General features: G+C 40.8%; 6 protein-coding genes across 9 annotated transcripts in view; 2 read left to right on the forward strand and 4 right to left on the reverse strand.

Moving 5' to 3' along the window:
* Nucleotides 1-625, forward strand: part of SLC7A14 (solute carrier family 7 member 14) — a 23,721-nt gene extending 23,096 nt beyond the window's left edge. Inside the window, exon 8 of the mRNA XM_032193094.1 lies at nt 1-625. This exon is cut by the window's left edge and continues 1,951 nt beyond it. The gene's annotated coding sequence lies outside the window, so the exon portion shown is untranslated.
* Nucleotides 626-3,037: 2,412 nt separating this feature from the next.
* CLDN11 (claudin 11) lies at nt 3,038-12,821 on the reverse strand. The gene is made up of 3 exons (XM_032193462.1): nt 12,409-12,821; nt 9,764-9,928; nt 3,038-4,024 (listed from the first exon to the last, which is right to left on the reverse strand). The coding sequence occupies exons 1-3, from the start codon at nt 12,632-12,634 to the stop codon at nt 3,792-3,794; spliced, it is 624 nt and encodes a 207-aa protein (XP_032049353.1). The 5' UTR covers nt 12,635-12,821; the 3' UTR covers nt 3,038-3,791.
* Nucleotides 12,822-19,789: 6,968 nt separating this feature from the next.
* On the reverse strand, nt 19,790-31,372 carry SKIL (SKI like proto-oncogene). Its single transcript, XM_032193205.1, has 6 exons — nt 29,751-31,372; nt 26,740-26,837; nt 25,104-25,342; nt 24,638-24,876; nt 23,436-23,660; nt 19,790-20,191 (listed from the first exon to the last, which is right to left on the reverse strand). The coding sequence occupies exons 1-6, from the start codon at nt 30,855-30,857 to the stop codon at nt 20,030-20,032; spliced, it is 2,070 nt and encodes a 689-aa protein (XP_032049096.1). The 5' UTR covers nt 30,858-31,372; the 3' UTR covers nt 19,790-20,029.
* Nucleotides 31,373-37,004: 5,632 nt separating this feature from the next.
* Nucleotides 37,005-61,741, reverse strand: PRKCI (protein kinase C iota). The gene is made up of 18 exons (XM_032193078.1): nt 61,566-61,741; nt 54,644-54,765; nt 51,965-52,054; nt 51,123-51,173; nt 49,892-49,977; nt 48,385-48,525; nt 47,462-47,516; nt 46,682-46,740; nt 46,076-46,252; nt 45,175-45,272; nt 44,084-44,170; nt 43,351-43,486; nt 43,010-43,097; nt 41,845-41,970; nt 41,663-41,742; nt 40,549-40,638; nt 40,138-40,253; nt 37,005-39,582 (listed from the first exon to the last, which is right to left on the reverse strand). The coding sequence occupies exons 1-18, from the start codon at nt 61,673-61,675 to the stop codon at nt 39,495-39,497; spliced, it is 1,800 nt and encodes a 599-aa protein (XP_032048969.1). The 5' UTR covers nt 61,676-61,741; the 3' UTR covers nt 37,005-39,494.
* Nucleotides 61,742-63,308: 1,567 nt separating this feature from the next.
* On the forward strand, nt 63,309-94,912 carry PHC3 (polyhomeotic homolog 3). Of its 4 annotated transcripts, none has more exons than XM_032193160.1 (15): nt 63,309-63,344; nt 66,577-66,724; nt 67,430-67,588; nt 69,024-69,101; nt 70,638-70,796; nt 72,984-73,082; nt 76,452-76,692; nt 78,150-79,027; nt 79,985-80,135; nt 81,589-81,842; nt 82,395-82,551; nt 85,441-85,555; nt 86,752-86,902; nt 86,994-87,225; nt 91,112-94,912. In XM_032193160.1, the coding sequence occupies exons 2-15, from the start codon at nt 66,599-66,601 to the stop codon at nt 91,264-91,266; spliced, it is 2,955 nt and encodes a 984-aa protein (XP_032049051.1). In that variant the 5' UTR covers nt 63,309-63,344; nt 66,577-66,598; the 3' UTR covers nt 91,267-94,912. The 4 variants fall into 4 exon arrangements, with proteins under 4 accessions (XP_032049051.1, XP_032049052.1, XP_032049054.1 ...); XM_032193161.1 differs by having other exon boundaries at nt 70,671-70,796; XM_032193163.1 differs by lacking the exon at nt 91,112-94,912 and adding an exon at nt 87,380-87,405.
* A 5,118-nt stretch (nt 94,913-100,030) lies between these two features.
* Nucleotides 100,031-103,084, reverse strand: GPR160 (G protein-coupled receptor 160). The gene is made up of 2 exons (XM_032193391.1): nt 103,022-103,084; nt 100,031-101,740 (listed from the first exon to the last, which is right to left on the reverse strand). The coding sequence occupies exon 2, from the start codon at nt 101,684-101,686 to the stop codon at nt 100,667-100,669; it is 1,020 nt and encodes a 339-aa protein (XP_032049282.1). The 5' UTR covers nt 101,687-101,740; nt 103,022-103,084; the 3' UTR covers nt 100,031-100,666.
* Nucleotides 103,085-112,164: the final 9,080 nt, after the last annotated feature.

Genomic DNA, 112,164 nt, shown 5'->3' on the forward strand with positions numbered 1-112,164 from the left:
GTCTGTAGGCACCGCTCCATTGGATCAACTCATTGAGAGGGGCTGCTGGAGCTCCCCTGCAGCCCTTTATCTTTCTCCATCCCTTCCCCACCCCTTCCATGTTCCCATCCCTTCCCGGGAAGCCGGGCAGCAAGCAGTAGGAAAGCGCGGGCAGAGCAGCGCCAGCACCGCCACGGCCCCGCTCAGCACCCTGGGGCCTGGGGCAGGGGGAGCAGAAATACCTCACGCCTCCCACAGCGGCTGGCCAGCCCTCGGTCCCTCCAGAGACCTCCTCACGCCGCGGCCCAGCACGCCAGCAGCCCCCACACCGCAGAAAAATCACACCCCGAGCCCGCTCGGGCATCACGGATCCGGCTTGTAAATGGTCCTCACTCCTCTCGTTCTGTTCGGTCCTTCTGATGTAGATCTTGCTTTCTTGCAGGTGGTACTTTCTGGTGTAACAGTTCTCCGCGGTTCTGGTATCAAATCGGTGTATTTGTTAACGGAGTTTGTTCTTTTTTATTTATTTATTTATTTTTGTGGTTTCCAACGGCCCATTGGTGCACTGTACAATGGGGTCTTGTAGTGTGTCACGGGAAAGAAAAAAATATGCAGATATGTTATGGAGTGACTTTTATTTTCAGATGATTGTGTTGTTGACAAATATACATATTATATATATATATATATATTATCGAGATACTAAGAAAAAATCTAAATTTACCAAAATCTGTATATTTTAATAAATGCATAAAGCTTTATTGTGTGCCTTTACATTAAAACAAACAAACAAACAAAGAGGAACTAATGGATTTTTAAAGGAAGTCAGAGACAAATGTATATTAGTACCAACTTCCATAGTAATGTAAATCTTTTAAATGGTAGGCTAAACAACAAAAAATGGAATTTTCCCGTATAAATTTTGTTAAGCTGATCAGTGAGGGTCCAATATTTTTTCAATGCTAAATTGAAATTAGAGGTGAACAGATCTTGCCTTAAATGCTTCAAAATTTCCTTTGTAGAAAATCCACTTCAATGGGCTGACTTTGGTATTTACTTGCACTGTTGTGAAAAAAAAAAATGGTTATTCGTTTACACAATAAAAAAGAAAAAAGAAAAAAAAAAAAACAAAAAAGAAAAAAACTGAGAGCCAATGACCACAGGTTGACTATCGCAGCGCGAAGCCCCACGGGGCTCCTTCACCCTGGGGGTACCGGTGTTATCCCAGCTGCTTACGGTGCCACCAGAAATCTCCCCTCCAAAATCTCTCCAAAATCTCCCCTCTGCCATGCCCGCACTGGTCCCATCCCACACTTGGCACCTCCTCGCTCCACACACTGCGGGTTGCAGATTTGCATTTTCACTGTGGCTGCTCTGAGATGGTTTTGCTTTGCTTATTCTCCTCCCCTCCCTGAAATAAAGCATCTTCCTTCCTCCGAGCAGCTTGCCTGCAGCCTTCCAGGGGCTGGGTTTGGGATCAGCCATGGGTACCCAGTGACCCTGGGCAGGGCCCCTAGCCCTGCATGCCTGAAGGTGCTCAGTTGCAGCCCAAATCATAACAAATAAAAAAAAACAAAATAAGTGCTGCCTGGAAGGGCTCTCTCCCCCTAGGTTCCTGCACCAGCACAGCCTCATTGCAGCACCAACACCGTGCTGGAAAACAAGCCCTCTGACACCACTCTGGTCATCCTCCCTCCTCCTGCTGCACCGACAAGATTTTCTGAGCTTTCCCCTCCATTTGTAGGGCAGCATCACAGCGGGTTCCTGCTCCGAGGGCTCCCTCGCCGCCAGCCCCGGGGTTAACGGGCGCACAATCCACAATCCCGGCCGCCTGCACAAGCTGGCACGTCCCCGCGCTGCCCCGGCCCGCGGCACCCGCACATCAATGGCAGCACTGACGGCGTCCCCGCGGCGCACACAACAACCGACTGTGCCCTGCCCCTGATGTAATGGCCACAAGTGTCCCACGGCTGGCACACACATTGTGGGTGCTGCAGGGCACCACGGGCAGGAGAAGTCCTGCTCAAGGCTGCCCGGGCTTGAAGGTAGATGCTTCCACGGCTGTCCTCCTCCTCCTCTCCTTTTAAATGCTCCTGTCTCACCCAGCAGGGTAAGGCATGGAGCTGCAGCATCCTTTCCCCTGGAAATAATGGGGTTGTCCAACTAAAGCAGACCAAGATGAGCAGACAGACCCCAATCCAGCACAGCTTGACCTGCAGCCTTGTTTTCCAATTCTTCCCCACCACCCCAAAGTGCCGGGTCGGAGCTCTCCTCCTCTCCTGCTCCGCGCAGCAGCCCCCGGCCTTTGCTCTTTCCCTGGGCCTGAAGCCCAGCTCACACCAGTTATTTGAACGGAGTTAACGTCCCTGGGAACAGATGGGATTCAGTATCAATGTAATTAAATTGCTACAGCCTCTCGTAAGGACAGAGCTAGATCTCCATCTTACAGTTTTAATCAAAGAGAGTGATGGCCACAGATCAGACTCTTATTTTAGCTCAGAGCATCACGACTTGTGGACTTCATCATGCCCAGGCAGTGCTGGAGCTGTACCTCCATCGTCCCAGTAGGTTTCTAAATCTCCCAGATGTGAAGGGTACAGCAAATCCCTTCCCTGGTGCAAGCCGCTATTGGGAACATTGAAAGAATGAATGTGCAAGGCAGCAGTCGGTACCATACAGGGGGTTACTTGGGTTTTAAAGGTTCCCCCAAAACAAGAGGGACTGAGAACTTAACACTTAAATTCACAGCAAAATCTCTCATCCTGAATTGCTTTTAAAAAAACCTTCAAAATCGTTGGGAAACCCGTGTCATGGAAAAGCCAGCTATGGAAACACACAGGAAGGAAGGAAAAAGAGAAGGCAGCGTTTGCAGGTACTCTGTTATTTATTGTACAGTATTTCACTTAAAGTACAAAGGCATCATCAGTACTCACCAGAATTGTGCTGTACCAGGTGCATTACATTGAGTTAAAAACATGCTGTTTAATGATGCAAGACAGAACACAAACTTGTGGGAAAAAAAGCAAAGATTTTTTAAAAATGTAAAAATACTTTTTTAGTAACTGATCTGTACAAAGGAAAGTAAAAAGAGAAGGAAAAAAACAATGAGAATGCAGAGATTAGAGCCCTCAAAGTCATTTGAAACTATGTACAGAGGCGCTGTTATTTACCGTGTGGTTAGGACTTCGGGTTCTGCTTCCTTCATACTGATGACCGGGGGAGTGCAGGAAATACTGTTACTAAAATGATCAAATCCGTACAAAGGTATTTACAGAGAAAGGCAGAAAAACTTCCCTACTCTTCCGAAAGAGAAACATTTGCCTGGTTGGAGGGTTGCAGCCTTCCTCCCTGCCCTCCCACCCGAACCTTGCCAAAGCAGTGACCTTGAACGGGGGAAAGCAAAGAGCTGCTGGAAGCCTCTCAACAGCAGGGAAGCATCTCTCTCGTGTCTTGTTTTGTTGCTTTAAACTCTCCTTTAACCAGGTGAGCTAGGCAGTAAAATAAAAACCCCTAAACCCCACCTGAAGACCCCAAACCATCCGAGCCATCCCGGCTGCAGGAAGATGGGGCAGGCGGTGAGGACGAGACAGGCAGGAGGAAGGGGTCGGGCTGGTCGGGGCGTCCTTTTTGGAGAAGGGTTGGGACAAGGCAGGTGGGGACGGGAACACTTGGCACCACCGGGCAGTGGGGCTGCTTTTCTAAGGTCTTCCCCCGGGGTCTTGGAAGTGGCGCCTGCCAGGAGAAGCGAGCGTGACGCCCGCGGTGCCAGCAGCCAACGCGCCCGGCGGCGGCCGTGGAGGTGCCGGGGAGCCTCAGACGTGGGCGCTCTTAGCGTGGGTCGGGGAGCTGGAGCCCGAGGCGTAGTAGAAACGGTTTTCGCCGAAGGTCTGGGCATCCCCCGAGCAGCAGACGATGACGCAGCCACCGAAGAGGCAGAGGGCAGAGCCGATCCAGCCCGTGTACAGCGAGTAGCCGAAGCTCATGATGGTGGTCTCGCGGTGGGCGCAGACGGGGAACCAGATGGTGGCCACGACGCCGCACATGGCTGGGGAGACAGGAGGGGAGAGTCACTGCAGGCCCAGCCCCACGCTGACCACGGGCACACCAGGGGTAAGACAGTAAAACCTGGGGCTCAGAGTTAACTCTTCTAAATCACTGTTTCTGCATAACCTCGTGTGCTACAGCTTCAGCCCATTTCGATCAGCATCACTGCAGTTGCTCTAACTGAATGGCCACAAACACTCACGAAATATCCCAGTGCTTAGCAAGACAGAGCAGGGTTCACAAAATACACGCAGAAAATGGGCAGGAATAAAAGAAGCATTAGTACAGGGTGTTGATATTTAGTTAGTTTGTTTGTTTGTTTTATGGAGAGGGAAATGTATCCCAAATCTGGAAAGTGAATTCCACTTCCCCATGGAAAATTTCCCTTGTCAAACAATCTGACAAACCCCACAAAGCTTTCCAGAAACCTGTTGAAATGAGTAGAAACGAGACCTCATCCTAAGGGAACATGGTATGCAACCTACAGTCTACAAAGCAGGTCAAAAAAATGATGGAGGATTTCAAGTTTTGCTCATTTTTTTTCCATGAGAAGCAGGAAGGCTGCTGGGCAGGTGGCGTGTGAAGGAGATGCCCTCAGTGAAGTGTTCGAATTCAGGACTTTGCAGGCAGCCAGGCTGGAGGGCACAGCGCTTTCTGTGTGTGGTGTGCTCAGAGCATGGAGAAAATACGTGCCCTGCATCCTGCTCGTGTCACCCCGCTCCTCGCCCTCACCGAGGATCCTTCCTCCATCCTGCAAAGCCCCCACGTGCAACAGGAGCGGCTGTGTTAAGCAGCTCACAGGAGCAGGTCTTAAAACAATATCCTTTATGGCCGGTACATCTGACAAGAATTAATCCGTCAATATTTACTTGCCTCTGGGACAAGCTGTGCAGGACTCCATCCTTGTGGCTATCGGAGAATCAGAGCAAAACAATAACAGGGCTGTGGCAGCGGTACAGATTTCCACCGACCGCGTTAAAAGATATCTGGGGGTGGTGTCAAAAAGTTAAGGTTGCAAGAGGGGAAAAAAAAGGGGTGAGAGAAAAAATAAAATTGTTTAGTTAGAGCGGAGAACAAACCCGAGCTCCTGGCCGGTATAGCAGAAAACCCATCCCCAATAGCTGCAGTTATTATGAGAAAAAATATTTTCTTATGGAAAAGAGGAGAACATTGGAGGATGCTAATAAAGCCAGCAATAATTTTGGGCCTTCTCAAAGCAAGGACCCTGTGGCTTTGGAAGGAATTTTTGGAGAAGGCAGGGAGGGGAGAAGAGCCGTTCGGCGTGGGGATCAGTCCTGCTCCCAGCTCGTGAGCCTCAGCGCTTTAAAACAAAAATGTACCAGATGAGAATCTGCAAAGCATTCTGATGGGCTCCAGACAAAAAGCGTCTTTGTTGTCCAAAACCACACAATCATCTTTTCTTTTTCTGTCAGCAGTAAATATATATATATATTTATGTCCATAGAATATAAGAGCCTTATCTTTTCCAGCCCTCCCCCCGAGACGGGACCGAAGAAAACACTTGCACTGGGCTGAGAAGAGCTCTCAGGGATGCTCGGACAATAGCAGCTCTTGTGCATATGGATCAGCCACATGTGAAAGCACGTTATTTTAATGCTGACAGTCCTAGGAAGCTGAAACACCAGCCAAGGGCTCTGCAGGGGTTGGTTCGGCCTCTCTGCCTCTGGAGGCTACCAGCTGCTGTCAGTAACCAGTGAGCCCAGTTGCCAGGAGGAGGATTGCCCCAAGGTTTCATTGCTCCATGTGGATTGGGCATGGTAAATCCTACACCGAGGTGTGAAAAGGATGGTCTGGAACTGCGATATTTCTTTCAGGTGATGGTCTAGTATCACAGAGAAAGACTGAAGATAAGCTGTTTTGCCAAGGAACCCAAAAGAATTGCAAAAGGCATTGTAGGGCATGTTCCAGTGCATTTTATGATAGGCTCCCTACGAGGAGGAGCTGCTTGAGTAGGAACTGTTGCTGCTTCTCCTTTGTGCTAATGCTGAGAGACTCTGCCTCTCCCTCAAAAAGAATGAGTACAGATAGCACAGCTGTTGTTGTCAACACAGTCCAGCAGAAAATAAGAGAAGGCCTGCAAACAGAAGGAATACTTTTCATTAAACCAGCAAAGTTAGCTGGCATCAGAAGCATGTGTTGGGGCACACGCATACCGAAAATCTTGCCCACTTTCTGCAGCTTGAACCCCAGGAAAGCTTTTACCTACTGGGGTCACACTGCCAGGCTACCAGCAGGCCTGAGTCCTTTTTGGCAATGCTCTTGCTCAATCCATTGAGCTGAATCTCTTAATGTTGGGCATTATAGGCATGGTTTAATTAGCTGGTGGAAGCACATGTGGACAGAAAGTGGGGAGGATAGAGCACTACAGCCCTAGCTCAAGGGACAGCGAGTCCCTGCCAAATTCCCTGACAGTAAGTTACAAGTTATCTGCGGAAGAAAGAATGCTTCTCTTTCATGGCTAAATTTAATTATCCTGAGTTGCCAACTCAAAGTCAAGATTTCTTTTTCAAAGCAGTTGGTCTTTCAGAATGAAATAATGGATATGTGATTTTTTGTTTCTCTTTTACAGGCAGTTTTTTTATCTGGATATCTGTGGCTGTACAAATAAATCTCATAAAGTCATTCCAGCTAAATAACATCACAGAACAGCACTGAGAGTGTTGGAGTTCATGGTCTGGCCTCCAAAAGTGCAAAGCCATTTTACCCTGTGCACAGCACAGCAGTTGCTCAGTGGACCACATGCAGGTCTACGTATTTACTCTGATATCAGTTTTCCCTCCTACCTGAGCCACCTGCCAGTCCGTTTTGAGGCTCAAGCCACAGTTTGAGTGTTGCAGTGTAAAGGGATTAATTGGTTGGACTTGATGATCTTGAAGGTCTTTTCCAACGTAAGTGGTTCAATGACTCTGTGATTTCTTCTAGGGGGAACAGCATGGTTTACAAAGGTCTTTTAGTGTCCACAGCTTCCCAAAAGAAAAAAGAAAAAACACTTTCAAACCTTGGCTTTCTTGGGATAGAGTCCTCTGAGAGAAAGCCATGTCAAGAAGAACCTATTAATACCATTTATTTAGTACACAATAGCTAATACGGTCACTTTGTGGTGGTAATTCCCAATAACTCACATATTTTCCATCTGGTTTGCAGTCTCTCAGGTCCCGCACTTCCCCTAGGAAAATCACCGCTTGGGTACCAGCAAGGGGTCTCCTGAATTAGTATCAACAACACAGGATGGGCCCGGCTTTTTCCATCAACACTAGCGTATGAAATGTTTTCATACCAGCTCACAGCAAACCACTGCTGATGGTTGTTTTGAGCAATAAATCAATTCTCTTGGTCAGATAGGATCGAGCAAAGACATAAATACATCAGCAGGCAGGATAGGAGGGTGTGCACACATGTTGCACTCTGCAGCCCGCTATTATCAGTGGACAGAAAAATCAATGGAATATCTGAGCCCATTGTTTTCCTGGCAAGTTTTCAATATATATATTTTTTTTATTATATATTTTTTTTGGTTCCACACTGTGTTTCAACCCCTTCTTTCCTTTTTAACCACTACAGTGATAAACTGCCATCCCCTCCCTGAGCAACAAGTGATGTTTTACCGTGGGGCCGACTTCCATGATCACATTCCCACTCTCAATATATTTGCGATGTTTGTGAGTGGTTTTGGATTCAATTTCTATTAGCCAGACCTCTGGGAGCTGGGTTTGACTTAGAGGAAAAGGCTGGAGCCCTTCAGGTTGGGGAGCAAACACTGAAAACCACAAGTGAGGGTTCAGTGACCAGAGAGTAAATAAGAACAGACCAGGACTTAGTGACTTGTAAGTCAGTATTATGTATTTTGAGGCCTGATATTTATAGTTATTAAATGCTCTGGAATGGTAACACCTCGTTTTTCAAATAACAGATCATTAATCAGCTTAAATAATGTCAAAGTCCCCCGAGCTCTGTACATTGCTGTCCTTCCAAGAGGACTCTCTTGCTAATCAGACTGGGGAAAAAAAAAAAAGTGTTTGTAAAAATAAATATGGCTTGGTTATATTTTTTGAAATGTTTAAGAGCAAAAGGAACATGTTAATTCTTTATCTGTAATCTGACAAGAAGAGTGCTATTGTAACCTCTGGGCGGTGCAGTTAGGGTGGTGTGATGCCGAGCTCCCAGGACCTGGGGCTGCCCCTGCCCAGCTCACACAGGACATTAGTGGTGTGAGCAAATCCTTTCTGCTGCAGATGCTCCACAACTCACAGGGGTGAAAACAATGAGAAGATCAAATCTGTCCCGAAGAGTATCTGTCTGCCAAGGTCTCTGTAAATATACTCTTGCCATTCTCACAGGAGAAGCCCGTTTTTAGGCAGAGAGGAGCCGCACGACTGAGCCTGGTGTGCTGGTGGCCTCACTTCTGCTCCTGCAGCTTGTGGGGCACTGCAGCTCCTCTCATTCATCCTCTTACATCTGTTCTCCCCACCAGTGTTACACCATTGCAGGACCAGGGCATGTGGTGGCACACCAGACCACAAACCTCCTGGTCCACCACCACTTGTTCCTGTGTAACTCCATATTGTCACTGCCATTTGTTTGCTACATCTGCTGGTCCTGTAAGCCTGTCGCCCTTCTGCTGTAACCCTGTTGCTGTCCTTCAGCAAAGCAGATTTTGCAGCAATGCTCTCAGCTCCACATCTGCAGCCATGCTAAATGGGGCTGATTTTACAGCATGGTTCTCCTTGACCGAAACCAAAAATTCACAGTTGTCTGGTACAAAATGCAGCTCTGCTGGCACTCCTCTGCATCCCAGGACTAAGATATCAGGCAGAGTAGACTCCTCCATCTCTAAAATTTCATTCACAACAAGAAAAAAAAACACTTTCTTTCTCTGCCAAGACCAAATCTGTGACTCAAGGTTTCAGGACAGGGATCAGGGCCATGTTCCCACAGCTCTCCTGCGTGGCTGCTCCTGCCCAGGATGTCCTGAACAGGCCCCATCGAGCTGGTGGTAGGATTTCCAGCTGTGGTAAGTGAAATGGCACATTGGTTTCACTCTCATTGTGCTTTCCCTTAGATTTCAGACATCCTGACTCGTCCTAAAAGCTTCTCAGCACTGCCTGCCTCATGGGCTCTTCCCCAGCTGGGTGCATGCAGGCAGCAGCTCCCCAAGCTGCAGCACCGAGTACCTCTTTCATGGCAGCTATATGTGGTGCCCACTTGAAAAAAATAAGGAGAAGAAGAAGAAAAGACGAGGATGATGTCAGCGCTGGCTGCCAGCGAGCAGCAGAGCCGCACAAAGAGGCCACTTTCCCTCTCCCCTCCTCCTCTGCCAAACAAACGGGTAAAAACAAGGCACCGCAGCCTGTTGCTGAGATGACGAGGCCTCAAGAACATGCAGGTGTTGCATGGAGGACAATGAGCTCCACAGTCTGAGCTGCTCAAAACAATGTCCTCCGCGGGCCCCGAGGACGGGAAGAAATTCCCTGGGGAACTCGGAGGCCGGGGGGCGAGGCTGGCAGGAGGCGGGGGGGACACCTCCGTGCTCTCCCCCATGATGTCCCCACAGAAAAGCACCCCCTGACTCGTGGGCTTCACCTCCCACAGGGCTCAGCTAACTTTGCCCGGTGCTCCTCTTGCTCATGCCTTTGGTTGGAGCATTTGAGGCCCAGCCTGGCCTAACCCAGCCCACTTGAAGGCTTGGAGGTGGCACCACACAGCACCACGAGCGCCTTACCCAGGAGGATGATGAGGATCCCTCCCAGCTGGGAGCGGCGGTACTTGGCGGCTCCGGGCTCGTGGCCCATGCGGATGCAGGGCAAGACGGTTATCAGCAGGAAGATGGCAGGAAGGCCCAGGACGGAGGCGGCGATCATCAGTGCTCGACACGCTTGGACGTACCCTGTTGGTGGGGCAAGGAAATGGGATTTTGATTATTCGGCTCAAGAGGTGGAGAACTTTGGGTGAAGGTTCCTGCCTGATGGGCTCAGAACATGTGCATGGAGTATTGGAGACAGGTTCAAGCCATTGTGTGAATAAATATTGACCGTGAAACCACAGTACCATGGTTAGTGCATGAACAGGGTGTTCAAGCTCAAAATTTTCCACAGCATAAGGAGCACTGTCTGGAAAACACAAAGCCTTCCCAGCAAGATGCGGAGACATCACGGAGCTGGGAAATAGGGGAAGGGATGGCAAAGGAAACTGGGAGGAAGGATCTTTTGAATCTCTTCAGCCTTGAATAAATAACTAGAATTTAAAGACTCAGAGATCAGCTTGCTACCACCAGACGAGGTTTGTGGTCAGGAGGGCCGCAGAGGTGAAGACCCATCACTCAAACATGCAGGTCCATGAGATACTGCCACCAGGGGAAGCTGAGGACCGGGGAGAAGGAGGGACAGCAGCAGGGTCACACAACAGGAGTACAGCTGACCACCGGCACAGACAGAGGAAGAGAAGTAACTGCACTTTGTAGTTATTTGAGCTCTCACAGCCAAAGCCAAGCTATTCATCTGGGTCCCTCTGGACATCACGAGATCCCCTGGCCTTCCATCAGTCACCACCGCGCCCTTCCTGTCCCCTGCAGCAGCAGCAGGCAGCACAAGGCAGTGAGGGACAACAGGGGCTATGCAGGGCAGGCTATTTCTACCAGTCTGTGAGGGACTGTGTCAGAACATATTGAGTTTTGAGTACATATAGCTCTCGGGACAGCCCCCACAGAGTGACAATGCTGGCTCTCTTTCCCCTCCTGTTAACAAGATGAAGCTGCCACACGCAGACACGGTGTTTTGTGATGCCTCAAAGAATAGCAGCAGATGAGTGCCTCAAGCAAATCCCACCAACATATGGATAAGAGAGCAGCAATGAGGATTTCACTCCTCCTGAAAAGGCAGAGCCCAGGTATAACAAACATTTCATTGATTTTTCAGCAGGAAACTGAGCAAAAAAAAGTTCTCTAAGGGGTTAAGGGCAGAAAATGAGAAAACAAAGAAGATGGCAATGCCCAATGTGGTTTCTGTGTAATCGATCTCAATCAAACATGCACACAAACACACCAGTTTAAGGACTTGGCTCAGTCAATGAAAGACTCTAAATACAATTCAGCGAGCAGGCAGAGCAAGGACGAATTTCTCTCGTGGACAGCTATGGGTCTCAGATGAGTTACAAGCAGAAGAATCTTGCTTTGTGATCTGTTTCTGCTGAAAAGAAACCTTTCTTTTGATGAAAGACTTATTTACTTATTTATTAAATTTCATTCAATACTGTTTCTTCTGGGCAAGCTTTTTCTCTCTCTTCTGTGCTGCATCATGCTTAACAATAGCAGCTATAAGGAAAGTAAATCTACTAAAATATAAGTATACATGCACAGAAGGGAAGAATAGGAGCTGGTCTGAGAGATTCAAAATTGCCGAACACTGTGTAATACTGACTAGGCATCGTATCAGAGAGTATTTCAGAAATAAACTTTCTAGCAACTGTGAAATTATTTCCACAACATTTTAAACAAATAAATAAGGAAAAATGAATGAAAGCTACAAGGAATGGTTATTTCTGCCCTGCCAGTTTTGGAAGGGGCACCTCTGAAATTCTTGATGATGTGTACTCTAAAATGTAGCAGAACAAAGAAACACCATAGAGTTAACAGCAATTTAAATAGGTAAAATCATTAGGTAAAATAATTAACTGAACTTACAGGGACAGGATCACACAAAGACGGATTTAGTTAGCTCAAAAGATGTACTAACACTGATGGAACACCTTGCTTAATGTTTGCTTTGCAGTAAACTAGATGAAAATTACTATATGATTAGAAAGTATCATGACAAATTAAGGGTAGTTATATCTCTTTACTGTGTAAAAGCTCTGTCTTGTGTTAGAAGATATCCGAAGCACAAGACCGTCAAGACCGATGACAATCTTTCTGAAGATTAAAAGCCATAGCAGCATTAATAATAGATGCCAAAAGATTCATTATACTCAAAATCATTTCAAGGAATTGATCCTTAACATTTGTAACAGTTCATCATCATCTCAAAGCGAAATTTGAAATACTCTCTTAGATCTCAATATACTATGTATGTTTTGCAATACAACCTGGAAATGAGACGTGAAAGAAACGGCGAGTGTTTATTAAGGGCAATGATTGATAGCATTAAGTGGATTTTAATAGCCAGAGATAACACATCATACCTAGACATGATTAAAAACAGGTAGAACTTAATGGGTATCATGTTAAGGGCTATCACTCCTTAGCATATTTAATGGACCATCTCCCAGGCTGATGAAGCAGAAGGAGCTTCGCCAGCATTTCACCGCACGGCAGGACCGCACAGAGCAGCGCCTTGGGGCAGGAGGGACGAGGGCGCGGAGGGGGACACGTACCTGGCAAGATGAGGATGTCCACGAGGGGCTTGCAGTGATAGAGGCCTGTCGCCATGACGCAGTCTGCCCACAGCCCCTTGGAGCCCAGCTCGTCCATTTTCCTGCAGGTGGTGATGGTGTAGCCGCACGTCACCACCCAGTCGTTGGTGGCGGTCGCCACCACCACCCCGATCCACCCGATGAAACTGCAGACAAATCCAGCCAGGTGCAGGCAGGTGGCCACCATGGCGATGAGGCCCTGGTCCTACAAGCTGGGCAGGAGAGCAGGGGCAAAGCTTTGGCAGTGGAGGCTGCGGAGCTGTGCGAGGCAGGGCAGGACGCGTGCAGCCAGGACCTGCCGCCAGCTGGGAGCGGGAGGGACTGGACTTTGGTGGGAAGAGGTCCCCGAGCACACATCAGGCTGCCTCTGCCCAGCTCCCTCCCTGGGAGGGGTCAGAGCTGCCTCCAGCCCCACAGCGCATGGGAGGAGCAAGGGGGGAGCCCCAACTTCTGCCAGCTCATCGCAGGGAGCTGGAGGAGGATGCGGACAGGGGATGCAGAATCGCCTCCGCCAGTGCTCAGACGACAAAACAGGCTACTTTATTCACGTGCAGGCAGCCTGGCTGCTGAAAATTCAGGCTCGAGATAAAAATCGAAGCGGTGTTTTAGGGCTGAAGACAAACGATCACACTTTCTGTCACGTCATGGAAAAATAAGGCAAGAAACGTGGTGGACAGAGTTACCCGAGAGATGGAACTGATCGTCTCCTCAGAGCCATCGGCACTCCTGCAGTAAATGCACATAATCGGTCTTGTTTCTTTTCTGATGTTTTCAGTAACTGCAAAACATAAAAGAGCCATCTCTGCATTCTCTCATGCCTGAGGTTTCAAAAGTCTTAATTAACACCCTCAGAGTCTTAAGTTTGCTTTAGGCAGCACCTCATTTCCATTTTTAAATGCTAACATTTAGAATAAGTGGCTTTTTACTCAGACTCATTACGGGCGTAACTTTTAGCCTACCTCATAAAACAAAGAAGAGCCCGTTTCCAAATGTCAAAAGGAAAACTTCACAGACAATCCTGTATCTGCAGAAACAGGCAGACACGCTGTTTTCCCTTTTCTACTTGGTATTATTGCAAACACATTTATGTTACTGGACGCCAACACATCCCTAAAGAAATTTCATCACTGTGTGTCCACCACCACAGCTTCTGATTTTGCAGAGGGTTTGGATTTACACGGAAAAAAACGTGCCTGGGGAGACCACTAGCGGAGTGCCTCCAGCACTGCATCGGCAGGGGAAAAATCAGATGCAAAATACCGAACAGTGACTGATTCATTCCTGTGGCTGTTGATGAAACAGAAATATTGAAAGCCATGCTCCAGGGTTAGTAAATCGTGAATGAAACATATCCTGCTCTTCATCCAGCAGTATTTTTCCTGTTCCTTAGCAAACAAAGTAAAAACCACGAATAAGACCATGCAGAGCCTTATTTTTCACATTCCTGAGCATCACAATTCAAGGGCCACAGCTTCGTTTCATCACAACCTCATCTGAACACTGTAGTTACTGCCTAAACAGTACTACAGGGATGAAAATCACCTGTAAAGATGAGCTTTTATAATAAACACAAAATTAATGTTTGCTTTTGCATTATATCATTGTCTGCGCTCCTTGTCGTTTCATTTTCTGTGCCTGGTTAATCGCATTTTTGTAAAGCCGTGCTGCCTGCTGTCTTGCCATTGACTTCCTCGATGCTTACTGCTGTTATTTATGTCCGGGTGCCATCTCCACATTGTCCAGGGGTTGGTTCTAGGTGGATTAATCTTTCCCTCAAAATACGTTTGCTCATTTGTTATTCAGGAGACAAACATCATCTCTCGAGTGAAACTAGCATTGTTCTTCTTGGAAGACATGATTGTGTTCAACAGATCACAGCCTCATCTCCTAGATTTGAAACCATGTAATCCTGTGGGTTTCACAAAACCTGGGAACTCCTTAGAGCCACTGTAGGGTAGAGTTTCCATCAGCAGTAAATAAAAATATTTTTCAGCAAATAAAGTATAATTATCATTTCTGATTTTAAATGGTTATACATCGCGGTGTTTTATATGGTGATGTGCGTTATTTTCTTCATTACTAATCTAATACGGAGAGGTGTGAACGACTCAAACATTGCTGGAGTAGTTAAGTAGCAACAAAAGCTGTGCACCGGAGAACATGCCAAATACACAAGTGGTTGTGTTTACACATACAAACACCAACTCTGTGTCGAGATACAGAGAAATGTTACTGTCGGTATCTTCACGGAGCCCTACAAGGCTTAGGAAATGGACTCACTGTGAGGGAGATCTTGTAGGTTTTGCTAAAAATGCCCTTTAAAATTTAAAAATGCCAGTGGGGAGCTGCTGCAGGCTGTGGGAGTTCTGCTAACAAAGCTTCAGTGGAATCAGGTCTTCATTTATTGTGATCAAAGCAAGGCAGATTGTCTTCTCTAAAAAAGCACCGTTGTTAAACACCTTCAGAAAGTCGCATTTGTATCTCAGTGTACAAAAACATTACGGAGACAAGCGTTGTGACATTACAGTTTTTTATTTGTTTTTGAGTCCACAATCTGTACATGTATTTACATGGCATGAAAATGGATAACAGCACAAAATACAATTGAGGTATAAGCTAAGAGCACAGTATGTCATGTTTCAATAAATATAATTCAAAATTTGTAAACTAAGTGACCAGATAGAAGCCTCTTGTTTACTAAAACCATATAAAATATCTGTTAATCTCACGTGAGGTAGAGGACAGTTTTGTGTGTCATGTAATGCAACCACAGCAACGCTAGCAGTAAGACTGTACATCATTGGCAAAGTATTAAAAATCCTTGAATGCACTGATCGTTTTCACAGGCTTTTACTACAGTTTCGGAATAGTCATCCACCCTGTCGCCTTGAGCTAAACAGACTGGTGTTTTGCAACTACTTTCTGGAATTTCAGATAATCGTATTGGCATGTCAACATCAATAAATACTTCTGAGAGCAAGTAGGAAAACACAAAAACAGATTTTGTCCATCACAGAAAGCAACGTAACTGCAACAAAATATTTTAGACCAACTTTTTATTATTTCCTAGAATTATTTTAAATACAGTATAACTGTGCTTTCCTTTAAGTGAGGTATCTATATTCGAAGACAAAAAAAAATCAATTGGTATTGTTACATATAATCAATTTTCCAAATACAAAATTTTAACCATTTGCTGTGCTTGATGAAGTGCTTAAAACTCATTTTTCAAGCATTTCCCAACTGAACCACTAACTCTGGAAAAAAAAAAAAATTAAGTAATGGCAAAAATCTAAATAATAGAGACACACAGTGAACTTGTCATGCGATTGGTAAGCAATGTCTGCTTTCACAAAAGCTAAAAAAAAAAAAAAGGATCTTTTTGAAATAGATGTGCAACAAATAGAAAATTCTACAAGCTTTCTGTAATGAAAACACTGATGAACACTTCTCTCACTACAAATGAGCAAAAAGATCCAAATTAGCAGCTTCTTGCTGCTTGCTGCTGACAGCTTCAATAAAACTACTGGTATAGTTCAAGCACAGATTAACAGGTAGGTGTCGTTATGTCGTTTGTTGACTTCACCATATTATAGAAAACTCTGTTGTGTGGATCAATTACATGAATTAAGTGCAGAAAAAATACAAAGTTGTTATCTTTGCTGACAGTCAAAATATATACTCTACAAACAAGTGAATTCTAGGAAGCTGACCGTGACAGCACTTCAAGGCCAACTTCACAACTAATGCTAGGAAAGTTTTCCAAAAATTTCTTAACACATTATAGCTATCCAACCCCCAGTATAAATCAAGAATGCATGAATAAACAGTTGTGACTTCTAAAATATGGACCAAGCCGTATTTTTTCAGGCCACCGGTAGCTTTATGCTCCCACTCCACTTTTCCTACTTCACTAACTGCATTACGCCTTTACTATATACAAATGGTTTTACACCTAGGTTATTAATATATTAAATATAGAATAAAATTAGTTGGAGGATGTGAAACGTAACTACATTCACCTAAGTTCTCAAGCTAAAATATATGCTTTACAAAAATTAAAACACAGACGGACTCAAGTTTGGAGATTTTAGATAAAATCTCTTTCGTCTAAGGACACATGGCTACACCATGAATGAGGGTACTTTCAGACTGGCAAAATTTCTCTCAATTCTTATATTCTCTTGCTCATCAGAGCACACAAAGCTTGTGATAGTTCTTGTCAAAAAGAGTAGGAGCAATTTAGGTATTTCTGCCTGAATCCTACTTTGTTCCAAAAGGTGCACTAAGCAACTTTGATTTCAGTCTAGGTGTTTAATAACGAAGATTTAAAATTGCGAACAATTCCAGGATTTTCTTCCTAAAGACTTAATGTCACAACTATCTGAGAGAACAGCTTCCTGCCTAAATGGTCAGCAACCAAAACCTGAAGGCAGAACAAACAATAATACATAAAACGAGCATGCCATGGCTAAAAGCAGGTACCTAGTGACAGAATTCGCTTCTACCATTAGGTGTGCACTTAAGTGAAGGCCCTTAAGCGTTCAATCCAAGTTCCTGTATTGAGTTGTAAAATAAACCACTCAATATTAACTAGCATAAGGTAGTGAAAAAGGGTCAACATATATTTGTTCTGGAACTTGCATCATATTATTTACAATTTACTAAAAAACTATCTTTCAAAGACCGAACACACAAAATCTATGGCACATTTATGTATACATTATTACTTAAAATCAGTATAAAATTAAGTCTACACATATGAAAATTATTTATGTTATGTAAAGAACCTGAAAGTAATATTTAAGAATTTTAAGAGGATTACAACAATTTAAAATGCATCCTAACTTCAGATTAACTAAATGGAATATTTACACAGCTACTTTTTAAGTCATTTTAATAAATGCTCAATTAGCTTTTTCAGCCAGATGTTTTAGAAGTATTAGGAGGCCTTACCTGCAGCTGGAATTGCTAAAACTGCTATAAACTGCTCAAGTTTTTGCAGCAGTGAAAATATTAGTACAAACTATGGCCACCAGCATTTTACTGGTCTACAGCAGGAGCCAGCGAGCCTGGGTGGCGCGCGGTGGAAGCACTGCCCGAGGCACGGACCCCCGGCTGTACTGGTCCCCCACTGCAACCAGTGGCAAAATGGGAAATGAGAGCGGAAGTCACGTAACGTAGACAAGACCTGAATGAAGAGTGAATATACAGTACTCTGGTATAATAACCCCGTGAGGATGCCATACATTCGACAGCTAAGCTACAAACACTGTGTAAATCCCGTATTCCAGCCCTAACGCGTGGCCTTCTCTACACTGACAAGTGAACAAGTTTGGTTCAAAACACTGATACTGAAAAGCAGCTCCAAACAGTCTCTTTTGATCCTCTGATAATACCCAGATGAAATTTTGTCATTCCCCATGATGGTGTTTTCCTATTTATCAATTTAGCTAATCCGACTTCAAGCTGCAGCGCCCAATAATCACACTTTTACCAACATCCTTGCCCACTCCCCCTACAGCCATGTTCTTGGTGGTTATTAAAATAAAACATACAAGTGATCTTAAAGCAAGTGGTGAACACGCAAGCAGAATAATTTATAATCAGTACATTTCCTTCCAAACCATCACTAGGCTGTAAAGACAGTCTTTTCTTTTTTTTTTCAGTCATAATTTGGAGATGGAGTTGAGGAAGAAGGGAAAAATGTAATCTGGGCCCTCTTTTCTGATTAACATTGCCAAAGTGTTTCATATTTTTTTCACCTAACCTGCCTTAATTATCAGTGTAAATATGACATAGAGCCCATAGACAAAATTATATACAGCTATAAAAGAATCATTCTATGACTCCATGACATTTATTACCTAATTTTTCATTCGATTGAAAGATTTGTGCAATTTTATCTTTCTCTATGATACTCAATTCTATTATACCACTAACAGAGAGATAAGGAAGAACTAGAAGTTTTCAGTTTTACTAGTTCAGAATAAAAATCGATGCTAGTAGGCTTTTACTAGTGGTTTCACCAGTACTAACTGAATTATTATGAGAGTTATAAACCTAAGTACCTTAAAAAATGTAACAGGAGCTAAAGCACAGTTTAAAATTATGTAGTGAAATAACAAAACTGCTAAGACATCTCTAGTCATCGACATAATCAGCTAACACCTGTCAGCTATATCAAACTTTTTGGAAAGAAGTGCAAAGAAGTACTTCATCTTAATCTGTAGTCATGCATTGAATCTACCAGGCATCAGACTTCTGAAGTACTCAAGTAAATGTTATATATACATAAAACAGAAATTCTGTACAATTACACATTTTTAAATGTTATAGCTCAACGAACATGCTGTATTTCTTAATTCATGGCAACGTTACCATGCCATTCAAATGTAGAAACTATCAAAGTGATTTTCAAAGTGCCATATCTTAGAACTTGATTTTTCTAAGCAATTATCATTATGTCAGTTAAGGCCTGTTTTATGTGATGAAAGAAAAACCCACTAGTAAGCAAGAAGCTCAAAGCATGGAGGCTTGGGGTACCAAAGAAACCAATACTTTTTTTCCCTCTTCTTTCCTTTTTATTTATTTTTTTTTAATTTCCTTTTTAATTATTTTTTTTTTGTTTAACCTAGCTTTGAATGCTTCTAATGATGGGGCACCCACAACTTCTCTGGGCAACATGTTCCAGTGTCTCATCATTAAAAAAAATCTCTTATATCTAAATCTACTTTCCCTCAGTTTTAAACCATTGCCCTTTCTCCTGTCACTACAAGCCTTCATAAACAGTCTGCTTTACCTGCAGTACAGAAGACAATAAAAGAAAATGTGATTTTTATATTTCAGAAGATTTCATTTTTGATGCTTTTTTTTTAATTTACAAAAAAAAAGCCTAATGTTTTCTTCTTCTAGCATAGTAACCAAATGATTACTGTAAAATGCTTTAGAGAGAATGAATTCTTAAATAGCACATATGGAAAAGATCAGCTTGATTTCACGTAACAAAATTATGGGAAAAACTCATGCTGGCAAATCACTTCTGATAATCATCTATTGTCATGGTGATTTTGAGTATTACCTTTTGATGAAAAGCTGCCTTTACTTTCTCCAATTAGAAAACACAAAATTCTCACTGAAACCCAAACTATTCTTGGCCTTGAAGGAATCAGATTTTTCAATTTTTTATTATTATTATTTTTTTTTTATAACTGGATGTGCAACTGATACTAAATTAAAGATCACCAACTACATTTTAACAGACAATGTTAAAAGGTGGGTCCTCAAGTCTGCATTAGAAATAAACAGAAACTGGTCACTCTGAATCATAAGTTTCTTTTTTTTTTTTTTCAATAGTTTGAGAAACACCAGTACAAATAAATGCAGATTTTCATTAGTTAGGAAAATCTAAAAATGTATACCTATCTATTTATTTATATATATGTATATCTTCATCTGGACTTGTCTGGCAAATAGAAATCTGTAGAGAATACTTTCTCTTATCACACAGAAACAGCTTACAATTCGTTAAAAAACAAAACACCCTGTTTGAAAGACACAGTCATGCTTCCTCTTTGAATTTCTATTTTCCTTTTCCATTTTTTGAAGATTTCAAGATCTGTAGCTTCAATTCTTTTATCATCATCTCTAACTTTTCCCTTGCCTCTCGTTCTTGCCTCAGTTCGTCTTGAAGCTCTTGTCTATCTGCCTCTGCATGATCCAATCTCTGTCTCAATTCTGCTAGCTGTAAAAGAGAAGACAGACATTTAATTTTAGCAAACGTATTTGTAAACATCAATCATTCAAGAACCCACTGATGACCACCCTATGAATCAGATAGAAATATTTTTCATGATTATTTATCAGCTCATTTTCTACAGTTATCAAGAATTATGCTACACCTACTATACCAGTAGCAAATGACACCAATAAGGAAAGTTCCACAAACATCATATTATAATCAAAAAAATGGAAGACATTGATTTTTAAACACATATAAATTCTAGTTAGATGAACTGCCACATCAGCCCATATCAATAATATGTAATGGAAGACCGTGATAATGTCTGCATCAGATGTTTCACAAATTACAAAATAAATAGCACTCTTCCACTTCCCAAGTTAACTTCTCTCACCTGACAAAATATTACATTTTTTTTCCAAAGCCTTAATGCATTTTTAGAATGCACAAAAACTACCAACACTGCTTTTGATATTCTTTAGCATAAATGAAAGTGAAATGAGATGCAGAAAATCCTGAATATAACCGCATTTATGTGTGTTCAAATATAAACACAAGTCTATCCAGGATTTCTTATGAAATATTTTGTGCTTCAATGCAGAAAATTTAATAAGTTTTTAATCTTTGGAGTACCATGAATGTGAAACTTGCCAGACCATCAGAAAGACTTAAGTAGAGCAAATGATACCAGCCACTACTGAAAAAGGCATTTCTGTTATATATATATATGAAACAAAATCATTTTTTAAAATTAACCACAGTTTGTTTAGAGAATCATGGAATATCCCAAGTTGGAAGGGACCCATAAGGATCATTGAGTCCAACTCCATACTTATATACATATAAATATTGCACCTAGATTTAAATAATTAAGAAACTGATTTGAATTTATTGGGGTCGGTTCTTTCCCATCAAAACTTCTTTACAGTGAGATCTGGAAAAGTCTAAGGAATTTTTCAAGTGTGACCAAGTTCATGTCAAGTTGCCTACATGTATGCTACCTTCAGTTACAACAGGGAGACTAGAAACCAGTTATCTTGTCTACCACTGATTTACATGTTTGTTTCTTATGAAAAGACCTCACTGAATTTAAAAATAGATTCAGAAGTGGAGTGAATCTAAAAACTCCATCTGCATTTATGATGATGATGGGTGTCTATCTAAATAATCGCTACATGTACATCTCACTGAAAAAAAAAAACAAACAAAACAGCTCATGAGAATGAAAAAAGGAGGAACATAGAGGAGCACTAGTGTTTGCCGATTGCTGTACAACAACCTGGGCAAAGAAACTGCTGTGCTGATTTCAGAGAAACATACCGCTCAATGGACACTGACCTTCACTTGTGTAATAAGAACCATTTAAACAGTTCTTAATACAATCAGAAATATTTAAGTAGTTCTTAGACAGCACTAGCCTACTAACACGAGTCTTCTGACTCCACTGCTTTGATTATGTAGACTGGTGCAGCACGGTAAAGCCCACTGCCTGCATGTCACGGCACGTACTACATAAGCAGGTCTCTGGTTGAGCTTTGGTTTCCAGCTGTAAGGAAAGGCTTCAGTACTGGTTATACTGCCCTGTTGTGATTGACAGGGTAAAGCAGCAATTAAACTAGGCAAGTCAACAAAGGAGTAAAAAAAAGGAGGAGAAAACACTTAGTACATCTTCAGGCAGGGCTGGATAGAAGAGCAAACATTTACCCAAATTCCAACCCCTCTATTTTCATTAATTTCATTTAATGTACAGAGAGTACAAATGTACTTCTCAGGCCACAGTTCTCAGAGAGAAAGGGGCAACTGGCTTCAAGAAGACATCAGATTAAAACTGGTTTTAATGCTGTATAGACAGTTCTGGGAAATTAACTGTTGCCAGGACCTCTGCTTAGCTCAGATGCTTCTGACAATTGCTTGGAACCCGGGGTCCAAAAAATAGATGTGGTAAATGAAGAAAAAGAGTCAAATGATATATTCCAGATAGTTAGACAACTAATAATCAAGAATACTTTCATGGAAGGAACATATTTAGTATTCTAACATCAAATGAAACAATTGATATACCTCTTTGGGGAACAATCTATGTTTTTTATCCTCTAAAGAATGTAAACTACACAAGCCATACAAAACACACCATACGTGATTATCTTCATAAATTAGAACATGTTGTTACTTGCAGTAATAGGGCTTGTACCAGATGTTTGGCAAATCAGACCTTAGTCAGAGAGGATTAGTTCTGGCAGCAAAGGCTAGGAATCTGTGGAGCGGGATGTCATGAAATTAAATTCATGAGAAGGATTTATGATGCTAGTCACTGCCCTACTCCCTAAAAATACCAAAACCAGTCTCTCAAGTACAGCCTGTTTCTTATTTTGAGACAATAAGAACAGATAATATATAAAACTATGATCAAATGACCACAAAGTTTTACTGAGTTTATGTTTCGGATTTTGTTTGTTTTAAAAGACTGTTTTCTGTGACTGCATGAAGTACTTCAATACACATTTAATCATAACAGCAACAAATTTTGAAGAGGGCCTTTCCAAGTCTGTCTTGGTCATGTAGTGATTTTTCCTATTGCAATGACATGAATAACCTCCATCATAAAGAAGCAATAGTAAAAGTCAAAAAGAAGGTGAAAGAAAAACCTCCATAGGTTATGATATTTGAACCCAAAAGACAGGAACAGGGGGACAAAAATCCCCCCAAAATTTCCAAAAGAGAATTCTTGATCAGATACTTTGATAGAGCACAGAATGGGTTTCATCAGATGGTGCAGAAGATGGTACCACCAAGAAACACAAAGAGCAGCAAGGTATGCTGCTAACCTGACACAAAGGAAGTCAAGAGGTTTGGTACTTGCCTCTTCCTCCCTCCCAACAAAAAGAAGAAAAAGATTATCAGCTTATTTCTGTAACTAAAATGATAATGTTTAATTCTGTAACATGGACAAGCCTACATACATTAAAATCATGACTTATTTTAAATGAAAATACTGTAGACCTTATGTTCACAATTAATTATTTCCTCAGCAATATGACACAAGTATCTGAAATGGGAACCATGCAGCACCTGACAGATGAAGTGTTTCTGTAAGTTTCTCCCTCAGTTTCAGTCAAGGGACAGGGAAATAAACATGCTGTCATTGTCCCTTATTTCGGAGTTAGTCTATGGCATCAGAAGATATGGAGAAGACGAAACCTTACATTGGATGAGCAATAACTTTGCAATTTACTGATACACTTCTCACCTGTGCAGCATATTCCGCTTCTTTGTCTTTTTCTAAATTGGTGTCACAGGTACACTTCTGCTTCATCACTTGGTCCAGTTTCTTCTCCAAGTCCCTCTGTTCAAAATAAAATTCTTCCATTCTTTGAGCATGCTCAGTTTGCAAAGATTCAAGTTCTTTTTGCAAATTCTGCTGTTCTTCAGTTAGTTCCTTCATAGCTTTAGAGTTGCTTAACATTTCCACTTCCTATGGAGACAGATCAGGATTACATACACCTTGGTTCTAACACCAGGGAAGCAAAACACTGGTCTTGTTATTTAAATGTGTATCTAGAAACAATGAGGCCCAAAAAAGCACATTTACGTTAAGATAACAATAGCCTGGTAATGGTACTTATTACTTATCAGTGCTGCCATGGAATTTTGTAGCAAGAACTCCATTCAATATAATGACATTATTTATATTTTCAAGTACCCAGCGCTTCCAGAAACAGTTTGGCTTTTCTGTTAACATTAAAACCTTTTGAAAAATATCAAAATATACATATATATTTAAACTTCTCTGTAAGCTTTACCTCCAACAGCAGAACACCTTAAAAGCAGCAGTGCTGAGACCCTATCTGAGCTGACCAACTCTGAGCTTAATGTTAAAAAATATAGGTCTGGCTTATGAATGTAAGCAGCCAAGACAGTATTTACCTAAGTTAATATAGAAAATAGAAATGAGGCAAAATCACAAATGAACACCAATTTCTAATGTCATCCATTATTAAAAAGATCAATAAAAACCCCTAAAAACAAGAATTATCAAATAGACATAGGAAGGTGGTATTCTTGTTACACATGGCAGTGATAGCATCTTTCCTAGGATATTGATGGATATTAGGATCCTTAAAATCCTAAATATTGAGAAATTTTTAGAGGACTTAAACTATATTTATATGTTTGGAAAACACTTGAAGGTAGTTTTCACATGGATAAAATAAAAGGAGCTCCTTGAACACAGTAGTTACAAACTGAAAACACATCGATTATTAGTAAACTCCAACCTAATAAAAGCACAGGACGTTAAATATTTGCTGTCTGGATTCAAGCTGGTGAAAAAGTATCTGTGTGTTCTGGTGCTTTTACATGAAAGTCACCTGTGAGATTGATTCTAGAACCAAAAATCTAACATTAGTTTTCTGTAGACAAACATTAAAGGCATTCAGACTGGCACTGTACCATTTGAAGCTGCTGCTTCCTCCGCAAAATAGTATTTAGTTTTTCCTGCTGTTTGATGTAGGTTTTCATTACTTCTTCCATGATCCTCCCCTTGTCATCTTCACAACTGATGTCTTTCATGAGAGTGGGGGACAAGGTTCTCACGTTACCTACTTCAACACGTCTAGAGTCTCTAGTGCTTTTGGTAGAAATGCGCTCGGATTTTCCACCTCTTGCAGAATGAGTTGACACAGGTGGATCTATAGATAAAAGAAGAACACAGCCTAATAATCACAGGAAACTAAGCTTAGAGTGGGAAAAAAAAATGCAAAGGGGACTGAAGATTAAGAAAAGGTCAAAAGAGTTTTTGGAAAACTGAAGTGGAAACAATCAGAAAATACTGGGTTGGTGTTGAGCTTTCCAAAATTATATGCTATAAAAACTGAAAAGTTTTCAACATAATTTTCTTTATAGCTTATCCACTCACCTAAACATTTATGCTGTTCCATGCTAGTTTTCAAGTCAATTTTTTCCTGTTCTTCAAGAGAAAGCTCTGGATATGAGGCAACTTTTTTGTGCTTTCCACTACTGAGCTTTTTCTCTGACTGTCCAGGTGAAGATTTAATTACTTCTGAAGTTTTGACTGCTGTTTTTGCAACGTCCTTGTATTGTGATGCAAGGGATACATTTGGGGCAACCACTTTATCACACATATAAAGGTAGTAACTGCAACAGAAGAACAGTACAATCAAGAATGAAAATGTGTAACAAATGATGAATGAGAGCAGTAAGTTTAATTTAATCTGATTTCAAACAGTAAAAGTTCCAATGAAAAATAAGCACATCCTTTCAAAATTTTTCCTGCACAAAAGAAATTAACGACCTACTTCATCTTTACTGACTAGATTATCTAGATAGAGTTTTACAGTCATCAAAAAATGGATTTTTCAAACATGACAGATTAAAAAAATCATACCAAACTCATTTGAAGTCTTCATTTAAATGCAAAGAGTAAAATTAGAGTGGCACCAGATCCAGACTCTAGCATTTTCATAATCCTCGTATTAGCAACGGAGAATGGCGGAAGGGATCAGTGTAGTGGGAATGAGCAAACTGCTCTTTAAACAGCGAAGCTGTGTACTGACAGTGCTGTGGCAAACCTGAGACCAGCATCAGACCACCTTTTTTCTCCACGTACATTTACAAATCTGTCTGGATTTCACAGCTCCTGACTTCTAGGAAAAATTGTCTCTATTTCCTTAACCTAGCCACTCAGCTTTCATCTAGTACAGAAGGAAAAACTGCCAGATCTGTTAAGGTCAGTGGCCAGATAATTACTGTCATGATGTTGGAGTCAACACTGCTGCCTTCACCACTTTCCTTCCTCCTGGTTCTGAAGGGGCACCAATAGAAGCAGCCAACAGAGGAACCATCAGAAATGTTCTACTATTCATGAGTCTGCATGGAACTAGTGTGCATGTGTGTCGCTTTGATGCGTGCTGCTCGTCCACAGAGCCTGATCTCACCCGTACAAACTAAACGCATTGCCCCGCAGGGATGCAGGGTAAGAGGTACTTCAACAAAGGCTGTTTCTGTGCTTGATGCAGAATACAAAGTGCACACTATGTGAAGGACACGCACTTGGTTTCTAAAACCAGGAAACTAATCAACCAACAATTCAGCTGCAGTCATTGTTTCAGTGTGGGATAAAGTCTTCAGACAGTTTTTGCAAGTTTTTTTTGAAATAAAATTAAGTTGCACTCATGGTAAATAGGCCCTGTGCAGCTTTTCACAGACATGAGTTACATTACAACAGGAAAGATTAAAATTTAGCTTCTGCCATTTCTACTCTGAGAAGGGAAACTGTAATTACATTTCAAATTTATTTCCTACTGAAGAACGCTCATACATCACAACTCGAGTCCCATACCAATAATTCTCTCATAAGCAGTTCATTAATATTTACACTAAGAAATTAATAAAAGTTAGGGTTCGATTATTCTTCCTAACACTTCAGGTTGCAAGTACATACTTTTTTTCCCACTTGAAACCATCTTTAAATAGTTAAAAGAATTTAACCCATGCATACGACGCTCAGAGTTCTGCACAGGAAATTCAGTTACCTGGGATGGAAAAAGGAAGGTGGCTGAGGTTCAGCTTCTGCTTCTTGCTTTATAACGGGATACCACTGCGATAAATCTAGGCTCTGCTGTGAATCCACCTAAAGTGAAGAAAAATAAATAAATAAATAAATAAAAACCAGTAACTGTGCCTGTAATAGAGAGGCACACGTTATTCACATTTTAATAAACACTTCAGAGTGGAATGGCACCTCATTAATACAGATAGACAGAGTTGGGCAGCAGCAGACAAACTGGGGTACTAGAAAGCAGACAGCCTTTGGCAGAGGTACAGGGTGATGCAAGCACCAGAATTTTCTTCCATCTCCAATTTCCCATTATGGGTAAAGGAGCAATGAAACCGAAAGAAAATCTCTTTACAAACCTACATAAAAGCTCTGCTGAGAACTCTGCCAGGGACATGCTACGAGTGCTTGAGAGAGGCAGAAAGAGGATTTCATACTTCCAAGGCTTGTGTGAGCCTCTACAATAAACTATCCACATCGTAATACGCACTTGCCAGATGCTTTACTACAAAATGAAACATAAGAATGAAGTGCAAACGACTGGTGTTAGAGAGGAGACCACTAAAGGAAGTTGAGACCTTTTATTAGAGATCTGGGCAAGGCCGCTGCAGTAACCTGACAACTCCATTCCCTTCGCAGTAACAAACAGGATTACTCCGGATGCATCAGAAGACATCAACTTAGAAAAACCTTCTGTGCATTCTGTATTTAGGCAGTAAGTCTTGTCATTTGTCTCGAGACATTTCTGGAGTTAACCACAGTGGTCACCTCGTGGCCTGAGAACCAAGGACAGTTTTAGTGCAGCAACCACCAGAACCGTGGTGACGCCAAGGGCCGTGCTGCATGCACTTCCAAAGGCACTTCCACAGTGGGCAGGCAGGCGTGATGCCACGGAGCCCAGAACTCGCCAGAAAACAAGAAACTTGGTGGCAAACGCACAGCCTACAGCTTTCTTATTAGTACAAAACCGTGTGAGTACAGCAAGGGAGGGCCAACATCGGGCTACTGTTAAAATACTGAAAGCAAAAGCGTAAGTACGCTGGGAGGTGAGTAAGCTCGGAGTGAAATGCTAAGGAGAGAGGCAAGGCACAGGATCTCATTTGGAATGTCCCAAAGACATTAGAAATGAGAAATTAGAAGGTTTAATTAGAAATTTATTATTACTACCTCCGAGCTTCTTCTTCTTGCTTTGGGTCTTATTTTACAGAAACTTCCCCAGGATAAGGAAGCAGCGGTTGTGATCCCAACACTCCCCTATTAAACTCTTCTAACCTTTTGTACTTTCAAGATGAATATCCGCGAGACCAAAAAAAAAGGCAAAAACCCTCCCCACCATTTTATCTTTCCTCAAGTTTTCAGAGTTTTTCTCCCACTCTGATTTCATGTGCTGCTTTAGAAGAAAGAACTATACAGGTGTGCAAAGGGAGACTCCAGAAAGAGGTTTTTTTTAATATTTCTTTTGTAGCAGTCCAGCCCAAATGACTGCTACTGTTAACTTGAGCTATTTTTTCATCCGTATACAGGAAACTGAAAGATCTTGTGGTCAGAAATCTGCCACCATAAAGCAGGAAGCAAGCAGTGTTGTAGGTGTGACTCTGGAAGGTTATTTCCACAGATGCAGGCACTCCGCGACAGTTTATTACCTGTACTGGCACTGCAAGGACAAAGATTGTCACGACAGCCTTTATCAGACGACAAGCAGTCTCCTTGCTATGAGCTCACCTGTATGTCTAAGCACTTCAGCACGTGGAAGCAAGCCATATTGCAGATTTTCGTGGAAATGTTCTGATAAAATCCCTTACAGCAGGCTGGCACAGCTGTACAAATCCTTGTTCCTGTCGTAAGCCCTTCTGCAACACTACGTTTTGAGGAGCTTACACTGAAAGGTGTCAAATACCCTGCACACCTTTTTGGGCCCATTGATCCTGCCTGCTCTTGCCGCTGCTCCTTTGGAGTCCACAACCCAACACCCAACAGGCAAAAGGGATCAATCAAACCAGCAGCCAGCGAGCAGACATTTAAATGACCAATAAACTAATAAGAAACACAGCACAGGGCAGCAACCATTTCAGAACATCTAAATTTAAATTATGCACAATAAACTTGTATATTCTGCAAAGGCAAACATCTCTGATGGCATTCCCTGCACATTTCATTGTCATCTACTTGTTACTCTCTGCTCCTACCAAATATACTCTTAAAAACTTATTCTTTGAGCATGACATGATTATTTCCCCAGCAACGTTCACCATGTATCTGGTGCTCGTCTTATTATTTAAACAGGAGAAAAAGCAGCTCTGTATTTTTGAGCCACACTGCAGACTTGCAGCGGTATTTTAGGAAAAAATACTATGTCTATTATTAACCATTGTCAAGATACCGGCCTACAGCTCATTACTTGGACAGCTTAAAACCCCCTCTTCTTTTGGCATATTTCTCTGTACCACAGGTTTGAACAGAAAGCTGAACAAGCTGGGCTTCTGAACAGCAACTTACTGATGCACCACTACCCTGCACACAGTCGTGGGATGGGTGGTTGGCAGGCTAGGTGGCCATACACCACGAGCGTGTGTGCTGGTGTAAACCTAACAAATGACAAAGAAATTCGCAACACTTGATTTTCAAGCTCCTTTCTGCTGCGCTCAGCTGCCGCAAGGCATACCGCATAAAACGTACTCAAAGGTCAAAAGGGAGAATGAGTATTTCCGCAACAGTTCTGAACTTTCCAAAGACTGCCGATCTGAAAATGGAAAAAGGACCGACAAAACCAAACCGGCTTGAATGAAATTACTCAGGGCCCAAAGACGGAAATGACAGCACCTGCTCATCGAAAATATATTTCCATGGTGAAGCCCTGTCATAGATTTAACTTGGGCTTGATTTGACAAGCGTTCCCATTTACAAAAGGCAAGCAACGTGCTTCCAAACAGCATATTTACATGTGAGCAGAGAAAGATTCAGGAGTTCTACACGAGCAGGCCAACTTACTTTGGACCGAGTTCTTTTCTGGTTTTTCTCACTAAATTTCTCCTTCATTTCCTCCAAGAGATGCTTCAGCTCCCGCTCCTCCGACGTCCCTAAGTATTTTTGGTTAATGTGAAGGTAGCAATGCCACTTGGCTGACTCAAAGCCCCAGTGGCAGGTCCTCTTGTCGGGGGATCTATGCGAATGCATCACAAACGTCTGGGGTGAAAACATCCCGTAGCACTCCAGGCACTGGATGCAGGGGTCGTCCGGCGCAAGGTAGAACTGAGGTGCAAACAAACCCTGGCACTTGCCCAGGCATTCATGCTCTACTTCAAAGGCACTGCCAGTCTCTTTCAGTTGGGCCAAGGTGTTCTTACCGGGGAGAAAACTGCCATTTTGGGGAAAAGTGCGAGGGCGCAGTAAAGCATTGCATAGTCTCTGAGCATCAGTCAGTGTAATCAGCCCACAGGAGGGAGCGTTGAACGGAAGAATTCCCAAAACCTTGAGAATATGAAGCTGGTCAGAAGTGCACCTTGAGCAGTATATATACAGTTCATCACACACGGTATTAATCTGTTGCAAAGAAAAGTCTCGGAGAACCGAATTCAACACTTGAGGCAGGCAAAGTCTTTTTTCCCCTCCGACTTTGAAACAAGAGATGGATTCCCCCTCCAGCAGCGTCTGAGTGAGCTCGGTGGAACTGTCTGGAGGAATGAGCAGCGGCCCAGACAGGATTTGTGGTGATGGAAGAGGCAAGAAGACGGTGGGAGACATACTTTCCTGGGAATAGCGCGCTGAAAAAGCTGCCGGTCCACCCAGGGAGCTCTGGCTGCTCAAGTGGAACTGTGCCAACGTGTGTTTCAGACCTGGATTTAAATTCAAAGGCTCAGAGACTGAAGTACTGTTTGGCTTGGCATTTTCCCCATCAGCCTCCATAGGAGTTTCATCATAGTCGTCCAAGTTTTCCTTCTTTATTGTTGGCAATTTATTTATTACGACTCGCACTTGGCTGCTTACGTGCATTTCTGTCATTGCTTTTTTGAACGGGGGGCTCCCGTCCTCCTGCATCCCCGTCCTCTTCTGCTCTGAAACCAGACCCAGCGGGAAGTTTGTCTGCGGGCTTTCCATCGCTACACACCAGACCCTTTAATTAATTAAAAGTCTCGAGCGTGCATTTTCCTGCTGGTTTGTATAAAAAAATACGAAAACCACGACAACCTGAAGCGATCTCGGTTACCTCCGGCACACCACGCTCTGCATTCCTGTCGGTACGAAGTTAACGCTTCAGCCTCCAACGGGAAAAAAAACCGTGACCCATTTCGCGTGTAATACTACAAAATTAAGACTGGAGAGGTTAGATATTAAGTTTTATAAATATTTGTTCGCTTCTCTGCTACAAAAACACGCCGTGATACGGGTTATTCCTCGCACCCCGCCGCCGCTTCACACAATCCGCCGGGAAGGGCGATTCGGCAGGCAGGGAGGCGGTGCGGGAGCGGCCATCCTCGGCCGCTTTCCCTTCAGAAACCACCCGGAGCCTGTCGGTGCTGAGGTACCAGAAGCCTCCCAGCCCCTCAGCCGGGGCTCCCGGGGCCTGCTCCGCCGCGCTGCCAACTTCGGGGCCGTGCCGGGGGTCCCCTCCCCTCTCCTCTCCTCTCCTCCCCTCCACACACGGCCTGCGGGGAGACACACGGAGGGGGGGAAAATCAGCGTTAGCCGGGCCCCGCGGGCAGCGTCCCGGTGCCGGTGCCCCCCTCCCCGCTCCCCTCACGCCGCAAGGCCCCGGGGCTGCTCCGCCGCCGCCGCTCCCCCCTCACCGCCTCAGCCTCGCCTCAGCCGCCCCCCCCCCCCTCCATGCGCGCCCCCGCCTCCCTCACCCGGCGCCGCGGCGGCCCCGGCAGCCCGGGAGCGGAGCAGGCGCCGCGCACGCGCCGCCGCCCCCCTCCTCGCTCCCCTTTTCCCCCCCCCCCCGCCGTGACCTCACTGCGGAGACGGCGGCGGCGGCGGCGGCGACGCGCGGGCACGAACCCGCCGGGGGCGCGCACCGCCTCCTCCTTCCCCCCCCTCCCTCCCTCCCTCTCCGTCTCCTCCCCGCCCACCGTCTGGGGCACGGCGGGAGCCGCCGCCGGCGCCTCACGTAAAGGGGGAAGGGAGGGTGCCTTGCCCGCCCCCCCCCCCCGGCTCGGCACGGTGAAAAAAATAAAAAAAATGTGTAAAAGGAAAGGAAATAAACACCGTTTTTTTTTCATTTCATTTCATTTCGGGTGTTTTCCGCGCGGTGTTTGCCTCAGCGCTTAGCGGCGGCAGCTCCCTGAGGGCCGGGCTGTGAGGGAAGGCAGAGCCCCGCTGAGGCGGCTGCTGGGGACCCTGGGCACGGCCACCCCCGGGTTGGTGGCCCCGGGTATGGCCACCCCCGGCACGGTCACCTCAGCCGGGGTCCCCCTGGGCATGGAGACCCCGGGCCTGGCACGCCAGGCCCCCCCTGTGCCCTCTGCGCCTCACGGTGAGCGGCCTCGGTCCTCTCCTTCCCCAGCACCAGGCTGGAAGGATGATCATAGTGGGAGAAACAAAGCCTACCTTGCTGCTGAGGATTTGGGCACACTTTAATCTTTGCCTTCGCACCTTTGATGCGCTCAGGTTTCCTCAGGGCAGGCCGGGCTGAGCGGGGCTCCAGCCCCACAGCACAGCTTGGCAAGGCTCCTTTAGCTCTCCTTTAAAATACCACATCTGCAGCGCTTCCTTCTGATGATGGCAGAAAAGTAGAGCTCCAGGATTGCTCTAAAGCATATAATTGTCCCTTATATGCATAAAAAGAAGCATAATCTCCTTTTCACATATTACAAACTACATATATTGGTTGTGCACTGATATACAAAGTACAGACTTCTCTGTTATCACTCCCCTTGGTGTGTGACATTATTTTGTTTGCAGGTTTTGCCCTTGAAGTTAACATCTGCAGGTAGGAAACATCTTACTGTATGCTTGCACATCACCTAGCGCAATCCTGGAGACACATGGTGCTTTATATTGCAAAAACAATAAATTGCTGGCAGTTTAAATAGTATTACAGGGTTTAGAGTAACTGTGTAAACAGCTGTGCCTGGGCTTTTAACAGTAACAGTGATCATAAAGACAATAATGGTTATATTTGTTTTTTAAAGCCTAGAGAAAACCACTTGACCTTTCTATTGTTAAAGAATTTGGGTAGAGATGAAGGAATCATAAATCTGAAGCACAGCACAACCTCCATTTATACGCTCATTGGAAGGTGGTGTAAGAAGAAGGATCATCGTTTTACTGTTGCCATATTGCAGAGCCCTCAGGCAGAAGCAAGGCTTTCCTACAAAACGAAGGGGTACCGAAAAGAAAACCTTAATTTTACTGAGGGATATAAACCTCCAAATTACTTGAAATTAAGTGTGCTCCCTCTTGGAGCTGCTTGAGGTAGACATTTCATAGAATTCCTGTAGAAAAATATTATGTCCCTTTTCATGGGCTAGAGAAAACAGAAAATGAAGGGAAAGTATAAATCTCTTCCATTCCACATAGGCCAAAGTAAAGATAAAAGCTTCCTAAAAACTGCAACCACGATTTAATCATAGGGAAGAACACAATTAATGGAGAAATATTTTTTTTTTCCCTTTAATACTCTACTATTTGGCGTTTTCCAACCTCATTTTGTTTCTCTATTTTTATTGTAGATCACTAAAGATTGACTCAGCCCTTCCTCCGGGAGCACTTATCATAATAGCTATTACCATTATGAGAAGCGCCTTTTCCTTCCCTACATTTACCCTACTACTTGCCAGACTCAGTCCTCTGTAGCAGCAGAATCGCAGCTGAAACGTCTGCACCTGAAAACATCAGCCTCTACGCACTCTGAGTTTCATGAACTGGAAGCTGATCAGGACTGATAACTTTGTACTTTCCAGCCACTTGACATGCACCGCAAATAAGATTTGTGTATTTAAGGAAGTTTCACAGATGTTGGTCCATAAAACTACTCTTGGCTCATCTTTGCATCTGACTGCACTTGATCTAATTTAGCAACGCACAGTAATTAATAAATACCAGTCATTCCACCTCAACATGCAGTTTGATACCTACGTTTGTTGTTTGTACATTTCAAAGCACAGAAGTGTTATAAATATGTTTAAATGAATTCTAACATTGTGCAGTGTGTAGTAAGCACCCTGGTACTTCTCATAAATGCTGTTCTTTAGCCTGCAGCAATGCAGAATTACATATGACTGTGCAAGCATTGGCTTTCTTTTGGCTGCTACATCAAACACTGCTGCTACATCTGCAGCATTTCCAGAATGGAAATGACAGAAAATAGTAAAATTAATGATTCTGTAGAGGGATTTAATAAACATTTGTAATTTTCTCTGTTTAAACAGTACAAGAGATTCCAGCCTTACATGCAAACATGAACTGTTTTTGCCCAGGGTAGGGAGGATGCGTGCCACTGAGGGGGATACAAGCAAGCTGCATGTGGGTGGATATTACATCTTTTATTAGACCTGCTGATGTAGGAAGCTTAGGAATTCAGCATCATCATTTCATTTGGGTTTTAAAAGTTCTGCACATTTTCCATTTCAAATTGCAAATCCCGGTAACCATTGTGCTGTAATAATGTTGCTATAGAGCTACAATAATTAGGCAACATAAGAAAGTTTCTAGGTAGAGGACTGTCTAAAGCAGGTTAACTCCACCTACAATTTTTACCGTGGACTGTGCAAAACAGATCCAAAAGGAACTAAAACCTGAGTTACAAACCCTTGCAAGATATAATCAACTGCAATAGCAGAGCATGGGAGGGATCTGGCTTTTGTTGCTAACTGTTCTGAATTTTCAAATTCTTCGGAAACTTACAAAATTAACGTTTAAAGTTGTCTTAAAGTGTAATTCACAAATAGCACCCTCACTGCTAGGTTTCAACACCTTTGGTTTAAAACCGAGGCAGCCTGTACAGAGTTTTTGTCTTTAAAGTCAGCTCTAAGGAAGAACAGTTATTATTTTTTAAAAAGTGATTTTTTCCTTTTTAATTAAAAAGTGACTGCAGAAGTTTCATTTTTCAGTTAGAGTAAGAAGTGAGGCATATATAACATATGGTAAACCACAAGGCTTCCCAGAAAGTATATAATTTATTTCATACATCTCTAAAATACCACCAAGCAGGACACATGCAAAAATACAGGCCTCCAAAATACCATAAATCAAAAAAAGTATGTTTCAAAAAAGAACAGGTCCTGCCCTCCTCACACACATACCTCTTTTTGTTCCTTGCAGGCCACCTTTGGCAGTCTCTTGGGTTGATCCCTTGCACCTCTTCCACTCACGCACTAAGAAGAAGAGCAAGCGAGACAAACTAATCTGCATTTCTAAGTGCAAATAAAAATAAGTCCTCTAAACAACTGCGTATAAAATGAAGTGCCAAAGAACGTATTACAGCAAAATGAAATCATCTTTCAGTTGAGCTGGTTAACGCAGGCAAAAACTTGTTTGTCACACTGCTAAGCATGTAAAGAATTTTGTCACAGTTTAATGGATAAGATTTAAGTCGTGTATTTACAAACAAGCTTCTGTTCTGACAAAAGGAAAAAGCAGTGTATTTTTAAGAAGTGTTCCCATATAGTCTCTAAAGTTGCAAAAGAGGACAATTCAACACTGACCGGGGGAGGGAAGTGTTCTCTGTAAAAATGTGCATGCTACTGTCTTCAAAGAAAAAAAAAATATTTTAGTGGCAATTTTAATGGCGAGTTGTAGTACTGAAGAGCACTCAATATATTTGTGAAACCTACTGCAAGAGATTAATACAGACGACATGCTGTATTAGAGAAACCCTATTGCACCTCATGTTGCAGAACTCAAAAAGCTGATAGATTTTAGCATGATACACATCTTACAGAACAAGTTACTTTGAAAACAGTTATGAACAAATGCTGTATATAATAAAAATTGTGAAATATGACCTAGTTTCTGCATCTAAAATCACGGTCAAAATTTAGGTGTTTAGCTCAATGCTTCAGCACCCAAAGTATGAGGGATCTAAGCTCAGCCACTTGGTTCAAGCTTAGAAGTCAAATGCCTGCACAACAGATTTCCAGTTCTATTTCTGTCTGAAAAAGCCCACCGCCCACAAAAAGATGAACAGGTCCAGGAGACGGATGCTTCCCTAGCTTTAATCATCAATGATTAAATACGTAACAGTCAGATCACACATCAAGTGTGACCCTCAGATTCCTTTAACACAAACAAAAAAAAAAATAAAATAAAAAAGCACCCTAACTGAACTCCTCAAGAAAACACAAGACATGGTAAAATTTCCTTCTTTTGAAAGGGGCTCCAAGCCCCAACTCCTTCCTCTCAGGAAAACACCATGAATCATATTCAATTTCAAATACCTTTCTTGCTTAAATTGCTTTGCGAACATCCATCGAGGAGTGAGAATGCATGGTTAGCAGTTATCAAGCACATACAGCTGATGCAAGCTATTAATTTCTTCCATAGAGTGTCTTAACATAAACAATTGCTCAGACTGAGCAGAGAGCAGTTGGCCACCAAACTGAACAGAAACAAGAAGCATGCGTGGGGGAAGGTCAAGTATTTAAGATATGCAGCCATCTGTATGTAGCATTTGTTTAGGACTACTGCTACATGCTTCTACTAAGAAGCCAGGCTGCAAGAGGAAGTCTCTTTTAAAATGCTTCTTAAGATACACAGCAGGCATTAATATACAGATATAATAAAATGCTGCATCTGTAACAGGGTATGAGCAAAGTGCCCTTGCCACAGTGTCAGAAATCTGAGAATATGTGGGGAGCAGCGAAAGAAACAGAAGTCAGACGAAGATAAGTGCAATGATGACAGCATTGCTCTGAACTGCAAATCCCCAGCAGCTGAAACGCCTTAGAAGCTCCAGCTGGAAAAGGTCCTTGGTCAAACAAGCTAGAATTGCATTTTAAATTTTACTTGAAGGCTTTTTTTTTTTTTTTTTTTGTATATGCACAGCTGACTGAAGCCTGTGTTAGTTTTGTTTCATCACTGGTGCTGGAAGGAAAGACAGAAGTGACACGGATGCTTTTTCTCTGCAGAGTGTGATGAATATAGGGCTGCTGAAGCACATTCGTGAGGGACCTGCATTCCAGTGTACAAGACATCTTTGGAAAACGTGGGCTGGCAGAGGTATATTGGATAGTTACGGGTCTTCCAAGGATCCCAAACAAATGCCAGAGTTTTGCAGTATTTGTTTTTGAGGTTAACACACAGAGGCCTAATGTAAATGTTTTATTTAAAGTAAAAATTGTGCACAAATAAAGGGAATGATTACACAACAATGTTCAAGACCACATTCCACATGAAACAGGAAAATAGTGACAATATTAACTAGCAGAGCACCTAAGAATCCAACTTGTGTACAAAAAGGTTAACTCCACATAAATACATCATGCTTCTGATGCAGACATTGTATTCAAAAAAACAAAGCCTACTGCCCTGAACTGTTTACACCCTATGTCCCTTCTGAATATTCATGACACTTGCTATATGCTCAACAGTGAAAAATAACTGTTAATATCATGGCACTTTGGAGAAAATTAAAGTTTAAGAATGGACTTACAGTCATGTAAGACCTTTGTAATTTATCTCATTGACAATGGTTAGATATATAAATAAGGTATTCTTTTCTGTAACATTATCATTTTCTTTTGCTTTGAGCACAAAAGACAGTGTATTACCCCATAACACTTCTGTGATGAACAGCAGAAATGCCCTTCCCTACGTAAAGCCATTTTACTTAATACCCCATATGAAATTAAGCCACTGTACATTTTTTCTTGCTTGCTTTAAGTAACTTCCAAGTTTAATACCAATTAAGTCCTGCTGTCTAAACTAGTCACCCAAGTGTAAGAGTGAAAGGCTAAACACTTGATCACAATCTTAAAACTGCATGCAAGCAGTTCATTTCACATGAACTAACCACACTGAAGTTACCAGTTGCTCTTTAGAAATAGGTTTACTCTGATAGTTTACATTTGAAAATACACAACTTGAGTTCAAGGGAACCTGACTTAACAGTGCAGAGGTTCAACGTTTCCCTGAAATTGAGGCCCCTCCAATCACTTCCCAGTTTTGAAAATTCAGTCCGATATTTGTTTCCTACTCACATTGCGAAGAAAAGTATGAACCAAATCCCATACTATCAACTACTGTGCAATTGTGCAATCTCTCCCCCTGAAGCTAATGTGTAAGTGAAAAAATTCACCATAAGATTGGTGCTATGAATTTACAGTTTCACCACACAAGGATTTTTCAAGGAGAGACACTGACTAAACAGAAATATTATTAAAAGCTTCAGATAAGGTTTGCTAATGTGTGTTTACAGACACTTAAATCTGCTTTCAGTAACACTCAGCCTGCCATACAGCTCTTATTTATATAACACAGATTCTTTTCTTCAATATCTCTTAATCCCTTTTCCCAAAAATACAAAATAAAAATAAAAAAGTGATACATTTGGCATTTCTTCAGCCTAAGACATTCAAAACTATTCCTCAAACATTAAAAATAAGCCATGCTGTATATTACACTGTTTACTAACGTGAAATGTAAGAAATATACCTCCCAAAAGTCCTAGTTTGAACTGTTCTATTTATTCCGATTGCTTTACTATTAGATTTGAGTTTACTACCAACATGTAAGGTTTGATTTTGATTACAAATTACTGTCTATAAATGGAAAAGTTAAGGGAGTCATTGTGGACAGCACCTATTTTTTTCTAGACGTGCTTTTTCCACCGGCAACAGTATGGCAGTGAGATTTAAAATAAAAAAAGGGAAACAATGCCCTTACCTAGGCCATAGCTGTAGTGTATGCAATTCTAATACAGTAAGACAGAAACTGTGAAAGCAATAAATAATAGCATGAGGTTCTGCACTCTTCAGTATTAGCTGCCCATTCCTGCTAAATTGCACTCTACTAATTTTAATTTTTGAAGTATTAATTGAATTCCACTTACTTAAACTGACACTGAATACCACGCAACCCTCACTGAAAGGGACAGGCTCAGAAAGGCACTCTGTATCAAACTGCGTGCAAATCCTTGTATATCATTTTGGAGTGAAGCCTATTGATTCTAATACTGAGTTAATCAACTCCTTTAGGACAGGATCAATATACTCTATGAGAACAGCCATTCTTGACCTATTCAGTTAAAAAATCTGCTTTCCTTACTGTCATTTAAATCTGAAGGGCAAATGTAGCTGTAAGATGGAGCTGCAACTTCGACATCTAAGGAGAACAGGGCTATCATACATTTAGATTTAGAACTACAAAAGTCATGAGGTCTTACTTGTCTTGCTGGAAAAATGGAAGTCCTTTAATGGTATTTTATTACTTCCCCTAATGCAATTTGTATTCTTAAAGCAATAAGAAAACTTTCCTTTATCAGAACACTGCATTGGCAAAGTATACAGCCAGATCCCATTGTTCAGTCAGGAACCCCAGAGACCAACGTCCATATTAAGAATCAAGTTTGGCAAGACTGCTGGGAAGTTTACATTTTAAATCTTCTGGCAGCCCAAGGTTCAGCACGACGACTGTCCCAGATGACAATTAATACAAAAATTACTGACTAATCCACACTAGGTGGCAACGGTATGACGTTTTGTTATTCATTTTTATGCAAGTGCATTCAAATGAAGAGATGTTTATCCATGCAAAAACAAACAGAGTAACAATTGGCACAGTCCAGAAATGGAGAATTCAGACACATTCCTCAGCTGACATCAAAAGAGGATTTATGTATTCAAAGCCTTCAAATTCAGACTGGTCAATCTTCTTCACAATATCACTATTAAGATTAAAAAAAGTTGTTAGCTCAACAAAATTCAAAAGCAGCAAGATTAGCTGGCAGTTCGTCTTAAAAACATAGACCTCTACAATAGACTGCAGTTGAGAACATCCCCCTTTCTTGCTTTTAACCCTCTCTTTCCTTGTAACTTTTTTTCTAGACCCTGCGACAGTGACAAAACCACTCGGGAGCAATATTCGAGAAACAAAATGCAGAAATAAACCACACAACAAAACAGGTCTTCTCCTTCACGTGTTAGTTTCTTTCAAGTGATACCATTAAAACTTGTAAAATAGCACTTATTCATCCTTTCTTAAACTAAAATTCTTTATAGTAGCTTTCCAATTGCTGATTTTTACATCGTACAATAGCACAATATTGAATCCATCCACTCTGAGCCTACTATGAGGTCACACAAGAATTTTCCAAACTAACACAAGAAATAATTATTTACTGCTTTACATACACCCTCTGTACTATAAATACAGCTATTCTATGAAGTTATCTAACTCCTTCACTGACTTATCAAAATGTCTTAAATTCTGTATTACTTACTCATCATCTGGAGTGAGCTGCACAGGTTCATTGGTGAATTGGGAATCAAAGTTATCCAGACCAAATTCTCCAGATATATTTGGTTTAAACGGAGGTACCACTTGCTTTTGCTCCATCTAAGAATAAATGCATTTAGTGACACCAAGAATGAGTTACAACCTACTGAATTATCTTTAAACGAGGCTGGAAGTTACCCTTAATTTTCTTTTGTATGCTTTCTATGAGCATTCTATTAAACTACTGTACTTACAGTACGTAAAAAGAATTAAAAGGTTCTGTATTATGACTATGGTACACCAGTTACGAGCTTACAGTTTTTGAAAGTTTTTTTCTTTGTGGCATCCCATACAACAAAAACAAGTTATCACTGCGTACAAAGGAAGTAAGTCACACCAACAGGTATTCACATACCAGGTCCCAATCAACGTTGCGAAAGAATGGATGTCCCTGGATATCTGCAAATCCTGTTTGAGGATGGCAGCCTAAACGCTCTTTTGGATCCTGTGCAAGAACAAAAATATTTCTAAATTGGTGCCACAGCCTACATGTGAATAAAAAGACACACATTATGAATTCTGTGAGATGTTACGAATTGTTATGAATTCTGTCACAAGGAGAACGAAGTTAACATTATTTATTTTGGAAAATGTTCCAATTTACTGTCTGAAACAGGCACAAATATATGGAAGCCTATAACTGAATTGTATATAAACAGCCACCCCATCTATCCTCATTTTTATTTGGACCTGTTTAAACGTACTGTCATCTAACCCAGCTCTGAAACACACAAGTGAATTTGACTCTTCCCTCTCAATACGCAGATTGCCTATGTGAGGCAATTGCACTGGGATAGCAACTGCAAGTTCCTGATAAATACAGCTGAAAGATTATTTTAACAAGTCCTTCCACTAGGAGGCTGTAACACTACAGCTCTCAATACAGGAGGACAGGAGGAAGCTGCAACAGAAGCAGTGTTCTTAAACAGTATTACCTTCTGAGTAATTTTAACCAAATCTGGTTTCTCCTGCTACTCTCCCCTGACTTCTGCAACTCACTAAATAAAATCCAGCATGTGCTTAGACTAATCCACTGCCACGGATGCAGGTTTTGACTATCAGGCTAGTTAACTATCAGCAAATAGCAAGTGCATAGTGCCTCTGCATTTTCCTCAAGGAGGACATCAGAAGTTGTCAGAGTGATTTGCTGAACTCCTATTTAAGTACCCAGACTAATCTGGTACAGTTGTCCAATTCCTCAAGTTAAAGAAATTATTTAGAGTATTTCTAAACCTTTTAATTTGAAATTTACTCTCAACTCCAGGCTAAGAATCTAAAACTTCAGGTTCTAAGAGAAATATCTAACACACATTTCCCAGCCCCATTAAAATTCTGCAATATGTCCACACCTTTTCTACCCTGTCTCTGTGTACAGTAGATAAGGTACATCTGCTACACAACAATTAGTCAACAGGTTTTAAAAAACAGCTTCTCTTGAGAAGTCTCAAATTGTCTGATTTAACTCTTACCTTATTAAGGAAACTCTTTAGAACACCTGCTGCTTTAACAGAAAGGGATCGGGGAATTCGGATCTGTTTTTCCAAAATTACTGCAAGAAACCAAGGTTCACATCAGCCTTTGCACCTTTAAAGTTAGATTAAAGGTAAGTAGAGACAAAGCACTAAAGTATATGAACATTCATTGTACTTACCTTGAAATAGATAGTCTTCTGTGTTCTGATCGGGATTGTCTGAACTTCCAACAATATCGAATGGTGACCTGCCTGCCATCATTTCAAACATAAGTACCCCAAGTGCCCACCAGTCTACGCTGAAGCCTAGAATTCACATGAGAAAATACCGATTAAGTTTTTTTAGAGCAAAAATACATTTTTAGGGCTAAAGCAAGACTTGCTTTAAGAAGAATTAGCTCAGAAATTTAAGTATCAATTAAATTTCTGATTACGTAGTTCTGTGTGACCTACTGAATAGAGGAAAGGTAACAGCTGTAACAGACATTACTTGGTTCATTGGGTGCAGGGTAAGAAGGAATGCCGTACAAAGAAAAGGAAACTCAGCAGGTTTAAAGGTTGGTGTTACAACCCTAAAGTCTTAGATTATATATAAGCTTAGTCATTGCTAACCAACAGTGCATTATCTGAGGCGGGGGAAGGACAAGAAGGAAGTACATGGTTCTTAATAGTAGCAAGACAGTCATTTATGGAGATGAACATAGCTATATTGTTATGCACTGCTAAAGAAAAAAAATGCAGCTAGGCTTAGACTGATATAGTCTGAAGTCTGTTAGATCAAAGATCTGCTTGGCACAGCACTGGAAGCTTAGGAAGAAAAGGTAAGTAGAGGAAACATACACGGTAAACCCTTTGCCTTCTGTACTCTCTTATCTCGTTTCAGGAATCTTGTGGACTTCCTGAACAAGCAATTGCATAGACAATTTCATTTTTTTTAAACACTGAACATTGTGAAAGGGATGTCCATTATCTAAGCCCTTTGCAATACATTTATTACTATACATTTATTACGATCACTGCTGCCAAATACAAAGGTCCAAAAATGAACACAATTCAAGACAGCAAGTAAATATTTTAGAGTATATAAAATAGTTATAAACAAGAATAAGTTTAGAAGACCCATGCTATTCTTCAAGATTGGTAAAAAGTTACGATGTGGGAGGCATGGTGTCTCATTTGCTTGGTGTAATGTTTCCTGTCTTTGAAGGGTTTTTTCACTCTTTCAGAAAGAATGTTGAGTTAAATGGATCAGGTGTGTGATGGAGATTTGTATGTTCCACTGCCAAACATCTTGAGTAAGAGATAAGCCAAAAGTTATACAAGAGCAGTGAAAAATGCAACTTACCATAATCCTCCCCCCGAAGAATTTCAGGAGCAATATAGTTCGGAGTTCCACAGAATGTGCTAGTTATATCGCCAGGCCTCAGTCCTTCCTTTAAAAAAAAAGGATGGAGACAAAATAAATCTTAGGAAGAGATTCCACTCTCCCACTCCACTGAAGACTGCACTTGGAATTAATGCAAGTGTCCTGAATAAACTGCTTTCATTTTGAAATGAGTATACAGCCTATCTGCATGTGTATAAACAAATACTTGGAACCTTCACCATTTTATGTCTCTACATCTTTTAAATTAGAACAATTTCTTAATTGTTGATTTTACTGGTTAGCAAGGAACTGCAGCTTACCTTGCACATGCCATAATCTGTGAGTTTAATATGCCCTTCAGAATCTAGTAGCACATTATCCAGTTTTAAGTCTCTGTAGATTATCCCCCGTTCGTGCAAATAGTTCAATGCTAGGCTGATTTCAGCGGAATAAAACCTAGAGCAGAAAGAGATAATGATTACCCAAACAAACAAAAAAAAACAAACCACCAAATCTTGGTAGAATTATACTTTTCTAAATAGCTTTTTGTGTATTCCATTGTAATTTTTCACCAGGTGAGCAGATAAGTTGTTTGTAATAATACAACCATTTCTATCCACAGTCACACACACTTTTTTTTTTTTTAAAGTAATATTAATGTCTGGTGAAATCATTCCTTTCACCTCAACCTGAGATGAAATACATGCAAGAACTCAGCATTTGCCTAGACAGCTCTTCATGGTTGTTCTAAAAGAAACACATTACCATTAGATAATTTTAAAAATACCACAGGAGTGTTTTTCTAGAAAAATCAGAATCAGATGCAGTCATCAACGGTAATGCTAATACAAGCAATTCTTACGTGATTCCAATTATAGCTCCTTTCTGAAACAAAAAACATTGTAGCTTGCAGCAGTAAAATGAGGATGCAGTATCAAATTTATTAAATTCTTAAGATCTGGAGAAGATTTGCAAGCTCACCACCATAATCTCTGCACTACTGCACTGTGTCAGAAAACCAATGGTTCTGATGAAATCTGCAAGTAGACATACCTGGCATGCTCCTCTGGCAGTTTTCTCTGCCTCTGCATGTGAAACATTAGATCTCCTCCATTTACATACTCTATAACAAAGAATAACCTGAAACACACAAAAGTGTATCACAAGTGCTTCTATACAAGGCTGAAAGACTTCCCTATTGAACAGATATTTAAGATGTTACAGGTCTATTACTGGACAAATGTCAGTTTAACTTCTCCCATCTCTCTGGTAACACGGTTGGCTTCACCTATTTCCTTTCCCTTGAATAAACTCCCAAAGTTAAAAATCAAATATACAAAGTTTCACTAGATAATCTCTTTACTGATAGAGGAAAGTAAGTAATCCTTCCCACAATCCGTTACAACTACTGCTTCTCATCATTATGTATGACTATATAAATAGATTGACATCAGTGTCCGTGCACATAAAAAAATTCCACGTTTTCCTTCATGATCCTCTTAATCTCATTTGTTCATAATTAGTATTACTAATATCTTACAAATACTCTCTTCTCACTTAGCTCTACTAGCTTATCACCTTTTTGTACAGCAATGACACTGTTTAAATATACAATAACTTCTATTTATACTGAAAATTGTTACTGTATAGAATAGTAATTTACTCTGTTGAGATCTCTTTTCCTATATACAGAAACAAAAAAAAAAAAACATTTTCATCTATATACCACTGTTTTCCAATTTCTGCTTAGAGATTCATCTTCAGAGTCTATGCATCACTTAGATTATTTATTTATTTATACTACTGATTTCACCTTCCTTAACCTATTTTTTCCTCCCATTCTAGTTTGTCTCTTCTACTCCAGATTCTCAAGCATCTTTTTTTTCTGCTGGCTGTATCTCTCTTTCTTTCTAGAATCCTTCCCGTTATAACAACCAGTATTTCACAATCTTTTGCATCTTTCTAATCCGAAAAGCTTAAATGATAAACATGACTTTTGTTCATAAAAGGCTACAGTGATTTACAGTACACTGACTTTTACTACCTAACTAACATTTAATCCTTTAAATAGGCTTCTGAGGTGCTAACAATAGGGAATATTTATTGAATAAAAGACTATTATCTTATCATCTGACGACCTTTACCTGCTTTCTGTCTGGAAACAAGAATGTAGTCCAACAAGAAAGGGATGATTTGAAGCCTGTTCAAAGACGTGTTTCTCTGTCTGAACCCAATCAATGTCCTGTTTAAAAAAAGAGGCATTTGGATAAAGATTGTTGTACTTTGTAGGTCAAACACTAAATACAATTAGCAGAAAAACTGGTGCAGATGAATGTAATGTATCATTAACAAATGCAGAAGAAATCAATGGTATACCAGAAATAGATGCAAAAGCTCTTGAATAGCAGACCACAGTTACTCAAATCTGTTTACAGAGTAGCCTAAAGAAATGTGAGGGAAATCTTCAGCAACCAGAGGAGCATGGCAGTTGAATACTGCAATTCCTACAAACTACAAGTTTCCTCTAATCACTGTGTAAGCTACAGCCAAATTAAGACGGACTGATTTGAAGAACAAGTAGAATAACATCGTGAGGATCTCCATTGTGACCAAAAATCCATAAACTTGAACACATGAGAAACAGACTCCACCTCTTCCTTTTTCAGCCCAGTGAACGCAACAGGAGAAATACTGCATAGTGCTTCAAAATAACGAAGTGTGAGAGGCTCATTAACTTGAATTCTGCATGAGTTACTGCTGCAGACAGGGCCGATTATGACAGTGACAATACTGCTTGAAGTAATGAGGCTCACGACAGAAACTACTGGCACTGGATGACTGCTGTGAACTACTGGTCTGTCAATGAAGACCTCAAAATTGGTCATTTGTCTTGTGAACTTGTAAAAAATATTTCTTCAAGAAGTTGAATGTGTAATGCATGATTTCCAACTAATTTTGCAGACATAGAAGCCTGGCACCCCCTTGTTGCAGGTACTAAAGCTCTTCAGAACAACTGGCTGAGTTATTGATAAAAAGCTTGCCTACCTCATCATCATTGACGAGTTCTTTTTTCACCACCTTCATTGCATAAATGCGTTCTGTTTTCTTCAGTCGAACAAGCAGTACTTTGGCATAACTGCCTCTTCCTATGACTCGGAGCAGATCAAAATCCTGAAGACCCAAACTGGAGGAAGCTTTGCCACTTTCTCTAATGCCCATTGCCTGTTGACAGAGATACTTTGGAATTAGTGAGCAGGCTTGCCAATTTTAACAACTGCAGTTGCTATTGTTTAAGGAAAGTTAGCATTTCAAACAGAATAGCAAAATGAATATAAACAAGTGATTCAAATAACACTCGTTATTCTTAAAACTACCCTTGAAAAGCAATGTCAGGGGAAAGGAAGGAAGCAACGTGGCAGATGAGAACAAGTGAAACTGGAAGAGTTTGGAATACTTTCTAAATCAAAGTGCATCTCAACTCCAGTTTCAAAGTAGAACAGCTTACAAGACGTACATGCATACACCTGAGTTAGCATCTCAAATGCACTTTATGTATGAGTTTTCATTTCATGACAATATAAATTATGAAGGCATTAAAACAGAGAATTCTTGAAGATTTCTGAATATAGTTAGCATGGTTAGATACTTTACCTCTTTTTCTTCACCAACATGGTCCAAGCTCTCATGGCTTGATGGATTATATGGAATCACTAGAGGTGCAAGAAAAACAATGAGACTTGACATGAAAGAATTTTTTTCCCTAAAGTTTCCACACCCAAGAACTGAAGCAAGAGAGAAACAGTTTAAATGTATATAATGTAAGCATTGAAAACTGGCAACCTTTTTTTGTTGTAATTTCTGAACTATTGGAATAATTTTTTGCTGCATTAACAACCACTATAGCTAACGCAACACTCTATAATGATATTTGGAAACCTATTTAGATTAATCTCAACGCAGAGCATCTCATTCAGAATATCAGCTTTTTGTTATTTTAACTGATCATTGTCTATATACAAATTCAAACATCAGGATGACCATTTTGACTGCTGCAAGAGTGAATCTGTTTGTCCACTGATCACATAGAAACCTTACTCATTTTTTTTCCACTGTAATTGTGTTTAGGGCTTTTGTTGATTGTTTGTTCAGGACTTTTAAAATATGCAACATATCAATGGGAAAAGGTAGCTGACTGCCTAGATTTTTCATTTTTAGCCTAGTTTCTTAAACTGCAAGATACAGAAAACTAAGGGATTTTTATATTTATTTTCCCCTTAGTATTAAGAATCTCTTATTTTTCTTGTTCTATTAATATAATTAAAACAATGTTTTAAGAATAACTTGCTCAACGTTATCCTGTTTCATTTTAAAATCCACGTTCATGTTTCATCTCCATACAGTAAATTAAGGAATAAAAATAATTGATCTTACCTGATTCTACATTATCTGGATGCACCGATGATGGATCCATAGGCATTATTGGTTCCTGCAATTAAGCACATTTTTGTAATAGACTGTGAAAAACATTACTTTGGAGACAATAATTGATCCCCGAGGAATATAATCTAGCTACTTTTTAACATGATGAATCAACATAGTTACTGCTCTAATCCATACACAATGAATATTAAGAACGACTCTAGTCCTTATTTTACCTATTTTCCGAAGTTATGACAAGTTCCCAGAAGCTGTTGAAGTGACAACTTAATACAACAGAGAAAAAGTAGTACAGCAGATGAGAACTGAGACAGAAAATCTCGAGTACTTTAGCAGTACATATATTAGTCAAATCAACTTACAGAATATACATGTAGACTTGTAGACATCTGCTTTTAATATTAAACTAGGAAAGATATTTATTTTATCCCCCCCAGAGACTCAAGAACTAAAGATGATTCCATCTCTTGAGAGAAGTCTCAAATTTTTTGTGCCTCAATCATCCTTTTCTATATAGAAAATAGTCAAATAATCTAGCAGATGTTTAGAGAAGATATTTTACTTGCAGTTCTCTTTGAAGATACAAAATAGTGTCTGTGTGCATATATAAGTACACAGCGTAACAGTACAGTGAAGGAAAAGGTAAATATATCTGTCACAGGAATAAATAACGGATGCAAGAATAAGACTCACTAAACTCTTCTCACTGAACTGCCACTTTGCTAAGTGACTCTGACATTTTCCTGCCATTAACACAGCAGACAAAGAATGACAACCTTTCATATTTCATCTAGCATGATTATTTGCAGACTACAGTTTGAAAGCCATTAGTATGAAGTGGGCTCTTTTGATTAATTTCTTTAAAAACAAACAAACAAAAACCAAAAGAGACAACTTTTCAGACAAACCATACTTACTGGTTGTAGTGTATGACGTCCACATTCAATATTGACAAGCTTGTGACACTTCTTGTGAACAAGGAGTTTGCAATTGATGCATTTATATCCCTGGCGACCCAGGCCCCATATTCGGTCAGTGCAGATGGCACAATGAGCTCGCTAGAATGACAAATCAACAAAACCGACTGAAGAGCAAAAGTAAACAACAAAATCTATTTAGACACGCTCCACACTCTTGTTATTGAAGAATAGTGGATAGAAGATCAGAGACCCCTAATGAAATTAGCACTACATGAGCAGAGTCCCTATCTCAGAGCTTAAAGATAGAACAGGCAGATACCACAGAAGAGCTCAGAAATTACAAATGAACAATAAGCAGCAACTGCCATACAGGAAGGAGCACATGTGCTTGGAAAGGTGCAGGCACAGTCAGGCTCTTCTGCTGCACGTGGACCCAGAGAGACGTGAGCCAACTCCAGGTCAAACACAGTACAGGTAAACCAACAGGTTCCTGCAACCAAACTGACTTGCTAAGTGTCTCATCATCTCTCTGTGTAGATGAGTACTTAGATTTGTAGAGAGAAAAGCAGGAGAGCAAAAGCTTCAGCACAGTTAAACCACCAGGTAACAGGAAATGAGAGGGTCACCACTCACTGAAGAACACTCAATGCAACTCAAAAGAACCATGAAAACATGGTGCCTACAAAGCAAGAGAGAAAGTGATTCCGTGATGGTGCCTTGACAGCCTTTGACTAGGAAGAGGTCAATGAGTGTTTCCCAGAGCATTGTAAGAAGAAAAAAAAAAAGAAAAAAAGAATAAAAAAGAGTACAGTTAGATGAATAATGCTGAAGATGAGGTTTAGCAGAGACAAATTTTAGCATTATTTAGCGCATGATACAGTCAACTTAGAAAAGAAAGAAAAGTACTGAAGCTGTCAAGGAACCTTGCTTATTCGTTTTTTTTGTTTTGTTTTGTTTTTTTAAATAAACACAGCAGATAGTCTTCCTGGTTCTTAACTGTGTTTGACTACTGCTTTTTGAAAATATTGAAAATGGTCTGTTACTTACAGTTGCTTACATGCCACCATAAGCAGAATGTTTAGAAAAACATCTCAGCTTTTGTTTAAAAGTAATGAAAGAAAAGTCTGTGCATCATAAGCAACTCTGACTTTTTTTATTCCTAGAACATAAAGAACTGCAAATGCACTGTCAGCTCAGTCATCTAATGTGAGTGGTAAAGTTTGCCCTCTATTAAGGTTTTAAGGGAACAATGGAGCATTTAACTAGTATCATTACAGACTGTACTGAGAAATGAATAACAAATATTTATTTCTTGTTAAGTGCCTGATTTTATACTGAGAAAGTTTCCTGAAGCTGTAATTACCAAAGTACTACAGACAATCAACAAAAATGAGAATAAATTTTGAGAGTAAATCTACCTTATAATTTTTCAAGGCAGTAGCATTAAAATTACAAAATTAGACATCCCTGTAACATGGTTTTAAATACCCAACAAGAGTCTCACCCTGTTAAATCGTTTGGCTTGGAAAGTGTGACCATTTGCACAATAGAGCTTTCGCCACCGGCGGGCGCCTCGGCGATAAATGGATTCTAAGAGGAAAAACATATGATTATATCCATAAAAATATAAACGCAGAACTACAATATCTTCTCATGGACAATTCTGTGCAAAGTGATTTGCAGAGTAATGTTTCACTCCTGCAGCCTTACAGAAACACAGAGTAATGTTCTAAGTATCTTTTTAATTTTTTTAAATTTTGGAGAAAATTTAATGTAGAATACTCTAACCAACTGTCAGTGAGTTGAAAGAAGGAAAGTGATCCAAACAATACAAGCACTTGTTTGCAGAACATGCACCTACCTTGCCTAAACTCAAGGAGGAGCTGTGTGAAAGGGAAGGAGGGAAGAAGGTGCATTTCATGAGCATGCCATGATTTGTAAGATTGCTTGCACAAATCCTCCAGTTTTAGGTCCACAGCCACCACCGTATTTTTGCATTATCAAGAACCAAAACTGAGAACTAGGATACACAAAACTACACTGCGTTGCAAACCTATTTCAGATTTAGTCTACAACCTTGTTTTTTCAGAAAAGCAGCACTGATCATACTGCCAAAGTTAATTTTTAAGCAGGTACACTGACATTTGTCAGACTTGGATATCAAACTGACAGATGTGTTCATGCATAACACACCCATAACCTTTTATAAAATGAATATTAACAGCATAGAAGTCTACATTAAGACAGACGGAAAATCACCTCTGTAATGGTTAGTACATTTGCTAGCATGATTTAAAGGTTTTTGGAGAATACTTATATAGCCTAAACATTGGTTTAAAACTGGTGATATGACACTTCATTACCACTGGTTACAAGCCTTTGCTCACATTAGTCAGCTAGCAATCTGATATCTACTAGAGACAGAAATAGAATAAAAAAACTGTCACGATAAAAGAGGCAAAAGCAAGGAAAGCAGAGACGCATGGATAGTTAACAGAAATGCAAAATGTTTTTTATTAACAATGATTCAGAGATGACAAACAACATTTAATTTCAGCAAAAAGTTTCTACTCCTTTTAAATACGTAAGTTGTAGAGATTTTGCATTATTAATGCTTATAAGCACAGAAAGCCAAATGATAGAATATCAAAATTGCCAAGAAAAGGAAATCTATTCAGTCTTCTAGAATAGGAATCCCTGATTTTAAGTACTTCTTCACTAAAAAGCCTACTTACTATCTTCTCCCGGACAAGGCATGCCAGGCCGTTCTGGTACGCAAGGGAATACTGCAAGAAAAACATTGGATTTCTATTAATTTTTGTTCCAGACAGAAAAATCTTTGGGTTAAGTACAACACTTCTGAAAGGCACTCAGAATACACTTTAACAAAACTTAGTTTAACAGAAAGCAAGCTGAAAAGCTCCCACAAAAATCTTTGCTAGACAAAACAATGATCCACATGAGAAATAAAACCGAACAGCAGAGCAAACAAAGTTATTTCCTAACAGAGGTAACTAGCAACAACTACTGATGATGGTTTCTCACGTGGACAATTCCTGCAGTCAGTATTTAGAAATCTTGACTATAAATATCATACTACAGTATCCTAACAGCCAAGTGTGATCTTGTCTATACTAGCCCTTTTTTTTCCCAGGGTTATGTATATTATTTATATATAAAACAGATACAATTTTTTTCTATTTTTAAAAAGATTTTCTGGGAAGCTGAAAAGCTGTCTCTTCCTTCCAGCCAAACTGATGAAGAAATGTGGGTGCTGTATAACATACACACATATTTTCTAACATTCATTGCCAGCAAGCATACGAATTAGAGATGGTAGCTGTCTCATCAATAAACTAAGACCAAAGTATTTTATCTTCACTTAATTTCATAAAAGACATTTACAAGTGCTGACAGCAAAAAAGCGTGGTGCATGGTTTTCAGCATCCTTGGCAGGATGCCACAATGGACTTTAACCAAGGAAGCTGGAGTAGTGCAAAAGACACACATAATACATAAAAATTGCACTTCTTTGTAAGTGCAATCATTAGAAGTAAAACATTGAATTTCACCATACCATGAATTAGAAGCTCTGAATCCTTGTTTAGCTCATACAACCTAAAGGCTTCTTCCAACTCCAGCTGGGAAGAAACGGTACACGGGTCTCCTGAAGAAAGAAAAGAGAACAATACAAAACTTAACCCAATTAGTTCTGTGCCATTCGACAGTTCCCTCACAGTTGTGCCTAAGATTATTATTGTAGGAAAACAAAACAATATTCTCCTGCACGGTAGTACTTATTTTTCATTCTGTTCAGAGAGTACATCTGAACATAGTCACATTGAATGCTTTCAAGGAAAGTAAGAATCTAAGATATTCCCAAGTTGCAAGCAGATCATAATCACAAAGTATCATTGGCTTGGTCTCCTACAAAGTTACGCATTATTTCAGTACAAGAGGTGCAGGATACCTTATGGAAAAATACTTCTAGATTGTCCATTATCAGAATTCTATCTTTATTCTTTTCTGAATTTCATAACACTTAAAGCCACTCCAATCTTTGAAGTCACCTTTAGCCGTTTTTCATCACACTGCATGTCCCTGCCCAATTAGCCTATCTGGGCATCAAACCGCCTACCCACTGCACAAACTCACACAATGGAGAGCAGGGCAGGAGGAGAAGGAACAACTATTTATTCAAACACACCAAGAATCAACAAACCAGTTTTTCTTCATTTGTTTTTGACACCTGTGCAAACAGTTTTGTGTTTCTTTTTGGCAGAAGAAAGGGAGGCTTTCAAGAGCATATGCAGTGCTTTGAACTAGGCACAGGTTTGCAGACATTAGTAGGAAGCTTCATAATTAAATCTGACTTGCACATTTATTTTTTATTGGTGATCACAATGGCAATAGCACGTAACTGACCTTTCCCACAATGCCTTCAGATTCACAATTTCACTTCAAAAATCTAATGGGGAGTAACAGAAGTCTGAATTCAAAGTATTATTAATGGTGGCTAAGTATTAAAAAAAAAAAAAGTGTTACAAGAATATTCTTTCACCAATGAACCAGTAATAATTTTGCAGTTATCTAAAGCCAGATAAAATATCAATGGAAAATATTCAATTTTGACTTATTTAACAAGAAGTTCAAAATAGAAGTCTTTCTAAAAACAAACCAAGTTCAACTCCATTTTCCAGTTAAACCTGAACTTCGTGTGTTTCTATTCAACTAAATTAGATTTGCCTTTGTGCGATTACCTCTCAGAAACATAAGTAGTTATACACAATGCTCTACACCTGCACTGTATCCTAAGTTAATACATGAAGAAAAGTCTAACTGCAGTATTCTTCTTTTTACCTGTCTCCAATCAAAGAGCAAAAGTTGAGGTAGAACAAGGTGTTGCTTCAAGTAAATCATTGAATCTGCACTTTTTTTTTTTTTTTAAAATTTTTACAAACACATTTCATTAAAAAGAGGTGTACTTTTTACTATGACTCTCCAGACTCTTTCTCTTCAGTGAAAAGTCTACCATCCTCCTCCAGATAAAACAAACCAGCCAGCTTTCTGTGAAGTGCACGTCAAACTCCATCAGCACCACTGCACAGAAGTTTGGCCATAAACATTGCTCCTTTCCTTAACTGCTTCTGCCTTGTGCGAATAACTTGGGAATCCTGGCAAGGGAGTGGGGGAGAAAACCTGCTTAGATACTGAAGACCAGAATTTCAGCACACCTGCCCATATTGCACTTCCAAAATCAGCTTTGGTCCATGTTTAGTTGTAAGCTCTGAATAAACTGGCACTCACCCAATTCTGAAGGGGAAAGCTGTGAGAAAACAGGTTTACAAGCACCATTTATGGTAATCACTGCATACAAATACTAATCACTGCAGACAAATCGCTGCACATTATGGCCTTTTATGCCATCAAGTACTTAGCATGCTAACATAACAGCTATTTCATAATTCAGACGTCTCTGGTGCAGCTCAAAACTTGTGTAGAACACTTTCTTTATGGCATTGGTGTAAGAACTACAATTAAGCTTTTCAAAACGTTCCTAACGTGTACATACAACTCGGAAGGGACACTGGACTACATCTGATCTGTTAAGAAAAAAGGAGAACTGCCTGAACTTTTTTTCATGTGAAGTAAACAATAACATGGATCATTCTGAGCTACCATTCAGATAAATATTTTCTTTCATTTTTTTCTTCTAATACTTGTAAAAAGTTTAATTAACTATATGTTGTTAGACTTTAGATTGCTAAAGGAACAGCTGATACAAACACTGAAAATACAACTTTTTGTGGTTACATGTACAACTATATATTAAATTGTACCAATATTTCATACAAATATGGTATTTTGTATCATTAAGGTTAGTTTAACTCTTTTTGAAACAGTTAAGGCTTATGGGGAATCACTGGCTTCCTCAAGTGTATTTTCCATTTCCTTCCTACAAAATCTAAACATTGAACTCACATTTTAATGGTCACTGGGTTATTTATTTGGTTAAAAATAAAACAGGAATGGAGCACCACACAAAGTGATTTGGAATAACAACAATTAAGATATACTTGCAAGGGCGTTGGGTAACCATTACTTTTACAGTCAGATTTACCATTTCTAAAAACATTGAGCTTATCTCACGAAGGCAGAAAGAAAGGGAAAGATGAAAGGGAGAGGACAGATTGAAAGCTTAGCACCATATTGATCAGATATTTGTCAGAAAGCCTAGTGGCAAGTATTGATTTACCTTCTTCATCAATCCATTTCATGGTGAAAAGCTGTTCGTTATCAAAGGAGCACATATCGCGGACTTCACTGCACAGTCCCTCAAATGAGATGGAAGGTTCAAAATACGTTATCATGATGTCCCTGAGCAAGAGAAAAACAAATCTGAGAAACTACATTGTAATATGTAGCATTGTTACCTCTAATGCCTTTCACATACTACTAATATAAAGCCCATCTCTTGCCACAGCCCCCTAAAAAACCTTAAAAGTAACATTAATAAGCCATTAGCACCAAGAGTCCTGCCTATAGCAAGTCAGGCTCCAAGAGATTTTTATTACTGCTTTGACATTTATTCTTCCAGCCATTTGCTTTTGAAAAAAAGTAAGATTTACATGGCCAAATAACTTTGAAGTGAGCTATAGGAGATTTTAACGGCACACAGAAATTAAGTATTACGTCAGTGGAAAACAAAGAATTAAATGCTTGTCCTGGTTTCAGTTAGCACAGAATTAATTTTCTTCCTAGTAGCTGGTGGAATGCTGTGTTTTGGCTTAGAATGAGAAGAGTGCTGATAACACCCCGATGCTTTAATTGTTGCAGAGCAGTGCTTATACTAAGCCAAGGACATCTCAGCCTTTGCTCTGTCCTGCCAACGGGCAGGCTGGGGGGTGCAGTAAGAGCTGGGAGGGGACAGACCCAGGACAGGTGACCCAAACTAGCCAAAGGGGTATTCCATACCATCTGACGTCATGCTAAACAATATATAGGGGTGGCTAGCCGGGGGGAGGGGGCCGGACTGCTCGGGGTTAGGCTGGGCATCGGTCAGCGGGTGGTGAGCAATTGCATTGTGCATCACTTGTTTGTACATACTATTATTACTTTCGTATTATCACCATTGTATCATCATTATTATTATTATTATTATTATTTTCCTGTCTTATTAAACTGTCTTTATCTCAACTCACGGGCTTCACTTTCCATTTCTCTCCCCCGTCCCAGAGAGGGAGGGGGGAGGGTGAGCGAACGGCTGCGTGGTGTTTAGCTGCCAGCCGGGTTAAACCACGACAATGCTGCAAACATTTAGAAGGACATTACTAACGTATTGGTGGTTTTCCTTACTCTAACAAGTTATTTTGTTACTAGTTACCAAAATATTTAAAGAACGTATACATCTTCTCCAACTAAATTGCAATTGCATAGATGTTATGAAACATTAATGAAAAATATTAAACAGGTTGCCTACCAGATTAAAGGGTGGAAAAAAGTTCCAAATATTTAAAGTGCCTTTAGAAAGGCATGGTGATGCTGCACCACAATGACAGGGAGCGCGAACAGACGAGCAAAGCGTATACTTAGATTTAAAATTTAGTGCTTTACTGTTATGCAGAACTGGTATTTCTGTTATAGGCAAGATGGAGAGTGAGTTAACCTGGTGCTTTAAATGCATTAACATAACACGCTGACCCACTGTCTTGGTATTTGCTGGGCCTTACAGGGGAACAGGTGACTCAGGGTAGCAGCCCTTTAAGCAAAGGATGCCAGAGGTACAGTTCAGAGGAAGGTAGAGAGGAAGAGAGGGAAAGAAGAGGACTGTTCACAGCACTACACTTCAAACATCTTGTATAAACCTGACACTTGACCTGTGACACTCATCTTCCCCCTAAAAATTCGACCAGTTAAGATTCATTTGTTCGGTGCAGTTGTCAATGCCAGCACTGTTTGGTGGTGGAGTGGAACGGAAACAACAGGCACCATTTGCATCAGGTCAAAATCCACATCAAGGTCCCCACCAGACTGAGATGTACGTATGCATCAAGATCGATGACTATAAATCACCTCGCACAGGGACAGAGTCGTATCCAGCAGTTTGTGGCTTACACTGTGGTCGTGGGACATGAAACACTTCCAGGAGGGGCAGCAAACAAGCATGATAAACACGTGTGCCTGAATATTGCAGAGGCTCCTTTGAGTTCAACAGCACACACAAACTAGCAATTCTAAGCACACTAGGACAGCCTACTTCTGGCCTTATGAGCAGAGATAGTTTAGTTAGGGGAAAGACTCCAAGAAACTGCTAGGATACTGAAATCACACCTCAAAAATCTGAATGGAAGTCAGAAAGCTGCTCTGTTATTTGGCCAAGGAATTGCTCCTCTTCTTTCCACACAGGACAGAACAGTATCTGTACCCTGATATGTAGAGACGCTTAACACAAAGCTAGAAAAAACACAAAAGAAAGGATGAAAAAAGCCAGGGAGTCTCTCTGCTGACACAACTGACAGCAGGATGGAATCAGAGTTGAGAGGAGCGAAGTGGCAGCTCTGCTCTGTTTCTGTTCAGGGTTAGATCTCGCACGCGCTGCTGACACCAGGCATCACCAGCAAGCGAGGAGGCCCTGCTAGGAGGCAAAGCCTCAACCTGCATTTCCTGCTTGTCAGGGACCCATGTCTCTGCAGGGAGATAAGGCACCGCACCGCTTAGCAACTTCTCTGATTTGCAGCTGAGGTTCACCTTCATTCCCCCTCCCTGCACAGATTTATTTCTTAAATAAAAGGTTACGTTCTGCAGGGCACTAAGCAGTCACAGCTGAACATTTCAACTTTTCCAGCTTATTTTGTGATTGAACTGGTACACAATGGGAGAGGGTAGGTTCGAGCAGCGCGACTGTATGACTGCTACTGGCAGACAAGAGGCAGGTGACAGACCACAGTCCTGACAGGCGGTAATCACTGCTGCTCTAGCAAAAAATGAAGATTAAAAGAAAAATTACTAAAAACTGTTTAATTTTTTTTTTCAGGTCCACACATTTATCTCTACATTACTACAGTGACCAGCAAATGTCACGTATCCACGATACTAGGATGCGTTGAACAGCTTAGAAACAAAAATCCTTCTCTTATTGATGAAGTAAAGTTGATCCAGATTGAATGAACGCTTCCTACTTGTTGCCTTCAAGTGGCAAAACAGTTGCCCTTCAAACAGAGAACTAGTTGCCCTTCAAATAAAAGAGGGGTTTATTATTTTAGAATTTAATTCTCTAAAGTACTACACTGCTACCTTCAGTTGGACACGTATCAGAGAGCCGAGGAACAGACCTGGAAAAGCACCCATCCCGCACCAACAAACACCAACTTGTCGGCGCGTTCTGCAGAACCCTAGCCAACAGCGATATTAAACCAAAGGAGGAATGTAAATATGAACAAGAGGCTACAAGCAACACCTTGCACGTTTTTTTCTACAGACGAAAAGGCAGCTTTACATGATGCAGGAACTGAAAGATTACAGATCTTCCTACAAGCTCACTTTGCAATTTTAACCATAGTGGTGTCACTGGCACTTTCTCCTGAGCTGTCTCGCTTCCAGAGTAGCTCTGCTGTCACCTTCACGTTTTATGGCGCTTTCCACACTTGCTGTGTTCATTAGGAAAGAGCTGTACTGATGCAAGTCCCACCTTTCCTCCAAGATCAAACAGCTTCTTTCTCATGCCCTTTCTTTTACAGATCATCCAGCAGTCACAAGAGTCTTCAGCAACAACAAAGAAAAAAACACAATGCTGACAGTTAAGTGCAACTGAATACACCTATCTCACTCTCTGCTTCTAAACTCAAGCTTCTGTGGGAGACTACTGCTGGAGATTTTTCTGTCTGGAGCCTCATACGGCTATCCATATACCTGAGGATGCAGAGATATCTAGTCACAGATTAATTACACATCCACATGCTTATCACACAGCTATGTCAGTCGTTAAGGCTTTAGCTCACTGAAATTAGCCTATGCAAGAATTCTCCTGGAGAATTCTGCTGTTTCAGTATCTTTGCAGTAAGATCTGATAAGATCTTACACTATTTAAGTGCCTCTTTTCTCTTTCTCCAGGAAAGGCCTGAGGTCTGGAAATTGCCGCCTCCTGCACAGTTGTTTTTTCTGGGGAAAAAAAAAAAAAAACATCACCAGAAAAAGCAGCCAGCCACAAAATGAAATCAGTGTTGAAACTGCAAGGAGGAGTTTATATGTTTGTATGTTTAAAAAGCTCTGGTTCAAGCCTATAAAGCTGAACACTCTCCTCTGCAGAACTTTATATTCAACAGACAACAGAAGACATCGAGATGAAAATCTGACCAGAAAGTTCTCAAGACAAAGAATAATATAAACAAAGGATGTGAGAAAGCAAAAACTTTTAAAAGCAATTTTCTGGAAATATCTATGAAGGTGCACTTTGATTTTACAATTAAAATGGAACTCTTTTTTTTTCCCACCACTTATTTCACTCATGTAAAATTAAGAAAAGAAGCTAATTTAACATGTATTGCGAGAGGACTGCCAGGAGTATTTTTCATTCAAAACAAATCAAACAGTCTGTGGGTAAAGCACTGGGATCCTATGCCTTTAACTACGCTAGAAGTCTAACCTATATTACAGCCTATGCAGTTAAAACAGCACTAAATCTGTCAACCAATGAAGAAAAAAAACCTAGCAGTTCCAATCATGACAGAAAATGGTTCTACAAGATTGTTGTTTTGTTTTGTTTTACATGAACATCAATTCTATAGAATTCACAGTGCACACGCAGCCTATCACCCCTACCTGTTTTCACCTACTACAACGCAATCCTCCCCTGATGTAACAGCTTCTGGTACTGAACTGACAAAAAGCATCCACAACAACTGAGATGAGCAAAAACATAAACTTTTAAAAAATAACTAGACACCTAAAATGGCTGTAATTACAGAGGGTGTGTAAGTGCTGCACATTTGAAGCTGATACACATTGTTACTCTATCAATGAAAAAGCACTAAACTTTAGTTATAATAAATTCCTACCAGCTCAGTCAGGAGCCTCTGTCACAGACCCTGCCCTGATGACAGTAACCCTTTAAAACAGATAAGACTATTTTCAGCCCTTTAAACTAGCCCTACGATAAGAGTGGCTCACCTGAGAGAAGGAAATATCAGGGTAAACTCAACCCAATTCCCAAGTGTTTGGGAATTCCCACCCTCTTATTCTCATGATCTGTTTTAGGAAAATTTTCCTTCCTGGTTTTACATATTGCATGAATTTAAGGTACAGAATTACCACTGCATAGTTGAATGAAACAAAGACCCTTCAAAGAGCTCTTCATGAAAGCCTTTGTCTAGGCTGAGAAAAGCAATTAGGCTCCTGGCCAGACGGAGTGATGTTCTGGGGCTGGGACTCAGCCTCGAGCTGGCAGGAGCAGCCCCACCACCACCTTCTGAGAGCCAGCCCGGGCTTCTGACTTGTTGGGCTGGGGTTTTCTTGGGGGGAGCTTTCTTTTTTTTGTCTTTGACCAGACACAAGTGGAAGTTGAAAAGAACTTCCAAGCGAGACTTGCACTGTAACTTCTACATCCCATTTAAAGGCTTCTATCAGAAAAAAAAAGTTAAGAGAGATTAACATTTCCTAATTAACACTATTTCCTTAAAAATCCTCTATCCAGCTCTAATCTTGATACGGTTTATTCGATTAAAGCAAAAATGCTGCCTTTGATATCAGCATTTAGATCCTCAGTCTCCAAGTCATTCCAGCACAAGTAAAATGTTTTCCTTTGCTATCCGTTTCTTGATAACACTAGCTTGAGAAGTGGGCATGAGACTTGCTTTGTAGGAGAGCAGAGAGAATAATTTGTTTAGACCTCGAAATGAATCATTACAAAGGCATTCAGCCTGTTAGTTTGTTGGTTAACCAACTGCCCATATGATTCAGTGCCACTATTAAAAGTAAACTGACAATTGCATTAACAGTTAAAAAGTCAGCAGATGAAACTCAGTTGAAACTCAAAGGAAACATTCCAGCGCCTGTGAAATTGCTACCTAATATTTAAAGTGTCATGAGCCAGCATTCCTCTCCGATGTAGCAGTTTTCTTCTGCACTCCCACAACCCTGGGCTGCTTTATCTCTCTTCTTGCGCCACAGCCTCCCAGCACTAAAGCAAGAAGTCAAATGATTGCATGTGGAAGTGATCAAGATTAAAACTGACCCAGCAGAAGAAAAATAAATGGTTTTAATCCAGAGCAGTTTCCACTTTAGTTCGCTGCCTGCCCAAATGAACGCTTCTGTCAGCTAATGGCCAGGGCCATCTCCACTCCTTTAAGAAATGGGGCATTAAAGGGACTGTAAAAGAGCAGAGAGTTTCACATACTATTAGTTTGAAAGCATTCCACAGACCTCATAAAACCACAGATTATGCCACTTTTACACAGATCATACAGCACTTTTGCCAAGAAAAGCCCCAAAGCAGACACAGCCCAGGAACAAAAGTCATTCACAAATGACAAGTGCTCAGCAAGGCTTCTATACCTCTCCTTAAAACTATAAGGCTATAGATATCAGACAGTGGACACCATAAACATAGTAAGTGTTTTCTCGTACTTAACCCAGGTAACTGGAAGGGAGCTGTCGAGAGTGCCTGGAGCTCCATCCTAACCCAAAAACACAACCTGCGTTGTTTTCTGATGAGATCACCTCCCACCCACCTCCACGGCCCCACGAACCTTGCTCTTTGCAGGCCGGCTCCTCTAACTGTCGGTGCCCAACAGGGCGCCGCGCACCCCCAGCAGGGCACCCTTTATATTATATTATATTATATCACATTATATGTGTTTTTATACGCTGCTGCAGGAGAGCAGCACCCAGCCTCTCCCCCTGCAGGCCCCCAGCACCTCGCTGCCACTCGGCTCCCTCAGAAGCCCCGGGGAGCACCCCAGGACCCTACAGGGCGGGTTTTCAGCCCAACTCTCCTCCTTCAGCCCCGAACAGATCCCCACACGCAGCTCCCAGCCCCAAAACCCCTATTTTTTTCCTCATTTTCCCCGGCTGTGGCACCGAGAGCCCCGCGGGGGGGGCAGCGCGGGCACGGCCCTGAGGAGAAACCGGGCCGTGAGGGGAGGCACCGGGCGGGCTCCCGGCCCCGCCGCCGCCTCACTCACCCCTTGTAGTAGGCTTTCACGCGGACCTGGTGGCCTCCGTCCCCGCCCAGGCCGCCCCCTCCGCCGCCCGGAGCCGTCATGGTGCCGCTGCCGTCCCGCTGTGTCGGCATCCCCGGGGCGGCGGCGGCGGCCGGGGCCGGGAGCGGGCAGGGGCCGCGCTACCAGGAGGAGGCGGCGGCCGCGCGCCCCCCGCGGTCTCCTCAGCCCGCCCAGGCCGGGCGGGACCACTGAGAGAAGGAAAACGGGGGGGAAGAGTGGAGGAGGCCAAGAGGCGCCCGCACCTCCGTGAGGGAGAGGGGAGGGCGGGGCACCAGGGATCCCCCTCTCGGTGTCGCCGCCTCTTGGTACGGCCCGCCGGGAGCGCGCGGCGGCTGCCGGGCAGGGGGCGGCCCCGCGGCTGCGCGGGAGCGAGCACGGGCAGGGGTTCCAATTGCCGTGCAGCCGGTGTGGTGGTTTGTGGTTTTCTTTAAAAAAAACACAAAGGATGCTCCCTAGCTAAAAGGGATGGAATGTTTAGGATTTAGGGAAAGGTATTTTATCAGAACTGTTAATCCTAAATTGGTTCTTTTAGGCTTTCCCTGTTTAACAACGCGTTGGTAGCGTCGTTGATAACGCGTATTTATTTTGCCCAGCGCTTCCTTGATGCTTCTGGGAATACTAAGGAATAGGTAACCTAACCTTTGTTGTTTTTTTTTTTTTCTGATAGAGTACAAACACTTCCTTTTTTCGCCACTACCTCCTTGCTGTAATCGGCACCGTTCCCGGATGTTTGTTAAAGCAGCGCAGCATTCAGCCGCTTGGTGTGGCTGCTACACGAGACTTGCACATTCCAATTGTGCACCTTGCTCCGTGTTTTTTTCTCTCTTTGATGATAAAGTAACTTAAGGCCCCATTTGCTGTTTTCCTTGCAAGAGGCTACGAAGCACAGCACTTTTTGTCATGCTACCTGGCCTTCCTGCAGCAGGTATTTTTCTTCCTCAGAAGAAACTTCCTTGCTCCACCCAGTTTCCAAACAGTCTTGCATCAATTTCACGCAGCAGGAAATACCTTGCTGTATCTTAATACCTCGCTCTACAACTTCTAACATTTTTTCTTAGTTTCCTACAAGATCTCTAAGAGTATTCTATCACAAAGAGGAAAACATTTCATGACACACAGAAGGAGAGGTACTGAGTTTGTCTGGATATCCCATGCAAGATTTGATTAACCTAATGCGGTACAGTGGCTAATTGTCTGTGTGGAGGCTGGACTTTTCTATGCCAGGTAGTGCAAAGCAGCCGCTACCACCTACGCTTAAGTAATGGTGTAATTCAACTCTGCTCAATTACGGTCAGTTCCAAGGAAGAAGCTCTCATCCTCTTAGCAGAGACAGGCTTAGAACCAGTATGTTGCAGGAAGAACTGGAAGCTAGGCTAAGTGATCTAAAAGTCCCTTCAGTTTCATATTCCTGAGACATCAGGGGCTCACCACCACCTCCCGTTTGGGAGTCTTTGAACAACTAACATAGAAAAGCCCACGGGGCAGGCCCTTTCTTGCCTTTAACCTTCACACATGCCCCTCAAAACACACGTTTTACAGCTAATCCCCCAGATTTATTAACGCCCCGTTTACTGAAGAAGCCCTCGGGCAGCTGCCCCTTTCCCCTCAGCCCCGCCGCACGAAGCCCCAAGATGGCGGCGGGCGGCGTCACCTGGCGGCGGCGCCCAGCGCGCCTGCGCAGCGCCTCCCCGGGAGGGAGGCGACAAGATGGCGGAAGCGGAGTGAGGCGGCTGGGCCGAGGCGAGTCTCCCGGCGGGACGCGCGGAGGAGGAGGGGGAGCGGCAGCGGCGGGGCCCGGCCAAACCGCGGCGGGGCGGGGCGCGGAGGCGGGGACCGGCGCCCTGACAGCGCCCTGACGGCGCCCCGGCAGCGCCCTGGCTGCGGGAGGCTCCTCAGCCCCCCTCACGCCCCTTCCTCCCCGGGGCTGAGGGCGGAGGAGCGCCGCGGGGCCGCCGCTCGGGGCTGGGGGAGGCCCCGGGCTCGGCTCCGGGGGCTGGGGGTCTTCGGGGCTCGTCCTGAGGCGGGCGAGGGGCCCTGCCCGCCCGGCAGCCCCGGGGTCCCTCAGCGCCGCGGGGCGGGGGCTGCGTTGGCGCGGCTCTCAAAAACCCCGTGTTTTGGCTGAAAAATAGCGCCCGAACCCCGTGTAACTGTCGGGGTGGCGTGCCGGGGGTGTGTGTGTTTGGGGTTTATGCAGAAATCCCCTCAGGGGTTAGGCTTGTGGAAGATTTGTGTTTATTTTCTGCGTCTTGTGCGCGTGGGAGTTCTGACGGGAGGTGATGAGCGGACTGAGTAAATAAATGGTTTAAACACTTAAATGCCAATTTCCAAATACCAATTATGGGTTGCAGAGTGCCAGTAGTGTTTGCTTTTACCGTGTCACTACAAAAAATCAAAGTTTCTCAAACATGACCAGCGACATGCTGTGTGTGTGCATGCACGGTATGTGCCGTGCTGGTAGTCCAATGTTACTGGTGTAAAACAGCAGATTTTTGTGACCTTACTTTGGATTTTTATTTTGACCAAAACTGTTCTTTAACTCTCAGAACAGCAAGAACAAAAACCTCTAAATATTTACATCATGCACGGTATAATTTGAAACAATGTGGTGTCTAAGACTGTCTCTATTCGAATAAATGCTTCTTTTACATACAGTTTTCTGTTGTGTTTTATATTTTGAGTCCACTTTTAAACATACAGCGGTTGTTCAGAGTTTGTGCATTTTCTAAAACTCGCCCATCAGAGAGGTCCTTTTGAGGTGATGTTGCTCACATGCAATGTCGCAGTACAGCCCCTGTTCACTTACCAAATTTATTTGCACTGTAAATTGGGAATTTTGCTTTTTTAATGTTAAGTAGCTAATAAAAATTTTAGAAGACTATTTTTAATTGTATCTGAGACACATTTTTATAACTAAATGTGGTCTAGTTACATATGCGGTGTTGCCCTGATCTCCTTTACGATGCTGTAAAGACAGATCCACGTTCTGTAGTGGCATTCATGCTTTCTGCTATAAAAGATCCATCTATCCATCTGCCACGTTGTTAATGGATTCAGGGTCATCTCGCTAAAAAATAACCCTCGTTTTATGTATTTTCTCTTTTTCCTTTAAACAACCGGCTTTTCACTCCAAGTGAGGAGAGCTTTTCTAACAAGTGTCATCTGTTGAAGCACCTTCCCGTGCTTTCAGCCAACAGAGGGCATGGTATTTCTGCGTGTCACTGCTGCCTGCTGCAACTCTTCTCTCTTTATATTGCGATAAGCCCTGAGGGGTGGCAAGTAAGCCTCGTGCATCATCTCTAATTGATTCGGGGTCAGACGTGCTAGAGGAGGGCTGGAGATGCACGTCAGTACCAGGCCATGCCGATCAAAAATTTTGAAAACAAGGCACTTAGCTAAAGAATTATCAGCTCGCATTGAATTACCGACTTCTGATTCAGTTGGTGCAGTGAGACGTGTTGCATATCTCACTGATAACTCTTAGATGTGGCTGAGAACTAAGAAAATTAACCGTGCAATGTTATTTTTCTTAGGCTGATTTAAACAGTTGCATAACTGCTCAAACAAGCTAGACGAGTCTTAGGTGTAAATATTTTGTTGTGCATTTAATGCTCTCTGGAGGAGACTTTTTTTCAAGGTCCTTTTCATTAGCAGTATGTGAAATTAATGTAAAGTGATTTTAGAAGTGATGCTGTTCTCATTGTAACTGAAGTGGTTTACGCATCAATGCTAACTTTTGTTCTCCTGTAGGTAGATAAATGGCATTATAACACACGTCAGATCTGATTTTTTTTTTACCAACAAAGCCATACTTTTCTTCATTTCTGATAGTAGGATCTGTGCTTTGAAAGCAAGCTTTATTGCCACAAATTGTCTTTGATGGCAAAAGATAGAAGATATCAACACAATGATGGGCACAAAGTCCCTAGGGGACCGTGTACCTCTTAAAGTTTATGTATTCCATATAATCGGGACCTATGGCATCATGTGCAGCACAAGTCAGCCTGAAGGTTTTTTTCTGGGTAGAGGATGCTGATTTGTAAGTTCTCTACTTGCAAAGTAGTCGTGTCTTCAGAGAGGAAGGTAGCAGATCAGCAGCGTTGTGTTCTGCTTTCAGCAGCATGAGCTGAAACTCCTTATTATGTTCCTGTTTGATGCAGCACGCAATGGGCATTTTGCTGGGGACTTGCCAATGCTGCTTCTTTTTTTTTTTTTCCTAGTACACTGCAGCTCTCCAAATGATCATTTTTCTGAGTCCTTCCTTACTGTAAGAAGGAAATTCTTCTCCCCACCTGCTTTTTTAAAGCATCCTTTGAAAAGCAATAAACAGCTGCTATGTCTCTGTTAATCATAATACTAAAACTGAAAAGGAAACTAAGATAAACAACGCTCATATGTTGAGAAACAGGTTTCATTGAAGTTTTAATGACAGTGTTTTTGGAGAGAGGTTATACTCTGCAGCAGAAGGAAGTCTTGTAGGGAAAAAAATCCTTGAAGATTCTTTTAGGTAGTTTTTTCCATAACTGTGGCTGTTTTTGGGGAGGCATTGCTGTAGAAATTAAAGCATTTTCTCTGCAGCTTTTTGTTCTTTTTCCGAATAGAACATGTCACCAGTGATGTTTGGCTAGAAAATGTTTTGCTGAATGTGCAGCATGGACAGCCAGTGGCTCCTGCGCTGTGCCATGGCGAAGAGGGATGTGGCAGTACTCCTGTGCAGCTTGCGGGAAGTTCCGCGTGCATTCCTAAATTGCCACCTATTGCCACTCTTGACACATCTTAGAAGTTCATAACCATGTCAGTCCACAAATCACATCAAGTAATAGCAAACACTATGAACCTATCCATTTGCAAACTGTCCATTAGTGTATCTCAGAGAGTCTTAGATTTTCTCCTTTAAAATCTTTAAAATCTCCTTTAAAATATGTGCTGCTCTTCTCTTTGTGAACGGCTTTCATTTCAATTTCAATCCCGCCAGGCTGGACGAACACTGCACAGCTATGGAGAATGAACCCAACACAACGACGTGTTCTGCATCTACGACTACTATCACTACCACCTCCACGTCCCGGACCCCGCTCCCGCAGATATCTGTCTACAGTGGCTCTGACAGGCATGCCGTCCAGGTACCGGGCCATCAGATGCTATTTCCCTCAAATACATGCGTTGCACAATGCTTTACACAAAATTAACTTTCCGTTCTTAATTGCTGTCTTCTTTCTCAATATCTAACTTACTGATTTTCATAAGATACTGTTCATAGTGTAGATATCAGACCACTTAAGAGTAGTGCAGTGTGCAGGCCTGCCTTCCAAATAACGGGAGAGAAATGCTATTGGAAAACCTGATTTTTCACCATTCCCCAAGGGTATGGAATATGAACATAAAATTTTACAAAGTAACACAAAAAGCTGTTTGCTTTACCACCATTGACTAGAGGGATCCAGAGGTATCTTTGTGTGTAACTGCTTCTTGGATCCATCCCCATTTTGCTGTTCTTCAAATAAGATTACCAGGAAGTTTGTACAGCCTGCTCCATTGGGTTTGATAAATGGGCCTCGTGCGCTGTCCTGATCTTTCAAAAAAAATAGAATATCACGTAGGGTATGATGATGAGAGCCTAAGAGCCGGGGATGTAGTGTTATGAAAAATGCTGTACCTATATTTGGTACCTTTGTTGAGAAAAGTGGTGGTGGAGTAAGTTTGGTATTATACAGTTGGTGTGAAACGGATGTATTTGGTTTTATTTCCTTGTAAAGGTAAACTTCAGCATCATGTCAGTATGGTGTGTACTTTGTAATTGTGATTAATTACCTACTGATTCATCACAGGTTATTCAGCAGGCCTTGCACCGTCCTCCTAGCTCAGCTGCTCAGTACCTCCAGCAGATGTATGCAGCCCAACAGCAGCATCTAATGCTGCAGACTGCTGCTTTGCAGCAGCAGCACTTAAGCAGTACCCAATTTCAGAGTCTGGCAACTGTACCACAGGTGAGAGCGAAGATTGCTGAAAAATAGTGGTTTGCTACTTTCTGGAGTAGAACTACAGTTCTAGAGCATTGTCAAACATAACAGCTTAAGTGCCTGAGCTTTCAGTGTCTCACAATGATTCGCTGTTATATTTTAATGACTTTGTTCTTTTAAATTGTATCTTCCTCCAAACTGTTTGGAGGATTTTGTTATAGATGCTCCAATAGGCGTCCATTCCATGCTTAACTGCATACATTATAATGCATCATGTAAATCATCAAACAGAAAAAAATGTATATATTAAAAATAGACTACTTCAGTCTTCATCCCATGAATTTGTCTGAAGGTTGATGGGGAAACAAATGAATAGCCACGCATCTTAGTGAAATCAAATTCAGGTAGTCAACATCTGGTATTTTAGTGTGTCTTGCCACACGTCTGGCTGCATTATAAATAATGGCAACATTCAGTTTTAACTCCAACTGCAGCAATGTAGGAGGTAAATGACAATGCTGTGTTTCACTTCTGAAGCAAAGCTTTTGACACAAAAGGAACACCAGAGTAGACCCATTGTGAAAACGCAAGCAGTGGAAAGACTTCCTTTGACCTCAGTTGACTGTAGATTGAGAATACTGTCTTGCAGGGATAGGTGGCAGTTAATATTTTTATATGTAGAAATGCTAAAACAGAGGTAAAAACTTCAGGGATAGATACAGCTGCTTGTTGTCAGAACTAGGATGGACTCTTCTATGCTCCTGGCTTCTGCTTCTGTACCTTTTCCAATAGATCATGATAATATATTGACTTATTTTTTTTTTGTGATGGATTTGTGCCTATACTGCTACTGAGATAGAGCGAAGAGAATCAGATGGGGCAAGCCTAAGAAGTTCTGTCATGCAGTCTATTAATATATACATCTAAATCACTGTCCCTGTATTCATCTGAAGGTCTGGAATAGCATACTGGTATACACACTTGATGTGCATACATAAACTGTCATTCTAGGGGAAGTGAGGATGTTCCTCGCAGCATTTATGAAGTTTAATTTTAGATTATTCTAATCATAATAAAAATTACAATGTGAGTTTTAATAATGACAGTTTTAATGATGTCACATTCTAAGTTCCGAGCACCGTAGGTGATGAGCTGGTCAGGTAGCTCCATCATTAACAGTTTGATGGGCTTTACCTCTGATAGTTATTGTTCAGGTCTTGGTCTGTGAGAGTCTGAGTGCCTGAAAGCTGGAAGGAATTCAAGGCATTTGACACCTTGCAGATTCCAGTTCAGAGCTTGGAGTGCACTTTGAAATCTAATTCCACTGAGTCGAGCAGTTTTGCTGCTAACTCAGAGAGAGGGTAATGTTAGAGAGGGGTGTTTTTGGTGGTTTGTGCAATAATGTGAACATCGCTTAAACACTTTTTGATTTCGGTATTTGACGCATATTCTTGCTATCTAGGCAAGCCTGTCAGGTGGGAGGCAATGTACTTCCCCCCCTGGGAGTGTCACTCAGCAGTCAAGCATGTCGCAGACCTCGGTACGTAATCGAACAAAGCCCTGCATCCATTCTCAACCCCTGTTGGTTATATAATAACTATCTGGCAAAACAGAAAAGATTTTAGTATTTAAATTTGTATGGTTAAAAGGAGTACAAGAGAGGCACTAAATGGAAGTATGATGACTGTAGAAGCGTTGGCTATGCTTCCAGTGTCGTCCTCTCATCCCAATGCCAGTGTTCCTGGCTGGCGTTGGAGGCTTCCCTGGTCCCAGCCCACTGTTGGTGCTCTGAGGGGCAGCTGCTCACTCCATGGGCACTAGTGACTGTTCAGACCACTGCAGGAATCACTCTCTGAGCTTTCATCTCTTACATGATTTCTTACCAGATTTTTCACATTAGTTTCTTTATTCAGGGCACTGTTGTAGTTCAAAATCATAACTCTGTACCAGTGATTAAGGAGCACCGAATCTAAAGAATCCAAGTCATTGCTCACTTCAGTATATGAAACTGGTTAAATTGTTTATAGCTTTCATTCTTTTGTCATCTTTTATCATGCATCTTTATGCACTTTAAATTACTTTATCCATATCCTAAGCATGTGCTCAGGTTTCAGTTGTTAGTGGCTCTGTGTTCAGTTCATGCTGCATTTCCTTAAATGACATCTTCAGATATGTAATTTGCACAGCCTTCTATGTACACTTCTACAGTTGTCTTCAGTAGGACTTTGTTAGTCCTACAGACATCCTGCTTATTAATCATGCCCTCAAGCTGTTCATGGCTTCAGTGCGTAGCTTCAGTGATTTAACTGTTGTTGTGTTTTAAGCTCTCATAGCACTGCTTTGGCTTACAGTCGTTAGAAGTAAAATCATTCATTCATTATTAAATTTAGGAGGGAAGGTTTTCAAATATGCCTGATGTTAAACTAACAGAATAATTGGGCTTGGATTTTGAAGAAAATCTCAAAGTGATCTAAAAGAGCTGGGCACTTAACTCTGTTAGATGTGTTAGTAAAAACAAAAAACAACCAGCTTTTGCTTGAGCAGATGCTAAAAAGAATTTTTCTAGGAGCATTTAATATGAAATTGTAGAAAACTTTAGTCTCAGACCATTTTTAAGTGTGCATATGAGGAATCAACGTATGGCAGCACAAACAGGCACCTTGATCAAGTTTCATAATGAGCATCTCAGAAGTTGTCAGTCCAGTCAGATAACAAAAGCATTTAAAGATACTTAAGTATTAAGATTCAAACATTTTTCTTAAAATTTGATAAGCTCATGCTATGTGTTATGTAAATACGTATTTCTGTGAGATGTATTTTTTCAGGCTTCATAACATCGTTGTTTATATTCGTTAATGCTTATTACTGTGTACTGCTAAATATTGCTTGTGGTTCAAGAATGAAAATGTGCAGTCTTGCCAGAATCTAGTTTTGTGACGTTTGGCTCAATACATTTTTGATATCTTTACAGTTCAGAGGTTTCAACTGACCCTGCCATTTTTGTGAAAGGCTTTCTGGCTTTAGACCCTAGGATGATTGAATTTCCATGACAGAAGCAATATTTTTGTTTCCTTAGATTAACCTCTCCACCTCTCCTACACCTGCACAGATAATAAGCCGTTCACAGACCTCCAACACCACCAGCAGCAGTATTACCCAACAGACTATGTTGCTGGGGAGCACCTCGCCAACCCTGAGTGCAAGCCAGGCTCAAATGTATCTACGAGCTCAAATGGTAAGTTTGGATTTTTTGTTGTTGTTGTTTTTGTTTTTTGTTCCCTGAAATTTTGCTGTTCCAGTTCTTATTTATTTCTAGAAATTATAAGAATTTTTCTTTAGTTTCAGGTAGCACTGAGAATTCTGTTACTAATCTTTGTGTACATGTCACTGAAACACTTTAGATGTCAAAGGAATGAAAGGATTGCTGTAGCTTAGTTCTGTCAAAATTCCTTCATATGTTTTTAGCCTGGTCATACTATGTTGGTAAATTGATCGAGCATGCGGAAAAAAGGAAAAAGAGCATGTCTGATCTGGCTACATAACGGAACATATTAGAGTTTATGCTCAGGGTAGTTTTTTTCCAATACATTGGCTACATTCAGAGCTCAGTCTCTTGAGGAAAATTTAATTGCGTTTAGCTAAGATTGTTCTTTAGATTACTGTCTCTAGAACATGAATTGGATATGTAGCTTTCATTCTTCTTAGATTCACGTGAAACTCATCAGGTTCTTCCCAATTCCTATTAATGCGGCATTTCCATTTCTTTATGGGCAACTCTGAAAAATCAGTATAGTGATTTTACTTTATTTAGTTTAATACTCTGTGCAGTGAGTCTTGTATGAATTGATCCTCACAGGCTGTGTGGGATTTCATACGAATTACTGAAGTTATACGTGAACACTGAAGTTATACTCCCATGGCCCGTGGGAGTTCATGACTAGAGCTTTCTGACGTTATGTTCAACTACATGAAACAGGAAGAATCACTGTTATGCTACACCGAGAGTCAGAGGTCTGTGACTGCAGTGATGTATAAAATTAGATGCAGGCACGAGTTCTTACAGGAACTGCACCTGTGAAGCGTGTTTATGAAAGTTTTTTCTTTGTTCTTTTTCTGAGTTTTTTCTTAGGCTTGCCCAGCAATGGTGTTATGCGATGTTGAGCTCTTTCTTTGGAGACTCTTTTCTTACATGTTTATTGAAAAAGTAGTATGAATTCAAGATAAGGATTTAAAGATCAAACACCAACAAAAAGGATTTCCTGAGTCTTTGGTTTGTAAGCAAACCTAGATGCTGAAATCACCTAGTACTAGTTAACAGAAAGCTAGGAATCCATCATGTCACTGCCTTTCAATATGTGTTATCAAATTAGTGGTGGAAGCAATATGGGATGAGATTGCTGCTTTTTATAGTAGCAATCTGTCTCAACGACATGGATTTTTGGATATGGTTTTCATATCTATTCACACTAAGTTTTCATCCAGACTCTTTACATCAAATTTCCTGCTTATTTCAATAACTGTCTTACATCCCAGTTTCGAGAGAGAAACTTACACTCTGTTAGTTTCTGTTTAGGATGATATTGCAAGATCATTTTGCCCTTCTTGGTAGCATGTCATACCTCTTTCAATCTTTCAGTGTTTCTAACATATCAAAATTAACGTTTTTCCTTCATTGTCAAGGACTTTCTGTAAAAAGGTCAACTCTCGTCTGTAGTTAGTCTATAACAATAGCCTCATCACCAGCTTGATTCACTTCTGGCTAAGTAACTTCATGTTTTCTTCGTAGCTGCTCCTTGCAGTTGACATATCTTTAAAAATAAGGGAAAGTGACTAATGGTCTCTCTGCAAAGTCTTCCATAAGACTTGCCTTTACTATACTGTCACTGCGGAAATCAATGACAATTAGGCATGCCAGTACACTGAAATTAGTAATTTGAGGTTGGTTGTGCGATACCTGTTCTTGCAATAAAACTTAATTAGCATAGTTGAAGTTGATATAACAGCCCTGTTTGTTAATGACAGATTGTAAGATACTCCAAGTTTTCTCTCTTTACAATATTGTAGAAATTGGCCAACTTTTTTGCCTTTGTTTCACTCATTTGTAATATTGGAGGGAAAGCCTTTTTTAAAATGCTTGTGTGAAAGCTAATAAGTGTGTGTGTGTGTGTATAATACATGTTTCTGAATATGTAGAACAAATATTTTACATAACCTTTTAATTTTATTTACTTAAACTACTGCAATAAATTGTTACTAGAATAAGTTCCTCTAAAAGTAAAAAAAAAAAAAAAAAAAAAGAGAAGCTGTGCATCACTGCATGTAACTTATGTATCACTTTAAAAGTAAAATGTTGCTTTTTTTTTTTTTAACACATTTTTCAACATTTCAGTCTATTACCTGATATTTTTTTCTTGCTTAACAGCTAATTTTTACTCCTGCTACCACTGTGGCTGCTGTCCAGTCTGACATTCCTGTTGTCTCATCATCTTCCTCATCTTCCTGTCAGTCTGCAGCTACTCAGGTGAGCTTGTGTCCAGCAGAGTGTGCCAAAATTCACAAGTAAGGAAACGTTGTGCTTAAGTTTTACTTCCTTTTAAAAATTAGTAATGGGTACTGTTTCCGTACATCTTTAGTGTTTTCTGTTTACCATCATCACACGTTTAGAGGTGATCATGTTATATGTAAAACTGGGGTCCTGGATATGACACTTCAGCTCTTCATAATCTTCTCTCTCATCTTTATTACCTTGAATAATTTCTCATTATCAGCTGAACTAGTGTTGTCATTTCACTGAAACATGAAATTTGTATATGATCTGGAAAACCATATGGGACAGCACAGACCTCTACAGAATGTTAGTCACCATCTCCTGCTGTGAAAAGCAAACATTTTTCCAACAAATTTATGCTCTCATGAAAGACCTTCCCTTCTATTTTAGGGATTTATTTGAAAGACTCTGCTAGTGGACTTGTTTTGGAACTGTTTGGAAATCCAAGTAAATTATGCCAGTTGAATGTTCTTTGTGCTTGTGTTTGTGGATCCCTTCAGAAGATTCCACTAGATCAGCGAGCTGCTACCTGCTTTACAAAAGTCATATTGCTTGTTGTAGGGCACGTCTGGTTCTCTGCTATAATTTCTAGTACTCTGGCAATTGGAGATACCAGATTTACTATTTTTACTTCTACAGATCTTCCTGAACTACTTCTGAAAAATCTGCATTGTGCTGGTTGCACCTTCTAGTTCTCTTGTGCCAAGTTTGGAAAAAGATTTCCTTCTGTAGTTACTCTTTTAACATTTCATTCTTGAGGTCATTTAGAACTCTTAAGGTTGATAAAGCCCAATTGTGGTAATTTGGTACTCCATTTTAGAGCATAACCAGTTTATTTTTAAAAGATAAGTGTGTTTGGCAGAACTTTGCAGCTAAAATGAATAAACTAGAAAATAAAAAACTTGAGAGTAGTTGCACTAATCCTAGATATGCTTTCACCATATTCCTTAATTAAGCAATTCATTAAATACAGGAATGAAAAATTGCCTTGTTGTAGGCATGGACAAGGCTTCCAGTGATAAGCAAGTCTAAAAGCTATTGGATTTGATTCCCCAGAAGCTACTGAATTTAGTTTTTAGTCAACCTTCCACATCTAACTTTTTGGCCTTCAGACAGAGAAAAAAAATTACAGACACAAAAGCTGCAAGGGAATGCGTTACCATGTCATTGCTGAATCGTGAAGCAGATTGCCCCTTTGTTACACAAGAAGCTTTGTCAGTGTGCAACATGAGAAAACAAATTCCTCATTTTACCTGCTGTAGTTCTGAACTCTTTCCATATCACCTGCTGAGTACCATTAATTTAATGCTGCTGTTTTAAAGATATCCAAGTAAAATTAAGGGTGAAGGGGGAAAGGTTTTACCTTTGAGATACAGTGAGAAAGTGAAGAAATGCAAACCTCTTTGTTCTCACCTCCTCATTCTCTTTGTTGCACAATTTTGTACATTATGTGGATAGGGAGGACTCTGAAAACATATCCAGAAGCTGGTAGCTCTGTCCTTACTGGGGGCATTGTCCTTGTATCTTGCTGGTAGCTGCCTTCCCAGTCTGATCTAATTTACCTTTATTCTAGTACTTCCAGTAAAAGAGCAATTAGGTCTTTTATCTTCTGCTGCAGCACTTTTTTTTTTTTCTTTAAAGGATTGTAGTGGAGCAAGTATTTTTTTTATAGGTGATACTGCCTACCTAGCATAACAGCTTTGGGAATTCAGTGCAGTGCTATGTCAGGAAAATTGGTTGTATTGTTCTCATTATTGCAACAGGGTGTTAAAATGGGCAGTTAGCTTGGTCAAATTTATATGAGGAAGAACAGGAGCTGGCATTTATTCCCTGGTTGGCAAGCCTTTCTTAGCATGTTGGGCTCTTTTCTTTTTTTTTTTTTTTAACCTTCTCTTTCCCTTTTTTATGAACTTTCAGCAGACCAAATGGCATGCTGAGAGAATAAGTTTAACGGGAACCTTACCTTGATTATACTGTAGGCTGGACTGTGAGACCTGGGCTTTTATTTATCGCAAGGTTCTGATAAAAAGTCATGGTAAAGCCTTCCTACTGTTGCTTCTAAAATCTAAGTTGACCTTTTGCTTCCCACACTGAATAGATTCATCCTAGCTACAAAAACAAAGAGTCTGACAGCAGAGTGCTTGTGGCACTGTGGGGGTTTTCCATGACTGGGTTTATTAGGTCAAATGCTATATCCTTCATATGTTTCAGAAGCATCCCTTTCAAAAACACAAGCTGGAACAGGAACTTCTTTTGAACTTTGGTCTTCAGGAGTGACGATATTAAATTCGGAGCATCTTGATTAGTGTAAGCCATTAGGCTCTCAGAAACTCCAGAATAATCTCATCCCAGTTGTTTTATTTGCTCAGACATCTGCTTATTCATAGATTTTCTCCCCTGCTGCAACAGCTAGGATTGCAGTAAATGCATCATGCATGCCAGCTAGGAAACAAATGCTGTTGTTTTCAGAACAGGATTTGAGCACACCCTGTGGTAACACACTGAACAGTGGGAAGTAAAACGCCAACTAGTTCATTACACAAGTACTAACTGGAATGAGGAAGAGCATAAATAATCAAAAAGTGGATGGCAATAATTAGTCCTCTTTTTTTTCACGTAAAGTATGACATACATTAGTGCTCTGCTAGGGTAGTCTTTGTCCTTGAAATAAAATTTTAGCTCAGCACGTAGGACTGGAAAGCTGGGGTCAAGATGTACAGAAGCTGGCTGCATTGTAACACACATCAGTGAATCACTGACTAATACGCATTTCAGAAGGCTTACATTTTGTTTTATGTGACATTAGAGCTGTGGTGAAAAGGTATTGCTGTAGAAAGAAGGTACTCTCAGGTGTATTAAGACCTGAATAATATACAGCAGGTTCTTGTCACTATCACTACCCAAGGCTCTGGTTTATTTTAGCCTCTGCAAACATATTCACCACTGTATTTCAGTAGGGTCTGCATAAAAATAAAATTGTGTTTAAGATGTGTTCTGTCATTCACTTTGAATTTACTATGAGAGTTAAAGGGAGAAAAAATACAAGTTTTAATTCAAATTAGTGTAATGTAATAGGAATGTAATTATCTTTTATTTTTTAAACTTCTATAAGGAAAAAAAGACTGCTGTATTTATCACTGAAGTACCTCACGATCACTGTTTTTCTGTATATTTGGTGACTTTAAGATACTTGGATATGGAGACTTTTAACTTCTCAGATATTTTGATAAGGTGGGATGAGAAGTATAACATCAAATCAGTAAAGTTAATGTTGTCTGTTTTTGTCTGGATGTCTGTCATAAATGTTTTTATGTCTTTGTTTACATTTTACCAATTTCCCAGGTTCAAAACTTGACATTGCGCAGTCAGAAGCTGGGTGTGTTGTCAAGTTCACAGAACGGCCCACCAAAGAGCAGCAGCCAGACTCAGTCGTTGTCTCTGTGCACTAATAAACCTGTGAGCAGTACCAAGGGCAGCCAACCAGATCCCTCCGAGAGCAATAGAAAAGGTGATAGCCCAACTCCAGAGTGTCGGAGTACGCCGGTCACACGGACATCAAGCATACACCAGTTAATAACACCAGGTAGGGTGAAAATGAAGCTATAATATAAGTTATTTTAAAGTAAGTTGTGTATTATAGTTCTGTCAGGGTCCATTGCTCACTGACCAGGATCTTTTAGATACTCCACATGAAGAGTTTAATGTTTAATACTAAATGTACTTATTTGTTGATATTTGACGTTATGCAGGATTTTGATTCAGCAGAGTGATACAGCATTGTTCTGAAATCACAATGCAAACACAATGTAGCAATTGCAACATACAGCTGAATCCAGTACAAATATAATTCTCATTACTGGTAACTGTGTATGCTCACTGTCATGACATGTCATCTCCAAACGGAGTGAAGAAATATGTGGGTTGAAACCACCTCAAGCCTGTTGCTGTCTCCAAAGTCCATTTTGCTGGTTGTCTTGTCATTGAATGATTTTTTATATTAAATAATTTAAAAAATCCATTTGTAATAGTGTCCCACAATCTTAGTATTTTGTATTAAGTAACACATCAGGAAGCATGCAGTTGGTTAGATATGCATTTACATTGCATGCAATGCATTTGATTTTTAGCATCATAATTTTGAAAGAGTAATGGTTACCTAGATAATTGGTCTCAATTCTGGGGATTTAGCTTGGCTTAATGGCGGCTTTTAAAGAAGGAATAAGACATGCTTGAGTTATTGAGCCCTAATGCTCTTGGAACTTGTTTCTGGAAGGAATAAAGTCCATGTTTACTAGCAGAATAAATAATAAAAAAAGGCAAGTAATTTCTCAAGTGGAAAAGGGAAGCAAGAAGAGGCTTGCACGTAGAGCAAAATATGTGTCTGCATACACTCAAATGCTCTAAGGCATTACTAGTGAGTCACTGGTTCACTTAAAGGTGATGTGATATCTCTGGAAGTTGCACTATTTTTAGATTCATACCTTTCAGTTTGTGCTTTCACATTCAGGCAAATACTTTAAATGCTTTTGCTTCATACTGAACTCTTGCTGTTTTGTTTGGAGTCTCTTATATTACCTAAATTTAACTTAGCAGTTTGGAACAAATCCTGTTATGACATGCTTATTTCTTCCATTCCAGTCTCTTTCAAAGCAAAGGTTAAATCCATTTGGATGAAATCCAAATGCATGAAATTCTTAAATAAAAGAGAAGGCTGGATCAGCTATGATCTTAGAACTAGCACCAAAAAGATGTGCAGATAATCTTATATATGTATATGTATTTTCAGTATATGTAGGATGCATGGCTATGTTAATTTATTCATTGCTGCATTTGCTTTGGAAACTGGTATATTCCTTTAAATTCGTCTTGTGCACTATATGCTGTTAAATAAAATGTTTCTAAATGTGGATCCAAAGGGTTGAAAAAGTTGTGCTGGGCTTACTTTAAAGTAAAAGCTTCCTTTCTTTCATTATTTCTATAATGTTCTCTGGAGCTAAGGAAATAATTGCTAATTGTCACTTTTTTTTCCTCCCTTCACAGCTTCATATTCTCCATTGCAACCTCATTCTCTGGTAAAACATCAGCAGATCCCACTTCATTCACCACCTCCAAAGATTTCGCATCATCAGCTGATACTGCAACAGCAGCAGCAAGTCCAGCCGATTGCACTTCAGACTCCTTCTGGTCAGGAGCCCCCTCCGTCACAGCACTGTCTGCCCCTCCCAAGCCACAGTCTTCCTCCGGCTCCCAGCAGCGTCCAGTCTCATTGCTCACCGATTCACATCCATCCTCCACCTCTGACGTTATCTCCCACTCCATCCCAGTCAGCTCAGCAGTCGGTAGTGGTCTCCCCTCCACCTTCTCACTCCCCTAGCCAGTCGCCCACCATAATCATTCATCCTCAAGCACTTATCCAGTCACAGGCAAACTCCCTGGTGCCAGCAGCTCTTCAGCCTGAGCAGGGTGCTGCTCAGCAAACTGCTACCAACCCAGTTCGACCAATTGCACAGCCACTTAACCTTCCGCCACATCTCCCACTTCCACCCTCCCCTGCTGTACATATAGGATCAGTAGATCCGCCCAGCTTGGTTTCCTCGGGCCAACAGATAGTGTCCTCCACACCGCACCAGCAATACTCAGCCTTGCAGTCCACACCTATCCCTCTTGCAGCTCCTCCACAGCTGTCAACATCTTCAACCCAGATTCAACAACTGCCACTGCAGTCTGTGCAGTCGTTACAAGTGCAGCCTGAAATTCTATCCCAGGGCCAGGTTTTGGTTCAAAACACTTTGGTTTCTGAGGAAGAACTTCCTGCTGCAGAAGCTTTGGTCCAGCTGCCATTTCAAACTCTTCCACCACCTCAGACTGTTGCAGTAAATCTTCAAGTGCAGCCGTCAGTACCAATTGAAACTCCGGTGGTAAGTGCTCAGAAACCCTCTAATTTTAGAATTAAACTGAGAGTGAAAAACCCTTTCTTTGATGTCATCTCTGACCACACAGAGCAAAGTCAACCAGACCTGTTAAAATATCTGTTTTCCAAAACCATTCTAGTAGTGAAAGCTGGCTTTAGAGAGACAGGTGACAGAGGTAGGTGAATACAGCAAGGTGTTTGAAAGTTATATTTTGGGGTACCAGTCTGTCAAAACAAATCATCTTGCTGTCTTTGCAGAACTCTTTTTCTTAATAGAGCAGTGCTGATTGCAGAAACGTTCAAAAGGGAATTAAAATCAGAATTTGTGCTGTGTACCTCATGAATAGAGAGCCCTGTTCTTTGGCTCACAGTATGCATTCAAGCTGAATTTCACTGTGTATAATGCAGGAGATAAGGAAATCTAAATGATGGACACATCTTCCCATTAAATTATGCCACTCATGAACTGGGGACTCCACTGTACTTTGAAAGTACTTCAAATACAGCTTTGCTTTTTCTTTGTTATGGGGACATGGGACAGTCAGGCCAATGAAATATTGCAGTCCTTCATCCCTGACTTATGTAAAGAATCCAGTCTACCAAAAGATTAAGGAAGATGGTGTGCTCTGTATTTTTAATTCATGTTGAGGTAATGATAATCCCAATTCTCTGATATTTCATGTAAAAATTGGACGAAATAATAGAACTCAGTTATACTTTTGAGAAGGTAATATTTTACATCCTGATCTGCTAAGCTAGCTGTCAGTTATTAATGTAAATTCACTTTTGTAATTTTTAGGAAAATACCTTATAACCTTTTCAATAATGCTTTTGATAGTCTTGGCATTCACTCCTGAGGAACTCAGTTTGACTACACTGCTGCATAAGATAGAAAACAATTTGCATAGAAAATAATTATTATGCTAGACTGGAAATCATTAAAGCAGTAGTTTGTTGAATGCAGATTTACCAGGTGGAGAATGTATGTGAAGAAGAGATGCCTGAGGAATCTGATTGTGTCAATATGGTTAGGACACCGACACCACCGACTTTGTCCCCGCCAGCCATAACCTTGGGGAATGGAGAGGCACTTAATTCAGAAGAGCCTTTATCAGGTGAGAACAGATGTAAAACTAAAGTAGCTGCTCTGCTTAGGAACTAGCTAGTGATGTTTTAAAGCAAAAATGTCAGATTTTCATCTTTTTTATACTTTGAGATTATAATTTTTTAAGTAAAGAAACTCTATAAAGCATGCTAGAAACACTTGTGATAGAATGAATTATTCAATCCCAAAGGCGTAACTGTATATGTATTTGGATAATGTAGTACAAAAACAGCTTTTCAGCTCTTTAGTGTATACTTTTATAATACTAAAATCTTAACAGGAGTATCAGTCTCCAGGTACTCTGTAAGTGATAGCTGGCTGATTTGGTATGAAGCTTGATTTCACAGAATCAGGATCAACAATTAGAAGGAGCTGTCAGAATGGTTGCTTACATGATATGATTCTTTTTTGATATGCACAGTATGAGCAGTTGTATTGCAAAAGCTACTAATGAACATTTTTTCCAGAGAGCTGTAAAAAAATATACCTGCCTATATCAATTTTTGTGCTGCAAATTAATGTTAACTTCCCCTGATGTGCTGAATATACTGATTTCTGCTGAAGCTACAAAGACAGGATGCTTCACAGATCAGTTATGAATGTTCAGCTTGTTCTGTGCTGATCAGTTCCTGGAATAAATGAGAAAGGAAGAATATTTTGTCCTCTTCTCTATTCTTTGTAAATAAAACATGGTAACTGATGTTTGGATCAGATAGGATGTTTACTAGAGCTAAAAGCCAACACTGTCCAAAATGAAGTACAAGTACTCTTTCCATGCCTGAAGAAGTAGATTCCTGTGTAAGTTATGAGCTTGCCTGTATTTCCAAAGTATTTTTCAGAAAATTGAGTTTTCAGCAGAAAGTTGTGAGTATCTATGGCACTGTGTATATCTGCATGTGTGTATATGCACACACGTATATATGTGTAATAATGAATGTATGTAACATCTTTCAGAACACCAGGAGGGACAACCTTCCCAAATTTGGGTTCTGATACCCAGGTTTCTATACCTACAGCTGATATTGTGTGTTTTTGTGGCTCATTAGCAAGATTAGCAATGCTCAGAGCAACCCTGAAAATATTTTCTCTTTAAAAAATGCCTCAGCAGTTTTGGTTTGAGAATCACATGTTTGAATAGAGTGGTTTCTGGTTTTGTCTCGTGGATTTGGGATCTGTATAGGAAGTCACTTTTTTCAAATGTTTTCTCATGGCCAACTGTGGTTATAGTTAATCAGTACTTAGTAAAGGAAAATGATACTTGAGAATTGTTTGGTTGTGGACTAGTCTGTCAAGGAAAATCATCTGGTTTTGAAGGTAAAGTCTATAGACTATAGAGAAAAGCCTGTGTTACAGGATCATACATACAAAGCTGGGTGTGTTTGTTTGTCATTTCTACTTTCTAGAATTCTAAGCGAATGTTTGGACATAAGTCACAAAAATATAACATACCTTATGTTTTTCAGACCATGTGGGAATACCTTCAGTGACATCATCAGTCAGTGCCTCAGTAATTAAATCTCCATCCGATCCTTCGCATGCTTCTATTCCACCACCACCTCTTTTGCTTCCAGCAGCAACAACAAGGAGTAACAGCACATCAATGCCCAATAGCATTCCTAGTCTAGAAAATAAACCTCCACAGGCTATCGTTAAACCACAAATCCTGACCCATGTTATTGAAGGCTTTGTGATTCAGGAGGGGTTGGAGCCGTTCCCTGTAAGTGTAAAAGTTACTTCAAAAGTTTTGCTACTAATTCTTAAAACAAACCATTCTTAAAGATGATGCTGTTTATTTCTAATAGCTAATAATAATAATTCAAGGTCATTAAACCTTGAATACGTTTTCAAATGTTGGAGTTGACCTTTTTTCCCTGTTTGGTAACCTGTTTCTTAACAGCACTGCAGTATACTTGTCTTATTTAATCTGAATTTGTGCTGCTGTTTTGCTTGCCAGTATCACTGGATGACAAGATACAAAATGAAACAGAGACACAGCCGAGTAGGCAGGCTATCCAGAGATAACAACAGTTATTTTAGGCTAACATTTACACTAACTTTGTTTTACACTTGTCTCCTAGATACCTCAATTTAAGCAATAATTTAAACCTCTGCGATGAGTCTTTGTATACAGTAATACTTTCATGTCAAAAACTTTGTTCTTTAAAACACCAGCAACCCCCTTACTGAGCTTTGTGTGATTAGTCACAAATACTGTTTCCAGTCATTCATTCTTCAGTTAACCATTGTTGCTTTGCTTTTATTGCAATAGGTAAGTCGTTCATCTTTGCTGGTAGAACAGCCTGCAGAAAAAAGATTGCTAGTGGAGGGTCAAATCATGAGTGTTATGTGTGTTGAATCAGACTTGCAGAATACAAAACATGCAGACAACTCATCGGACACAGAGATAGAGGATATGATTGCAGAAGGTTTGTAGTTTTTGTTTAATTATCCATTTTTCCCTTCTGGTCTGTATGTATTACAGAATCCCATCCTGTCTGTACATCTGGAATCTTCCTCCAATCTTCACACTATCTCTAAAGATACTGTTTTCAAATGTTTATAACTAGCTATACATAATGACAGAAATTGCTGTGGGTGCACACAAATGTCAAGAAAACGTGTGCTGTCCTGCTTAGAATACAGTGGTCTCTAACACAACTCATGAGCTAAAACCATCAAACTTCCTCACGCAGTGACAGAAGCACTCATCATCACGGTTTTTTGTTTTTTGTAGTTTGTTGGGTTTTTGGTTTTTTTTTTTGGAACGTGGAAATCAAGTATGTTAGGTCTTTTAGGTTGCAATAGTCAGTTTGTTACAGTAGATCTTAGTTCAGTTTTGGTTTCAGAAGCATTCCCTAAGAACCTTTCAGCATTAACACTGTGCTGTTTCTCATATGTCAAACAGCTTGTCTGTTGTTTCATGCAATTATTCAAACATTCATGCTTTTGCTTTCAGTTATCATTCCTGGAAGCTGGTATTAGGCTTATGTTTGCAATTGGCAACTACTCATTAGACAAACAAGGAAATATCCAGTATTGGGAGGGAGCCACATAGGCAGAAGTCAATCAAAGGAGATTTTCTGATGCTAAACCGAGATACAGATTGCATTTACAGAGTAGAAACACCTAAAATGCTGAAGAGAAGGCCTTTAATCAATTTTCACTTTCATCTGTAGTCACTTTATTCCCTGTGACCTGGTTTGTGCAATTTTTTTTTTAATAAAAAGGATGATTTATTTGAAGGATGGCTCTCTAGTGTGTATTTAACTTAATTTTCAAAGTTGGTCAGGTTTGGTAGGCTTCCAGCTTCCAGTCTCTACTTCGTGTGTGATACCAACTTAAGCTGGCAACTTACAACGTGGTCAGTCTGACACTACGTAAATTTTTGTTGACTTCAGTTTATGCCTTTGAATCCTGATACATCAGATATGTTATTCAAATAACTATTTCAGCCTTTTCAACTTTGCATTAGTGCTGTTTTATTTATCACCTTATCAGCACACTAGTTAGTGAGGTAATATCACTATAACAATTTTAACATTCAAATCTCTTAATTAAACCTTGATATGTGTTTGTATTAGCTGGCATTAGAGCTTAACAAAGAGTTCTGAACAAAAAGCTAGTCTGCAATATTTGCAATGAGTTGTGTAAAATTAAAAATATGAATGTAGAAGACGAATAGCAAGAAGGAAAGTATATGAAACCGATTCAGGTAAATAAGAAATGCGGAAGAAATGGATGTCTGTTTCGCTCACTGATTTTTTTAAATAAATGTTTTGTCCATGATTGCAGCCATGTGGCATGCGGTTCTTTTGCTTATGTGAATGAACACAAAATGTTACACTTCGGTTTGTGCCAGTTTTGCTCCTAATGATGTGTTTCACAGATGGTGCATGGGGATAAGTTTGGGTGTTTTGTTTTGTTTTTGTATGCCAAAAGGCAAGTTGGTTTGCAGAGATGGTGGCGTTCTTCTAAATTATGTACAAACCATGCTCTACCCACAACATTCTCTTTCAGCAGAATAGGGTGTAGACATTCAGCATGTGACAAATGCTGCCTTCTTACCTTGCACTGCCTTCTGGGCTTTCCTACATCTTTCACTGATGCTTCTCCCCTTGTACTCGGCTCTCCCCCTGTACTTGGCTCTGGTGAGGCCGCACCTCGAGTACTGTGTTCAGTTTTGGGCCCCTCACTACAAGAAGGACATCGAGGTGCTTGAGCGAGTCCAGAGAAGGGCGACGAAGCTGGTGAGGGGCCTGGAGAACAAGTCCTACGAGGAGCGGCTGAGGGAGCTGGGCTTGTTCAGCCTGGAGAAGAGGAGGCTCAGGGGCGACCTTATTGCTCTTTACAGATACCTTAAAGGAAGCTGTAGAGAGGTGGGGGTTGGTCTATTCTCCCACATGCCTGGTGACAGGACAAGGGGAATGGGCTAAAGTTGCGCCAGGGGTGTTTTAGGTTGGATATTAGAAGAACTTCTTTACTGAAAGGGTTGTGAGGCATTGGAATGGGCTGCCCGGGGAAGTGGTGGAGTCACCACCCCTGGAGGTCTTTAAGAGACATTTAGATGTAGAGTTTAGGGATATGGTTTAGCAGAGGACTGGTTAGTGTTAGGTCAGAGGTTGGACTAGGTGATCTTGGAGGTCTCTTCCAACCTAGACAATTCCGTGATTCTGTGTTTCTCTCAGCTGTTGTTTGAGTTCTTCATGGGCAACAGGAAAAGTGCTTCCTATCTCAGCAATATCATTAAAAATACTGCGTAACAATAAACTTCAAATTGGTAGACGCTATAATCCTTTTCTTATGTGCACATTATCTTTTTAATAGATAAGATTCAATGTCTTATTTGCTTTCACAAGTTCTCCTTTTGGTTGTAGCTGTTGCTTATTCAAAGGAAGTATTTACAACTTTAATGTAAATGTACAACTTTATTTCATTACAGGAGAGCTTGAATCTGGAACATAAAGTGCCCGGTTCTCTTAGCGACCTCTTTATAAGCAATTTGTAGGACTGTGACTATTTTTTTTTAGTTGATTGCTATATTTGAGGGCATACCTGCTCATGGATGGTTTGAAATGTAACAAAAAAGCTGACTAAGTTCCATGAATAATTTCATTCATCATTCAGTTCACTAAAGTTTTTTAACATGGAGAGTAAAATCTATGATTTTCTTAGTTAGGCATAATTTTCTGTTAATTAAAGTATTTCATGACATGTATTAAATATTTGAAAGTCTTCTACCTGCCTGCTAAAGAGATGAGAAACTTGAACAATTTTTTTCATTGAAACTAACTTTTGTGCCTCACTCCTTCCTTTAGAGGGACTGGATGAAATTGAAAATGATCTTTTGAAGTGTGAATTTTGTGGGAAAATGGGATATTCTAACAAGTTTCTGCGGTCAAAACGATTCTGCTCTACATCCTGTGCCAAAAGGTACTCTCCTCTAGTTATTGCCTAGTGTTACCTGATTATTGGAGTAGCCCCCAAGTACTGTCTGATGTTGAAAAATAAAGAAGCAGTGAAAAATGTTTGCTTTCTGTCCAAATTTGCAGACTATATCGGTACAAAAGACTATGGTGGATTGATTTATTTCAAGACTGACTTACAGTTATATTATAGAACGCTTTCAGAGGAAGCCATGAATGCTGTTGGACTTAAAGGAAAGCTGATGGGTATCCATTAAAAGTTAGAAAGTGTTTGGAAATTGGTGCAGAAGTCTGTGGGTCATAAATCACTATATTTGTTGTATTCTGATTGTCTTCCCCTTGAAAAAAAATAATCATGACTTGCATAGAGCAGAATAGAAATAGTAAAACCATAAATTTAGTGTTGTCTAAAGCTTCTCCTTTCTTGAAAATATTAAATGCTGCTCTTTGCTTGGCAAAGGAAAATGACTGCCGTTTTCTGTTTTTCTTTGGGTTTAGTACACTTTTTTATTTTGTTTTGGTTTAGAGGAACAAGTCAAAATCAACACTTGAATGTAAAATCTTCCATCGTTACAGCTGGAAAATTGATATTTAATCCCAAATATTTTAGAAATGGGGAATAGTTTTTAGGTGCCACTTAGTTGTTTTTTTTCCTCATCAGTGTACCTTCAGACCCTCTTTCTCTTATGTCTCCTGCTTTTTTCATCCCCAGCCTGAGACATTCCTGCTTTACGTAGTGGGAATGTATATGTTTTATTTGGTAGCTGCTGGGAAACTTTTAGTGAAATAATATTCAGAAGGTAATTGGCCCTTCTTTCGTCCTCCTTTGACTGGGTATCAGCTGGTTAAAGAAAATGGAAGCAAAAGATGTAATATGACATTAAGCTTTTAGAGGATGTTTTAGAGAAGTAGGATTGTAGTATGTGATAAAATCCAAAGCTGTTTTTTATCTTGGAATTTTTTTTAGAGCAGGAAAGATGGACATCTTTCAGGGATGATCTAGATGTACTTGCCTCCCTTCAAGACAAGTGGTTTAGAGTACGTGGCCTTTGAGATACCTTTCTCTCTTATATTTGTGACACCAGTTGTTGTCTTTAATTAGGCAGCGTTTCTGTAGACAACAATGTCGTTTTATTGCTAAGTTGATTGAATTCAGTCCAAAAAGCTATTAGTGCATTATTTGAATATATCTTACTTCTTTAGGCACAGCCTTAGTTGCACTAAGAAATTTGGGCTGTTTACATCAGACAAGACCAATCGTTGGAATCGGAAATCAGATAGCCAAAGTCTTGGGCGACGCGGGCGTCGACCGAGTGGCCCTGATGGGGCGTCACGAGATCATTTTCTTAGACAGGTCTGTGGAATATTTGCTTAAAACTATGACATTGTTTGGGGAATTACAAATAAAATATAATACTGCAGTGTATTTGTGCGATGTTTTCCAGCTTCCAGTTACTTACCCATCCGCAGAAGAAGATCTGGCTTCTCACGAAGATGCTGTGCCAGCTGCCATGACCACGCGTCTGCGAAGACAGAGTGAAAGAGAGAGGGAGCGTGAACTTAGGGAACTAAGAATTAGGAAAATGCCAGAGAGCATTGACTTGTTACCAGTGGTGCAAGCAGACCCATCAGTATGGACTGTTGACGAAGTTTGGGCCTTTATACATTCTTTGCCTGGTATGTAACATGCGAGAACTTGTTCCACATTTTTAACAGCAAAGCTCTTTGCTTTTTAGCATCACTCTGAGGAGGAGATGGTGTGGTAACAGCACGAGTGTACTTGGTGCTAGAGACTGGAATGTGATTTGTTTCCTCTCGCTTGTTCCTTCAGCACAAATCCCATGTTGATAGAACTAGTCCCACTTCTGCTGTTGCACCCCAGCTGATGGAGACTAGAGGTGTTCTTCCCTTCAGTCTGATTTCTCTCAAGAGGTCAGTAGAGAGATCAGACACACTTCTCCTTTACATTTCTTTCTTCACTTCCCTCCTTAGTTACTGCTTATTCAGTAGAAAAAGCGAGAAGGGAGTTCCTTCCATTTACGCAAGTGAAAATTTTGAGAGGCTTAGCATGATATAAATCACTAAAAAAAGAGTAACCTGGTCTCTTCTGTAAAGCTCAATTTTGTTTTACATAGCTTTGCACAGTAACTGGAATAGAGAACTCCATATATAGATTACACACTCTTAGGTCAGAAGACACAGCAAAGGTAGTACCCAAGTCTGTTCGCAGAAAAACATCTTTTCTCCTTGTTTGCACACCTTTTCCTTAGCTCAGTTTTCATGCTTGCCTTTATGTCATCTTCAGGCTATTTGACATTTATTTGTTTGTTATTTCCTGATTATCATAAGCTTTAAAGTTTTACTCCCCTCTTTTTCCCAGGGATGCCAATCTATCTAATCAGATACCATCATTCCTCCAGGTAACAAGGCAGGTCTCCATGACAACAGCCATATAAGAATTTGTTGTTTATCCGTGTAACTCACATGACTAAACAGTGAACCCTGGCTTAGGTTTGTTCCTAGTTTTCACCTCTTTGCTGGAATGCTAAAGCATTTTGCTCTGTATCCCATTAGACTAATAACCTGTAAGGAATGTGTCCTTCTTGGTGAGTCATATGCATGAGTTTTGCCAGCTAATGTTTTATATAATCGATCAGGCAGAAAATGAATTAGGGGTGTTTTACATCAAGGGTGACTTTCGTTGATCTACCTTTCTTCTGATGGTTTATAAATTGCAATTAAATTGCATCATCTGCTTCTGGGAACTTCCAGTGATGCCTGTAAAAACAAACAAAGCTTCTTAGATTTAAGACATGGTCTTTCAAGTTCCTGTACTTCACCTGTGTTGCTGGAATGTGATTATATCACTACTGTTTTGATTTACTGTCTTTATAGATTTGAAGCTTCAGTTAACTGAATAACTCCCTGATCGTAGAATCTGTAAGAGAATAAAAGATAGTTCCTGTTCTAAAAAAAAATAAAATACTTCAAGTGCCATATGAACACAGTTCGTTTACAAGTGTGACAACAAATATTGTCCTTAAAACATGATTTCTACTTTGAAACCATTACTTGTAGAGTATGTTCCCAGCTGCTGGATCTGTTTTTTATTCATTCTATAAATGAGTTGATCTTTGAATCTAAACAAACTTTATATTATTATGTATTCAATTAAAATTTATTACAATTACTCATTTCTATTCACATTAAGATCTAGTTCCTCATTTATTTATTTATTTTAAGTTCAATAGATAGCTAAAATGATATTCACAACCTGCCAGAATTTTTATTACATATTTGCATCTGTATTTTTTGCATTTTTTTTCTGTTCAATACATTCTCAAACCAGTCTTAAAGAAGTACTTTTTCGTATGCTGTCAGAATTGAATAATTCAAGAAATAATGACTATAATTGTTTTTTGTTATGCTATTTTTCAATATGTACTTGATGCAGGCCATGCAGACCATTTGCCATGTTGCAGGAAGCAGTGATTTGTGTCTTCTGTACTTTATAAGCAATAGGGACACCTGATTTAATTTACTGCTTTTTTTTTTTTTTAGTCTGTAAGCTAAGATCTAACTGTAGAGTAAAGCTTTCTTGTCAGGCTTTTTCTGAATTCCTGCAGAGTCTTGGAAGAGATGGCAACAGTTTAATCTGCAAAGTTGTTCCTCTTTTCTTTCTTCAGTTGCCCGGTTAATAGTCTTTTACTCGCCTGACATCCTTTTTTTTTTCTTGTTTTCTTTTAAAGCTATTGCACAATGACCAATTGTGAAAGCACTTAAGAATACCCAAATTTGGCTGTGTGAGGGAACTGAAATAGATTCAACTTCCATCTTTTGCTTTTCCAAAATGATTTTGAGAAAGGCTGTGGGTTTTTTTATTAAGAAAGGCAAATTCATAAAGCAAATCCTGGTTAAAGACAAAGCCTCCAACAATAACTAATAAGCTATTGTCATAGGACCACTTTTGCTGCTAAATATACACGCTTATCTTGTTCTATCAGATTCTTTGTAAGTGCTGTGGTCTGACAACCACCAAGTTCAGATCTGAAGTCAGACATAGAGTTAGGGATATCGCACAGAAACACTTAGTGCTCAGCTTACGGAATCTTTGTGGGTTGTGAATACATAAATAAGAACCTTTATAATGATATTAGAGCTGTTAATACCTATTGAGACTGGTCAGTTGTCCAAGATTTTTTCTTCATGTTACTGGCAGCATTACCTTCATTTTGTAGCTGGAATTGGCTGAACCATTCCAGGTGTTCTCTGACAACTCTGAGCTCCTGAACAATGTTCTCATACTGATTGCGCTAGTTTGTAGCTGGACTGGACTGTAGCAGAAATATTAAAAGTAATTGTTATGGAATACATGCAGGTACTAAAACATTCTGATGTTTCTCTGTTTCAGTAGCTGTCTAAATACTGTCTGTGACAAACTAATTTCACTTTCTTTTCACCACTCTAATTTCTTGTTATCCTAAGTAACGCCCAAGAAGAGGGTGTTGTCATGTATTAAAGGTGTGTTGGTGTAAATGCTATGCAAAACAGTCCTCACTCCTGGTTAAAAGTTAGTCAGTAGCTAAAAAACAGATGTTTTCCTTTTGGTATTGTAGTTTATTGATTCCTTTCTCTTAGGAGACCTTTTTCTTCTTACATTGTCTTTTTATTCTTGCCCTTTCCATAATAAAGAGGCAGCCAATTGTTATATGTTGTCTAGTTAATATAATGGTTGGGGAAAAAAAAGGGGGGGGGGGGGGAAAAAACAAACCTGTGCTTTATACTATGTGAAAAGCAGACCTTTTCCAGACATCCCTTGAGCAACCTTTTGTTTCCATAGCATTCTTCAGCAGAAAGGGGCCTTCAGTTACATTGGACCGTCTAATCCATGAAGAGTCCCGTTTCTGATGTTGTAAACCTCTATGATCTGAGCCCATCATGTTAGTTCATGTTCAGAAAAAGAGTTTATCATTTAAAGAAAAAATCCAATCAATTTAAAGTTGCACGTAATGATAAATGATGATAAACTGCTGATAAATGTACCAGGGAGACAGTCATGCTAAAGCCCACAAATAGCATTTCTGTTTGCTTAACCCAGTGGTGGTAACGTATGGGTGGAATTAACACCTTGTGCAAATCACAGGTAAGTGAATTTTCTCGTTGAGTTCTAGCTAACACTAGAATATGCACATTGTGTCTAGAGGGAACCTACTTGAATTATGCTTGAATGATGGCTGCTTTTGTGGTATTTTGCAAGTGTCTATCGATTAGGAGATCAGGGCAGTTGTTTGTTTATATGAAATGAGAAAATTGTCTGTGCGAGGACTCAAAATTTCCAATAAGTAATTCATCAATAGTTATGGTGTAAATGTAGTAAAAATGACTTTCAGATTATCTCAGAAGTTCCCATCATTACTGAACTCTTTCACATACTGTAGGTTTCACAAGCTAAAGGGGCAAGCATTAGGAATTGCGTAACTAAAAAATCTCTAGCATGGACAGCCATTGCACCTAGGGATGTACATTTCTAACACAGTAATTCTTTTTTTTCCATTGCCTTTAGGTTGTCAAGATATTGCAGATGAATTTAGAGCACAAGAAATTGATGGACAAGCTCTCCTCTTGTTGAAGGAGGATCACCTTATGAGTGCAATGAATATAAAGCTTGGACCTGCATTAAAAATCTGCGCACGCATCAATTCATTGAAAGAATCGTAGGGCATGAACATGAAGGTTTAAACAACAGTTTCTCTATGACAAAACCAGCAGTAATATGCCAACATCTTCACCATGGCATGAGTGTTACTGTGATGTTTTGTTAAATATACGGAGTTTTTCCCACATAGACTTAAAAGTATTCCTCTGATTATACCATGTAGTCCTATAGTTTCCAGCAATTTAAAAGTTCATGGTAAAGCCTGAATAATACTTTGACTTAAAGTGGGAGCTCATGGAAAAACATAAAGTGAAATATGCTGTGATAGTTGAAATATTCACCAATATGTACTTTATCTTGTAATTTTAAGATTAACACCCCAGCACCCCCCCTAATCTGAACACCATTTAGATTGTGTTACTCTATTCTGAAGGATGACTTTTCCCACATACAGCAGTTTTTGGACTGAAATCACAGAAGTGTCCACAGACCCTGTGGAAGCACTGAAAACAGTAAAATGCTATGCATTTAGTTGTGCTCTCTGAATTTCTTTTAGTCTGGAGCAAATTGTTTGTATGGGGTAGGTTGGCAGCCCGTTTTCCTTGTGTAGGCTTACTCTCATCTCCGCTGCTGTAGTATATTCTTTAAGTCTGGAAATACTTTAAGCCATGTAGGCATCTCATCAAAGTCCTCATTATCAGGCTACTGAAATGCAATGGCATGACATTTTTGCCAGTGGTAACTGAAGCACATAAGTTACTTTACTCTTTGTATGCTGCTATGCACTAAGAGGGCATTAAGTTGTTCGGTTTCCAGTTTTGCGTGCTGCTAGTTAAACTAGACCAGCAGTTCCCAAATGAGGATTCAGAATGGATCCTGAGAAAGCGTGAGCACATTCAGGGTTCAGGATCCCAAACGCCTAGGCGTGAGGGGTTGAAAACTGCAGCCAGAACTAGCTCATGTTGAGAGAAGTGTACCCTAAAGACTGGAGGTAAAGAGAAGGGGTAGCGTAGCTCAGACCCTCTTTTTCCTCTTACCACTTCCTTTTCTAACTTGTCTTTCCCTGTAGTGCATTCCCATTGCCTCACTGGAAGCTTCCAAGAACCATATTTTGTCTGCTGGCTAGTGTGAGCTGGGCTTGCAGTAGTCCAAGGAAGGAGCCCAGTGAGGTCCCTGCAGAGCTCGGTGCAGGAGCAGCTGCCACAGCAGTGGAAGGAGCCTGGAGCTGTAGGTGAGCAGGAGGAGCGCCCCTGCTAGGCAGCTCTGGCAGAAATCCCTGCAGGCCCTGCTTTGAGCCTGTGGCAGGAGATTTTGGCTTGGATGCTGCAGAGTGGCAGTGGGATTAGTCTCCCTCGATGGTCACTCTTTCACTCTCTGTGCAGCACAAATACGTTTCCCCACTTACTGACACCCTCAGAAGCTACCCGGGCTCTGAGGCAGCAGCACCTTCTCGATCTTTGCTTCCCCATCACACGTGTTTGGATGTTTGTGGATGTATTTTGTACCTTCTGTTCCTTCCCTTTTGCAGCTCCTCTCCCCTTATGGACAGGCCTAGATCTCTAAGCTCTCGTGTAGGGAAAGAAGGGCACGTGAGCTGATAGTTGCTGTGTATATTTGGATTAAATGTGTGTCTACAAATAATGTATTTTGTATTTTATGCAAAGTAATGCATAATATATGATTGTGTAGGGAAATATTCAGGGGGACTGTAAAGTATCCCTAAAAAGAAGAGGAACTGATCTAATGTTTGAGAACTGCTGAACTAGGTCAAAAGAAGTCAATGCACATACACTGGCTGAAAGGAAGGGTTATGACAGGTAGAATAATATGTATATTAGTTAACTGACCTTAAAGAGTCGGTTGAGATTACAGAAAAAGTTGTGCTTCATTTTCCTTTAATTAGGCTATTGTGTTCTTTCTATTAAGAGGCTTTCTACCATTATCTTCTAGAGATCAACATTAGAACCATTGCTTTTAATTACAACTGCTTGAGCTTTCTAATAGCAGATGTTATTAATATTTTTATCAACCACTGAAAACTCCAAGTTAGGACAACCCATTGCTGTTACGTGCTAGTAAGTGGTGAGAGCCCTAATCCGAATGGCACCAAAGGCTTTTAAGAATTAATTGATGTCTGGGTTTATTTTGGAGGGAAGTTGCTAAGCACTTTCTAATTTTTTTATTTTTTTTTTTCTGTCTTCAGTTACTGTTGTCAAATAAATTTAATTGAAGGTTCGATGTTTGGCAATGTTCGTTTGAAAGATACTCAAGTGATGAAGACAGGTTCCCATCTGTAGCATTTCTGTAAGATACCCCGTGTAGTATATCTGTAACATATGTTCTAAAGAGTATGTTCTGTTTTGATGAGCTAACTGAAGACTAAAGATATCTTAGATATTTATCCTTTGGCTTTTGTCTTAAAGTTTTATTATTTTTATACAGAAATTTCACTGGCTAACTTTTAACCTGTTTTCTGATTGTACTGTTCTTGGGCAATGTAAAAAGTAGGTGTACTTACATGTGAATTGGTAATGGCTTAAGGCATATTTAGAAACGTGGGCTGATGTTGTGAGTCCTATTTAGACCTGCAGTTAATCAATGTTCTGTGCATGAGAATTTCACGGTTGTTTTCATTTTGTTTTATGAGACAGCTTTCAGGAGAACCTCTACGGCTAGCGTTTATATACAACCCTGACTAATCACTGACAGATGCCAGGAGCTCAGAGGAGACGTGCATTTGTCATGTCTGCTCTGGTTCTCTTGTTACACTACATTTTCTGTGGTTTTGGAGGAGCCGCGGATAGTGAGTTATGCTTTAAATATTCATGAATGCAGCAACTAAGAATGCGGGCCTTACTCTTACTGAAAGTTTTTTCTTCTTCAACTCTTTTGTCATTAACTTTCAAGTGTAGCTAAAGTCTATTTCAGAAGCTTTTGAATTTACTCAAAAAAGATATGTATACTTGGAACAATATTCCTCCAGAACAATTTTGCATATTGGTCATTTCTGTTTTGGTTTAGGTCAGTGAGGTTTTCCCAGGCTTATGCTACCTATTTCCCTTGGCTTTCCTCACAGATTAAGCCAGACCCTCTTTCAGAAGAGGAAGTCTTGCTGAATTTAATTGATGTTAATTTTTTTTAACAGTTGCTCCACTGGATGTGTCTACCAGAAACCCTTTCCTTTAGATTTATTTCATGGGATTTTGTACTCTGCGTTCAGCTTGCTGCTATTGTGGGCTATATCTCAGTAATGCCTGCAAGATTTCAATTCTTGTAGAAAGGAAGGCAGGACACTGTAGGATCTTAGCTTAAAAGGGAGATGTGTTGGATGGCTTTCTCCCTTCCTTTTTTTCCACTGGCTTCTACCTTACTCCTGAATGCAAAGTGCAGCATTAGCTCAGGGCATCCTCTCACAGAGCCCTGAGCTTAATGTGACTGTGGAGATTTCTTCCAACAGAGCTATAACTATTACACTTGTCTCAGCTCAGAGTTTATTTTGCATTTTAAAGAAATGCCCCTGAATGGTCAAAATGGGTGCGTAATTACATTCCCCTAAATGATCTGGCTCTTATCACTGAGTGCCCATGCTTTGCCTTAGGAGCAGCAAGGAAGCTAGGCCACTTGTTCAAAATCAAGCCTTGTCGATGGACTGCTGACTTCTCCAGCCACCCCATGCCTCACGTTTGGCATATTTTATCACTATGATGACTTTATTTATGACTTTATCACCTCGTTTATACAGAAGGTAAAAAACAGCCAACTTGTCAAGTTAAACTCAATTGGCTCGGATCACCCCAAAGTTTTGGGGGTTTTAAACAGGCTAAATTGTAAATCCATTACATCCATTAATCTTCTTTGTTATTTTCCAGGAGTGGTAGAGGGTAAAACTTTTCCTATTCTTGTGTCGATATACCTCAGGTTTATGTCCTGCAAGCATTCATTTCCACATTTCTCTCCCGTGAAAGCATTTTTTTCTTCTAGCTTCTTGACAAATCACAAGTGAGAATCCAACCTTTTGAGTAGGACAGGTGGAGTCTGTCATAACTGCAGACATGGCAGCAGGAAAAAAGAAATGTGTGACGGTATTTGAGCAGGTTTACAATAGCTTTTGGATCACTTCTTTATCTTGGTCTTAGCTGTAAGGAGATGTTCAGGTGTAAACTCTAGTTTGAATAGAAGATTATGTAGTGAGACTTTGCTAGCTGGTGTGTCACTAGCAGTAGTGCTGCCTATTTCAGGCTGCTCTCATCACAATATCAATGCAGAAACTTACAGCTTAGTCGTGTAAGAAATTTCTTATGCATTGACAGATGTGTAGCTCAAGCTGATCAGAGAGCTCAGTGACAGCTGTGCGGTGAGTCTTCTTTTTGCAAATAATTAGGCATCCACATAATCTGTAACACGAGGAGTTCTCCTGATGGCATTGAGGCTATTCGTGTTAAAATTAAGCATGTATATTTAAGCTTGCAGAGTTATTTTCTCCTACCAATATGGCATAGAGATTTTCTGTTAGCATATATTTAGATACGTAGCTGTCTAACCAGACTTTTACTCATCAGTTGTTCTAGGCTACAGATAATGACTCTGCAAAAGAATCTGTTTGGGATACTGTTCTCTTTTTTTTTCTTGTACTTTCAACAAACTTAGAGATGGAGAGAAACTAACGCTTCAATGTGTTTTGTTGCAAGCACACAGCTTCTGTTGAACGCTGAGTGGAATAAGGATGAAGAGAGCTAAAGATGCATAATTACAATGTAAAGTGTTAATGTCTCGTAGTGAATACATTTTGAAGTCACTCTTGCACAATTAACTGTAGTTTCAGACAGGAAATATTATGATGAGAAAGCAATCTAAAATCACTTAATGCTTAGTTCACTTAAGCTAAGTCTCAATTAACTTCTTTTTAAAGGAATTTGCCTTTGGTCATGAGAATTTAGTTAGGTTCTATGGGTTCTAGGTAGCTGTATCCACTGGATAGCTTTGAAAATAGTGACATTAAAAGAAGAAAGGTAATTATGATATAGACAGGAACCTGCAGTGTAGATGCTATGTCCAATTTCTCTTTCAAAAAGCTGTCTCTAACGTAGTCCAAGAGCTGTAATCAGAGACTGGGACACAGATCAAATGCAAAAGCAGATAGGACACATTACCTTGATCCATATGAATTGGGCTGATTCATTTCTACCTTCTGCATAACATTGGAGGAGCTCTATCATGTGCCATTTCTTCTCCATGTGGATTTAGCACATTTGGCACTTTTTGCCCTGTTGGGTCTCAGCTGTGTTGGCCGGAGCATTTTGTTTGTCTCCTGGATCGCATGGGCAGCACTTCCACAAGTATTCAAGGCCCCCATTCTAAGCTGTTCTATCGGGTTGTGCAACCTCTGTGTTGTAACTCATACACACCTGCTTATTCACGTGGAGGTTGTACTTATAATTTACTGGTCTCTCATAGCTGCGTGGAAGGGGAAGAAAAATTCAAAGGTGCGAGCATGCTTGTAATAAAAGATACGTAGCAAGTTTATGGTCTGGCTTTTGTAGCTGTTGATCTGACCTTCTGAACCACGGTTCTGGGAATCAGTGTTGTGAGCAGATTTAACGTTAAAAAAAAAATTAAACTTCCAGCTTATATTAACTTCCTGCTAAATTACACAAAATGATCATTTTGCAAGTAAGGATCTGGAAATATGTGATCTGAAGAGATTTTTCCACCTAGAAGGAATTATAATTCGAGCACAAATGTACATTCATAGAATAATGATATTGCTTTGAATGCAACATGTAACATTTAAGAAGTATTTTTAACTATGTGTGAAAGCACTATTTTTACATAGGGTTGTTGAGAGGCTTATAGTATTGATCGTAGGTACCAAATAGGGGTGCCCTAGCTGATGGTGGGATTAAGCTAGAAGCACAAATTTATGGCACACGTCTGCTTTGTGGCTCTGGTCAACATGTGGGAAGACTTGTGTTGTCCTGTGCTACCTGCTCAATGTTTTGGCAGCTGGGACATTACGTCCTCTATTTGGAAAGTAGATGGTTGAAAGAACAATGAAGTGTTCTGCAGAGCCAGCTTCCCTGGAAGAATTCTTTGTGCTGTACCCTTAGCAAACCAGTACTGATCAGGAAAGATGTGTGTAAGAAGAAAAGTTTTATTAATGAGTGCCAAATACTTTCACTTAGAGTTGAAAACACATAGAATAGCTCACTAAATTCAATGTTGATTTTTAAGGGATTCTCATAAGTTTCTCATAAAGGGTTAATGCTTTCGCCACTGTTACCACTAATATTATATAATTCTGTAAGAATTAAAGGACTGTAAAATGTTTGCATGGTATAAGGTCATTAGTTGCTGGCACAGCACGAGTAGTAACCTAGGTTAATGGTTGTCTGTAGTATGGATTATTTCAGATATTGCTACCTTTCTTACATAGCTTCTCCTCTGTGTCTTGCAGTGAAACTGTAATCCTGTTCTACAAAATAATGGTTTATGGTTTTATTGCTGTACTCAAGGCTCAGTGTTAATGACTTCTCAGAAGCACCAGATAAAAAAAAAAATAATGCACAAAGGGAGGAGAAGCCTGCTAGGAGGGTAACAGAATAAAGATCACAACTGGATCAGGCATCTCCCTCCATAAAAAAGTCATGGATAAAAATGGGCTTAAAATGAGCTATTGTTAATGTATTTTAAAATAGGTACACATCAGTAGGCTACAATGCCACAGTTGGATGCTATGTTGAGACCTGTAGCGCTGCTGTTACCTACTTGGTGGCCGTAATGACAGCTTATAGGTTGATCCTTTTGGACGCTTTTTCCCAAAAAGTATGAAAGAAAGAGTTTGATTGTAACACAGGGATGTGACATCAGTATATTGACATTTGATTTGCCTGCATTTTGTTGCTTCCCTGTAAAATTACGATTTAAAAAACTTAAAATGTCTTTAGAAGCAGTGCAGCAATTATGGGAATTCTGCTGTGTCGGAACAGATGGGGATGGGTAAACTTTAATTACAGGTTGAGAATATGAACCACAGTGATAAACACATCTGTCCGTGCCCAGCTTCTTGCAGTTCCAGTTCTGTGTACATCAGTGAATCAGAAGGGTGAGACTAACCACACCAAAAGAAGCATCTGAATTACGTGTTCTTGAAAATAATTTTGTCTTCATCTGATGCTAAGTGAATTTAAAATTAGATATTTTCCCTTGCCTGCCAAATCTGTATGCATTAGTTATTTCATGATCTTCTGAAATGCCTGGTGCATTGCTATCTGAGATACTTGCTGGTTTTTAAATGGAATTAGGTTTTGTAAATACTTTGTCAACCCCATTTCAGTGGGTGTCCAGTTTATATATAACCTGAGGAAATGCTGTGTCCAAAAATATGGTTAGACATATTTTGTCCTATAGCATCTCAAGCACTAAGGAACAGCAATTGGAAACCAGGTGCAGGGAGTGATTGCTTACGGTCGTTTTTCAAGGTTAACATTATACATGCTTTCCTACTTTTAATGTGGAAGTAGAATTTCCTCCAATACGGTATCCCGCATAAAGGATGAAACAATTTGTGGTGCCAAACACTTCAAACTCTATTGCTGAACATTGCTGCCTCTTATTACACTGCTGTTAAAATTCAGTTTTTGATCCTTTACTGTCATTTTGATGGCCTTTTTAACAGATTTTCCAGAAACCATTTTCTGCTGCTTTAACAATGCTGTCCTTTTGGTTTTGTTTCTGAAACGTTGTCACTGAAACCTCAACGAACTCTTTGACCCACTGTGGGTGAAAGAAGCACTATGTGGGGTGAAGTAATAAATCAGAATTAATTGGACTTTGATATATTGCAGAAATGTATGATGAATATATGGTACGCGATTGTAAATTCTTATCATGGAGTGATATACTGGAATATTCTTTTATAAGAAATTTTAGCACATGTATCACTAAATTCTGCAATTAAAACGTATGTCTATAATTGATATATAGTATTGTAAATGGTAACCCAAAAATTAAATTTTACAGTTGAAGAGCACAGTGAATATGTAAAAATATGATCTTCACTTTGTGAATCATTTTTTTTAAAAAGCACTTTCCTATTACCAACTAGCATGTGAATGAATTTTAGATTCTCTCATTTGTTATGAATCCGTAGAAGTGAGATTACTTTAATCTGTCTGTTAATGGATAAATTGATTATACAAATGCTGAAACAAAGCACCTTATACTATGCTGCTTAAACTTGCTTGTAATTGCACCTTTTGTTACCTGCAGATTTTTCTTAATGAGTATTCTTGTGTGATACCATTGTTCCCTGTGGGTCTGAGTGAATGATTAACCAACCAACCTGCAGCGTCATTTACTTCTATAGTTTCCTATTTCAATATAATATTGTACTGTGAGTTCAGTGCTTCAGAAATAAATGCTACTTCCATTTGTCTGCTTTGGTTGTGTATCACGTTTATCTCTTACAAAATTAAACCAAGAGTTTAATCTTCATTGAACTGTAAGAACTTGAAAATTAATGAAATGCTTTTGCTAGAAGTCTGAATAATTTTCCCCTACTGAGGTAGACCTGCTTCAGCAAGTAGAACTACTTTAATATCAGAGTAATCTTGGCTGCAGAATAAATTCTGTTCTACTTGAACCTGTTCTTTAACGTCTGGCATGTACTTACGTGTATCAAGAGAACTTGTAAGAGGATACATGTCTGCTTAGTTGAGGGAGTCTAGCTGAACTGTTCATATTAAACACATTTGTATTTGTTCTGCATTAAAGCTCTTACTGCTCTGTTTGTAGACAAAGAGTTTTTAATATGCATATATACATCAGAGAAGCAGCAGCAAAGAAATAACGAAACATCACCCTTCCTGTAGTTTCGAAAGTTACACATCTTGCAATATTGTATGTAAACAAAGCTTGTATTTCTGTAGGAGGTATAGCTTTAACTAAAACAATTTATTCCTCATTAAACATAAAAAAAAAGCCTTAATTTAAGTTAAACCGAAAAAAAATTGACTTGAACAAGAAGACGACTTCAAAAAATCACAGTTGTTTGAACATGACAGTAGCTTACTTGTATCTAACTGATAAAAGGGCTCCAGCTTAGAAAAATACTTTATTGCATTTTATACTATAAAACCTGAGATCATTCCATTTAAAACAAGCGTAACATTCTAGTAAAAACACAAGGTTTAACTGAAAACTTGGTTTTTGGAAGTGTTCGTCTTCCATAAAACCCATACTTCAGACTCTTTGGACTGGCAGTAAAGCCTGGTGTAGAAGCATGCGGTGTCCCACATCCTGGTGCAATATTTATTACTCTCCTTGTGAATGTTGGATTCTTTTCCATGGGTTGTAGCTCTGGAGATGCTTCTTTGTATTATCTGTAAGGACACTGTCACAGAGCATCCAAGTACACACTTCTGCCGCACAGCACTTCTTGCAGTCTTTTCAGTCAGCAGCTCGTTAACAGATCACAATTACTGTGCCTGGCTTTTCAGCTGGCTCTGTGTTTTCATTGTTAAATGGCATAAAGCAGAATTTCCAGCTAACAAATGGGTCTGTAGACCACATCTCCTCTGTCAATTCAACATCGTGACATCGACACCAGTACGCTACTGCAATGAGAAAGCTGTTGATGAAGTACAGCCAGGGGACATTCATCTCCATGTAGGCTGGAATCCGAGGACCAAGAAACAAAATGATAAACTGAAGAAGCACAAAAGGTGCCCAAGTGCCAAGGAAACAGACGAGGAGTCTGGTCAGAAGCTGCCACTTAAAGCAAGTGCCGTTGTTGTTAGACGCGTATGAGAACATCAGAACAGGCTGACTGGCGAAAGAAACCACCCTGACAGACAGTATCATGGTTATGACTTCCTTCCGAGAAACCATGAAGGCCATGCCTATGAGAAGCAGCATGGCAAACGAGACGGCGTAGCTCTGCACGCTGACATAGAGAGGACACTGATAAGGAGAGAAATGGTTCCGAATTTCTAGTTCTTCGTAGATAGCAGGAACTTTCAGAATACAGAAAAAAACTGAAATCCATATGAAAATCACAACAAATATATAAAATAGTCTTTGGCCTTGTCTAGGAGATTGAGAGGTTTGGGCTATCGTCATGTAATAATCCAGACCAGCCACGAGACATACTGGGTAATGCAAAATACCGTAAGTAAGAGAAATTATCTGAGTGAAGAGGCAAATGTGGTACTTTGTAAATCTTACACCCCAGAGTGCAAAGTCTTCAAAATAGAAAATGACAGCTATATTGATCAGCAGGATGAGATCTAGGAGTGCCAGAGAAACACAGAAGTATCCCATAAAGCTAACTTTCACATTTTTTTGCTTAACTTGCAACATGAAGAAATCAAGGGACACCTTTCCAAGCATAATCAGAAGCAACATGCAGCTGATTTCAAAAGGCTGGTGGGCCTGTGGGTAGTGGTACTGGCCAGAACAATTTTCACAGAATAGAGCAGCCATCCTCCAACAGTAAGAGCCAGAAAAATAAACATCACAGGGCACCGGGCTTCATGTCTGAAAAGGAAAAAAAATATATTTGTAGGGATTTATTTCTGGTGTAGTTCTACTTATATATTATTCCCTATCATAACAGCTACCAAGTCTACATCTGAATTTTCCAGGCTCCTTAGTTAAGGTTAAAAGCTTCAATAAAACAAGGAACACCTATATTTTATGTTCTTCTATGTATACTCTTTTGAGAGTTAAAAGATCAACATACGCTTAAGTTACTCTTCTACCTACTTCCCTAAGGAAAGGTTTCAGAAATGAGGTTGACTGTGCTTCTTCCCTTTAGAAAACATGAAGGTCTTTCTGTCCAGCTGGGCAGAGGGGTAGGTGGTTCAGCGCCACTACGTATTCTGAAGAAATTAGAAAACCACATAGGACAGAAACTGTGCAACCAGCAGGACCTGTCATGTTACGGCCTCGCAGTTTGTTATGCTCACAGAATCTATATGGAATTGAGACCGCAGGAATATCCCGAAAGCAGACAAGACATCCAAACAACCTGTCCTGTTTAGTTGGCAACCAAACTAAACAAGCTTCATTAGTTGACTGGGGTTCTGTTCATCCTTTAGCAATATAAGTTATACAGCGATAGGCACCTCAGAAATGCTGTTTTTCCCCTTAGACTTGTTAACTTCCCTTACAATGTCTTCCCGTGTGATAATTCCTAAGAAAAACGAACACAGGATGGCTTCATGTACACCAACACAGCGTATCAGAAAAAGCTCTCCATGCTTCCCTCTCTAAGGGACCAGGACAGCGATACCAGAATTTTTCACAGCACTTCTCCTTCGAACCACAGATGAAAGCAAAGCATTAAACATTTCTCCACTTTTACCTCGGCTTTTCTGCAAAACTATTAACTGCTACTTTGCTTCTTTTGCCCTTCCCCTCCTTTTAGGCAGCGCAGGTGCCTCATACTTCTGTCTGTTACAGCTCGCCTGTGCTGAAGCCCCCTAAGAAGCACTTCAGGCCTTTTCTAGAGTTATTATTTTTGTCGTTGCCGTTGTTTTTAAACCCTTAACAGTCTCAGTAAGGGCGCAGCAAGCTGCCCGGGCCGGTTGCAGAGCTGCTCCCCTCACTGGCAGCCGCAGAGCCGCGAGGTGAGGAACGGCGCCCGCACACCCAGCAGCAGCAGCAGAGAGCCCAGGGCAGCTGCAGGCAGCCTCGCAGCATCCCTGTGATCCACGAAGTGCTCGCGTTTAAACCCACACCAGCATTTTACGGCCAGAGCTGGCGAGCAGTCAGCCGGGTGCCTCCTGCAAAGCCGCCCGAGAGCTAGCAGCCTACCTGGGCTCGCAGCTTCCTCACTCCTCGCGGCTGAGGGAGGCGGCACTGAGGGGACGCTGGGGCTGAGGGTCCCGTGGGGGTCCCGTGGGGGTCCCTCCCAGCCCCTGCCCGCCGAGGAGCCCACCTTGCCGCCCCTCCGGTGGGGCTGAGCCGCCTCAGGTCCCGGGACGTGCCCGGCTGCCCTCACCGCGCCGCTGCCGCCTCAGCCGGCGGCCATCTCCGCCCCTACCCACCGGCAGGGCGGGGAGGGGAACCGGGGCCGGCTGAGGCGAGGCGAGGCGAGGCGGGGCCCTGTGAGGAGAAGGCGGTGAGGGGATGGCGGAGAGAGGGCTGGCTCCGTGTTCAGGGCCCGGACAGAGCCGGGGGGGCTGCGGCAGGGCCACCGGGAGGGCGACGGGCACGGCCCCGGGGGGCAGCGCCTCGCCCTGAGGGCACTGTGCGGCTGCTGGCTCGGGGGGGCAACTGCGGCGTGTGGGGAGGTCCCATCCCAACAGATCCCATCCCAAAGGTGTCACTGACAGGGCCGAGCAGGCTTTCAGAAGATTAATTGCTTCTGTTTCTTTGCAGGTCTCGCAGCTGGAAGAGCCCTTGGTGCTTTCAGGGACGCGGGCAGCACCCACCGCCTGGCCCCATCTGGCATCTCCTGGCCCATCCTCGGTGCCCCTCAGGGAGCAGCCGGTGGGTTTCTCCCCAAGTGCCCCATGTCCGTGGGCTTCCCTGGGCACCTTCCCCTTCCCACAGCCAGCACAGCGTGTCCCCAAGCATGGGACGCATCGCCTTCGTGCGGTGTCCCTGCTCCTTGATAGGACCGTAAGGTAAACCTGAATGTTGGAGAATTTGGCCAGTGGTGTGATAATTCTCTTTTTCTACATCGTTTAATGGTTTTATAAAGCACTCCTGGGTTTGAAATGCAACGCAAAATTCTGCAATCCCTCGGTGCTGTAGGTATATCGTTTTACATACAGGAACTTTCTCCACATAGTATAGTTAAAGGATTATATAGAAAATGCTAAGGAATATCTCACTGTGGACACTATCTTGGCAAAAAGATCTTTTTGCAAATGGCTCTCCCAGCGCTGGCCTTCTCTGAGATTTTCAGCAATTAAGAAAAGTTTGGAAGCAGGTTAGGAAATAGCCATTGTTCCATTTAAGATAATGGTGAATTCAAGTGGATAATCCTGCAAGTAAAACATAAAACCTTCTAAATGGGTTGGCCTTTTGGCTTGGACATCCTGTAGCAATCTACTTAATAGAGTTTAAAAATGCACAGAATAGAATTTTCTCCTCCTCCAGATCAACCTACTAATTTAGTTTTCCATTTGTTGTTTTATTTCCCATCTAGCAACAAATGTAGGATAAGAGCACATCCTGCTGCTGGTGTGGCCAGCTGAGAGTCCTGAGCGTTGCTTCTTGAGTTAATTGGAAGTGGTTTCCTGTTGACTATGGCTCTCTGTTGGCTGCATGTATGCAATATAGCTGTCATTCTATGGCATCTTTTTTTTTTTTCCCCATTATGTGTTTGGTAATTCAGAGATAAATCTAAGGAGAGGCGTGGAAGCCTGTGAGCTCAGTGCTGCAGCACCCGTCCCGTGTGTGCAGAATGGAGCCCAGAGCCCGGCGCTGCCGCTCCTCTGCCCCCCGGGCAGCAAGTTGGCCGTGCCAGGTGCTTGTCCAGGCTCGCTGTGCAGGAGGTGCTGGTGTGAGTCACTGGGAGATCTGGGAAAAGATAGTGGCCATCCAGCCTTTCTCAAAAACTAGGTGCTGGCAGGAGTAAATGGCATCTGTTAGATGATTCCTGCGGGCTAGGCCACCTCAGAAAGGTAGGCAGAACATGTAATTTCTGGGACCTGATCAGGCTTAGGAGAGAGAAATCTTTGGGAGCTTTTTGGACCTAACTTACTCAGTTTAACTTAGTTTTTTACTGGGTCTAAACTTCAGTCATTAAGCATAGAGCAGCCATGTCTAGTACCCATTGAAAGGGAAAGTTTTTTTTTTTTTTGTCTTTCTTGAAGGTTAAATAGAAAATCATTGATAGATCTATCCATGTTTGATCTGTATGTACAGAAGTATTAAGTTGGCTGGTAAGACCTCTTCTAAAAGCAATTAACTCTCTGGTACTCTGGAATTAAATTCAAGTGCAGGTAGAGTGCTCTTCTAATTTTTGTCTTCTGTGTTTCCTCTCACTGTTTAAATAAGCTCTCATTTTTTTTTTCCAGACTATGATATCAATCATCTTGTTTTTCCACAAAGAAATAATAACTTTTTTTTTTTTTTTTTTTTTTTTTCCCAGAAGTTAAACTAATCTTGAGCAGCATTCACATTGGCAATATATACTTATCCCAAAAGCACTTATTAGGACTGTTACACAGACTGCAATGTAACAAGAAAATTTTCACACCTGGAATGTGTATTTTACCATCTGGGCACCCAATCTGGTGGGTGGTCCCATTCACCAGTATCTGACTGGCAATACCCTCGATAACAGATTATCCTCTTCTTAGTTCTAATCAAAGTAGATCAGAAAAAGTGATTTTTCCAGTGCTGGCTAGGAAATTGTTGGGCTGATATTTTTGCTTCTGATCACTACTTTCTTTACGACTGCAGTAACAACTGTGCTGGCCTATGTGGGGAGATACACGGATGGTGGAAGCGAGCAACCAGGAAGGGAAAGGAACAATTTAAGCATTTCTTTCTGCTGATAAAGACCTTAATGCGTGCGTGACTTCCAGAGTGTGCAGCCCAGCATGTCAGCTCTGTGCTCAGCTTTCTGGGCAGGCTCCTCTGCGTGTCCCACAGGGGCAAGTTGCGTAGACTCTTGCAATCAAATTTTCTTTTGTCAGCTCAAAGAGAGGAAGAAGGCATCGGAAGCCGCTTCTGCATGCACTGTATTTTGGGTTAATCTTATGTGTCCAACATCCCCGAGTTAATGTTGGAACTACTTCTTAGCTTCCCTTTCCCTCTTCCAAGACCCACTGTGGTGCTTGTTTGAAAGCTTGTTTATTGCTCACTGATTACTCTGAAGTGATTGTTTTCTGCTCCCAAATGCTACATCTCATCTTCCTGTTTTTCAAACATAAAATAATGAAAGGAGGGAAGACCTCAAAATCAAACGTGTTGCTCTGCGTTGGCAGCTCCTTCTCATTGTGTCAGGAGCTGCTCACACTTGGTCTTGAATAAGGTCAGGCTCTTCTGTAGTATCTGCTCAGTTTGCAGCTTTGCAGGAAAACGTGCAGGTATTTGACAAATACTCTGCTCTTAAGTAATGGCTGGAGCCATCCTGCATGATTGAGGTGGCTGCATTTATGTGCTTGTGCGGCTGTAGAAAGGTTTGAGAAATGAATGTGTATTTGCATACAGGCACCTGTGTGTGGAGGACCAAAGAGTGCCTGTTCCAGGAGGGGAGTGCTTGAAGTGATACAGCAAAGCTCTTGCAACAGCTTCTTTGTGCATTTTTCAAATCACGTTGTGGTTCTGTGTCCCCTGCACCTGCAAGAAACTCGGGTAGATGTGTCCTTCCTTCTTCAAGATGATAACAAAGAGGACTTCGAGAGGTGTTGATACCAAATAGGACTTATATGCCATTGTGTGAAGGAACTTAGGTCATGGCTCCTGGGTAGTCAGCCACAAATCTTGTGTTTTTGTTTTTGTTTTTTTTTTTCCCCAGATCTTCCTGTCTGGGCCTTGTTGTGCTGCACATGCTAGTTGCCAACTGCCCCTTTGTTCAAGTGAGCAGAAGGAATAAATTTACACCTCATCCTTGTGTAGTTCAAGAAATCTCACGTTGACATCTGGGATACCCCAAGCCTGTGGGAGCAAGACAGGGGGATTGAATGTGTATTTATGCATTTTGATGTCACATGGGCAGAGCTACAGACTGTGGAGTGAACTCCTGGAGAAATTATTATGAAAAATCAGCGTCCTGAGCAGCAGAGGTTTGGACTGAGACTTAATTTGGTGGTGAGTGGACATAACAGACGGGAGCAGAGCTGGCAGGAGACCAGGTGTGTGCAGAATGTCATCTCCAGAGTGCATTTGTACATGGAGATGAGTGCTGGTGTGATGCAGCCTTTCCTCTGTCCCTTTTCTTTGGCATGCCTTTAGCTGGGTGTTGCCTAGCAGAGCATGTTTAATGCCCTATTAGATCTTATGCCTTGTCAGCACAGGATTAGCAATTTGAGTTTTGCAATGGCCTGGTGAGTGAGCATTGTGTAGTTGCTGTTCCTGAAAGGCCACGTCTCAGAAAGACATTAGGGTGTTTATGGAGGTTTTAATAAAATATTTATTAAGTAATGCATGTCAAGGGACAGCTTATTTTATAACGAAGACGATATTTGATCCGGGTCCCATCTACAAGATGTTTTCGTGTACTTTTCAGGAATCTTTTAAAAGCACAGACAATGTGCGTTCCTTCTTACTCATCTTGATTTTTGCATCTCAGAAGAAGTAAGGGGGAGGCAAGTGTAACAAATTGCTTTGTTGCTCAAGGTATAGAGGTGAGCAGAAATTTTTGCTCAGTTTTGCCAGCACTGATGGTTCTTCCTATGTTGTTATCTTTATGTGGAGTTTGCCACTATTCAGAAGGCATGAATGTGTCAGAATAAACGGCTCTGTCTCACCAGTATGCTGAATAAAATAAGATGTTTTTCCTCTGGGCAAAGCAAATCGAAAAGCTAGGTTTTCACAACCTACTCTTCTTCCTCTTTCAGGTGAAGCAGGCAGTGCTCTGCTTCCTGTTTTCCTTTCCTCTTTTCTCTGAACTGATTGAAGAACATTTTAGCAAGACGTTCGTGTTTCAAAACAACGTACTCTCAGGTCTCAGCCAGAGAACATCTAATCTCATCCTCCATAGGCTTATGGTACGCGATGTGGTTGAGAGGGTGTTTGGTTTTACTTTTAACTTAGCTACAAATAACACCTTGTGATTCATCCTGTACCAGATCTCCTCTAAGATTAAGTTCACAGGCTGGAACTGAACTGTGCTGAAGTCCAGATGTGAATCTACTTTCTTCCGGGCATTAGTTGTAGTAGGGCATTTATTTTTTTCAAAAGAAAACCTTTTTCTAGGACTTACTCTGTGGCATTTACATCCTTCACTGGATCCTCGCTACAGAGTACTTTCAAGGATCATGAGCTTAGCCTTTCTTGTGTTTGGTTTCTGCTCTATATTATGAGGATTAACGATGCTCACCACCTGTACAGAATATTTTGATCTGTATCCAAAGCACGATTGGTGTCCACTGAGTAGTTCTCTCTCTCGTTACTTGAGCTTGCACTGAAACCATTTGCACAGTGCAATTGCTAACTCTAACTTCTCTCAGATGTCTTTTATCATAAAACAATTATTTTTATGAGTGATCCTTATTTTCATATAAAAAACTACACATGGCAAAACGAATGCCTTCTGTGTCAGCCAGGGAGTAATGGACTCTTTGTGGGCACGATCAGGAAATGTGCCTTTTGTTTCCCTGCACCTGTTGCTGTACTACAAATAAAATCATCCAATGTTTTATTAAATAAAATGAGAAGCCCTAATGAAATTGTACCAGCCATTACCAGGAAGTCTATTGAAAACATTCAGCAGCTGCTCACTGTGAGTTCGTTTACACTGATAGAGTTGTTTTGTCTTTCTCCGTATGTGCTAAGTGGGAAAGCAACAGCGCAGCCTTAGCAAACAGCAGAGCTGTGGCCCATTTCGTAGCTCTAACTCCTTTTAAAGTGCTTGCTCAGAATCTGTAATAAGTTGTGATCAACTGTTAAGAGTGTGTGACTTGTGAAAGTTTGTTAGCAAGCATCCTGTCTCTTACAGCTAAGTGTCTTCCAAACTACAGCACAGTGGTAAAGCAGGCAAGGATCTCCTGTGCTATCTCATTTTATAGAGTGGGATTGTTTCAGAGAGGCTGAGAATCAAGTGAGTCAACCCTGGGAAATCCTCTGGAGTGAGCTGGGGGTCGCCCTTGTTTAACACAGCCGTATGCCACTGGTCTTTCTCTAGGCCTGTAACAGAACTGACATCTTTCTCTCCTGTATTTATAAGCTGATGGGTGTCACGTAGCTGTGCTGGCAAGTAGGTGGGGACCCTTGCACAGAACAGATTGCTTCCTAGTAAGAGTTGCCTGATTTAAAAGAAAAGCTAACCCCATTGATAATCTGTATGCTAAATGCTGAAGTGTATTTTATATTAAAACTCCTCAAAAGTTGCATCACAACCACAGCTGCTTTGTGTACAGGAAAAGGGTTGCTGAAGACTTCCTGCTAAAAATAGTGTAATAAAAAATTGTGTTCAAACTTGCGTGATACAAACCTTTCTAGGTTTGCTTTCAGAAATACCTCAGATGCAAAGCAGTTGAATGAAATGTCAGCCAAGCAGCACGTGGTGCAGCCCTCCCTTCCCACAGCGGCTCAGAAGGCAGCAGCTGCCTGTGAGCGGCGTGAGGCCCTGCGGTGCCCAAGCATCTCCTGCTGCAGCACCCCCTCTGTACTGAGGAGTTTCCTTCCCTTTTGGTGGGAGCAGAAACAGTATCACCAAGCCTGTCTCCTGTTCTGTTTGTGACATTACAGATTTGTGTATCTCCTCTGAATTTATCCCAGTGCAACCCGTGAAGAATTTAGACTCAAGTGTAAGGAAGTGAAGCAGATACAGTCATCCAGAGCGCAAGCCACAGCGATGAGCTCCTTCAGCAGGGCAGGCCCCAAAAAGCCCAGGTGCCTGGTGACAAAAGGGAGGACTTGGTGCAAATTTAGGTTGATTGAAAGCCCTGTGTTTAGCCCCAGCTGATGGCAGTGACAGTCAGGTCCACCTGGTGGTGGAGGAGCTGCTCTGTCCTCACTGTGGTGGCTCCATGGAAGAAAATGGTGGGTGCTGACACTTCACTCACCCACAGTGGTCTTTATTTTTGCCCATGTGGTATTTAGGTTTATTTTATCTTGGAAATTAGGTTTGTGGCTGGAGTAGATGCATTGTGGTGCCGGGACAGCAAAGGGGAAGCAGCTTAGCTGCAGGAGGGGAGAAAAGGGCAGGGCACAGCTGCGTGGGGATGAGCAGGAATTACTTTAAACTGAGCTCACCTGAACTCAATCTGCCAACAGATCCAACAGGGGGCCTGACGGGGACATCCAGCTCCTGCCAGTAATGGAGCTGCATCTTGAAGGTGTTTCTCTGTTGCCCAGTGCTGTTGATGCCAGCCGTAAGGTTTGAATGTTACTTTGCTGTCATTGTGACAGTATCAGAGAAGAATTATATCCTCGGAGCAGCTGGAAAGCGGCCTTGCAGGGCTCATACAGCTTAGTGCCACAGCGTATTACGGGCTGAGAGAAGTGCAGGTGGCTGCAGGAAGAAAGATGAGGGGCTAAGCCAGGCAACTCTATTTTCAGCATTTCCAGGTTTAGTGTTTACATATTCAACATCTAATGTTTACATAAGTCAGACGCTTGTCAGCCTTTCTCCTGATATAACAAAAAGACGACAAGTCTTGGTTAAAATGTAATTAATTAATTAATTGAGGAACTGGGGCATTCTGCATTTTTCTTTCTGTTTTTCCTTGTGCCGTGTGCAGCTCTATGAAAGCACAGGATTGATTTCAAACAGAAATTGAAACAGGTCTAAATGAGCAGCATATAGAGATTCTATAAAATATGTATTTAATAATTAAAAAAAAATCAGCTCTGCAGATATGCAGCAGATGAAAGTAATGGCTCCCTTGAGCATCTGCTCCAAAGGGACTTTGGTATTAGGAACTTACCACAGATAGAAGCATCCCAACCAGGGCTGCCACATTTCTACAGATGATAAAAATGCAATTTTATCGAAGAAGATTTTTTTTTTAATTATTTCTTAATTGGTAGAGAAAGATCTGTCTATAAGAATACTGTAACATTGAAGGGAGGTGAGGTTATTTTATCTGTACCAGAGCACAGCGTACCTGGGTGGAGCATCTCCACTAAATACTGATTTGCATTAATACTGATTAGTGTTTTCCCAGTGATTATTTAATTTCTCCCAAAAGTTAGGAGTAATCACATCTTCTTGCAAAGAAAAATAACTAGAAAATTACATAGGGTATATGAAATACTAGGAGGAAAGTCAGTAAGACCACTATAAAATTTTATTGCAGGAAGGACATCATCTTGAAAGTCCTTGTAGCGTTCTTTTAACTGTCTATAATATTTAAAAGCTGTTTAAATAGCACTCCACTAACTTATATATGTGTTTATACTTGTTCCCACTAAAGTTACCCTGCACTCTGGAAGTTAAGTCAACACCGGTAAGAAGAAAGTTACTTCGAAATACCTGATGTAAAAGTGGCCTGATAAATAACCAAACGTTGGGTAAGTACCTTTGGGATTTTCTGTCTTTGAAGTGTTTGTCAGGTACTGCAAGTCTGCTCACAGTTCTGTTACTAGCATATTGTAATTACTTCTCTCATTATCTCATGCTAAAATAATTCTGAAATATTTGAGGAATATTTGTGGCGAATACTAGGTTACAGTAACGGGTCTTGAAGTCTTTTACTTAACTGCTGGACACCACCAGCAGCCAGGTCTCTTCACACCACTTCTTCAGATAATTCAGAGTTGTTCATAGCAGATCCAAGTGAAAGAGGTAAAGGCTAATTCAATTTCTACACCTGTGTGAGCTTGGAGCTCTGTTAGGGAGTCAATATAATTTTTTCACGCTTCATTTTGAAACCTAGATGTTTGTCCCTAGGCCCACGTAGCAGGTGGCAGCACTGCTCATCATTTGGTCCCTTCAACTTTTTCTCACCCATTAAATACAGAGATATCCTCAACTTTTTGGAGGAAACATACACTTAAATCTACAGAAGTAAGTTCTCCAAAAACTGCCGGTAGGTCAGCTCTTGACTTGGAACCACTGCTGGACATGCTGCCCCTCTATGTATTGTACAGGGTTCAAGGCGCAGTAGTGCTCTCTAAAGCGCTAGTTTGCAGTCAGCTTCTAAAAGACACGTATGTGAGAGATCAGGCACCCTTACTTGAGCTCCTATGGGCATCAGCAAGAATCTAACCTGATGAGCTGCAAGGATGGCTTCAGTACAAGAGATTATGTAACTCTCCGCCAGCGTGGTTAAAAGCAAGAGTTCCCGAGCAGGCTGTGAAGGTCAGGTGTGCTGTGAATTAGAGGCAGC

This window comes from Aythya fuligula, chromosome 9 (genome assembly GCF_009819795.1).
Source record: "Aythya fuligula isolate bAytFul2 chromosome 9, bAytFul2.pri, whole genome shotgun sequence".
Lineage (NCBI taxonomy): Eukaryota > Metazoa > Chordata > Aves > Anseriformes > Anatidae > Aythya > Aythya fuligula.

Coding starts and splice junctions, on each gene's coding strand:
- CLDN11 (XM_032193462.1), bottom strand. CDS start 12,634: ATGGTGGCCACCTGCCTGCACCTGGCTGGATTTGTCTGCAGTTTCATC. Junction 9,929..12,408: donor GGACATCCTCATCTTGCCAG/GTACGTGTCCCC, acceptor CCCCACCAACAG/GGTACGTCCAAGCGTGTCGA. Junction 4,025..9,763: donor GATCCTCATCATCCTCCTGG/GTAAGGCGCTCG, acceptor CTGTCTCCCCAG/CCATGTGCGGCGTCGTGGCC.
- PHC3 (XM_032193160.1), top strand. CDS start 66,599: ATGGAGAATGAACCCAACACAACGACGTGTTCTGCATCTACGACTACT. Junction 66,725..67,429: donor CTGACAGGCATGCCGTCCAG/GTACCGGGCCAT, acceptor GATTCATCACAG/GTTATTCAGCAGGCCTTGCA. Junction 86,903..86,993: donor GAGATCATTTTCTTAGACAG/GTCTGTGGAATA, acceptor GATGTTTTCCAG/CTTCCAGTTACTTACCCATC.
- SKIL (XM_032193205.1), bottom strand. CDS start 30,857: ATGGAAAGCCCGCAGACAAACTTCCCGCTGGGTCTGGTTTCAGAGCAG. Junction 25,343..26,739: donor CCTTCCTTTTTCCATCCCAG/GTAACTGAATTT, acceptor CTTCTGTTGCAG/TTACTACCTTTATATGTGTG. Junction 23,661..24,637: donor GGAAGCAGCAGCTTCAAATG/GTACAGTGCCAG, acceptor CTGTCTCCATAG/GAAGTGGAAATGTTAAGCAA.
- PRKCI (XM_032193078.1), bottom strand. CDS start 61,675: ATGCCGACACAGCGGGACGGCAGCGGCACCATGACGGCTCCGGGCGGC. Junction 46,741..47,461: donor TCCAGATAATGTAGAATCAG/GTAAGATCAATT, acceptor TTGCACCTCTAG/TGATTCCATATAATCCATCA. Junction 43,098..43,350: donor CAGATTATGGCATGTGCAAG/GTAAGCTGCAGT, acceptor TTTTTTTTAAAG/GAAGGACTGAGGCCTGGCGA.
- GPR160 (XM_032193391.1), bottom strand. CDS start 101,686: ATGGCTGCTCTATTCTGTGAAAATTGTTCTGGCCAGTACCACTACCCA.